Here is a 131,712-nt window from a genome sequence, read left to right as displayed (position 1 = left end):
ACACTTTCTTGGGGCTCCGCGGGGCTCCGAGGTGACGGGGCCTTAAACCGATGGATCCTTCCCTCGTCTCTCCTCTGGCTGCGGATGGGGCTCCCTGCGTCCCCGCTTCCCCCAGCACAGGTTCCCACATGCGCTCACGTTCTGCCAGCACTCCAGAAAGTGCTGGAAACTCGGGGTCTTACTTCACACAGCTGGACACAATGAGGAGGGGCTGTAAAAAGGGGGGGGGCAGTTTTTGGCGTCTTTTTGTAGAAGACAATGCCCTCCCTCTTCATCCTCTGAGCTAAAAGGCAAAATAAACGGCTCCGTTCCCGGCTGACCTTCTCCACGGCCTGCAGATCTGAGAAGCGCCACTTGACTTCCTGGTCCTTTGTGATTCCCTGAGAGGCCCCGGACCTCAGTGTTTCCATTACCAATCGGGCATCTCAGTGCAAAAAGGCTATGGGAGGCCTGCGAGGTCGGGCAACGGGCCTTGACAGAAAAGGGGAAGAACCGGCCGGGCCCTGCCTGCAATCAATCTGGTAGGCGGGAGAGATGGTGCCAAACGACCTTGGTACCTGGACCTAGAGACCAAAGATGGCGTCTTCCTCACCCATCCTCCCCAGGCAGAGGACAAGGCCGGCCTCGGGTTGGCCTGAACTGGGAACCAAGAAGGTTTCCTGAGGCGTCTTGACCTCTCAGGCAGGGACAGTTGGCTGAGGGCCCCTGGATTCTCCATCCACCTAGCCTGTTTGCCTGGAGCTAAGCAGCCTCCTGCATCCCCGTCTCAGCCACACTTCTCCATCAGAGCACTAAAAGTGAGGCCCTCCAAACAGCACTCAGCCCTGTTTTTGCCCCTGCTCCTGAATACCTGTTTGACCTCCCTTTTGGGGCCTCAGTTTCCCCTGGTCTGTCAATGGGGGATGGCAGATTCTCATCAGGCTTCTCTGGGCCTGATGCAGGGTGCCTGAGTGCCTCGATTTCATGGGTCATCCAACAGCATGGCACCAGGCAGGGCCTCTCCTGGAGCTCAGCAAGTCCTGCAGGTTACAAGGCCCTTCCAGGAGAAGGCCAGGAGTGTGTCTTCAGGGGCTAGCTCCACCTGTCTGCAGTCAGCTCTCTGGTCCTTTCCCCAACATGGAGGGACACTGGGTCAGTTTGGAATCTTGCCTTTCTCTACTGTACAAAATAGAGAGAGTTGGGGTCAAGAAGGGTTTGATGGAGTCTTTTCATATTATAAAATTCACCAAGTTAGTGTTTCTTCCCAACTGAGTAAATTTGCCCCAGATCAATGTGTATTTCTTTGGGAAAGAAAGAGGAGGGACTCTACAGAGGGGTGCAAAGGAGGACACGTACGCAGAGAAGGGAAGTAGAGGGTCAGGGCTTGCCTTTGGCCCAGCTGACCCTGGCCTGCCTGCTTCTCCTCCCAGGCCAAATTGTGCAAGAAAGCCTCTTCCTCCCAGAAGCTTTCTTGGAGTCCCACTCCTCAGATCTCCTACAGCCCTTTGGAATGCCACAACCACATCAGCCTGTCTGCACTGGTGTGGCCATCCAGTCCTGTCTGCACCCATCAGCTCCTTCCTTGGGGCCTCCCAGACCTTCATAAATCTAACAACTAAAGGGTTAATGTCTGGCCAAGCCGGGGGCCTCTAGCCTCCCTTCTGGAGGCACTGAGGCAGGGCCTCCATCCTGATTTGCGTTCCCAACACGGGTTATTAAATAGTTTCCATATCATCCCTGGTGAGTCACTAACTGCCTTGAATGTTGCTTCTTTTTCCCACTAAGAGAAAGAAAGTTCTGGAAGGCAGGGCCAGCATGTCCTCCCCTCAGTTCTCTCATTCTTCCCATAGACGCACAGGGCTTCGTTATGGCAGAAATGCACGCTGTTGTCACTAAGGTGGCAACTGGTGGCGAGCGGGTGGGAAGAGGCCGGCAGCTGTGGGGGGGACCGTAGGCACCTAGACTGGCACAGGCATTGTCGGGGCAGGTCGACATCTATCAAAACTTAAACTGCACTGATCTCCTAACTTAGGGATTCTACCTCAGGGAATTTACTCTTCAGAAGTATTTTCACCAGTGTCCAAAGAGGTATGTCTACAAGTTCATCAGTACAGGAAAAGTGAAATAAATGGGAGGGCTCACACACCGTGGAATCCTCTACGATACTTTTTAAAATGAAGTAGATTGTTAAGTCCTGATGTGGAATGTTTTTTAAAACCTATTTCTAGGTAAAAAGAGCAGGTTAAATAGTGATCTATATATAGTTTGGCCAAAATTTTCTTCGAACAAAAACCTGTGTATAATGTACATAGTCTATATATATATACGTAATAAAAAAGGTCTAGGGAAGGAAAATGGGATGGGGACAGTGAAGGAGAACTTTTAATTTACTCTGTATTCTTCAGTGCTTATAATGAGAATATATATTCCTTGTTTAATTTTTTAAATTAGAAGTTATTTATTAAATCAATGAAGAGGCTTTCAATCTCAACTAATAGCTTTCCCTCAAGCAGCTTGAATAATAGGATAATAATTTATTACATAAAAAGTAGCAATAACTTATTGTGAATAATTTATTGCATGTACCTGTACCTGCATTGCCCACAATACAATCAAAAACTCCACAACCCTGGAACTTAAGCCCCTCCCAGCCTTCAGCGTAGCTTGTGTGACTCCGCTGTCGGGATGGTAGCAAGACGGCGGCATTAGTTTCAGCCATCATGGCTAACACGGGCACAGCTGGAAAGGAGCCCACCACCTCCTAGTGTCTTCTTTAGGAGTAAGGAAACAGTTCCCTGAAGTCCCCACCTCCCCCCCACACTCTTTTTTTCTCATCTCACTGTCCTTAAACCGGCCCCAGGCCCTCTTGAACCCATTGCTGGTAGGGGGAGTTTGAGAACCCGCGTGGCTGTAGGTTAACCTTCTAGAGGCTTGGAGAGCCAATGCCATGTCCACTAAATATTTTGACTTCTTAAAGAGTATCAGATGTATGTAAGGGCATTCTTACTTCAAGATGATACAAAACACAACTTTTTTCATAGCAACTTCTTCCCATCGGGAAGCATTTTAAAAGACAGTTTTATTGTGAACCGTTTCGAGCATATAATAAAGAATAATGTTCCTCAAAAAATTAAAAGTAGAATTACCATATGATCTGGCAGTTCCACTTTGGGGTATATACCCAAAAGAATTGAAAGCAGGGACTCAAGCAGATATTTGTACACCCACGTTCATAGCAGCATTATTCACATAGACAAAAGGTGGAGGCAACCCAAGACAGATCCGTTGACAGATGAATGGATAAACAAAATGTGGTATATACATGCAATGGAATATTATTCAGCCCTAAAAAGGAAGGAAATTCTGATACATGCTAAAACATTGATAAACCTTGAAGACTTTCTGCTAAGTGAAATAAGCCAGTCACAAAAGGAAAAATACTGTATGATTCCGCTTATATGAGGTTCCTATAGTAGTCAAACTCATAGAGATAGAAAGCAGAATGGTGGTTTCTGTGGATTGGAGAGAGGAGAGGATGAGGCATTATTGTTTAATGGATATGGAGTTTTAGTTTGGGAAGATGAAAAAAGTTGTGGAGGTGGATGGTGGTGATTGTTGCACAACAATGTGAATGTACTTAATGCCACTGAACTGTACACTTAAAATGGTTAAAATGGTAAATACTATGTATATTTTACAAAACAAAAAGAATGCTGGGCCAGCCCCGTGGCTTAGCAGTTAAGTGCACGCACTCCGCTGCTGGCGGCCCGGGTTCGGATCCCCAGCGCGCACCGACGCACCGCTTCTCCAGCCATGCTGAGGCCACGTCCCACATACAGCAATTAGAAGGATGTGCAGCTATGACATACAACTCTCTACTGGGGCTTTGGGGGGAAAAAATAAATAAATAAAATTAAAAAAAAAATGCAGACAAAAACCTCAATTGCAATCCTAAAAAAAGAATATAATGAACACCTGTGCAACTACCACCCAGTTTATCAAATCTTAACATGTCTTTTTTCTTTTCTCTTATTCTTTTTTTTTTATGAAATGAAACATTGCAAATTCAATTGTCTTCTCAATTTATGTTTTGAGAGTTATCCATGTTGATACATGTGGCTTTGTGTCATTTACCTTAATTGCTGTATTATAATTCATTGCATGCATATACCACAATTTATTTATCCATGGACATTTGGTTGTTTCCAGTTTTTCAATATTGCACACAATGCTGCAGTGAATTCTTGTATCTTTCTGCTTGAGTGCATGTGAGACTTTCTCTAGAAGTAGATAGAGCTCCTGGGTTATAGGTACAAATATCTTCAACTTTCTTAGGAATTTCTCTAAGCAATTTCTCTAAACAAATTGCTCTCCAAAGGGCTTTATAGCAATTTATACTCCTGGCGGCAGTTATGAGAGTTCCCATTTTTCTACATCCTTTATATGACTTGGCAGTTATTGGAACTTTTATAGTTTGCCAATCTGATGCAGGTAAAATGATATCTCATTGTCATTTGGTTTTGAATGGCCCTCCCATTATGAAACATTTTGCTGAAGACTTTGGTTGCTGACTGCTTGAGCAGACACTCCTGGTTGCTTCCCAAATCTGTTTTTCTCCCCTGTTTCAGTAAAAGAACCCCTAAATTTCAACTGGGCTCATGGCCACTAGAAATAAAGACTGCCTTTCCCTGCATCTCTTACAGCTACGTGTAGTCACGTGAGTAGAGCTTGCCAATGGGCCATGAGCAGAAGTGGTGTATTTACCTTCAGGGAAGTGTCAAAGGGAAGAGGCACATCCTTCTCCTTTCCCTTTCTCCTTCCTCCTGGCTGGAATGCAGATATGATGGCTGCAGCTGGAGCAATCATCTTGGACCATGAAGTGAACAGAGGCCATGCATGGCAGAGGAGCAGGTTAGGAGAGGCATGGGTCCGTGGCCCATGAAGTGCCACGCCAGCCCTGGACTGCCCACCTAGACGCACAGATCATGGAGAAATATCCTGCTTTGCTTCAGATGCACTTACCCTGGATTTTCTAACCCTTGCCGGCAAATCTGATCCTACCAGTACACTGATCAGTTCGGTCTTCTACCCCTGACCCCAGAAAGTGCAGAGAGCACAGCTGTGCCTGCGGAGGGGAGAGAGGAAAGGCCCTGAAGATGCCTCCAGTAAGCACCTGTAGGAGGCGACCCGACCAGTTTCCAGTCCTGAACTGTGTGTTCAAGTTTGGATTTGACTCAAGTCATCTAATAACCTCTGTCCCAAAAAGAAACGTAAACAAGAAGGATCTAGTTTGAGCGGGTGGGCGTTGTCAGAGTCTGAGGCCCCCGAGGGCCTTCTGCTCCTCTCACGCTCTCAGGACTGCTCTCACGGGGCGGCGGGCAGAGGCACGGCCCCCACCTCCGAGGGGGCTCTGCAGGAAGCCCCTCACCCGCACAGGCTGTGGGGCTCTGCTCGAGTCCATCCTGAGACATGAAAAACTAAAGGCCTTGGGAAGTTTCTGTTTCTTCTAGGCAGCCGATGTACTTGTTCTCGTAGGTGCTGAGAACTGTGTGCTCTGTTCACTTCTGGGCTCAGGTAGCTCTGAAACGACGGGTTATTGCAAGCCCACTGGCCTTCATATCTTGCTTCTCTGTTACCATCCTCACCCACTGCCTTGTCCCCATGCTACCTGTCCATTTCTGATGCATAGTTTTCCTCGCCTTCTAAGTTGCCTCTAATATTTGCTAGAATCTCAGCAGGGGAGAGAAAATAAATCTGTCCTTTGTAAATATCATTGGAATTTACACATCCAAATCAGAGTATTTACTTCCCCAAAGAGGTCCCATGGGGAGACTGTGCTTATCACCCATCCCCATCCCATCCCTGCCCATCCCATCCCCCTAGGGAGGCCAAGGACTCTTTGTCTATGAGGATAGCTCTTTTTTTCTTTGGAGGAGGAGGGTGGCGTGCAGTTCATTCATTTGATAAATGTGTCCAGAGCTGCAGTGTTGCCCAACTCCAGAAAGCACCCTTCCCAGTGCCTTCCAGATAAACGGTATCCTTTGGAATTGTGTTCTAGGGATTCACGTCCCACAGCACCCAGACTGAATGGTGCCCCTGGGACTGGACAATGCAGCAGTGTGGCAGCTGCACGAGTGCCTCACTAGTCCCCACCGGGACCAGCCCCCCGCTGGGGGCTGGAGACACAAAAGTGAAAACGTAAGGTTCTCAAGTACAAGGAGGTCACTGTCTTTGGTGAGAAACAGATATAAACAATCATAATAAAACAAAGAAGTGCATGTCATACCAGCCTGTTTACTGGCAGCTGGAGGAAACAATTGATTCGGAATGCAGAGACGAGGTTCCAAAGGTTTCACGGATGAGGGCAGGGTTGGGGATGCGGGAAGCCGTTAGAACCCGTCCTTAGATGAAGAAAGAGGATTTGGGCAGTGTATTAGTTTCCTGTGGTTGGTGTAACAAATTACTACAGATTTGGTGGCTTAAAGTAACACGTATTTATTCTCTTACAGTTCTGGAAACCAGAGTCTGAAATCAGTTTCACTGGGCTGAAATCAAGGTTATTGGCAGACCTACACTCTCTCCAGAGGCTCTAGGGGAGAATCTGTTCCTTTCCTCTTCCAACTCTGGTGGCTGCCAGCATTCCTTGGTCTGTGGCCGCATCACTCCACTCTTCAGAGCCAGCAACTCAAATCTCTCTCTGCTGCATCTTCACATGGCCTCCTCCTCTGTGTGTAGTAAAATCTCCCTCTGCCCCCTCTCATAAGGATACAGGTGATTGCATTTAGGGCCCACCTCGATAATCCAGGACAATCTCCCCATCTCAGAATGCTTAACTGAATCACATATGCAAATCAGCAAAGACCCCTCTCCCTTGATTTTTTTTTTGCCATATAAAATAACATTCGCAGGTTCCAGGGATTAGGACATGGCTATTTGGGGGCCATTATTCAGCCAACCACAGGCAGGTAGAATAGAGAGAGTTCATTCCAGGGAGGGAACCCAACAAAGAGCAGGCAGGCAAGCAAGAAAGAGCTTCAGGGGCCAGCCCAGTGGCATAGTGGTTAAGTTTGCACACTCCGCTTTGGCAGCCCTGGGTTCGGCGGGTTCAGATCCCAGGTCCAGACCTACACACCGCTCATCAAGCCATGCTGTGTGGCGTCCCATATACAAAACAGAGGAAGATGAGCACAGATGTTAGCAGTGGCAGTATTCCTCAAGCTAAAAGAAGGTTGGCAATAGATGTTAGCTCAAGGCCAATCTTCCTCACCAAAAAAAAAAAGCTTCAGAATGTTCAGGAACTGGAAAGAGTCTGCAATGGCCTGAACTGGCCAGAGCACAGGCCCTGGCAAGAGCTGGGTCAGATGGAGATAGCCTGTGTAGATTTGTGTGCCACTCGTGGGCCTCAGCAAGAGGGGCCACTGACCTTTTAGAGCAGAGGAGGGGCTGGATCAGGTTTGCAAGTTAGAAAGATCCTCTGGCCACTGAGTGGAGGATGGGTGGCAGAGAGGGAGACTGCAAGCTGGGTCATAGGGAAAGCCTGCAGAGAGAAGACCAAGTCTGCCTTGAGGGAGTGGCAGTGATAATGGGCGGAGGGGCTGGATTGAAAAATATGGAGGAGGTAGAATGAGACAAGGCTCGGAGATGGATGAGGGAGAGGAAAAGTGCAATTTTGAAAATCAATGGTAGCATCCTTCCACCTGGTTTATATAAATAGCTGGCGTCAGAGAGGCCAAATCGGTGTGTGAAGTGGCTGCCCGGGCTGGGGCGGCACTGGGCATTGATATCACGCGGTGGACTCTGCCTGCGGCTCATGACTCAGTTCTGGGCCACCTCAGGAGCTGCCTTTGTTGGCAGCTTGGACAGGAAGCTCTCCCGCAGGCAGGTGGCCAGCACCAGCCACACCCTCCCAGGTGCAGTCAAGTTGATTCATCCTGAGCCACTTCCTGGGGTGGGGCCGCTTGCCCCTGGCCCGCACTAGCCCGTCCCCACATGGCCGGCACCAATGACCTGGTGTCTGAGAAGCTGCAAGGCTCTCTCTGACTCAGCCCCCTGTTGGGAAGGGGTGTGATGCTGATGATATCAGGGCCAGGGGAGCGGGGAGCAGGCTGCAGGCCATGTCTGTCTCACCCTCCACCCTCTCAACTAGCAACTATGTGCACTTTCCTCCTACAAACTCTTAGCACTATTTTAGCTGTGCAACCTTGAGCAAGTACCTTAACCTCTCTGTGCTTTAATTTGTTCTTCTATGACCTGGCGAAATACTAGTACCTACTCACAGAGTTATAAGGATTAGATGAGACAAGCACTGGGAAGGGCTTAGCACTGTGCCTGGCACACGCACAAGTGCTCCCTGCGTGTTAGTGATGCTGAAGATGTGACAGTGGGCCTGGAAGAGGCAGATAGACTTGGGTTTGTGACCTGGGGCACGTTCCTTAAGCATTCTGAACTCAGATTGTTGTAAAGATTAAATGAGACAATGCATGTTCAACACTTAGCACGTTAACTAGCATCAGGCCTGGAAAATGGAACTAATAGTTAGAGAAGTTAGGCATTCTAAAGCCCCCCCAGCCCTGAGACTAGGGCGGTGGGGAGGGTTGGGAGGGGACTCTGAAGGGATTCCTGGGCTCACAGCAGCTAGGCTGTTGAAGGCATGGCGTTATGTGGGTGCACGTATCTGTGTGTAGCACACGTGCATACACACACACACACACATACACACACACAGGTGAGCCTCACCTCCAGCCTCAGGACACATGTACAGACTCACTCCACAGATAGAAGATGACTGTGCATTCCGTCACAGAGACTGTTAGGCAGAGGTTGCAAACTGATGGCCCCCGGGGCTGCATTGGGCCTGTGGAAGTGTTTTGCCCTCACAGTGTTTAAAAAAAGATTTCCATAAGGGAATTGCACATAAGAATCCGGATTTCTGACTTTCTAGCAGAATCGGAAGAGCTGGTAACGCTGGCCCCAGATCCCTTCATGGCAAGGACCAGCTGAAGCCACGGGTCGTGAAGCATGTGCGTTTCCAGCTCATGCACCCACTCCTGGGCCCCGCGGGAGTCTGAGTCCAGAGCCCTGCGAGGCGGCGAGATGTGTTGGCTCTGGCATCAGCCGGATTTCAACTCTGGTCTGGCCCTGCCTCCCTGGACAAGTCATGCAGCCTCTCTGAGCCTCAGTTTCTTCATCTGTAAAACAAGTATAGTAACAGTACCTTCCTCCTGCAGTCCTTATGAGGGCGAAATGAGGTAATATGTGTAGAGCACGAGGCTCCTGCAGTTAGTCAATATTCTACACTTCCCTGCTATTGCTGTTATTACTGCTTCTGGTTCCAGCTCATGATTTCAGGAACAAAGCTGACCTCCATAGAGACTGGAAGGGACCTTCCTTAATTTGGACAGCCTGTTTTCCTCAGGTCTCACCCCTGGTAATCCCTGGGGACCACCCTGTGGGAACCAGAAGTCTCTCCCCGGACCCAGTGTTTCCACGTGTGTACATGTGGACCACCCAGTCCCCTGACACACGTACTTTTTAGGCCTCATCAGGAAAAACACTTATTGTTGACACAGAACTCCCACGTGCTCTCCTGGGTGCCGTATTTGGTTATCCTCCATCCTCCTTTTGGAATCCCGTGCGTGGTATGGAGTGTTGGTGATGCTGAAAAGGCATTCCCTTAAATATCAGGAGCAGGCAGTGGGGTCACTGCAGAGGAGGTGGTGTTTGCCCTCAAGGACCCCACCGTCTGTCTGAGACAGGCAGATACTTGGGCAGACAAACACTCAGTCAAGATACTGGACCCAATAGGAGCCAGGCAGTCGGGCCAGGAGAGTGTAGAGGAGGCCCCTGGGAAGGCGGGAGCCTCTTATGACAAGCAGAGCTTGTCTAGGTAGAGCGGAAAGGAGGGCCCTCCCGGCGGAGGACACCGCCCAAGCACAGTGGGAGAGGCTGGAAAAGAGCCATGTCTTACTGGAAACCAGATCGCCAAGCTTCTTTTGGGAAGGTGAGGTGGGCCGGGGTCAAGGAGGGCCGTAAACACCGACTCCGGGTGGTGGTCCTGCAGTCACAGGTGGTGGGAGCCCTCTGATGAGAAGACAGTTTTCTTGCACTTCCCTCGGCCTGGCCAGGAGGGCCTGGGCCACTGCTCCGGACAATCCCTCTTTGCTGAGGAGACCGCCTAGGAATGGAGCCTGAAGGTTCTCAAGGTTTCTTGATTTACCCCTCTCATTCATCCATTCAGTCATTGTTATTCATTCGTCAAAACTTTCCTTAGAAAACAGACTTTATTGTTGTTTTAAGGACAAAGTTAATATTTGCTTGTCATTATAAATTCAAACAGTATTAAAGCAAATAATATAAAACTTAAAAGTTCCTTTTCCATTAGCCCACTCCTCGGGGTAACCACCATTAAAAGTTTATTATGGATCATTCCAGATTTTTTCTTGTGCATACACAATTCCATGTGTGTGTTAATATTTAGGTTAACATATATTGGGCATTTTTACAAATCAACGTATATAGCACCATCCCATTTTTTAAAAATACCAGTAATACAAGTATATATTTATGCTATAAAAAATTCAAACAATACAGGGGTAAAGGGAGGAAAAAGTAAGAGTCCCTCCCCTGTTCTCTGCTACCTTCTGCCCCTCCACTGTTCTTCCTTTTTGTATGCATTTATAAGTGGTACTTATACAAACATATGATTGTGTGAGTGTGTGTTTCTGCAACTTGCCTTTTGATTCGACGATATGTCTTAGAAATGTCGGTGTCTGGGGCCAGGCTCAGTCTCGTGAACCGCTGTTGGGACTCCACCGTTTGCTCCACATTGATTTATTTAACCATTCCTCTTCTGACCGCTGTCCTTTTTACAGACTTTGCTATCAGAAACAGTGCTGCCGAACATCCTCATGTCGGCTTCTTCACGTAGCGTACAGATCTTTCTTGGGATGGAAGTAGACTGGCTGCATCGGAGGAGATTCTGAGAACTCTGCTAAATTGGTCTCCCAAAGGCTGGGCTTCCACGTTCCTTTGGAGGGCGCTTAAAATTGCATTGAGCGCCCCTGCCAAGCCAGGTACCTGGCACAGCTCTCGGTTGGTGGGGGAGGCAGCGAGGTGATACAGTATTAGGGTCCTATTAAGGGGTGATTCGGGAGCTAGGGCACTCCAGCACTGGGGGTAAGGGGCAGGAGGCAGGGCAGGCTTCTTGAGAAGTTGACACCCAGGCAGAAACCCAGCTGCTGAGTTGCCATTTGCCCGGCAGAGGAGCAAGTTGGGAAGGCTGTTCCAGGTAGAGAAGGGCTGGGCAGCGAGTGTGAAGGGGCCAGGGCCATCTGTGTCCTGGGGAGTAATGACGTCCCCTTAGGGCTTAGGGCCACAGATGATGGGAAGTGGGGCGGGATGGTGAAGGGCCTTAACTGCCAAGCTAGGGAGTGTGAATGTCACCAAAGGCCGGCCATGGAGGGTGTTAAGCAGAGATGCCTGATCACACACACACACACACACACACACACACACGCACACATGGTGAAGTCCGATCCAGGAGAGTGGAAGGGGGAAGAGGACAGATGCCCGTGTGGAACTCACATTGACTAAGAACCCAGTCATCATGAAGGAAGTGAGAAAACCCATGCTCCAGGAAGAGGCAAGAGGCCGGGTGTGGGTGTTCTGGCTGACAGCTCCCAGTCGGGTCCCAGCTGACAGCCAGCATCAACTGAGGGACATGTGAGTGAGTGCGCTGTCAGGTGATTCCAGCCCCCAGCCTTCAAGCCACCCCCGCCTACACCGAACGGAGCAGAGCCACTGGGCCCTGCCGATGCTTGCCCACATTGCTAATCTGTGAGCAAAAAAAAAAAAAAAAGAGAAGTTGCTGTTGTTTTAAGACCCTGGGTTTGGGGGTGATTTATTTTACAGCAAAAGATAAGTAAAACACATTATAATATGACAAAATGTTCCAGGCTCATTTTGTGTACTTCCTACCCTAAACCTGTAATTAGCCAAAGAGAAATGGCGCTTGGACACCACAGTCTGAACTCTTGGGGTGAATTGAATTTATAGATTAATTTGGAGAGAAATAGCTATTTGCAATACTGCTTCTTCCTCTCCAGGAATATGATGTCACTATTTAATCAGGTTTTCTTTACCATCTTTCAAGCAAAATTATTTTCTTCACCTTGCAAATTTCTTATTTGCTTTTTTCCATGGTTATTTCATCGTTTTGTTACTAACATGAATTTTTTAAAAATTTGGCTCTTTTTGATGTATAATAAAGCTATAACCATTATTAGTTGTTGTATATTAACTTGGATCTGGCCAATTTCTTGAACTCTCATTAGTTCTAAAAGTTTTTCAGTTGATTCTCCTGGATTTTTCTACGTAAAAAATCCCATCATTTCTTCCTAATACTTCCACCTCTTATGCTTTTCTTAGTACATTGTCTAGGACCTCCTGCTTCAGGTGGAATAGTGGCGGCGATCGTGGACACCTTTGTCTAGCTTCTGCCTTTAATGGAATTGCTTCTAATGTTTCATCATTAAGTTTGCAGTTTGCTTTTAAGTTTTTGATAGATACAACTTTTTAGGTTAAGGAAGTTTCTCAACATTGTTATGAGTTTTTTCAGAAACGGGCATTGAAATTTATCAATTGCTTTTCTTATTATTTGATACGATTATGCTGTAGTCTATTAAGTGTGCAATAGCATTATGTCTAAAAAAACAATGTACATACCTTAATTAAAAAATACTTTATTGCTAGAAAATGCTAACCATCATCTGAGCCTTCAGCAAGTTGTAATCTTTCTGCTGGCGGAGGGTCTTGTCTTGATGTTGATGGCTGATGACTGATGAGGATGGGTGGTTGCTCAAGGTTGGGTGGTGTGGCAATTTCTTAAAATTAGACGACAGCGACGTCTCCTGCATCGATTGACTCTTCCTTTCACGAATGATGTCTCTGTAGCGTGTGATACTGTTTGAGAGCATTTTACCCACAGTAGAACTTCTTTCAAAATTGGAGTCAATCCTCTCAAACCCTGCCATTGATTTATCAACTAAGTTTATGTGATATTCTGAATCCTTTGTTGCAATTTCAACAGTCTTTAGAGCATCTTCACACAGTAGATTCCATCTCAAGTAACCACTTCCTTTGTTCATCCATAGGAGCAACTCCTCATCTGTTCAAGTTTTATCATGAGATTGCAGCAATTCAGTCATATCTTCAGGCTCAACTTCCAATTCTAGTTCTCTTGCTATTTCCACCATATCTGCAGTTACTTCCTCCACTGAAGTCTTGAACCCCTCAAAGTCATCCAGGAGGGCTGGAATCAAGTTCTTCCAAACTCCTGTTAATGTTGATATTTTGATCTCTTCCCATGGATCACGAATGTTCTTTTTTTTTTTTTTTTGTGAGGAAGATCAGCCCTGAGCTAACATCTGTCAATCCTCCTCTTTTTGCTGAGGAAGACCGGCCCTGGGCTAACATCCATGCCATCTTCCTCCACTTTATATGGGACGCCGCCACAGCATGGCCTGACAAGCGGTGCATCTGTGTGCGCCCGGGATCTGAACCCCGGGCCGCCGCAGCAGAGCGCGCGCACTTAAGCACTGCACCACCAGGCAGCCCCACAAATGTTCTTAATGGCTTCTAGAATGGTGAATCTTTTCCAGAAGGTTTTCAATCAACTTTGTCCAGCTTCATCAGAGGAATCACTATCTATGGCAGCTATACCCTTACTAAATGTATTTCTTAATAACGCTTGAAAGTCGAAATTACTCCCTGATCCATGCGCTACAGAATGGATGTTGAGGCAGGAATTACTTTTTTCCCAGGCTCCCTCCCTTTCTAAACAATAAGGACATAACGCTTTCTCAGCATGATCTTATTTGATCATGGAATGATTTGTGGTGGATTTTTCTCCACTGTCTACCATTCTTCCCATAAGTTCTGTCTGGCCACGACCTAGGTTTTGGGTACCCAGTAAAGACATGGTCCTGAACTTGAAGGGAGCCTCCTACTCAACTGCATGGGCACCAGCACTGCTCCTAAAATGTCTGCCAAGGTGGGACAATCATACATGATCTTCTCAAGCAGCCCTTGACTTGCCCAGGAAGTCAGAGATGGCCACATCCATAGAGGTTATTGGGCAGCGTCCCATATCTTCAGACTCTGCAGGTGGAAGCCTGCACTTGCTGTGAAGACTCTGAAGGTGGAATCCTGTAACTGGTGTGAAGAGTTGGGTGAGAACTTCTGGGTTTCTGATTTGTAAATACCAACTGCTTTGGGGAGGCTCTGAGTGTCTTAACTTTGTTGTCCAGGCAGATGCTGAGAGGGAATGGTTTACAAGGCCAACAGGTAAATTTTTCTCAATTCAGTGCTTTCCTTGCTATAATAAGCCAAATTGGCAGAAAATACTTAGGAGTGTTACTGTGGCTTCCTTCCTCAGAGAGAGAAGCAGGGAGGGGGAGAGAGAGAGATTCTCTAACACATTGCCTTTAATCTCCTGGCCCTTGTCTCCATCCTGGCACCATATACATCATGGCAGTGTACTATTACTTGTATTAGTACCAAGAAAAAGAGATTAAATGTACCAAAACAACTAAAATGCTGTAAAGTTTCTTATAATCATATCTTCAATAGTTTTCCTGCTGATTGCTTTATCTGCAATTTGAATTAAGAGCTCATTTGCAGAAATATAAATGAGCTCCAAACTAAATGTTTTGAGGTTGCACGTAGGCAAACAAAAAAAAAAAACCACAAAAAACCTTTTTAGTTAACTCACAATAACAGGAGTCACTGAGTACTCACTGCTCCTGCACATCACATATATTCTAATTTAATCCTCACAACTGTAGGAGAAGGGTATCATTTCCCTTACCTACACATGAGGCAAGTAAGGCTTAAGGCTTAAAAGATGAAACCATTCGCCTGACAATGTAAACAGTTTGGTACCTGGACAGCCTAATTCGAGAGTCCAAACTCTGCACCCAAGAAAATTTGAATTAATCTAGCCAATTTCTTTCTTAAACTACCAACTAGAACGCAGGGCTATTTCATTTGGTTTAAGTTTCTGGTAAATATTTAGAAAAAAAAAATTCTATGACTAGAACATAAAAGAAACGAGAAATTGCCTACACAATATGGAGGTAATTAAGTTCAATAAAAATTCCACCTAATTTTGAGCTTCCTGTAGGATCTATCCTGTAGTTCTGTTAGGCTCTTAACATCCCGTACTCCTCAGATCCAAGGTTCTGTGGGCAGTCAGGATATCATTTCCACTTTTCAAGCCTAAAGGGTTCAGTTTGCCCCAAATCACAAGGCCCACATTCCTTAGGGCCCAACCTACGCCCCACTGCCTCCCTTCCCTCTTCCCTCTGGTAGTGCTCAGCACTCTTCCAGAGGCACAATGCAGCCTCTTTGAAGTGAGCGCCAATGCCACAGCACTCCATTCCTTCTCACCTGCGTTCACAGATGAATTTACTTAACGTCTGGAGCACTCAAATCCCATCAGAGATGTGAAATCCAGTCCTTTTAAGTGAGGTACGTAAGGTAGACAGTGAATACTGCTCCTTCGGGGTTTCTCTGCCCTTCCCCTATCCTCCATCCCACCTTTTCACCTTTTTGAGAAACCACTGTCACGAGGGCAAAAAGAACAAATACTACCCCGATCACTTTAGGAAACTGCTTTTCTTAAGTTGGTAAGCTAGGGTGGTAGAATGTATTTCCTTTTTAGGACTTTTTAATTTCATCACTACAAAGTGGGGTACGTCAACAATTCCAGAAGAGTTGCTTTCAGCTGAGAACAGAACCAAACCACAACAAAATTAAAATTGAAGATAAACAATGTGTATGAAGAAAATTCCTTTTCCCATTTAAGTTTTATGTACATCTCCCTTTTGGAGTCTACCAAATTATCTGTATGGCTTAAAAAAAAAAAAAAGCTATAGAAGAGACATAAAAGTGGAAATAGTATTAGCATTGGTTGACAATTAGGTTTTAGGTAGCTTTTTACGTATTCTGAATTCTTAAAACCAATGAGGATTTAAAATGTTACTATCCAAGGTAACAATGAAGGCAGAGGCTTAGATGAGTTAACATGCCCAAGTTCACAACGTTTGTAAACAGCGACGTAAAAGTTAACTCCATGCCTGAACCTAAATTGTACTTCCCTTTAGACAACACAGTCTCCTATAGTGCATGTGGAAAGGAAACAAACACCTATGGTAAAGATATGTGATTTAACTGAGTCCTCAAAACAACCTTGAAGTATCATTTTTATCAATAAGGAAACAGGCTAAAAGTTTCATCCTATGAAGTATGTAATCACTTTATATAGACAGAGATACTGAATGTTAATCAAGATAGGATAAATACCATCAGAGTGATCAGTGGCCCCATACTAGCATCTATGTGATAAAAATATTTTTGTTTTCCTTAAGTCAGAGTAAACTTAAACTTGAATGGGCAATGTGAATTTAATTGAAGGACAGAGGGGTATTTTACCTAGAGAAAAACACAAGACCAGGTTTATTTCATACAATGTTATTCACACATTTTTCATTTTCTAATTTATACATAATATACAAAGAAGATAACATTATTTCATATGAACCAATAAGAGCCAGGACTTAGACAAACTGGTCCAGAGAAACAATCCATATCAAAAGGAGACACTCAAGAGGAAAGCCTAAGTGGTTCTGCCTAATTACGTTTCTTTATTCTGAAATGTCATTTTTAGATTTTACCAAAACTCCATGCCAACTTATTAAAAGGTGGAATCAGAGAGGTGGGTACCAAAAATAGCAGACCATAAAATCTCTACAATAACATATGTTTTTCTAAAATAGGCCCCAAAGCACTGGGAAGATACGGTCGCCAACACTGGGACACATGGGAACATGAGGACCCCAAGAAAAGGGTTGTTTCCCAATATGCTATTCTCTAGGACTTTCTAAATTTGCAGAGTTAATTGCCTGTGCCAACAGAGGGTAAGGACAAATGAAAAGTAGGAATTCAACTGTGCAAATCCAGGAAAGTCACTACCAATCTCCAAGAAGGACAACTTTGATCCTGAAACCATGAGCTGATACTGGGAAGAAAAATTCAACATGGGGCCAAGACACTCTGAGGCTGGCAAAACAAAGCAGGAAAGGGTGAAGTGGGGAAAGCACTGCCACTGTGACTGGGACATGCTGATGAACAAGATTGACTAGAAGGGACAGGGACAGGGACAAGTGGCTGGATTTAATGGCCTCAACATGGAATGTTGGGTTAGAAAACTAGAACAACTCAACATTGAAGATGAAAAAGTATGCCTGGCACTCCACACACTATACCATTATTTTTAGGTTCATGATATGAACAGCTAAGTGATAAAACCTTTATATTCAATATTATGCTCAGAAGATTGCTTTTCTTCTGCAGACTTCTAATAAAAAATCTCTTTACATGTTCAATCGAAAGAGATAGCATGGTTCATTAGTTTTCAGCACTAAACATAAGTGGGTCAACATAAATGTTTTATACAAAATACTGACTTCAACAAAATACAAAGCACTTTCTTTATCTTTCAGAAACTGAATATACAAAGCAAGTTTTTTTTTCCAAAATATTTTCATAGGCAAAGGATTAAAAACCATTTTTAATTATACACATATGGTCACAATTTTGCCTTAAAAAGATTGTTGGGAAATGTACATAAGGCCGCTTGTAAATGTACATCATGTTACTGTTATGTCTTATGTCCAGAGAAAAAAATGTTATCATACAGATTTGCTCTTACTTGGGAGTAGGCTATTCAAAAATACAGTACTCTTCTGTACAAAGAAAAAAGTCACATCACATTTAATAAGATGGAAAAAGCATTGGCCTCCATGGTAACCAAATATCTCAGTCCAATACTTTCTATTATGCACAATACCCTGACTTCTTGAAAATGATCCAAATCCTAGCATGTCCATATTAACAGAGTCAACAACTATGTTATAAAACAAAATGTTTCTCACAATAATAAAAAGAAAGCTGGTTCATACTTCTGAAACCATATAAAGATAAAAAATTTTTAAAAAATCACTCTTGATTTGGAGAAATAAATTTACATTATACAACACTATATGCCAGGTCAAAGAGGGCAGGGACATAAATGTACACTAAAATGCAAATGTTTCCCAAAGAGATAAAACAAATTTCATTTACAGCATGAAGGTTTACAAATGTACACCTGTACAACCAAGGAAAGCATCACTACTAAATTAGCAAGGCTTTTATAATAAACATTGAAACAAGATTTGCTTTCAAAGTGTAAACTTACATCTATTACTACACACACAATGCATATATTTATAGGAAGCAAAAAAAGCTATCTGAATATGTAATCATGCTTAAATGTTGAGCTACCAAATTCACTTTTCAGTGGCCCCTTTTCACCTCTATCTGGTTCCTACTTTCTGAAATCTACTATGAATAAGCAAAATAAAGCTCAACATTTCCTCAAAATGTCCTTGTAATTCTATAAGCAAAACAACATACAAATTTCCACTCTTTCTCATTGCAAACCAAACTAAAAAGTTAAAATGGGACTTAACTTTTCGTTTAGTGCGCTTAACTGGATGGAAATGTCACCATGATTTTGTTTTTCCTACCTCTTACAACAATTACATATGTAAGTATATACAATACTTCTGTACATTGCCAGAGACATTTTAGGGCACTATTTGTATTAAAACCACATCCATTGTAAATAATGTAAGTTCTTTTCATCTCAAATCATTTAATTCTTGTCTTAATTGCTGAGTTTTTATTTGCATGATAGTTTGTGAATTACCAAAAGACAACTTAACTTTTTTTTTAAAATATTAATAATATTTATGCAGTTGATTGTTAATCTGTTATAAAAGACTTCACACAAAGGACAAAAAAAAATAAGGACTATTTTTCTATATACATCTCTATAAACCTGTTGTGCTATGGGGTCCGTAGACCTACCAGACTGCAAGCCAGTTTATTAAAAGAATACTGTACTTTTTCCTTTAAAAACTATTTTTGTGACTTTACAAGGTAAAAATTTACAAAATATGTGACAGCTTTTTTTGATACAGTTACATCATATACAGGCATTCTGTGCTTTGCCAGCAATCCAATCTGATAGGTCTCCACTCAGGGCTGAATATAATTTATAATTCACCGCCCCACCCCCCCAAATATACACAAGAACCTTAAAAAATTTACAAATGGATGAATAAAGTCAATAAATAGTTTTGCTTTAAAAAAAAATTTGAAGATTCCTAGTTGAGTTGTGTTTTGATAATTCACAAAAGAAACGTTCTTTTCACGTGGTTACATCTTCTTTCTCCTTTTTCCTTTACAGCATTCCATTTGGTGGTCCTCCAATAGGCCCTAGATCTGGGCTATTTTTCAAATAATATTTTTCCAACTTGGCCAGTATATGCTTTCCGTATGTGTATTTGCGCAAAGTAGTAATGTGAGGTCGAATCTGAAAAACAAATAATCTGCTTAGGAAATCTAAGTTACTTCAGTTTCTGATTTCTAAAAAAGTGCCCCGAAATCTGGGTGATTTAGAAGAATAATTGGAATTTTAAAATTCAAATCCAAACAAAGTTGTTTGCAAAAGCAGTTCTGTTCCACGTAATCTCTCCAAGCTTCTACTTTCAAAATTGTTCAATGAATAAACACACCACTACTTCTAAAAGATTATGCATGCAAATAGTACAGAGGCTCCAAACACAGCAGGACAGTATCACTAGTGAGCTGTAAATTCTTACAAGTTTATGATGGCAATATTTTATAACTCTAGGCAAATGGATAAAAATTCAATACAAAATGGAGCAAAAGACATGAACAAGCAATCAGATGTGTGATGGCTAATAAATTTAAGATGTTCAATATCTCACTAATAGTTTTTAAAATGCAAATGAGAAGAATCAGATCATTATCTTTACATCCACACCGGCAAAGATTTTATAAGTAATAATAATCGGCATTCATGACATAAAGGTGAAACAGGCACTCTTCTCATATACTGGATGGACAGATGGGCAAACATGTACAACATGTTTTGAGAGCAACTAGGCAGTATCTATTAAAATGTAAAATGTTTACACATTGCACCAGTAATTCCATATCTAGGAATTTAACCCACAAAAAATGTCTTATGCAAAGACATTCATATAAAGTACAGGTTATAATAGTTAAAAAATTAGAAATAATCCAATTATAAATATGATACTGGTTAAATAATGTAGTTAAAAATAAAATTAAAATTTTTATACGTATATATATTTAAGCAGATATATTAAATTTAAAATAAGGTAGCGGCCGGCCTCATGGCTTAGGGGATAAGAGCACGCACTCCGCTGCTGGTGGCCCGGGGTTCAGATCCCGGGCGCGCACCGACGCACTGCTTCTCCGGCCATGCTGAAGCCATGTCCCACATACAGCAACTAGAAGGACATGCAACTATGACATACAACTATCTACTGGGGCTTTGGGGGAAAAATAAATAAATAAATATAATTATTAAAAAAAGGTAGCAAGTTTAATATATCAAGCTGAAGAATTTTAAAAATAAGAAAGCCAAAAATAATTTTATGATCTCACGAGATCATTTTCTCTCTATATGAAGAGAGGTCCAAAAAGGTTATATACTTTGTTCCCTGTTTCTTAATGAATAAATTTTGAAAAAGATAAGAGTATTTAAATATTATTTCTTCCAGTGTTCGTTCTTTCTTTCTTTCTTTTTCTTCCCCAAAGCCCCAGTAGATGAGTTGTATGTCATAGCTGCACATCTTTCTAGTTGCTGTATGTGGGACGTGGCCTCAGCATGGCCGGAGAAGCGGTGCCTCGGTGCGGGCCTGGGATCCAAACCCGGGCCGCCAGTAGCGGAGCGTGCACACTTAACCGCTAGGCCACGCGGCCGGCCCATCCACTGTTCTTTTTAATGGTTAAGTTTTTCTACAGAAATTAATGATTTCTTCAAGAATCATTAGATTCTAGGAGGAGGATTAAGAAAACAGCTTAACTTGATTAAAAAAACCAATCAAATCAACATAAATTCTCTCTTTAGGACAATGTATTAGGTTAGTGAGAAAAATCGAATTAAATTTTAAAATCAATGTGTAACCCATTTATCATGGCGAATCAAATATACCTAAATAAGATGGGGAAGGGAAGAACAATGCTAAAAGTAGGTAAATAGATGAGAAATGAATGTGATTTTATTGGGTAGATTACCTTAATAATTTAATAAAAGGGTATACCATACCTACATCTGCCAAAGGTTATTCATTGATTTTAGATTTTTTTCTCCAGTTACAGCATATTATGAGGAAATTAAAGCCTAGGGAAGTTAAATGCATAGACTAACGTTACACAAATTGAATCACCTATTTTAAGTGCTATAAACTGTATTACCTTGTGCATGATTATCTTTCTTTGAGCAGGTTCAGCCATATCAATCATCTTTTGAACCACATAATTGGCATACTGGTCCTTCATCATGGTGTATAAGGCACTGTGAGGACCATCATTCTGGCAGCAAACTTCATCAATCAGTAAAGCTCTCTCAGCACGGGAGGCATGAGTAACACACTTTTCTACTACATTGCTAAAAATTAAAGTACATAAACCAAAGTTATTTTTTTCTTTATAGCAAAATTTCCTCAGCTTTTCAAAGAACTTGCTCAACCCACTGGAAGAAAGAAGAGTCAAGATGGCGATTCTCTTGCAAGTCTCCTACAATTCCTTTTAAAATAGAAATTAGTATCACAGGAGAATCCATATTGGAAATCCGTAAGTTTAATTACAGGTCTTTTAAAATTATAATTCAACAAAGGGGTAACCAGGTCACTAATAAGGTCTGAGACTTTCACAAACATGCACTAAATATATTAAATTTGCTATTACTCACAGGTCTTGGGGACAAATAATTTTCTAAAAACAGATTTCCCAAACAGATTTCAAGAATGGGATATATAAGGGCAAACCAATTTGTTATGTACATTCTTTAAGAATAAAAGCAATGTTTTCTATATGTGCTTTTTGCCTTTAATAAAAAAAGGATTTTATTCCAATGTTATATTCTACATGCATTTCTGTGCCTCCTAATAAAAGCCAAAGAGTTGAAAGAATTGACCCTTGGAATTAAAAAATACTGGAATACCTTGCAAATTTGTGTTGACTCAGGGCTAAGACTTTTCCTCTGATTTCAGAAACAATTTTGCTCTTGTCTTCAGGTCGACCATGTTCCAGTACATGCTGAATAACATAATTGCCATACTGATCCTATGTACAGATATTTAAAAATTACTTCCCTTAAGTCTTTAAGAATAAAGATTATTCTTCAAAAAGATGTTAATCATTTTTCTAAAAATCCCGTAGACAGTCAGGAGAACACAGTAGGCATTTGTATCACTGTCTGTTTCTACAGTGTTAATTTAACAATAAATTATATTTCCTTAAAAAAAAAAATCAGAACCATTTCAAAAATATATCAACATTTCAAATTATTAGGGAATTTATACCTGTACCAACTGCTCTGTATGTTGGTGGAGTTCTTCTAAGATAGGTAAGGTCTGTTCTGCAGTGCAATGCTCTAGGATGCGCTGAATTACTCTGCAGCCGTAAGGATGAGTTGAAAGTACAAACACCTTAAAACAATTGGAAGAAATAAATTTCTATTCTCCAACATTTTTGGAAAGGTCTATGAGGCAGACAGGTTTTTCACGACATGCTGAATTAATTTAAACTAGAATGTGGGGGATTCACATTTAATACAATCACCACCATGTCAGGAAAGACTGGGAAGCAGGGTGCTCAATTTAGGAGCTAACAGATGTTCTGATCAAAAAGAACTTAACCAGAAGATGGAGGGCACGTAACAATGAGAATGAACAGATTTCAGGGTGGCAGTAGTACACATTTTAATTAAGAGCTATTAATTACTATGTATTGGTTACTAACTGATATTTATTTTCTGTCTTTTATTATACAGTCTTAGGTCTTCCTCTCCCCTCTCCTTATCCCAGGAAATTTGGAAAACACTGTTGGGTTTACAATTCTAATAGTGATTATCTTTACTTCTTGAAGTAATAAAATTAAACTCATATTTCTAAATATTTTAGTTTCAAAAAAATGAAGCTATCTACTAACTCCCTGTAAGAAAGACGCAGAAATTAATGCACGTTCACTGCTTTGTCTATTTTTGTAAGAAAGTACTAGGTATTATCTTGTGACTTATGAAAACTGTCAACACTCAAATTCTAAAATAATGCCCTACTAATTAGAAGCCAAAAACCAATCTTACTTGTCCTTTGAAAGCATCAATGATGAATTGCAGTGACTGCGGCTGAACACATTCAATACACTTTTGTACAACATGGTTTCCATTCTGATCTTTCACACACTTGAGTACATGACCATCTAGCTCCTTTACCATTTCACTCTGCAAAAGAGAAATAACAATAATTTAAATAATTACCTCATCAAACAACATAATAGGATTAAAAAAACTGAGATGGGAGCAAAAGTATACTCAAAATTTTCTTTTTACAATTTTTTTATTTATCAAAGTTTAAAGTTTTACCCCCCCAAAGTATAATTAGCAGAAGTCATTAAAGGTGAGAATTACTAAACCTTTTTGCAGGATTATAATGTAAATGATACTTGCCGAAATATAACCTACTGATGCTGAATTTGCCATATTTAAACTACTATCTTCACTGTGTACATCTTCTACTCATCTTTCGCAGCTGACAACTAATGTGACTAATTCAGAATTCTATACTTTTTCCCTACTTAGCATCCCCCTTCCCCTAAATAATTATTTTTAATGGCTGCATGAGTCTATCAAGTGCCTGGAAAAGGGTAAGGAATTGAGCACTTATGGGCTATATGATTTTCACATATTATCTCAATTATGGGAAGAAATTATTGTTGGAGATTTTTGTTCTTTTTAATGATCTTATAAAAAAAGACTTGCTTCAATATATATTGCTTTTATCATTTAAAACCTTCTTTGGGACAGATTCTTGGGAGCTTTTAGATTTTTGCTCATTTAACAGCAAAAATGACCCCTTTCAATGTATATTTAATTATTAATAACTTATTTACAGTAAGGTTTATTTAACTGCATTTTCTTTCAGCAAATGATCTTAACATTTTTTTCTTATAAATTTGTAAGAATTTGTGAAATAAACATCTTAATCCTTACAGAAAAATATAAGTAGCCACACAATAATCTGTGTGCCTTATCGGTGCAATAGGAAACAGTATTGTGAAGAAATGGGAGTATACATTGTATAAAGTCTCTCTCACCCAAAGAACTCTCAACTACATTCTGACATAATTATAGAGGACTTCTGTTAAGTCAAGATTTAACACAGATGTTTAGTTATAAAATATGGACTAAATTACAAAATAAAATGTACGTAAGAATCCAAACCAGTATTCATTAACTGGTTCATCTAAGGCTTACTCTCAGTACTTTATATTTTCAAATATTAAAGACATTTAAAATATCTTTAAAGTATCTATACCAGTTTGAGACACCCTAAAACTCAGGATTTCCTCCAGAGAAATAATGCTATTTTCTCACAGATTTTCAATGTTGTGATTAATGCATACATACACATATCCATCCATCTATCATTATTGTTTTTAATTATGGAATACACTTTATTGTATGTGGCTTGAGTGTCAAAGCTGCTCTCTTTCAAACTACCAATACATTTTAAGAAATAATTATTTCCTTTACTCTTATTATGTTTCATTGTAATACACAAACCTGTTATATACAAAATAGTATCTACTTGGGGTTATGAATTTCATTTTAAAAGTCTGTTTAATCTCACATGAGAACCATATTAATTAATTAGTGATGCTTCAGCTTATTTTAAAAATCTAGTAGATCAGTATTTGTCCTCATCCCCTACCTCTCTTCAATATTCCTATGTATTTCAAATAATTTTTAAACTAATTTTGATCAGTTACAAGAAAATCCCCATGACTACATGATTGGAATTGCATTAATTCTTTTTTAACTTAAAATATTTAGACTTTTCAGTCCAAGAACACGGTACATTTCCCATTTAATTCACATGTGTTCTTTCCTCTCTCTTCAAGAACTGTAAATCTTGTTAACAGAATTCTTAGTGAGTGAGAGTGAGATTTTAAACTTTATATATATTTTTAAATGGCCATATAGGAATGCAATTGGTTTTTAAAATTTTATTCGTAGGACAGAAATATAAGTACAATCCAAATAAACACTGGAAATAGTAATATGTATTTCTGATACCAAAGAAAATCAAATAAGCAAGTGATAGCAAAAAAAAGCCCATCATTTAGCACTCTGCTTGCCACATACACAGTAGCTAATCAAATATCTTCATTTAGAGATGAAAAGATGTTGAAGAGAATAAATAGAGGACAGATTAAAAATCTTTTGTAAAACTTTTAATTGAGACAGAGTGTGGAAATATTTCATGTTTCACTGCAAGATTATTGTAAGATAAAAAATAGAGTAATAATTTAAAAATCAAATAAAATAATACAAAAAATTTTTTCTTAACTTACAATTACCTGCTGGTCAGATGAAATAGACTCTAACGCTTTTTGAATAACACGGCAGCCATACATCTGCAAGGCTAAGGGTAGAACATGACCACGAATACGAGTAGCCAGGGCTAGTTTTTGATCCAAACTCCCAAACTGACAGAAAAGAAATAACATTAATAAAAAGTGACCAAAATATTACTTTGTTAAGCTTGCAAAACCCACTGTTTGTAGCTTACTGAATCTATTTTTAAAATATCACATTTGGTAATTATGCAGGGAGGAAGCATTTAGGTAAAAGCTAATTAAGATAGACCCAGAGATGCTTGAAATGATAACTGTATTATTGGGGGGGGGATTAAGTCATACAATCTAAAATTTCCTTGTTACTTAACATATTAACCATCTGTTATCTTTTTAAAGTAAATATCTTCACTCTTCATTTCCAACAAATGTTTAATATAATGAACTTCTGAGCCAAACATTCAGACCAGATAATTCTCAGCTATATTCTGACATAACTGTGGAGGAAATCTGTTAAGTCAAACTACAACACAGATTTTTAGTTATAAACTAAACTAATTTATACTTATAAACTAAACTAATTTAGTTAGCTAAATTACAAAATAAATGACACCTAACAAATCCAAATAAAGACAACACTATTATTCACTAATGCCTCATCTCAGAGTTACTCCCAATGCTTTATATTTTCAAATATTAATCAGGATTAATATTAAGCTTCTCATTTAAAGTAGGCCTATATATTTTAGAAATATTTTTGTAGTAAAATATATATCATAAAATATGTCATCTTTTCCAGTGCCCCCAAAAGAAATGCTATCTACATTAAGCCATAACTCCCCACTCCCCTCTTCTCCCAGCCCCTGGGGTAAGCCCTAATTTACTTTATGTCTCTATAAATTTGCCTATTCTAGATATTTCACATAAATGGAATCCTATAATGTTTGTCCTTCTGTGCCTGGCTTATTTCACTTAGTTTCATCCATGTTGTAGCACGTATCAGAACTTCATTCCTTCTTATGGCTGAATAATATTCTATTGTATGCATATACCACATTTTGTTTAATCCATTCATCTGTTTTGCATTTGGGTTGTTTCCATCTTTTGGCTATTGTGAGTAATGCTGAAATGAACACTCTTGTTTGAGTCCGTTTTCAACTTTTTTTGGGTATATACCTGGGAGTGGAATTGCTGGGTTCTATGGTAATTTTATGTTTAGGTTTTTAAGGAACTGCCAAACTGTTTTCCACAGCGGCTGCACCATTTTACATTCCCATTAACAATGTATGAGGGTTCCAATTTCTCCACATCTCCACCAACATTTGTTGTTTTCCATTTTTTTTCATTACAACCATCCTAGTAGATGTAAAGTGGAATCTCATTGTGGTTTTGATTTGCATTTCCTCAATAGCTAAGGACCTTGAGCTTCTTTTCATGTGCTTATTGGCCATCTGTATATCTTCTATGGAGAAATGTCTATTCAAGTCCTTTGTCCATTTTTTAATTGGGTTGTCTTTTTATTGCTGAGTTTTAGAAGTTCTTTAATATATTCTGTATATAAAATCTTTATCAGATATATGATTTGCAAATATTGTCCTCCAAGCTCACATATTTATAGGAAAACGACTCTTACCCAACTTTCAGAGCTTTTCTAAGCATTAAGCACACAGTTGGATGGATATACAAACACATACGTGTGCTTACCTCAAAAAACTTCTGTATAACATAGTTGCCAAAAACATCTGTCATTAACTGATAGGCTGCTTGTAGAATTTCATTAAATACCATTTGTCGCTCAGCTGGAGTAGCTCTCTCTAGCTTTTGCTGTATGAATCTATATGGAAAAAATTTTCAATGCCACGACAGTACATTGGAAACAGGCTCCTACAAAATCTGTATCTGACTTGAGTGTTACACACCCTCACCCCCACATGCATACACACAAATAAAATTATTTCCAGAAATAGTACTAACACATTTTATAGAGTGGACAGCCAATTTAAAGCAAAAAGGACAAAAGTTATAAAGCATTTCTTTATAACATCTTAATTTAAAATAACTTCTAGTTAGACTGGCAAAAAAATTTGGAATAAAGATGTTTAATCCTTTTTAAGTTAGCTCTGGTTGCATTATAACGAATGAAAAAGAAAATTACAAGGATTTTACTGGTTATTCATGTATTTTTCATAATATACAATACTATTAAATATCTATTTTTAGAACATAAGAGAAACCCTTAGAAATAAAATTCATCAAACACAACTGAATTCCTAACTAAGCTAGCCATTGTGAGTGATCTAAGGTTCATTTGCTACTGAATTTTCAACTATAGGGGGATAAAATTTGTATGCAACCTAATCAAATAATTTTTAAAAATTTCAGGTTTACCTTAAAATAAAACTATAAAAAGAGAAAACATCTCAAACCTAGTAAATGTGTTAGAATTCTACTACCCTTTTCCTTTCTATGCTCTATCTTGAGAACACTAATTCACATGTACCTCAAGCATTACAGTACATTATGTTTAATATGCAAAGGCACCAAATTCCCCTATAACAAAAGTGAAAAGTTTCAAAAAAAAAAAAAAAGTGCACTGTGTCAATTTAAGCCAAGTCAGATCAAATATAAATCTATAAAGAAACACAAAAACACTTAACTTTGTTTTTTGATTTTTTTTTCAGACAAAGTATGAAACAGGGACACAAGTTCACAAACGTAATTCAGAGCATTATTTTCAAAGGGAAATTGAAAGAAGTTAAATGTATTCAGAGTCAATGTAATTAAAGAAAAAATATAATCCATATTGGGTATTTTTGAAAAGCTTCCAATTTTTATGCAGATTAAATAATTCTAGTCAAGAAAAATTTAGGCTGTTATAAGGTAGCAATTTTCAAAGCAAAAATGCAGTGGAGAGCATCATAAATCAAAATCACCTACCTAGAACCATGCTGGTCTTGAGAAAACTCAACTATGTGTCCAATCAAGTCTCTAAGCTGAAGGTTTGGGAAGCGGTTGTTTCTGAAATCTTCCAATAATCTACTTCGGCCAGAAGGCATAATATCAGACCTATTATACCGAAGCCGAGAAGGAGGAAAGAGCTGGCTGCTGGAGCTAAACAGACTGGAAGTGCTTGAAGCACTTCGATATTTTGCTTCCGCTCCAGGTGCTGCAGAGATATATCGACCACTACCATTTGTCAGTCCTCCTACAACAAAGCAGCTGTGGTCAGCAAGTATCTTTGACCAAGTCATTCCTCAAATAAAAGTTACTTAAACTAAAAATTCAGTCAATAAAGAAATATTCACCCCACTAATTCCTATATATTTTAACAGGAAATTAAAATTGGAGGGAAAATCTCAGACATTTACTTAACGTGTGTGGCTATAGGATATGGGGAAAAAAGGAGACTAGAAAACATGATAAAAATAAACCTGTATTTGTTCTTGGCAGTTTAGGTTAAAACATAATTATAACATATAATGTCATACACAAAACTTGTATTTGTTCTTGGAAGCTTAGTTTAAAACATAATTATAACAACTAATGTCATATATACTACCAACACCAGAATACTGAAACCACCAACAAAATTTTAAGTTACATTAACAAGCAAGGTACAAATAGCTAGCAAACTCAGATTTCAAGCCACTGAAATAGTTTGATTGAAATTTACTTGCAATGTTAATGGAACACCAAGGGCTAAATCTGTACTTTTTTGGAATATACAAAAAATGCATTAAGTTGTATAAACGTCTATGTAAAGAAAAACTATTTCTTAGTTAACTCACTAATTAATTTTTGAAGTTAAAAAAACTCACAATATTAGACAATAAACCCAAATTATACGCTATATTAAAATATTTAAAATTTTTATTTAAAAAAATTTCTCCACAAAATACTATTATTTTACAGACAAAAAATGGTACTAATAAACAGCATTTATTATTCTTAGAGCTTTAATATTGACCATTTAAGACAAATGAATAAAAAGCCTCTTTAACTTATATCTCATTACAAACAAGAAAATTAAAGGGCAATCAATAGAAACAAAAATAAATACAAGCAGGAAATTGTTCTTATTACAAATAACCGTTTAGAAGTACTTGACAGTGTCCTTTTAAAAAAGAAAAATGTATAGAAAAATCGTAAAATGCAGATTTAGTAGTTCAGATAAACAAAATCCACCATCAGCTTTATGCTATTATATACCACCTCTGCGTTGAGTAGTACTATATATACAATCCAGGCCACAGGGTACAGATGATGTCAAGGACACACTGTCAGTGCAAAGTTATAGACAGGCATTAAAGGCCAAAAAGAGGTACAGTGACAAGGACAGTAAAAGAGTTATAATCCTGGAGAGTGAATTGCGTTAGACAATTCCTCTTTTACTTTCAGTTCCCACTGCACTAACTTTATTTTTCTTCATTGAATTTTCCATCATGCAGTATAGTATACATATTATCATTTATTTGAATCCTCAGCCCCTTTTCCAAGGTAAATGCCATAAAACTTACCTACAGGCTAGATAGATACCTAGTGCCTAAAACAATGCCCGACAGACAGTAGGTGCACAATAAATATTCATGAATATTTTATGTAACATCAACTGCCTAAGGTCCAGTTCTGTAATATCTTGCCTAAAAGTATGTAATTTAACAAGCCATTTTATACACCAAAATCACTAACATTACATTCTCATGTTCATTCCAGTTCTACATAACTATCTCAACGTTCTCATGTATGAAAAATCTAAAAAGTGAACGAATTCAGTGTTTTAATACTACCTCAATTTCCTCACTACTATTAACCCTCTAGTCCCCCATTATTATTTCTATTTCTATAGTTCCATCAACTGTTCACAACAATAACTAACCACTAGCCAATTCGAGTCTAACGATTCTTTTAACCTTTTTGTAGGGCAGGGATGTTCTGCTTATCATTCCAATCTATTTTTACAAACAACTATATTTTCCTGTTCAAAGGCCACTTTGATGATGTCACTTTATGCTAAAAACCTACAGCATCCTGCTGGAGTACCTCCTCTAAATTCTTCAGCCTAGTTTTCAAGTCATTATTCTAAATCTATTTCTCACACAAATTTCCTAGTAGTACCCTAATTGTTCACTTCTCGCCCTCTTATTCTTGACTATCTCTGTATCACTGCTTATCATTACCTCAAACATAAGGCCTAATCCTACCTCTTTTTTCAACACCAAATTCAAAATACATACTTGCCCCAGGAAATGACTACGCCAATTTTATTTGGTATGTTCCAAGTAGTCCTATCAATATCCAACAGGAATTTCTCCCATGTCTAGATACCCTTTGATTACATTCTATCAGCTCCTAAAACCAAACTCCTGATACACTCTTTGACAACTCAAAATGTCTAATAATGCTAAATTGCTCTGAGTTTAAAAAATCTTGGAATTTCAGTTCTAGAAGACTATTATTTTCATTTATTAAATTGAAAAAATTTCACTCAGGGCAGGATACATTCCTTTCTTTACAAATTAATCAAATAAGCATTTAAAATCCAATGTATAATATACATTAAACATTTTAAATTTGGTTGTCTAAACACTGAAAGAATGTCATCTAAAACCTGTTTTGGGATTGAGGGACATTCTACAAAACAACTGGCCTATATACCCTTCAAAAATGTTGAAGTCATAAAAGACTGAGAAATAGTTCAAGATTAAAGAAGAGTAAAGAGCCATGACAAATGAATGTCACATGTGAGCCCCCAAATCAATCAAACTCCTTCCCAATTTCCCTGCCTCTTTTCCTCCTTCCCCTCCCCCTTTCTTGCTTTTAAAGGACATCTGTGAGGCAACTGGCAAAGTTTGGATAAACTTTTTCGGCTGATTTGATAGTAGTATTATATCACTGTTAATTTCCTAACTTTGATAATAGTGTTATATATAAGAGAATGTCCTTATTTTCAGGAAACATACAGTGATATATTTACGAGTGAGGGACATTAAGTCTGCAATTTCCTTTCAGAGGTATCAGGAAAAAAAACTGGGTGTGAGGGGAGAGGGAGATGCAGAGAGGGAGAGAGAGGGGGAGAGAGGGGGAGAGAGGAGGAGAGAGGGGGAGAGAGGGGGAGAGAGGGGGGGAGAGGGGGGGAGAGGGGGGGAGAGGAAAAGAATGATAAAGCAAAGGTGGTAAAATAACATTTGGAGAACCTGAGTGAAGGGATATGCTAGAAATTGTTTTTGTATTAGTGTTACAACTTTCCTATAAGTCTGAAATTGTTCCAAAATTAGTTAAAAACAAATATACAAACAAACAAGTCATCTATATCCATACCACGGCTGACTGGGTGTCTAAAAGCAGAGGTGCTCTGCATCAAATATGTTAAAGGGATAACAGTCCCTTCATTTCCTCACTGACACCCTCCACCCTGTCCCATCATTTACCACTTCTTAATCACTATTGGAATAAGTGTACGGGGCATGGAGATCTGTACTATGATTTCACAGATGAAGTCACTATGGTCCAAAAGTGATGCAGCTAGTTAGCCAGGACTCTTAGGCCAGAGCTTATCACACAATAGTGTGCTGCCCCTTCTATGTTATTCACATAGGTATCTTGCATGTTCATTCATGACAACTGAATGAAGGCAAACACCCTACAACTATACTAGTAGAAAATATGACTTCATACATTTTCATTAATTTTCTTGAGAAGTCTGCTTAGAATCCTTTCCTATTAAATATCAGAAATCAAAAAGATTTTAAAATACTGGGAAAAACACAGGGGAGAAAAACAATGTAACAACTGAAACAACTACAAAATAAATAACCCTAACTTGTCTTTACTTTTCATTATTTTCCACCTCCCTGGGATTTGGAACGGCAGCTCCTCAACCTGTCTATCAGACCTGTGTATTCTTTTAAAAATACAGATTCCCGGGGCTGGCCCGGTGGTGTAGTGGTTAAGTTTGTGTGCTCCACTTGGGCGGCTCAGGGTTCACAGGTTCAGATCCCGGGCCAGGACCTAGGCACCGCTAATCAAGCCATGCTGTGGCAGGCAACCGGAGGATGGGCACGGATGTTAGTCCAAGGCCAATCTTCCTCAGCAAAAAGAGGAGGATTGGCAACGGATGTTAGCTCAAGGCTAATGTTCCTCACCCCCCCCAAAAAAAAAATGCACCTGAAGGTTATTCTGATAGAAGAGCTTGGAGGCTAATGAATTAGAATCAAGATAATTTAAGGTTTCATTTTATAGCAGCTTGTCAACTACTAATTTCAAATAAGAATGGTAATCCAAGTAGATTTGGGGTCCTGAAAAGAGTACAACTATATACGAGTTACTAGGCAGAGTCCACTCCTCTGGAAAGCTCAAGAAATGGTAAAGTGATAATGAAAGATGACTGGTTAATTGGAGTAGGCAAAGAATAAATGATACAGAATGGGTAGCCGGAAAAAAATCTAAAATGAGGACAGTCTACTTTATTTTATAGCATTAAATTTAGTTAGTTCTAATCCATAAACAGGTCCACTTAGTACTTTTAGTTCAGTATTTTTTCTCTGTTCACTTTCCAAAAGAAGTGTATGGAACATTCAGAGTAGACCATAACAGCATGTTGCTAGACTTCAGTGGGAAAAAAGACTTCAAAGCAGTGCTTCTCAATACGCACATAAATAATTTTGGGATATTGGTTTAACACATTTCTAATAGTAAAAGCTGTAATTTTTTCAAAGGACAACACTGGTCAGATCTTTGTCCCGAGTTTTAGCATTTCATTTTAAATAGGTTTTATGTGTTCAACATAATCAGTTTCTTTACCTACTTTAGAAAGTCCATTTAATGACTTAATATTCATAGTTAATACTATTTGCTAGACCCTGAGGGTCTATGGCATGTATCACTTTGAGGAACAAAAAGGCAAAGTATCTGTGAGCCTAACTCAACCTACTATCTGCACATTAATATGGCCTTGTCATCCTCCCGTACACAATAACTGCTTTTAAAAAGGCAGCTACCATTTATTGAGCATTCTTTATTGGGCACAGACAGTAAACTTTGCATAAAATGCTATACTGTGTTGAACTGTGTCCCCTTAAAAGTCTGCCTTGTTTTAAGCCACTCAGTTGTGGTAATTTGCCAGAGCAGCCTGAGGAAACTAATACAGATTTTGGTACGGAGAGTGAGGTGTTACTATAACAAACACCAAAAAATGTGGAAGTGACTCTGGAATTGGGTAATAGGTAAAGGTTGGAAGAATTTCAAGGTACATACCAGAAAAAGCCTAGATTGCCTTGAAGAGATATTTGTAGAAACACAGATATTAAAGTCAATTTCGGTGAGGGCTCAGATGCATGTGAGGAGCACAATAAAGAAAGCTTCTACTGTCTTAGAGAATACAAACATCGTCATGAACAATGTTAGAAATACAAATGCTAAAGATGCTCCAAGTGAGGTCTCAGAAGGACATGAGGAAGGTGTTATTGGAAACTGGAGGAAAGACAATCCTCGTTCCAAAGTGGCAGAAAACTCAGCTGAAATGTGTTATGTTGGGAGGAAAGGAGAACTTGTAGGATGAACTTAGGTATTTAGCTGAGGAGGTTTCCAAGCAGAGTGTTGAAGGTGTGGCCTGGTTTCTCCTAGTTGCTTATGGTAAAATAAGAGAGAAATAATATAATTTGAAGAAGCAACTGTTAAGCAAAAAAAACCAGCCCTTGATGATTTGTAAATGTCTTAGCTTGTCTAGAAAGAGTGCAGAGGAAACAGAGCCAACGGGTGTGGCTCGACAGCCCTCTGACATTAATGGAACACTGACAATGTTTTTGAAAATTTTTATCAGTAGACACTGCCAGACTGGACTGAAAGGGACAGAGAAGGGACGAAATGAAGAAGACTGACTCCGAGGGCAGAGCTGGAGATGCAGAGGCCAGAGTGGTGGGGTTACTGCCCCAGCAGATCCAGAGGACAGAGAAACTAGCCACAGATGATTATTTTCAGGCCTTGAAACCAAATGAAATTTACCCTACGGGGTTTCAGACTTGCTTGGGACTGGTAATCCCTTTATTCCTTCCAATTTCTCCCTTTTGGAAAGGTAAGGTCTATTCTATGCCCGTCCCACTACTGTATTTTGGAAGCAGATAACTTGTGTTCTAGGTTTCATAGGTACACAGATGGGGAGGAATTTTGCCCCAGGATGAACCATATCCAGATTCTCATCTGATTTAGAAGATGAAATTTGGGACTTCTCTGAGTTGATATTTAGATGAGATTTTTGGACTTCATGTTCATGCTACAATGGGTTAAGACTCTTGGGGATGCTGGGATGGGACGAATGTATTTTGCATGTGGGCCAAACATGAATTTTCAGGGATCAGAGGGCAGACTGTACTAAATTGGATTGTGTCTCCCCAAAGAGATGTCCAAGTCTTAACTCCTGGTACCCGTGAATTTGACTTTATTTGGAAATAGGGTCTTTGCAGATGTGATCAAGTGAAAATGAGGTCATGCAGGATTAGGTTGGGCTCTCATCCAATGATTGGTGTCCTTATAAGAGGAAGAAAATAGGACAGAGACACAGGGAGAATGCCGTGTAATAATGAAAGCAGAGATCAGAGTGATGTGTCTACTAGCCAAGGAATGCCAAGGACTGTCAACAACCACAAGAAGCTAGGAAGAGGCAAGGAAGGACTGTCCTCTATAGCCTTCAAAGGGAGCATGGCCCTGCTGATACCTTGATTTGACTTCTAGTCTTCAGAACAGTGAGACAAGAAATTTGTTGTTTTAAGCCACCCAGTTGCAGTAATTTGTTACAGCAGCCCTAGAAAACTAATACATATGCTAGCCTCTTAACAACCCTAGGAGACACAGATATTATCTCTATTTTACTTGTGACACAATAGGCTTAGAGAATCTAAATACCTTATTCAAGGATGCATAGCTAATAATTAGACTGAGTTTTTATGGGGTTATTATGGTGGTAGGAAGAGGGCTGATCTGGGAAGGCACTGTGAAAGAAGCATTTAACCCAGAAAAACCTAAAAACAACCCACCCCAAAACCAAAAAACACAAAACACACACATGCAAAAATAAAAACTCCACAACTGACTGCCATAAAACTTTTCAAAGTGCAGTATTCTAAAGAGTATGATCCTAACACACTGATCAAGAGCACCCAAATAATGCTTTAATGTAGAAATCTATGTAGGAAGTAAAATAATTTTTTAACCAAGAAAGTAGCCAGTGGCCAAGAACAGATTCATCAATAAAACACAAAGAAACAAAACCACTCAAATTCAATTACCCAATCATCTGTTGGGATCTGAATACTCTTCAAGCTGTGAAGAAGGGTCTGGGCTTTCTTGCTTCTAATCTGGTAGGGAAAATAAACCTAGAAGCAACTCTAATATAACCCAATCTGCGGTAAATTTGGTCCAAAAAAAATCATGAAGAAAAGATGATAATTCTCATGGAGAGAATCATTATGTCAAGTCAATAAGCATTACAATCATTAATTGTAACCGCTGGTTTACTTGTCTATATTCACCACAAAACCACAAACTTGATGATGGTGGGTAGGGATGGTGTTTTTTTCCTTCAACATTGTATCTCCAATCCATGCCAGATAGTCTGGCATTTAGGTAATTCAATATTGGCTGAATGAATTAGTAAGTAAAAATTCTGATCAGATACAAAAATTCTAAAATGGAGGCCAATAAAACTATATTACAAAAGATAAACATAAAATAGGGACTAGTCTCAGTATAAATTGAGCTTATTACTCTTCTATTTAAAATATTTTAAGAATATCACATTAAAGAAGATCCTTATCTGACCAGCTTTAATTTAAAAATTAGTAATAAAATATTTTAAGAGACCTTTTAGGTAAAAAGTATTTAATTTGGATTAAAGGTCAATGTTACACCAGGTGAAAACCCATAAAGAGGCCAATATGTTGAAATTCAAAAACTCACTTTTCCCACTAACTCGCAATAGGCTAAAAATTATATTTTACCACACTTTTATAACAAGTTCACAAATACTGTAAACTTAGGGAACAGGAAAAGATCCTTCATTTATTCAGATAGATGTTAGACAGAAATAAAAGCATTCTTTGAGAAGCAATGTGACATCATGGAATGAGCCAGATAAACCTGGGCTCAAAATTTTTGTTCCTTACTAACTTCATGACTATAAGCAAGTTACTTAATTTCTTTGAAAATGACGTGTGTGTGTGTGCGCGTGCGCGTGCGTAGTGTGAAAGAGGAGTCAAAGCTCATTTCTCCCCATTTGGATATTCAATTACTCCGGTACAACTTGGTGAAAAGACAATCCTTCCCAAATACAATGGAGCAGCATCTTGGCCGCTAATCAGGTAACTAATGAGTAGTGGGTCCACTATTCTATTCCACTGGTCTATTTATCTACCCTTGTGCCAATACCACGATTTTAGTTACCGTAACTTTATAATAAGTTTTGATATCTGGCAAAGTTATGAAATTCTTTAACTTTGTTTTTCAAGATTGTCTTGACTATTCCTGGCTGTTTTCCCATTTCCATTATTTAAATCAGCTTGTCAATTTCTTTAAAAAGCCTGAAAAATTCTTATTGAGATTGTGCTAAATCTATACATCAGCTAGAAGTTGGTATCTTTATAAGTGTCTACCCACAAACACGGTATGTCTTCCCATTTATTTGTTGTCTTTAACTTCTGTCAGAGTTTTATACCTTATAGTATAAAGATCCTGCCCTTCTTCCATTGGACTTATTCCTGGGTACACTATAAAGAAACAGTCTCACATGAAAATACTCTCAACATATAAGATACAAGTCAATTTTCAATGTCACCCCATGAGACACATGCTGCTTTCATTTTTAAAGGTTATTTGGTTAATGCTGTAGATCTCTCATGAAGCACATTTGCCTGCATTTTAAGAACTATTTTTTTATCCAGTGTTTACTCAATGTACATTATTTAGTGTATAAACAGTGCAACGATGTAAATTCTAGGTGAGTTCTTGGTAGATTAAAAGAATTTTTAAGGCATACAAAGAATTATTTGCTATCTGAGTAAGAAGGAAAAAGTAGAGAAACAACTGAGGAGCTGAAATGCCAATGTGAAGGAAAGATAGGGCCAATGAATAAAAAGGAAAATAAAATGACAGTAAATAATGACATACAGAATTACAGTCGGCAAAATTAAAAAAAAAGGAAAAAGCTTCAATTTGCAAAATACCTATCAAGTGAAAAAGGTATTTAAAAACATATACAAAAAGAGATCAGACTGTTCTATTTTCTGTCTGATCCTATAAACTTTTTTGCAAAAATTAAAAAAATGCAATGGCAAGTAGAGTTCAGGTCAAACGAAGGAAAAAAGTTAAGAAGAAAAAAATGCCTTAGGGAGATGATGGGGGACAAGGTGAAAGGCTCATATGAACATACAGGGATCCAGATATTAGGAGTTAAAAAGAAGTGTGAACTGCAGTAAAGTCATATGTAAATTATGAATTCTTTCTTTCCAAGGTGTCTCTCTCCATGTGGGTGCTACTGGAAATTTCAGTGGGATAATCCTTTTTTTGTTATGACAAGTTTAGCATCTGGCTGCTGGGTATCTAGGGTCAACAGAATCCCTACAATCATTGTGACAAACAAAAACTGTTGCCACACATTTCCAAATTGTTCACCTCCTCATACTAGATATTTTACACAAGCACTCCAAGCAGTTCTGATGCTGAAACACTGAATCAGATCAAGTATTTTCTAGTCCTAAATCTAAGATTATCTTAACTGCATTAACTGGTGAAAACATTCTCAGTCATTAGCACCACATCACAGATAGTGTTATTAAAGGATAAGGAATAAAACATAAGGGCAAAAATTAATCATTACGACCCCAAACTAGAACTAAACTTAATAAATTTGTATACAGAAACAAAACATAAAATAATAAATTCCTCCACACAATAATAATTTTAGAATTTCTTCACCACATATTTCATACTCAACTAATAAATGACTTTTAGGCATACCAAAGGGTTGAAGCAGTGTTTTAATTTACATCACCATGAGAACCTATAAACAACATTCTGTTGAGAGCCGGATATGCTGTTCTATAGCCAGTCACTGAGTCGTCTGCCTTATGATTAACACATTCTTATTTCATGGAATAGATAATATATTTGGACTTTAAAAACGTCTAGGCAAGAGCTTTACTATAAATCTCAAGAATAACTAAACTGAGAAAGGGATCTAGAAATCTAGTAATCTTATATACAACTTAAAAAAAACATAAGCTATGCCATTGTGAGGTAAACAGTTTCTGACAGGCTTATTAGAATATTGTTAATTACACACTTTGAAAAATTGTTCAGTTCATTATAGAACAGCATAACAGAAAAAGCAGGATAGTATCAGGAGTCAGAACCGTGCTCTAGCCTCAGTTCTGTCATTTACTGGTTTGGGCAAGTCTTTTGGGCTAATATGACCTATAATTTTCTCATCTTTAATGGGTATATCACTCAACCAGTCTAGCTAACAATTAGGATGAAATGAGATAATGAATATGAAGGTGCTTTATAAAGAAAACTATCAAATGCTATTCAGTTACACGGAACTTACTACTTAAAGGATAATAGTACTTTCAGTGAAAGTTTCAAAACAATTTATATTGTTTTCTGCTTTAAGGACCATACGTGAAACGCAGAAAAATTGCACATAGCCTTACAACCAATTTGGCCATACTTGTTTTAATTCTTAAACATTTCATTCTAAGAGAAGCAGCTGACTAAAAGTGCCAAGGGTCTGTAATTTTAACAGATGTAATTACTACTGAGGAAAAATGATCCAAAAAGTTTGTATTATCCTGCCTATATTTAATATAAAATTTTCTGTGATTAAGAGAGAAGACAGGTTATAAAATTTTCTAATCCATAGCAAGCTAAAGCACTATTTGATTACTGAATACATGACATTACTGAATCTTCAGAACTGGTAGCCACCTTTCAATAAACTAATTTCACTGAGTTCAAAGCTTGCATTATGCTTTTTAGTACCCTTTTCTTAAGGAAAAAAAAAAGCCAGTTCAAAAATGAACATGCTTACTTGTCAGGCCTTAAGTTAAATAAAAATACAGAATGCTGCTTTATACCCAAGAAGTTCCACATCAATCTAATCAGTATGAGCATAAAGATAAGAGTAAATGAGAGATCACTATCATATTTTAAAAGTTTACTAAAAGAGGAAGAAGAAAGGAACCAAGGAAAGAATTAGTTAGCTAGGTCCAGGTAGAAGAATAAAATAATAATTGGAAACATTTAATGTTCTCTCACAGGGAGTGAAGTACCTTGAAATAAGATGCTGACTTCTATCAGAGAGAATGACTAAAGAAACAACTGCAGGTAGGTTTTTCCCCCACCTCTATAGATTAATATAACATGAGAAAATAATTCATTTAATCTTCAACACTGAACCTGAAGCCCAGAATTTGCCACTGTTCTTTGCATTTCAAGATAAAAAACATTAATCTTAAAGTTCTTCTCTTTCCTTGTTCTTTTCCACTTGTTTCTCTGACCTCCAGTAATTTAAGTGCTGCTTTTAAAAAGCTGTAGTCAATTTTAATTTTAAAATGCAAGCCAATCTGAAGGGGATCCAAATGGCCAGAGAGGGTAAAATTTTAGGATCAAAAAAAGGTATAAAATTGATGTCTCTCAGACTGCAATGGACTTAAACATATCAATTATCCTAAAATCCATCGATTTACAGGTAATGATGATTTATAAAAAACATGAGTCATCTTTAGAAGTTGCTAGGGCATCAACTCAAAGTTAGAAAATAAAGGAAAAGAAATCAAGCATTATCCTGACTCCTATATGAACTATATTTCAGGGTAACCTTACAATTGATGAGGGTAAGTTCTTTTTTGTAGAAAAGTTCCAGCTAATAAAGGCGGAAGGAATGACAGAATTAGGGTATCACCATTTTGCAACCTCTGAAGAAATATTTAGGCAATGATCAAAGGCTGTAAGTCATTGGGTGGATCAGGCTGACGACCTCACAATGGAGACAACCGGACATGTTTCTCCCGATATGGTGCAACAGAAAGAATACAGAACCACATCTTGAAAAAATAACAAACCAAACAACAAACAATCAGACTAGGCCCCTAGATTTAATTCTATTTTACAGGAAATACAGAGAATAGAGAAAGATGTTAAAACATCATCATGGGGAAACAATCAGCAAAGTCAAAAATGTGGGAAATTCAAGAGGACAAAGTTTCTTCAACAAATAAATGGAAAGGAAAAAAAAAGAGGAAGGGGAAATGGTTCCATATTAAAAGACATATGGAACAAATGCAATGTATGGACCTTATTTGGACCCTGATTCAAATAAAACAACTGTAAGAAGACATCTAAGTCAATTAGGTAAATTAGAGTAATGAAAAATTATTAATTTTAAAAGATACGATAATGATATTGGCGTTATAATTGTTTTAAAAAAATCTCAATCCTTTAGGAATTTCATACCAGAAAATGGAAGAATAAAATTATCTTTTCATGTTTCTGGCTTCAATACATTAAAAAAAGGTTAAAACTCTTAAAAATATTTTAGTTCACAAAAAATGAAGAGTCAAAATCTATGAACTGAAATACTTGTTTTTTAATCAAAATGACTACTAGTCATCCAGCTAAAAATACTTATGTTGATCAAATGACAAGTATTTTAAAAAATGAAACATCTTTTTTGGAAAGCCAGAAGCACACAATGTTGCTAGTAGGCTTTTTCTGTGACTCAAAAAAGTAGCATGAGCAAAGGGTGAGTTGGTAAAAAAACAAAAAAAAAGTTAACTAGTAAATTTAATACTTTAAGAATATAGATATCAAGGCCTGTCAATAACTATAATGGTTAGATGTCTTAAAATTTCACAAGAAAACAACCTAGAACTAATTCCAACCAATTCTAGTGAAACTGAGAACTTATCTTTACCTCATAATGTATTCTTAATATATGAGCTGAGTAAGACTATTTTTTTAAAAGGATATGCAAGTTAATTTCCATAGGTATTTTATAAATCAGCAGCCTTGATAACTTGATTCATGAAGAAATCTACTTCAAGAACATACAATGTAAAATATTTTTTAGACCAGAGAGCATGTAAGTTTTGCATGGTGATCCGATCACAGGAAAGCAAAGGATAGATTATTTCCATGAACACTATGCAAAGAGAAAATTTATGAAATCTACTGAATTACTTTCAACCTGGCAAGGTCTATTCCTTGTTAACAATGTGGCCAGTCACACTACAACTAAAGCATAATGGAAATTGGGGGGAGGGGGGAGTCACAAAAGAAAATAATCTACAAATAATCCCAATTAGAGGTGTATTAAAATATCAGGTTTCAAGATGCAGCTAAACTAAGGAGTTTAACTGTGGGTACAAAATGATTATTTCTCATAACTGACTAGAATTCCTTCCCTAAGCATCTATATGGCTGGATTCCTCACAGTCTAAAGAAAAATATCTAGATTGCTGTTTAATTAGAGAGACATCTAAAAAGTCACTTATAATCCAGTTTCTGAGAAAGCTATATAGAATATTTAATGCCATTTATACAGGCTCTAGAGCACAACAATGAGCAGTAACAGCTGACAGAAATCTGATCTGAAACTTACCTATAAAAAATGACAGGACATGACAAATATAACCTTAACAAATAAAACACAAAACTATTATGAAAGGTCTGTCCTTAGGTTTGTTATGTTCCAAATTTTTGTGTCCATTTCAAAGTTTCAAAGGCATGTCTTATATGGGGGTGGTGGCAGTGGGCCTGAACAGAGATAATAGAAATCAGGAATTGAGTACCTCCTGTGACTAAGAAGAAAAGGTGATAGGAAGGTGTTAGGCTAAAACTCATTAAGTTTACACAAATAGTGCTGCAAAGCAGATCTTAGGGCCCCACCTGAATAAATTAATTGGTTGTATATATTTAATATCCCCAAAAAAGCAAAGGTCCAGAATTTGGGGCAAAGGACCAATCGCTAAAAAAGAAATCTAGCCCACTTTGCAATGACATAAATCTAAAAGGTATGCAAAAGATACCTTTGTGACATGGATACTGTATTAATGAGCTTTAGGAAAAAATAGCTATATCCTTATGATTGGGGGGGGGGTCAAACATAATTACTAACGTAATATATCTGCAACATTACTTTTGAAATCACAAAGCTGATTTAAATCTTTCCAAGCACATAAAAATCAGCAAAAGAATCCCTCAGATGAAGTAATTAGGATTCCAAAATTCCAAAATCTAATTTTAATGACTTTCTTTGGAGAGATAGGGATTTATACACAGCCTCTGACATCCAAAAACCCTTCAAAATATACTATTAACTACATGGATAAATACTTCCTGAAGAGGGAAAAAGGTAACCACCACTTCAATAATCTTGGGGTGGGGGCAATTTTAATATACAGATATAAACAAAAGTTCTAAATGCTCCAACTTCAAAGGTACAACAACAAGCCTAAAACATTTTTTCTTAAACAACATATTCAAAAGTAAGAGAAGTATATGGACCAAACCCGTAAGATTCTCTAACTCACAAACACACTAAATTCATATGTAACCCTTTGGTAAAATGGCCAGGCATTCGGAGGCCAAAGCAAAAACCATTGTACTAAATTATTTAAAGTTCAATAACTGTATGGCTAATGTTTTTCTTTTGGTGTGCAAAAATTTTTGATAGTGAAACTTCTCTTTCACTATCATGTATACATAGTTGACTTTTCAAATGGTCTAAAACACACACAAATCAAAAGCACAGACAAGAAAAAAACACACCACTGTATTTCATAAAAGGAACATAAGATACAATAAGGGGTCTTTACCTTACTGTACATTAGACCCTCACTTCGAATTTTCACAAAAGTAGAACTTTTTCAAAAGGCTAATATCTAAAAGCAAAAGCAATCTGGCATGTTTTATCCAACATTAAATATTTTACATATATTATAAACACACACACAAACACACTTACATGTATACATACAAATAAAAAGGGTTTTGGTTTTTTTTTTTACCTAAATGCAAACTGGATGAGGATCCATGTGATGAAAGTGATGGCGGTGGCGTAAGTGAATGTCCTGGAGTTTGGCTTGGCAGAGGCATGCCTATTGGACTTGGAGAGGAGGAAAATCCCAGACTATTGTAAAATGGTTGCCCTATGGGTGCTAGGCTGCTACTAGATCTTTTGTACAAGTCAGAGCTAGTAGATAGAGACTCTCTCCTTGTGGCACTACTACTTGCAGAACTGCCAACTGAAGAAGAAATAAAAAAAACCCTAATTACATACAGTGTTAACTGAATAAAATCTATCCCCAACTCTTGCTGGGAAATAACAGAAGTGATCACAATAATTATTTTTAGAAACATTAGGGAGAAGATAATTACTGTGATAACTATATATACTAACTTATTAATCATAAAAGGGTATAAATGCACCCCAATAAAGTAACCAAATACTTAACAGAGCAGTCATATGTTCATTATTTCACACATATTTACCATTGACACATATGATTACTGTGCTTTAATACCCTGGTATGATTTATAAACCCTGGAATTGTAAATTGTCTGCTTTAGGATATACTAGAGATTAAATTCCAATAAGGTTAAATTTTGGTAGTGTCCTAATCTCTGCAACAAGGTTCTTAGACTTCAACTCAATGCCAAGAAAAGATTATACTGATAAATAGAATATTAATACATTTCCCTCACCATCCACATTTGATTTGGCTTCTAGCTTGTATTCAAACCATAGTCCTTTAAGTTCATATTGGCCCGAATATTGGTCAGTTGTAAAATACAGATGGCAGCTTACTCCTCAGTACTTTTCACACTACACATTCTCCCTACCCTTCAACAACTAAATAACAATATATGCGAAAAATACAAACTTTCTTTCAGAAAATTAATAGCTTTCATTACTGTTATCACACCAAAGACATGCTTTCACTTACCCTCAGGATCTTCCATTCTCTAAGATTCTATATTACTGCCTCACGAGCCCCTTACTAAGCAAAGACTGATCAGCCATTTTTTTCCCTTAGATAATATACAATTATCTTATATCATATCCCTTTTTGTACCATATACCAAATTCTTTTTACTTAATCTGAAATTCAACTGTTAACTTTCTAGTTCTTTTTTCCTTTTGTACACCACAAAATCATGAGGTAGAATCACATTACCATGTAGCTATGCATGCTCAGAAGAGCAACCCAAGATCTGGTTGTTAACCAACATATACCTGGATAATCAAATTCCTGACCAGTGTTTAAAAGGGCTGTCCAAACCTCCCAATTCTTAAGTCTCACGTAGAGCCCATATTTGCAAGAATGCTTCTTTCCTATTTCTAAGCACTGGCCTTGTTTTAACCGAATGCCTTTTATATCTAAGGGAATTCCATATTACATTTTTTTAAACTGTCAAGTTTTTTAAGCACAAGCTCTATATTCGGACCAATATGGTAATTCTTTTCAAGAGAACTGTAAAGTTTCTATTAGGTCTTGGTTTTCTGACCGCAAGTCAATTGTAAGTAGGTCATAAGGGCACAGATTAAAGAGAAAAATTAAGCAGAGCACATGGTGGGTAGACCAAGTTAGGCTTATAATACAGATAGGAAACTTTATTACACTGGTTTTGCCAAATTCAAAATTGCCTACAGGAAAAATACCAGGCTCACCCTACTGTATTAGGCAAAATATTATAACACTATTCAACCTTTTATACCAGCTAGTGTGGATTCTGAAAGACTGATCATGTTTTATTGAAAATTTCATATTTCAAGATATCATAAAATAGGGAAATACCAGGTAACTATACGCATTTTAATAGCAAAAACAAATATAAACACTAATGTAATAAACAGCTCTTCTTGAGTGGGTTTTGGCAAAACTGTCAATGTATGCTACATTAACTATGCTAATTTAAAAGGACACTGTCAAAGTGATTTTTCTAAAACATGGCTACATTTTAAATTCCTATTTATTTCAGAAAACAATTTAATTGACAAGAAAAAAGACAACAGCTCTCTAATGAGAGCAGCAACACTATCATTCCCCTGGCAAATAACCAAAGAAACCATAGTTTTAACACATGCAATACTACTTCCTTCCAAAAAGGAAAAGCCAAGCCAAGCATTTAAAAGTAATTCAGAAATAGCTTTAAACATAAACAAGCTGGCTCCTTAAATTTTACTATATGCCTAAATTATATGCAACAGTATGACTATGATATATGAAATTAAGTATACCTAAAATATCTAAGAGGCTAGACAGACATTCACTAATATTTATCAATTTTTTAAGTTATGAACTTGCTATTATAATAGCACTTTTTAAATAATAGGTCATAGAAAGGATGATTTCATTACTATATCACAATGGCTAAGCTTCCTAGCCTACTGTGTTATAAACTGGCGTATTTAATACTGGTAAGCAGTAATAATTTCATCACATAGGTAAGGGAATGTACATATGTTACTATGCGTGTATATGTGCACATAACCATACTCTATTTTAGATTTCATATAGGTAGAGAATTGCCAAAATGTGAAATGGCAATGGGTAGACTTGCTGTAAGAGTACATATGTGTAGCACTTGAATGAACTCTCACAAAATGTCCAAGAGGAGGGAGGAGATGACAGACTATTTACTGGCATTCAGGGGTGGCAATGACTAATGCCCTCTGAAGCAAGGTGAAACAGAGGTACCCCCGAATGGAAATCAGAATTGAGTAAGCAATGCTTATTAATAAGGGAGGCATGAAGATTAGTTTCTGAGAAACAGGCATCTGCAGGGGACATTTGTAGGGAACAAAATGTTCATGCCAACCTGTTCCTGAATGCAAAGGGAAAAGTCTTAACAACTAAGAACAAATGGGAATTGGGAAGAATTGGGTAAGAGGGCCTACAAATCTATACTAGACAATCAGTGATATATTTTATTAGAAAAGGGAACATAAGGCTTATCAAAGCTCTTCTCTATTTTTCCTAGATTATTTAGGGTCTAAAATCTATGGTTTAAAAACTAGTTATTTCCACAAAGTTTGTTTCTTCAAGTTATATGATCTTCCAATTTTCTTTAGTATATTTAGGATTATTTGGGGAAACTGCTTGTCAATTGTGTTAGAAACAAAAAATGAGTCCTACAGGAGTGCTTGGGCTAGAGATAAAATACCGAACTCCAAGAGGAATGAAAAAACTCATGTAGGAAAATTTAAAAGAATGAACAGTCTCCTTGTTCACTAGATTTTCCCTCAGAAGTTCTTGTGCCCATTCTTTACGTAATTTTATGTTAGGCAAAAAAGATATTTCCCTATTGTATTATTAAAAAAAGCATTCTGTATCTAAAGGTTTATAGCTGTTTTAAACCTTTCTTCTTATAAATATGAATGTTAAAAGTTCAGGAGACACTTCCTTAGAAAACTGGCAAGCATAGTTAATAATAACTGGCACATGTTAGTTTTGCCACTTTCCACACCACAAAAGAACATAATTTATTGTGGTGGGAAAACAGATGAGGAGCAGATAGTAAAGATTCTAGGATGTTACAGAAATAGAAAATCTCTTGAGGTCCAAATAAATAGTCCTGCCTCTCATGGAGAAAAGGTTGCCAATTGTACCAACAGAACTAGGGTAAGCCATTTTTTCTCCTAATGTTTCCTGAGTACTCTGGAAAGCTCAGAGAATGATAACACAAGGTGTGTCAAGAGGGAGTCAAGGTGGGCCTCTTCTAATTTCACTTAGTTCTTCTTCAGTTACAAAACCAGTTTGTGTGCGTAAATTATTTATTTGGTGAAGCTATTTAAAATTTGGATTTCTTAAGTATTATATAAAAAACTAGGATAAAGGAAGAAACATCCTTTTAATTTTTAGTGATAAAGGCTAAATTACTCAATCTAAAATGAAGATAAGCATACTGGTACTATCTTAGGGGCTTCTGTTCAGAACAGTTCATTATATTTTATTTTTATACACTACACCAAATAAAGAAAACCATAATGATGCACTAGCATTTAATAAGAATAAACCATCTGATAAGCACACAAAGATAATTATTTTAAAATACCAGAAATTTAAGATGGCAAAATATTTACTTTCTCAAACATTATGTAGAGAATAAGGAAGAGCTAATAATTAGCATAAAATATATTGCACCAAACAAATCTTACTAAAACAAAAACCACAGTAATACAATTCTTAAAGCCAGCGGAAAAATGTATTATATTTGAGTGAAGGATGGGCTGCTTGAAATGAGTTAAACATTCACAAATGTTTAGACTTGCAGGAAGTAGTTTTTCTTCTACAAAATTAAACCAGTATTTTATTCCTGTCCTTTCTACACTACAAGCTTTTTATTATTGCTTATCTTAATATTAAAAACATACATATACCTCATATCCACTTAGCAGGGTACTCATCTTAAAAAGAAACTTACCTGATGAACCAAATCCACTGAGGGCTGAGCCTATAGCAGCACCCAAAGAGCTACTGCTTCCAAAGCCAAGAGATGTACTTCCAGGCTGGCCAGGTCCGTGAGAAAATAAAGAACTGCTCTGGGAGCTATTAGTCAAAGAAGTGCTCCCATAAAATGAATTAGACTGCAGATTAGTGCTTGGCTGCTGCTGTTGTTGCTGCTGCTGTGGTGGCTGAGTGCCAATTGGCCGAAATAGACCATTTGTGCTGCCGGTAAGACTATTTGCAGTTCCTCCAGCTGCTGCTGCCGCTGCTGTAAAATAAGTTTCAGATACTTCTTAAAACTACCCAGAAACTATTCTTTATTTTTAAAATATCTCAAAAAACACCAGAAAAATATTATCCCTGAAAACATCAGTTATACTTACCAGCTTGTGCTGCTGCTGAACTAATTAAAACAGGTGTTGGAGCCATTAATCGAACTGGAGCTCCAAGGCCAGTTCTTGCTCCAGGGCCAACCACTAAGGCACCAGTCTGATCATAATAGGCAGTTGGAGCTAGTACTTGATAGCCTAGACAATATTAAAATAAACATTTACTAATGAAAACATTTATTATAGAAAACATGCATGTTTATTTCCCCCTGCATTTGTGTTCTTACCAACTAGAAAACACAGCTATTGTATACTATTACTATAAAACCCTTAAAGTTACCATATAAAAGGAAATAGATTTGAGAAGCTATTACTAAATCTATGAAAATATAATACAGCATAGGTATTTTCCTCTAAATTTTAACAGAGATGCCTTTGACTTATGGAGCACAAAATGACGAGGTATTTTCCTTGATAAAGAAACTATATGCTACCAGGGGCTGAAATTCGAAAAGTATTACCACTTAAAGTTGGTTTTGAGAGGAGAATGGATAGAAAGACTAAGGGAAGTGAGGCAGAACACTATAAGAAATGTTCATTATGCAATTTTAGTAAAGTTCTAAACCAAGTGCCTCATTACCAGCATTCCCTTAGATTTTCATTTGTAAGCATCCCTTTAAAAACTTAAGTCATGATATAAACAGATACCTTAAAATCATAACAACAGTCTATTCGTAAAGGTTCTAAAGCTTGAATTTGAATAAAAATCATGCAGGCATTAGTTTTATTATAGACTTGAGCACAAGAAGGTGACAATTTACATTATTCAGAACTACATGAGAGTGAAGTTTACCTCCTAGCAGCCTTTCTCAGTGGGGGATTCCTCATCTGAGCCAAAGAACAGAAAATAACTATTTTCAACAGAAAAGTGACTATTTTGCCAATTCTTCCAAGGAAGGTACATAACAAGTACCATTCCAGATGCATAGGAGAGAAGTTAAATACATATAGTGGATACTTTAAGGCAAAAGGGCTTAATTCTCTCCCAGAACTCAGGTAAAGAAAGGTTACCTTCTACAGTGACAAGGACTCAGGTTCAAGAGCCTGACAACCACTTGCAAAAATATACTAGAAACTTCTGTTACTTTTAAGTTTTAACACTATCTTCACCACTAACACCAACACTTTCACATGCAAAGGTGGTTTTTAATTAAATATAGTATTTCTGACTCTTGTACAATTAGTTTTACTGTAATGGATATAAATTAGGAGGACCAGCCAAATGAAGAGATGCATAGGGCAAAATCCAGGAGGGAATGCAGGGCTTCCAAGCCCTCTCCTCATGGAATGAACGTAATAAGTTTGAGAAGATTATCAGACATCCAACTGGAGATGTCAAATAGGATACATAAGTCTAGAGTTTAGAAGACAGGTCCAGGCTGGAGTCATAAATCTGGGAGTTGTCAACATAAAGACGGTATTTAAAGCTGTAAGACAGGATGAAATCACCAAGGGAATAAAAAAGGGGTCTATGGACTGAGGGTACTTCATAGCAAGTGGTTGGAGAGAGAAGGAACCGGGGAAGAGACTGGGAAGGAATAACCAGTAAGGAAGAAAGAAAATTGGAATCATGTGGTCTCTCGGAGGCCAAAGAAAAAAGAATTTCCATAAAGACTGAATGATCAACAACGCCAAATGCTGCTAAAAGCCATTAAGAGTTGAGAACTGACCAATGGATTTAGCAACATGGAAGTCATCCTAGTAAGGGATGAAAGCTAAACTGTGGCGAGTTCAGTAAAGAATGGAAGAACCAACAAGTACAGACAATGCTTTTGAGGAGTTCTGCTGTAAACAGGACCAGACGGGAGCTGTAAAAAAGGGAGTGTTGAGAGTAACCTTTTCTTAACCAGAAAATGTACTTTATTAGCAGAACATGATACTCTGTTAGTGTTTAAAAACTTGTTATTGTGAAATAAAACACAGAGTACAAAAAACAAAAGTACAGTATTAACGGCTACAACACAAAAAAGTGTAATCATCATCCAAGAAATAGAAAACTGTCAGCATCTCACCTCTCATATGTCCCTGCTCTATCACAATCTTCTCTTTCCCTTAGAGTTACACACTTTTCTAGTATCCATAAATTCCTCTCTCTAAACAATCATTTGGTTTGGATTATTTAAAAATTTTTATGTATGATTCATCACTGTGGTTGAATATAGATCTTCCTTGTTTCCATCTCTGTCACCGTATAGAACTTCATTGGATAGACACCACAATGCATTTATCCATTCTGCATTTACACTGTTCCCAGTTTGGGTCCACTGCCAACAGTACTGCTATAAACATTTTTGTACATGAATCCTGGTGTATTGTGTGTACACATTTCTCTCATCTAAGGTATTTATCTAGTAGTTGATACCCTAGGTCATAGGGTATGCCTATTTTCAACTTTGATAAATAATGCCAAACTGCTTCCAAAGTCACTGTGCATATTTACACTCTTACCACTTTGGTATTAGAGCTCCCATTATTTCATGACTTTAATAATACTTGATATTGTTAGGCTTTTACAATTCAGCCAATTTGCAAAATATGCAGAAGTACTTTTGTTGTGGTTTTGATTTTCTTTCCCCATTGGTAAGGAGGTTAAGCATCTTTTCATTCGCTAGTTGGGCACTGGGATTTCTTCTTGGGAAAGGCCTGTTCAAGTCTCTTTTACCCATTTTCCTAGTGGGCTGCCTTTTCTTACTGATGTATAACTCTTTATGTACGTTGAACCAAGTCTTTCACTCTTTTAATGTATCACAAGTATCTTCTTCCATTCCAAAGCCTGACCTTCCATTCTCTTTATGGTGAATTTTGAGGTAGTTGGGTCAAATTTATTATTTCCTTTATTTTCATAACAAAATTTCCCTATATTATCTTCTAATAGCTTTAAAATTCCACTTTTCACGTTTATGTCTAAAATCCAAAAGGAGTTATCATTGACAAATACAATATAGGGTAGGGCAGAAGTTCAATTTCATTTTGTTTCCCAAACAACCAACCAATTTTCTTTATTTTATCTTATTTATAAAACAAGTCATTCCTCCCTACTGTTTTGTACTGCTTTCTTTGCTATTAATTAGGTGTCCACTTCTTTCAGGATTTCAGTTTTGGGATCTCTATTCTGTTCCATTAGTCTGTCTGTCTCTCCATGCAGTAATTTAACTGCAGCTTTAGAGTAAGTCTTACTTTAGATTAAGTCAGAACAGAGTAAGTCCTTCTACTTATTTTTGTTCTATAAGAGTGTTTTGGCTAATCTTGACCCTTTGCATTTTCATTAAATTTTAGCGTCAGCTACCAAAATACCACAGAAAGAATCTATTAGGATATTTTACTGGGAATGCACTGAAACTACAGGTTAATATGGGAAGAAACGATATGTTTAAAATACTGAGCTGTCCAGTGGTATCTCTCTGTTTATTTAGGTCTCTTTTAATGTCTAAATAAAGCTGTTTCCCACAGAAATCACAAACACTTTTTGTTATTAATTTATTCCTAGGTACTTGCTACTACTTTAAATAATTATCTTTAAAATTTTTCATTTTCAAACATCATGCTGTTGGTTAACAGAAGATTTTTAAATAGATTTTTATATCCAAAAACCTTAACAGACATATTAATTCTAATACTTTATCTACAGATTCATTTAATACATAGTCATATTTTCTGCAAATGACAATTTTTTCTCCCCTTACAGAATTTTTTCATTTTATTTTTCTCTCTCATGTTACAGTACTGGCTAAGATCTCTAACATAATGTCAAAGAGAAGTAGTATTAACAGGAATCCTTTTCTTATTTCCAGTCTTAATGGGAAAACTATCAACATTTCTTATAAATAGGAAGTTTTTCATCCACTGGAGGGGAGTCAATTCCCCTCTTAGCATATTAAGGAAGTTATCTTCTAGTCCTAATTCACTAAAGAGGATTTTTTTAAAATTTATTTTTAATTACTTATTTTTTTGTGAGGAAGACTGGCTCTGAGATAACATCCACTGCCAATCCTCTTCTTTTTGCTGAGGAAGATTAGCCCTGAGCCAACATCTGAGCCCATCTTCCTCTATTTTCTATTTGGGACGCCACCACAGCATGGCTTGAGGAGCAGTGCGCAGGTCTGCACCCAGGATCCGAACCTGTGAACCCTAGGCTGCCAAAGCAAAGTGCGCGAACCTAACCTCTACGCCACTGGGCCGGCCCCTAAAGACGATTTTTTGAAGCCAATGAATTTATTGTTTATTATGTTTTTCCTGCATCATTTGAGAAGTTCTTGTGATTATTCTCTTTTAATCTTTTAACGTGGCAAATCACACCATGTGATTTCCTAATGTTCACCTTGCACTCCTGGGATAAAACAAACTTGTTCATGATATATTATCTGCTTACATATTGCTAGATCTGGATGGCTAATGTTTAATTTAGGATTTCTAAATCCACGTTCGTAAGTGTGATTAGCCTATAATTTTCCTTTTCTGTACTGTCTTCAACAGGTTTTAGTATCAAGACTATGCTAGTACCATAAAATGACTTGGGGAGAACACCCTCTTTTTCTATTCCCTAGAATTTTAAAACCTGGAATTATTTCTTCCTTGAATGCCTGGTATCATTTACCGCTGAAGTTATGTTGGCCTGGAATTTTCTTGGTGGAAGATTACTTAATTGATTTTCTTTAATTGTAATGAACTTCAGATTTTGTATATATCCTTCAGTCTGTTTAGTAAGTTACTTTTTTTATTATTTGTCCCTTTTGTCTACATTTTCCAATTAGTTAACACGAGATTGTTCCTAATGGCCTCTTATGATTATTTAATTTTCTGATATTATTTATTTATGCCTACTCTCTTTATCTTTTTTTGATGAGCCTCTCAGAGGTTTACCAATTTTGTTAGTCTTTTTCAAGAAATAAGTTTGGGGATAATTCAACCCTTTTTATTGTATGTTTGTCATCTATTTCATTCATATCAGCTCCTATCTTTATAATTTTGGTTCCTTCTATGATTCTTTGGATTTATTCTCTTTTATAGTTCCCAGAAAGAAACTTATTGTCTAATGTATGCATTTAAACCTATATATTTCCTTTTTATGTTCTGTTTTAGGTGTAGTCCACAAGTTTAAATACACAGCATTTTCATGATCATTCAGTTCAAAAGTTTCTAATTTCTACTGTATTATCTTTTTGTTACTCAGAGAGTTTGATAAGACACAGGGGATTAAAAAAAAGACATGGTCCCCACACTCAAGAACTGTACAATCTAGTAAACAAGGTAACGTACTATTTTCTTAATTCTAAGATGCCATTTATTTTAAGACATGACATTGATCTAATAACTTCTTTTCAGGGAGAGATACAAAACTCTTCCATTTTAATTTTAAGACATTTCCCACCTTTAAACATGGTAAAATAAGTGTAGTATTGAGAAAATAAACTACAAATAGCTAAATGAAACGTGAGGCAGAGAGAAGTACTAAAGAAAGGTGCAAGTTATGTGCCACAGGAAAGTAGAAGGAGGAGTAATTATTAATGAACAAGCATTGGAAAAGAAAGATAGGGGAAGGCTTCATGGAAAGGATCATATTAAAGGATGAGAAGAAAGGTTAATCACAAAATATTTTATAAAGCTAGGTTAAAAAAAGGAAAACGTAAAACTATATATCCCAATTTTGCTTAAAATTTATAAAAGGGTATTCTAAGCCAAAAACATTAGCTAGGGCTAAACGCGTAAAAGTATGTTTGCGGAACAGTATGTGGTCTAGTGTGTTAAAGCATAGGATTAGAAAGGGAGACTACCAACTAGGTTAAAAGGGTAGTCTGGGGCTAGATCACAGAAAATGTAAAAACCAGACTGGTATAAACTAACTTGTGTTTTTGAAAGGTAACTAAAAAGAGAATAAAAAAATAAAATGAACAGAGGAGATGAGAGGCAAACAGTTAGTGGGAGGATAAGGGAGAGGCTAAACAAGAACAGCACAGATGAAATGAAATGAATATGAGACAGAAAATCAAGAATTGGCAAGTTATTGAATGTGGAGCATAGAAGAAAACCAAGAGTTAAAGATGACTCTGAGGCTGAAGCCAAAGTTTCCAGTTCAAGAGGCTAGTGGCGTTAATAGTGAAATAGGGTAAACTGTAAGATAAGCAAATTTGGGAGAGATGAGTTCATTTCTTGACATTTTCAGTTTGAGGACTGGCTGGAACATACACATGGTAATGTCTGGTATGAAACTACTTTGTGTTAGGCATTTGAATGTGTTAGGCATTCAGAAAATCCAAGATGCAGATGTAAACTCATTAGTTGACTGGCATACGGACAATAGTTGAAAAGATGAAAGTAGACAGACTCCCCTAAGGAAAAAATGTCAAGTATCTCTATTTTTCCAATACTGAGACAAGTTCAAAGAGGAAAGTAACTTGGCCAAGGCCACACAACTAAGTGGTAGAGCCATATTCCAGATATGACTCCAAAGCATCTGGTCACTAAGCCAGACTCTCTTCTATGTTTAAGGTTGTACACAGAGGAAAGGGAGACTGATAAAAAGCAATGAGAAAGGTGGAAAAGCCAGGAGAGTAAAATATCCCAGAAGTGACAGTAGAGAGGAGTTGCAGAGAGTTGGACATAGTCAATATGGTGAAATACAACAAAGAGTTGAGAAAAATAAGGATGCAGGAGAGTTGAGAAAAATAAGATGCATTAACTCAGAATTGCCACTGAGTTAATAGTAGAGCTACTGCAAAGGAATCGCGGAGGTAGGGCTTAAAAGAAGTGTGGGGTAGAATGTAAATTTTGACAAGACATTCAAGAGAGGAGCACAACAGAGGTAAATCTTTTTAGAATGAAGAGGGAGACCAGCACAATGGTTGTAGGGAAGGACGTGGCAGAGGGAGAAAGACTAAAGATACAAGACTAAAAAACAACAGAGGCATACAGAATCAAGCAGAAGGCTTAAAAGTCGATAATCAATATAGTATGAGGATCAGGGATTTGATGGATGAGAGCTGAAAAAGGATAGAAGGTGGAAAAGTTAAGGACTGTATGAGACTTGAAGAAATCAATTTTCTCAAGTGAGCTCTTTTATTAGCACATTAAGCTTTATAACTATGTAACTATTTGCATAAGGAAAGCAAGAATTATTTCATCATAGTCCTGGGCAGAATGAAGTATAGAAGGCATTAGAGAAAGTTTAAGAGTGAGGGAATCATCTAAACAGTCAACAAGTCACTTAGTCATACAAATACTAATTCCAGTAAAGCCCCTTTTATGAGAATGGTTTTTACATTTATATTTGTAAAGGGACTAAATGTTGTGGCTCAGAAGGTTAGGTAAAACAAACCATTTTTTTCCTAAAAGGTTTACCTGTTTTTAATTTTATTTAAAGTCAATTGTTTTAAAATAAATACAGTATAAAAGGTAGCTTTCTTTTAGGATTACCAACATGGAGTTCACTGTTGAACAAAACAAAACAAAAAAAGCAATAAAAAGCTTTCTCATAGAATGGAAGAAGAAAAGAAGTAACCATAAAAATAAATTTTGAGAAGACCAAAGTTGATAAAATTAACAGCAAAATACCTTGATGTTTTTAGTAAATAAGATGATGAGCTGAATATGAAGAAAAGGAGCAAAAGCATTTATAAGAAATGAAAAATAGGACCAGCACTAAGAGCCAAAAAAGATCAGCGAGAGTTACAAGCAGTAGCAAATAAACACAGGCCAGAAGCACTCTCTTAAATCAAGGTCCTACCTAGAATCTAGTAAGGTAGGACTGTTGTACTCCATGACTCTTCTCCCTTTTTTACCTGTGGCTAAAACCCAAGATGAACCCAGGGTAGGCTTAGCAGTGGCTTTCATAAACTAGTAGCTCAGTTCTTTTTAGCCCTGTCTCCCCCTCCATGTGCCTACAACTTCAGCTTCACGGTCCATTTCTCAAAGGGCTGCTTTTGCCCAGGTCTCTAATACACAATGGCTCCAAGATAGTAGCTTCTATGAAGCAAATGTATAGCTGGAGTAAAAAAAGAAAATAAGAAGAATGCCCCCATTCTATCATTTGTACTTCAAGTACAGTAGTATTAACATCTTCTCTTTATCCAATGGGCTAGACAAAATAAACCCAGATCTTAGAATTTTAGAGAGAACAGAATGAATGCAATTGATATAAAAATCCTCAAAATAACATACAAAACTATTAGCAGCACTTAACACACAAAAGAAACACTCAATCATATAAGTCAGAATCTTTCCCAATACACAAACCACATTTCCTAAATGATCTGAATAGAAAATTTAACTACATTACAATTAAATGGAAACTGGAACTCATATTTCATCAATAAGTAAACTGTATAGTAATAGGAGTAACTACTCATAAACTAAAAGTAAAAAGATAGCATACTTAAAAGAAAAAGTGAGTCTTCAGGAGTGGAAAGAATGAAGGAATGGAATAGGAAGTGATGAGTTACCTACTGATATTCAAATGTAGCCTTTAAATCTCACTTTAAAAACATAACACGTGGGGCCGGCGCTGTGGCATAGTGGTTAAGTTCGCGCGTTCCACTTTGGGGGCCCAGGGTTCACCGGTCCGGATCCTGGGCATGGACCTACTCACCACTAATCAAGGCATGCTGAGGCGGCATCCCACAAAGAAGAACTAGAAGGTCCTACAACTAGGATATACAACTATGTACTGGGTCTTCGGGGAGAAAAAAGAAAGAGAGGAAGATTGGCAACAGATGTTCGCTCAGGGCCAGTCTTCCTCAAAAAAAAAACAAAACATAACAAGCGCTGCTTTTATTGGCTTAAGAAAAGTATCTTCCTTCTTCCATTATTATTAAAGTAGTAATTTTGTATCTAGTTTCATAAAAATCTACTTCACAAAAAATGTATTTTGTTGGCCCTTTCTAAAAGTTGTACTGTGGCAATGGGCAGAAATTTTTCTAATTTTCTCTATATTAGGCTTTCATAGGCATATTATTGTAGGCACTGTTGCTATTAGGTTATAAATATTAATAGCTTAAAATACTATGAGTGCACTAAACAAGACTGAACAATGTTAAAAGTGGAAAATATTAGCTGCAAACGTCTCAATATTAACTAACTAAATGACTGTTCTTTTAAGGCAGGAATGGCAAATTGGTTTTGTATTACATGCCAACTCTAACCAACTGGTTTTATTTCTTGAAACTCTGCATTGAGAATTCTGGGCTACATTCAGCTGGAAAGATGCTATGGTTTATGCCATAAACGGAGTAGAAAAAATGGCTCTGTTGAGAATTCTAATACATGTTTGCTATCCTTAATAAGTCTCACAAAACTACTGATTTCAACTATTGGTATCTGAGTTCTAAATAATTTATTGCAAGGCAGGCAAAATTTTAAAGACATTTCTTCTTTTTTTCACTCTTCAGTGTGAGAGTCCACACTTAACATTTTAAATCTATTTAAATTTCTGTAATTAACCAACTATATACCTGGCATGCCCGTAGCAAGACTCTGACCAAAAGCCAAAGTTGGATTTGCTGCAGCAAGTGATTCTGCCTGCTGCCCTTGCTGGCCCTGATTCGGAGTAAGAGGGCGCTGACCTGCTCCAGCACGAAGAACCTACAAAGGACAAACGATTTCCTTAAAACTGAAATTATAAAATAACAGATAATAAATAAATTTATCTTGGACAACTTTGCATATATCACAAACAGCCTTTGGATATTCTTTGAACATATTTACATGCAATGAAATGTCGATTTAGCATGAAAAAAACATAAAATAAAACACAGTCACTGGCTCTTAACAACTAGAACAATCTATTAAGCAACATGGAGATTCTACAAGGTCTTTGGGAAAAATTATTTCTAGTATTTGTGCTCTTTAACTTACCAAAGTAGTATTAAAGTAAAAGAGATTTATTTGGGAGTGGGGGAGATGGCAAAATCTCAGATGAAGACAAAAAATTTAATTTAGGTTTTATTTTCTAAGGCTAAAAACTGAAACACAGGAAGTTTAAGGGAATAAATTAAGTATAATTATTCAGTTAGTCTGTTATGAGATTATGGTGCAGAGTGAAAACTTCAAATTGAACGAAGTTTTCAGAATTCAGAAGCTTTAATAAAAGTAAATAAAAGCTGATTTTTAGCAAAAATTCTTAGGGTGACAAGAACACAAGATTATATCAAAACAAGGTGAAAACTTAAGGTTGGTCAAGTTTTGCTACTTTGCAATACATAGCTGTTGTAGTGCTTCTATTCAAGCATAATACACATTGATTTCACAAAGACAAATATTTAAACAATTCAGGACAAGGGGGACTCATTGTAGTCCAACTTGTAAGCAAGCATCACACACAGGCGTGTTATGTTCAGGCAGTGTTATATTTTTATGTTTGCCCAAGAAGATATAGATTAAAAAAATTCATTAAACGATGCTGTGGTATAATCTATAAGGACTGAGCCAAAGGACAGCTTCAACAGAAGATCAATATAGTATTATAAACTATATTAAAGGAAATTTAGAACAAAATTTAACTGCCAAGTAAGTAACACTATACTTGCCATTAGGTTGCTTCTTTGGTATAAATATGATGAATCTGACAACCAGAATTCTGATATTTATCAATAGTGTTTTTACATTTATCAAAATAGTTCTAGGAAAGTGGCTGAAATAAAAAAGAATCTTCGTGATAAACATTTTGTTTTAAGAAATTAAATCTAACCTTCGGTAAAAATATTTCTTTTCCTGCTTAAAATTATGAAGTATCCAGTAATCTTTTTCTGGTCAAAAGTTAATATTTAAACTAGTAATTTAACACCCAGAAGAAAATGAAGTGACAACCACTCTGATAGACACATTAAATAGCACACTGTAAGAGGTGATAAAAAGAAAATTAAAAACTGCTAGAGATTTCAAGACAGTTTCAGTAACAAAAATGTAGAGACAGAATACAACCAAATCTTTAAATTCATATAATACTGATTAGGGGGAAAAAAATGTAATCAATATCTGTGCACCGACTATATGCTAGGTACCATGTTAGATATTGAGGAAAAGAAAAAGAGAGAAGACACAGATCTCGAACGCAAGAAGCTCACAGAATTTCAAAGATTCTTCAGGTATTATTTAATGAAGGCAGGCCTATACCTGTTGCTGTCCAGGCTGAGCTTGTGATGCTGCTTGCTGATTTGCTGTGTTGTTTGCCGCAGCTGCAGCTTGTTGCTGAAATAAATTGGCTGGATACACCCCCCATGGAACACCATAATACTGAGGTGGAACCACTGCTGGACCTAAACTCCACATCCCATCCCCCAAAAAGAAAAAAAAAAGTTACTACATTTTATAGATAAATGAGGTCAGTTACCATTAAAGTAAAAAAAAGGGAATTAAATCATAAAAAGGGAAAGTGCATAAGACTTGGAGCAGATGCCCTAAAAATCTATCCACTTACACCTGTAATATCCTTTCTATTTTTTTCTGCCTCTATTAGGGAGAAAGTCTCATTCAGGTATTGATTATTAAAAGACAAAGTATTGAGGAGTGATAGCAGTGGCCTTACTGTAGAGATATGAAGCTAAACTCAGGAGGACCAATGAATTGACAAGACACTTAACCATCTATTTAACATTTACTGAATGCCAGTTTATGGATATGATACTGGCAAACAAAAACAACATATTCAGGGGACATTAGATGTCGTAAAATTGTAAGATCTCCTAGGCTCAATTGATAAAAAAAGAGTATTTTTATCTTCTCTTAAAGAGAGTATTTTCTGACTGCTGAAAAGAATCACAGAAATAAAACAACTCACTTTTACCTTCTAATTTACAATCTATAACATAAAACTAGGGAACATTCTGGTACCAAGCTTGCTACAACTGTGTTTGAATTGTAAACCTTCAATTTAAAAATATTCTTCATATTTGAAACAGAATTAGTCACAATTCTCACAAAGTAATTGAAAATCACATGAAAACAAATCAAACACCAGTTTTTACGTGATTAGGAAAATGGGACTAGTGAGTCAAAATAAGAAAGAACTAGGTAATGCAAGCACAGAGGGACACAGACATAAGAAAGCAAACTAGGAAAAATAGAATGAATTGTTCTTGCTCTATTCTACTTTATCCAAGATAATGTTTGATTCCTGGAGAGTAAACAGCATCATGCACAATAAGCCCCACCCACCATTAAACTAATGAATAAGATGTCATGATTCCTAATATAACCAACATGTCCTCAAATTCCACTGATATGATTTTAGTATATCTAATTTGTGTATTTTTAAAAGTCAAACTCTTGGTTTCACTTTGTTTTGGAAGAAAATAAAGTTCCAGTCTAACTGACTGAATCACTAAAATGAAAAGCTTTAAAAAGTTTAAAGGAAAAATATATTTCTAAAGATAGTTTAAGCAATCCTCAATGAGGACTGTTAAAACACTGAAAAGGATTTATGAAGGAAGGATACACTGTCAAAATAAAACAAGAGCCAGACATCTACCAGAACCTCTCTGTCCAAAACAGTAGCCAGAAGCCACTTGTGGCTACTGAACAATTAAAAGTTGGATAGCCTGAATTGAGATGTGCTCTAAGCATATAACATACACAGGATTTAAGACTGAGCATGAAAAATAAGAATATAAAATACCTACTAATAATTTTAAAAATATTCATTACATGTTGAAATGATAATATTTTGGATATGCTGAGCTAATCAAATACATCATTGAAATTAATTTCATCTGTTTTTTACTTTTATAATAATGTGACTACTAGAAAAATTTTAATTATATTATCTGGCTCACATTCTATTTCTACTAGACAGTGCTGGTCTTAGAAGGCCTAGAATGCTTCTCTCAAAACTAACAACTTCTTAAAGTTGCCTCTCTCAGTTGTATACGTTAATGATTCTCTGTATGTATAATATACCAGCAGTTAAATGGCACCAGGAAAGTTCATGTGATTCATCTTTATGGAATCACATGCAGATCTATACCAAAAACTACTGAATGTGACAGGTTAGTTTCAGCCTGTTAAGATAACAAACAAGAATTTGAAACTAACATTTTTTTCACTTCTTAAAACAAAGTCTTGAGTATAAAACAAAAAAAAAGTCCCCAAACTCCTAGGAAAAGACTGACTGTTCTACAGTCATCATGATAAATAACTACCAGAAGTAGATTCATAATTGTCTAATTGATCAGTGACAATTCACTTCAGTGAACTTATCTCTGAAAGTAAAAAAAATCAGTGACAGCCTGGAGTTATGCAAGTCAGCCCATCAGTAGACTCACTTCAGTGAACACACTTCTGTGGCTGCCATCACCCTGTTCCTGCCTTGGTAACCAACATAAACCATGGCTAAGACTAATTTATTTCTGTCTCTGTAACCAACTCAACCTAAAACAACCTTCCCCCAACCAACTCTATACAAGATCAGTAAATCGCTTTGCTTAATAAGACTGACTGACCAGCACACAACTCTCCCTTACTTAACATAAGCAAGAAGTACAGTTTTTGTTTTTTTTTAAATTTACAGTTTTACTGCAATACAAGTGACATGTAACATTGTGTAATTTTGGTTTTTATTTCAGATTTTGAGTGGTGGTCTCAGGCTTTGACAGTTTTTACTAAGTTCTTTCCAACTCCACCCCACCTCCACCTTTTTGTCCCTCAGGCTTGCCTGCACATTTTAACATTGCTAAATAAACTTTACTTTTCAGATATTCATTCTCCCAAGATTGCTGAAGCTCTGTATCTTACACTCTTCTCTGACCTGAATATTAACAGCACCTACCCCTAGTTTATTTTCTGAGAAGTAACTTTACTTTGCATCATCTCTGCGGGTATCAGGATTGGTCTCAAGAATGAAGATTTGTGGTTGACAATGTAACATTTCTGAAACTACAAAACTGAAATGTAAACCAACTATATACAGGAGGAAAAGAGTTATCAGGTTTAGGCTTTATCCTATAGCATTAGAGTTGAATAAGCTAACTGTCTGGAAACTTCAGTTCATTCGGGATAAATGTTTAAGTTTTTCCTAGGAACATCAAATTGCCCAAATAGAAAAAATAAAGCATATACGACAATTAAAACTAAATTCATAATAAGCAACAAGGATGAACAATAAGTTACCTGCTAATGTTGCTGCTGCAGCCAATCCTGCTGCAGTATACGGATCGGTCCCTGGAGGAGCAGCACTAATAATATATGGATTTGGCACAAATGCAGCTGGAGCAAGGCCTGCTGAGAATACACCAGCTGTATTTAAAAGGGGGAGAAATAATGAATGAAAATGTAAAGTATGATTTTCTTCATCAGGTAAAAATATTTCTACTCTGAATTTGGGGTGGGGCAGGAGAGTGTGTATAATGGTTCAAATTCTTATTAACTGAGTGACCTTGGGCATGTAACACAACCTAAGTAAGGTTCTTCATTTATGAAATAGGTGTATCACCAGTTGTCTTACAGGATTTTTGTGAGAATTAAATGTGATGTTGAATATGAAATGACAGCATAGTACTAGCACATAACAGGCACACAATACATGTTTAGAATTACAACCACTACTGTTCAATAGTAGTTTTTCATTCAGTCTTGACTAAGCCCACTATGAGTTAGGGATTCAACGGTGAAGAAGACAGATAAGATCTGCCCTCACAAATCACTCCATCTAGTGAGAAAAACAAACAAGTAAACTGGCAATTAGAATATATTATAATAGGGCTATGGGCATAGAGAGGAGGGGTATCTCCCTCCTCCAAAACCAGCTTTGGAAGGGGTGGGTGGGATGGAGTGGGACTGTAGTGTGTAAGATAAAACCAGAGCTATAAACGGAAGGAAGACCCATGAAGTTTCCCGGATCCTGTTAAGTCGTTTGGACTTGACTCTGAAAGCAATAGGACAATAATGAAGAGTTTTTTGTTTTTGTTTTTTGCTGAGGAAGATTTACCCTGAGCCAACATCTGTTGCCAATCTTCCTCTATTTTGTATGCGGGCTGCCGCCACAGCATGACTGATGAGTGGTGTAGGTCCACGTGCAGGAGTGTGCCAAACTTAACCACTAGGCTACAGGGCCAGTCCAATGAAGAGTTTTAACCAGGAGAGTGACTTTAAGCCCACCTTTGAGGCTAATATATGCCAATATGGATCTGGCAAAGGCTAAGAAAGACTTTAAAATATTCATTTGCAGTACTTATGAGAGAGAGAGAGAGAGAAAACCGCTGTATGGAGGAATCACTGTGTAGACCTTTTACCATACAGTACTAAAAAATTACTTTGAAAATGTGCTGCTGGATTTGCCTCTTTTAGAAAATAACAGACAAGTAGAAGGTGAGGAAATATTGAAAGACGATGTGTTTAAAGGAGCTCAAAAAGGTTAAGGTTAAATGATGATTAAATGGGGGAGGGGGCCAGCCCAGTGGCGCAGCGGTTAAGTGCATGCACTCTGCTTCAGCAGCCTGGGGTTCACAGGTTCGGATGCCAGGCGCGCACAGATGCACTGCTTGTCAAACCATGCTGTGGCGGCATCCCATATAAAGTAGAGGAAGATGGGCACAGATATTAGCCCAGGGCCAGTCTTTCTCAGCAAAAAAGAGAAGGGTTAGAATTGGATGTTAGCTCAGGGCTAATCTTCCTCACACAGACACACACACACAAAATTTAAAAAATTAAAAATTAAAAAAATAAAGGGGGGAGGATATGAGGATAAAAGCAGATGGACATAAAGTAACTTTTAAAAAAGTACTCAAAAGGAGCATTTATCTTAAAATCAAGATTCAAACACTTAATTCTAACTATATTATAGTGGCTTTCAAGTTTTTTGACTGTGACCCACAATATGAAATATATTTCATATCAACTTAGTATTAATATACACACATATACACAACAAAAATCTCAAAACATATTTATCCTTATGAAGTTCCAATGCACTCTATTTTCTATTTAATTTTTCTTTATTAATTTCTATTATATATTTAATTTTTAAAAATACTGGCCATAACCCCCAAGACTTATTTCATGCCCACCCACAACACGGCATCTGAAAAATGTGCTTTTAATAAAGGAAATAAGAATTAAACAGAGGATTCATTAAATTCTTGCAATACCATTCACTGCAATATCTGAGCAAAATCATTTGCTCAGAGTTTCATTCTAAACTATGCCTTAGGTCAAAGATTTCAAGATTTCCCTCCAGTTCCTCTATAATGAACGATCTTTATTACAAGAATAGAAAATGATGTATTGATATTCATGGTCTACTCACACCACTACACAATCTAAAAGCCAGGACATAATATTTTTATATTCTATAGTTTTATTATTAAAAAAGATTGCTTTTAAAAACTTAAATACACGGAATGTATAAAGTAGAAAGTCAAAGACCTCATGTAACCTTTACTACTGACACTTGGTTACATCCTTCTAAATTTTTTTCAATTTTAGAAATGATTTTAATACAGCTCTCTCCATATTTATATTATAAAGCAGATAAGAAGTTTTCAAATATTTGAAAAACAAGGAATTAGTTCAATCTAATGCAGATAAATTAAACCTTCTGTTGAAAAAATGGAGAAGCATGTATTTTAAGCTCACATGATTCACTTAGAAATATTTATAATACATTAAACACCAAATATGCTTGTGTATGTATATACATATATTTGTGTTTGCATGCATATATACATGTTTGTATCTATGTGTTTATATATGGACATACGTATAAACATATACGCTTCTAAATTTTTAAAAACATATACACACACATACATTTTATAATCTAGGCTATGGTACTTTAATATGCTTTTTTCACCTGCCAATTAACCACAGATCACTTTCTATGTCAACAGATACCTTCTAGCTCATTCTTTTTAACGGCTGCGTAATATGTATTCTATTGTACAGAAGGAACATAATTTAACCAGTCTACTACAGATATATATTTAGATGGTTTATACTCTTTTCCTATAAATAAATAATGCTATTATTCTTTAAGTACTCAGGTATCTGCATTATCATCATTTCTTTATGAAAAGTCACGTAAATGGGCAAATATGTATAAATTCTTGATCCACATTTCCAGATTATCCTCCAGGAAAGTTGTACCAATTTATACTCCCGTCGAGAATATATGAAAATGTCACTCACACTCCTGCCAAAATAGGACATTATCAAACTTTTTAAAGAGTTGTCAATCTGAGAGGTAAAATAAAGCATTAGTTTTTGTTTTCATCTATGGTTTTTCAGCTATCAAAGATGCAAAACGGGCTGGCCCAGTGGTGCAGTGGTTAAGTGTGCATACTCCACTTCGGCGGCCGGGGATTCACAGGTTCGGATCCCGGGCACGCACTGACGCACTGCCTGTCAAGCCATGCTGTGGCGGTATCCCATATAAAGTAGAGGAAGATGGGCACGGATGTTAGCCCAAGGCCAATCTTCCTCAGCAAAAAAAAAAAAAAAAAAAAGAGGAGGATTGGCATCAGATGTTAGCTCAGGGCTGATCTTCCTCACAAAAAGAAAACAAAAAAAGAGGCAAAATATAGCAATCCTTTATATTTTTATTTTTCTCATTTAAATTTTTAATCCATCAGGGATAGGACCCAATTATCTCCAAGCTATTTTCTAAATACATTCTTTTATTGATTTGAAATGTCAATTAAAATTAAAATCCACCCCATCAATGCACCCCAAGCACACACACACATCTATTTCAGAGGGTTCCTGTCTACTGATCTACTTGTATATTCCTAGGCCAGTATCACACTGTTTTAATCACTGTAAATAATACTTGTTTTGAAATATGGTTGAGTAAGTCCCCCTCTTCCACTTTAGTTTTCCATCAATTTCCCAGTTTTACTTTTCTGAGACAAACATCAAAAACAAACTTTCAAGTTCCAAAAAAATCCTATCGGGATTCCAACCAAGAATACATTAATCCACAAATTAATTTAGGGAGAATTGACATCTTTATGAGTTTTCCCAAAAAGGCATGTGTCCCCATTTATTCAAGTCTTCAGGAAATGTTTATAGTTTTCTTTACATATGCCTTGCACATCTTTAGTTTCTCCCTACTCTACTCTATGGCTTCTACTTTCTATTTTCTATCTCCCATGTCCTGATTACTATGGGTTATCTCAGTGTTCTGGGATTTTTCCCCAGTTTTATCTTCCAGTTCATTTAGTCCTAGTTGATAGCTAGTCAATTATGCAGCCCACCTACATCTTTTTATTTACAAGATTCCAAAATGGTCTGTTTTCACATCATTTTGTTTCAAGACCTCTGATCTTTGACAGTGTAAGTCCTTTATCTCTTAAGATTCTGAATATACTTTTAAAGTTCTTTCCAGAACTTCAAAGTTCTCTTATTTCTACCTCTTGAGTGTAACCTCTACTGTTTGTTATATGATTCCTTTCTGGCTGATCTTTCTTGTTTGCATTCTAATTTTTGTTTGAAACACTGTCTTATATGAGAGATTCTCTTACATTCACCTGTCCATCAGGTTGTATCACGATTGCCAACTATACACCATAATGGTAAGTCTCCAAACCAAGTCTTGTATTAGTGGCTTAGGGGCTCTTACCCTACGTGGTTAGCATGACTCAACCCCCATTCCTGGCAGTGTGTAGGCCCTCTGTTTGTTCGTTTATCCCTCTTGTAGCCCTCTGCAGCCTAGATGGTTTACTTGCAACTTACTTCTATGGATCGTCTCTCAATTTCCCATACTACAGAAATTCCCCACTATCTAAATAACCCTGCCTCTTTCTTTTCACTGTCTCTCCCTTTTGAGTAGAGATGTGTATTTTAAAACATCAAATATATTGTATCTGTTATCTCTTTCTGACCCAGTCCATGGGCCAAGTCCAGCCTGGTACCTATTTTCGTATGAACTAGCTAAGAACAATTTTAACATTTTGAAATGGTTGAAAATAAAATAATAATTTGTAACACATGAAAATTATACGAAATTCAAATTATAGTGTCTAAAATTTTATAGGAACACAGTTTTATAGGAATTCATTTATGTATTGTCCATGACTGCTTTTGTGCTATAAGAGCAAAGTTGAGTAGTCATGACTGAAACACCATGGCTTGCAGAATTTAAAATATTTACTATCTGGGCCCTTATAAAAAAAGTTTGTCAAATGCCATTCTAGAAGAACCTTCTAGAGCTGCACTGTCCATTATAGTAGTTACTACCACATATAGCTACTGATCATTTGAAATATGACCAGTCTAAACTGAAATTTGCTGAAAGTGGAAAAACGCAAACATGATTTCAAAGACTTTAGATCAAGAAAAGAATGTAAAAGTTCTCATTAGTAAGTTTTATATTAATTACGTATCTGAAATGAAATTTTGGATGTAGTGACTTAAATAAAATATTATTCAAATTAATTTCACCTATTTCTTTTTACTTTTTAAAGTGTGGCTACTGAAGAATTTAAAATCCTATGTGGCACATATATTTCTATTGGACAGTGCTGTTCTAAAAAATCCTATGTGGCACATATTATATCTCTATTGGACAGTGCTATTCCAGATGAGCTATCAGCCAGCCAAGAGATGACTTGGATAAAAGGACTGATGGTCAACAATGATATATTTAACTGTGGAACAAAGATTAAAATGTAGGGTCAATTTTGGTAAATCATGTGTTCTTGGAAATATTTCTTGTTTATTCAGGTTTTCAAATTTATTTGCAGTTTCCCAGATGGCTTCACAAAGAAGTTCTGCCAAATCTTTAAAGATCATATAAGTCCAACCCAAAGAACTAAAAAAAGAGACATTTCTAAACTCTTTTTATGAAGCAAGTATACTGATATCAATATCTGACAAAAAATACAAAAACACACACACACAAACTAGATACCAATTTAAAGATATAATGAAAGATACGAGACCATTTACAACGAGACCAAAAGATTAAACACCTGAGAACAAACTTATCAAGAAATATGCAAACTTATATGAGAGAAACTTTAAAGCATTCATAAACAACACAAAAGCAAACCTGAACAAAAGTAAACATATATCATGTCCTGGATGAGAATATTTAATGTCACAAAGATGTCAATTGTCCCTAAGTTAACTTAAAATTTTAAACTGACCTTCTGCAAGTAAATACGCGGATTCTAAAGCTTGCCTGAAAACACCAAATAAGCAAGAACAGAAAATTTAAAACTCTAAAAAGGAAGAGCAATGAGTGTAGTAGCCTGCCACATATTAAAACACAGCATGAAGCCTCAAGAAATAAAAAGTGTTGTACTAGTCCATGAATAGACAGCAATCAGCATATTTCTAACAATCAGAAGGAAGGACTAAGTACAGGGATAAAGGACGCTGGGGAAAGAGGAAAGAAAACAGGTCTAGAGTGCATGCTACTATCAGAAGTCATCTAGAAATGTGTGGTCATCTTTGATTAAAACCAAAAATACAATTTGGGACCTAGGAAGCCTTCTTGGATTGACACAGAAGAATATGAAGTTAAGGGAAAAGAATCAACTTAATATACCCCCCTTCCACAGATTCTGAGGTTGAAAGCATTTACAACTTTTCCAATGAGTAAATAAAACAAGGTTAGCCATAATCAAATAGGTATAAAAATGGTTACACAAAGCTACACGTGATAAAATGACATAAAACTATACACACAGATTTACCAATGCCATATTCCTCGTTTTGGTACAGTACTATAATTATATTAAGATGTAGTCATTTAGGGAAAACTGGGTGGGGAACCTCTCTGTACTCTCTTTGCAACTTCATGTCAATCTATAATTATCTCAAAAGGAAAGGTTAGAAAAAAAGACCCCAACATGGACAACAAATACCAATGCTTGAACTCAAGCAGTAACAAGTGTGCAACTGTAATAAATGACATCACAGCAAAGACTAAAGGTCAAAGACCAAATAACTTTGAATGAAGTAAGGAAGAAAATATTTTAAGAAATTTTCTTAGGATTCCTATTTCCAAAACATTTTTAAATTAAACATTCTGACTTGATAATGGACACAAATAACTACATCTGAATTTCCAAGTATTTGATTCAATGTCACAATGAGAAAAAAACTTATATGCTGACAGCTTTCATCAAGATATAGATTTTTACTTAGCCAACTATACAAGTAATAATCAGAAACAGTTCTTCCCCAGTTACTATTAACTCTTGCCATGTAATCGATTACTCTTTGATCTCACTGAGATGTTTCAAAAAGTAATGAAATAACACCATTCAGTGAAAGAAAAATGAAACATTCTAAACACTTTAACACAAGATTTTTAACAGTCTAACTAAAATCATAACTTATAGACTCACCTATATGTGGCTGTTGAGCCGCAGCTAATGCATATTGCTGCTGTTGAGCTGCAGTTAACTGCTGAACTGTTAGTGCATTAGTCCTCTGAAAGAGCTATTAGGGAAAATATTTAATACAAAGATTAGTCTCAGGCATTTCATTTCTATTTAGAAAGCTGGGAACAGAATATTTTAAACACTTATTTGAATAACTTTCTCAACTATAAGGACATTTTATTCAATAAAACATTAAGCGTTCAAGAACACACCTATTATCATTCAATGCCTCATAGCATTTCAGGCTACACTAATACATAGTTAAGGGGAGATTCCTTAACGGAGGGGCATGTTTTACCTGCTGCTGGGAATTGTAGTCAAAAAGGCCTACAGTAGCTCCTGAAGAGTCCATTGGTACTTGATTACCAGGATAGTCAAACTGTAAGGAATCCAGACCAACTTGTTCCATGGCATCCAGATTCTGAGTTTCAGGATTTGAAAATTCTTCAACAAGTGGTTTATTAGCTACAGGATTAGGAAGAGGCCCCAATCCTTCTGAGGGGTTAGTATTGGGGCCCAGGCGCTCAACTACTTCAGTTGGAGAGGCTTGACGACTTCCAGGAGTACGACTACATGAAGAAAACAGAAAGGCATTATGAATAAAAGTAACCAAGTAAATCACAAGTTGAAATGGGAAAGTAGGAAAATCATGAAAAACAAATGGTTTTAAAATACAGAGGACAAATTAGGCACCCCAGGTCACTAACCATTCTGCTTTGTCACATATTTTTCTATCAAACTTCCCCTTGAGAATTGACATAGTTTCATTTTTTTATACTATTAATGATTATTCTCCCCAATTTGAATAACATAGAGATGTAACTCAATTTTACACATAATGAAAGTGGCCAATATCACAACCTTTAGGCTTAGATTACTTGACACTTTTGTCTCAAATCAGACAAAATGAATGGTAGGTTATGAATATAGCAGACTCTCAAGTGACAAATAGCAGAAAGGCTCAAAACCAAAACCCACCTACCATACTCCTGTCTTGTCCACCAGCACATAACTTTGCCATAACATCTTACTTAATATTTCAGGAAAAAACAGGCCATAAAGGATCATTATGGCCTTCATGACTTAAGGGTATAAAGCGTGGGATACAAGAGAAAAGGGCAGTGAACTAAGACAAAAGGCTGACTCCTTGACTCTGTCTTTAAATATGATGTTGAATAAATCATTTCATCTTCCAGGCCTCAGTTTCTTTATTGAGGAGACTGAAGAGATGACCCTGTGGTTCCAACTAACAAGAACAAAAAAACTATTTGTGAAAACTCTCTATGACAGGTCTCCAAAAACCATCTTTATCACACCAAATTGTTTCAGTTTAAATCATCAGAAAGAAATGGAAATGTATAACATTTATCAAAAACTAAGAGTGCACATCAATGAAAAGCATAATTCTACATAAAAAAGCAACTTTCTCTATTGACTAGCCTCAATTTCCCCCCCAAATTTATTAACATTGGACTAAATTTTTAGCATTGACTCTAGTCATGTGTCACTTAAAGACGGGGATACATTCTGAGAAATGTGCTGTTAAGCGACTTCGTCATTGTGCAACCATCACAGAGTATGCTTACACAAACCTAGATGGTATAGAGTACCACTCACCTAGGCTATGTGGTACTAATCACATGGGACCACCATCATATATGCGGTCCATTGCTGACTGAAACGTTGTTATGCAGTACATAACTGTATTCTCTTTTTATCAACATCCTTCATGGTGTAAACTTTATTTCTAGACATAATTGATCCTCATTTCCAGTCTCTTTCCTTCTACAGAAATATTTTATATAAGATCTTTTCCCTCACAAGAAATAAGTCTTCTCTGAGGAATCATGAGTTCATAGCATATTCAAACATAAATACACTAAATAAATGGCAATAACGATTTTACCTTGCTTTCAATGCCAGTTGTTACACCTATGTAACTCTGTCCGCAACATCAGGTGCTTCACATTGGGATAAATTTGTTAACATGTACAGAGCATTTAAAAAAGTAATTACTTAATTACAAGAATTGTTTTCTAGATATTTAGGTGAACTTACATTTTATTTAAAAATCAACCACTGTCCTTGCAACATTAAGAGAAATTTCAAATTTCTTTCCCTTTTAACCATACCTAATTTTTCACACGAAAAATTGGTATCCACTGGGGACTGGTTCCAGGACCCCGCCGTGGATGCTCGCCCCTTATATAAAATGGCATAGAATTCACATATAACCTACGCACATCCTCCCATGTACATTAAATCATCTCTAAATTACTTACGATACCTAATACAATGTAAACCAGTTGTTATACTGTATTGCCTAGGGAAGGACAAGAAAAAAAAGTCTGTACATGTTCAGTACAGACGCAACCATCATAGGCCTTTTGATCCATGGTTGAATATGGATAGGGAGGGCCGGCTGTACTGCAAAGGTTTGTTTTTCATTCAGAATATATAGGAACAAAAAGTAAAACTGAAAGGATCTTCTTTAAACTCAGCCAATTAAAAAAAAACAAATCCTGCTATAGTTCTTTCATTCCCTTCAGTTCTACTCCAGTAATGTATATATTGACGATGTATCAGTTAATGTACATATTAATGATGTGCTGGCATATTGACCATACAGCCACAGCTATTTGAAACGTTTGTGCACTGTCAAGTACAATACTCTATCTAAAATAATTTATAAAGAATTTTTTTGTTTGTTTGTTTGTTTTTGTGAGGAAGATCAGCCCTGAGCTAACATCCATGCCAATCCTCCTCTTTTTGCTGAGGAAGACCCGCCCTGAACTAACATCTATTGCCAATCCTCCTCCTTTTTTTTTTTTTCCTTTTTCTCCCCAAAGCCCCAGTAGATAGTTGTATGTCATAGCTGCACATCCTTCTAGTTGCTGTATGTGGGACGCCGCCTCAGCATGGCCAGACAAGCAGTGCCTCAGTGTGTACCCGGGATCCGAACCCGGGCCGCCAGTAGCAGAGCACGCATACTTAACTGCTAAGCCACGGGGCCGGCCCCTAATTCATAAGCAATTTTAAATACATACCCCAAACTTAACGAAACAAAATTAGAATGCTAATAAATACGAAGTCCATATTAATATGGAGAAGTATAGCCTTTCACACAAAACAACTCTAATATGGCAAAAAGTAAAGGATACCACAGAAAAGAGTCATCATGCTATCAGTGGTGCTATTTTCTTGCTATAGTTAATGGTGTATTAACACTTCAATTATAAATGTATACTCTGAAGAGTTTATACTCAACTCAGTTTTAAATGTATGCTCTTGACTAAAACTTAGATTAGGTAATAGCAGAAGAGCAAAATCAAGACAAGGTTCTAAAACAAATTGAATAGCATTAAATTTATTTCTTGTCAAAAGAGGTTTACTGGTTTTGGATGCTTTTTTGCACTTAGATACAAATACTGTTTTTAAGAAGCATTGTTACTCTGCTTTTGAAAATTAAAGGCAATAAATGTAAAAGTATGCCACCCACATGTACCTACACTCAGTTAACTGAGATTCCATGGTTCATAAGATCTCAAAGGAACAGCTCATTTTCAGGTATAGGCCCCAAAACATCTGACTACTGAAGTATAAAGCACAGAAAATCACTATGAATAATTTAGATAAATGTGCACTGCCTAATCTAAGACCAAAGGCTAGAAGAAGAGAAATACGTATTTAATCGCCATAGGGAGACAACTAAAAAGCTACAACTTAAAGAATTCCGAGCTTAAAGCTAACTTTTTGAAGACTCTAATATTTACTCCACTTCCTAATTTCAGGAATGTTAAGTATAGCAAAAACTCACATATAGTAAGAAGAAAGGTCACAGCTCCTAAACTAACTACGTTTCTTCATTTCCGAGATTAAGAATTAAATGGAGGGTAGGGGATACAATATAGGGATAGAAAGAAGAGGAAACTCCACAGAAAGGCGCTCAAGAGCAACCCCAAGAAGAGTTTGCCAAGAAAAATCACAGAATAAACCTGAAATTCACCAAATTTTAGCAGGGAAGAAAAAGTTAAAATTTAGACTACCATATTAGCAGAAAGGTAACAGCAGCTTCTAACATTATTCCTTAAATGGAATGCACTGTTTTAGAGACTGTTCTGAAGAATTATTTTTTTAAAAATGGCCCATAATCATGAACTAATATTCCTTATGAAAAAAATTAAATCTTCCTCCAAATTAACACAAAGTACAAAGGGCAATAAAGTAAACCAAAATTGGAAAAATGTCTAAATTAGTCACATCAGCTAGTAGTAATAATCTCTAAAGAGATATGCTTTTCTTCTTGAGAAAGTTAAAATCTTACTTAAAATCTTTGCAATCGGCATCCATTCCATTTGGCAAACCTCTGCCATTTATTTTAGAATCATCATCATCTCCTTGTTTAAGATCTCTGTTTTGGTCCTCCTCAAATGGAGAAGCCTTGCCTTTTTGATCTCCTTTCTCAGGTCCATCTGTTTCAGCATCTCTAGTGCCCTGAGGAAAAAGAATCTGTTTGATTCTGAATATTTAATAGAACACAAAAAAAGGCACCATAAGGTGACCTAAAACTACACTATAGTGCATGTAAACAATAAAAGCATTGAATCTTATTTTAATTTCGTAGTCAACTAATTTATCAAAGGCCAAAAAAATTGAGTACAAACCAGTGATTTATAACAGAAGGGCTAAGGCAACCTTAACTATAGCGGTGCTGGAAAAGCAGTAACACCACAAACGAGATTAAAATTCTACTTAATGCATAGATGATTTTGTTTAGTTACTTTCAGATCAAGCACTACCACAAATAAGCAATTTTAATCTTGCAAATTATGCTTTTTAATTAATATGGTTTGATTTTTGTAACATGGTTAAGATTATAAATATTCCCAGTGGTTTTACTGTTTCATGTATTTCAAGAAGTGGCCAAGAGAAGAAACAAGAGCACCAATAGCTACAAAATTTTCTTTAGCTCTAGGAAGGGCCACAAAAATAAAATGACTTAAAGATAATCAAATAACCATTGAGCAATTACCAAATATTTCTTTTTTCAAAATACTTACAAAAGTTCCCTTCCTAAATCGAGAATCCAATTTATCAGCAGGAGAAGAACTTAATACATATTCTACCATGCTCACACCAAGGCCTCCACTTTCTGATCGCGGAGACAGTATTGCATTTACTTCACTGTTTCCATGAAAACCCTGTCCAGATCTTCTCTGTACCATAATAGGCTGGGACATTGAATGGTCTGTTCGGAAGAAAGAACACAATTACATATTTGTAGTTTTAAAAGCTAACCAAAATGTATTTACACAAGTTAATGTACCAAAGTAAGAAAAATCGGCATACTGTTTTAATTTGAAAGTTGTTATAATCTTTATAAAAAGCTCTTCATTCTGTTGAGACTCACTGGCCTAGACACATTTCTTGAGAATACAGATAGAAAGAACCATTTGGTAAAAAACAGGTAAGTGAAGAATATTCTTCTATGTGAAGAACAGTCAAACCAAAAAGGTCAACGGAAATAGAAACAATCTGAAGGCTCAGTTGCCTGTTAAGCATCTTACTTTATTTATTTTTTTGAGGAAGATTGGCCCTGAACTAACATCTGATGCCAATTTTCCTCCTTTTTTCCTTTTTTTTTTTTCCCTCCCCAAAGCCCCCAGTAGATATTTGTATGTCATAGTTGTACACCCTTCTAGTTGCTCTATACGGGACGTGGCCTCAGTGCGGCTTGATGAGTGGTACATAGGTCCGCACCCAGGATCCAAACCAGCAAACCCCAGGCCGCCGAGGCAGAGCACGCAAACTTAACCGCTATGCAACCAGGCTAGCCCCTGTAAGCATCTTATTAAAAAGTTAAAGTTCTTTTGGCAATTCATAACAATTCAAAACAAAAACCCTGAGGGATAAAACCTAGAAGAATAAAAATAACTCCTCCTAAATTGGCAGAAGCTCATCTCAAGCTCACAGTTAAGTACTGGACAGATTCATAACACATGGCTGTATCGCTATAAACAAAAGAAAGAGTTCAGAAAAGCCAGTAATAGCACAGAATTTTCTATTCTTGGTGTAAAAACTAAGTAGCATCTAAAGTTGATTTTGAAAAATCCCTTCTAGTTTAAAAGTTTCCCATTTATTTTTGTTTAACAAAAAATTATTCATCTAGTACAAATACCTTTTCTACATATTTTTGTGACAAAAAGAAAAACCAATATTTAAGATCTGAGAGCAAATGGAATACATACATAATAAAACATATGAGGCAACCATTCACATAGATTTGCCCAAAAACTTTTTTTAAAGGAACCAATAAGCTGCCAGCTACCTGACTCATTTATGAAAACACACATACAATACTCAATATTAGGTCTATTTCTTAAAGGATTGAACTACCACAGAGGTACTCAGTCATCATTTCATTAACTGTAATAATTTTTAAATGATTGCTACTTTTGTTAAACCATATTAAAACATTTCCATATTAAAACATTTTAGTACCTTTACCCATGAGATTAGTTGTTATATTTTTTCATTCAATCATTCACACAGTTCAAATACTGATTTACTATCTCTCATATGCTAGGCATTGTGCTATGTATAGAGAACCCAAGAACAAACAAGACAGTCCCTGACCTCAAAGAGATTACAGGTTTATCAGAAAGCAATAATAATGGAGTAAAGTGCTTCAATACAAATAATCCAGGATACTATGGGAACAGAAAGAAGTAGCATCAATCTTTCCCAGGCTCAGAGTGAATCCCAAAGGAGGTGATATGAAGGGTAGAGAGTTAAAAGTGAGGAAAAAATAGGTGAAGGTGGGGATGTAAAGAGCATTTCAGTTAGAGAAACCAGCATGTTCAAAGGCCTGGAAGTACAGGAGAACACAAGGAAATTAACAGTCACAAGTAGTTCAGTTCAGCTGGGAAGGAAACACGTATATGATCAAGTTTCCTGCAGTCATAGAAAGAGTCTGTCTTAGAATGACAATTCCTTTACGAGAAGGAACGTGCTATTCATACTTGTACATGCTTGGCATTCAATAAATGTTTGTTCAGTAAACAAAATAATTCCATTCACTTCTAATTTTCTCATGTCTTCTAGTAAAGACTAATATTTTTCTTTAAAATTGTATCCATACAAGAAAATTAAGTTGGGAGAGGGAATGGTATAAAGAATTAACTAAAATTATAAATCTGACACAAAAAAGAAATAGGAATATATAAATATGTTGCTTAAATTTTTTATTGCTGGTACTAGTTGTCCTCCAAATATAACATACCAAAAATATTTCCCTACCATCCATATTGAAAATAATCTCGTTACCATGTTCTACTCAAGATGCTTTGCTTTGGAATGCGTTAAAAAATAATTTGGTTTTGGTAAGTAAAGCAATTAACCACTCAACCTTTAAAACAAAAATCAAAACATGTCTATCAACCAAGTTTTCACGCACATGTGATTTTAGCAAAGAAAGTGCCTTTCATGGGAAAAACGTACCCTAGTCCAAATAACTGAATAATTTAAAAGTCCAGTCTAATACAGGCTTTCAAATTCAGAAAAAAAAAATTCCTTGAGGGCAGGGATTATATCTCATTTATCTTTATATTCTCCAAACCTGGCATATTATATTACATATTGGTTGAATTCAAAGAAAATTCCCAGTATTTTAAGGAAATTTTAGTCTAAATTTAGTTTTATAACCAAAGTTTTCAATCTTTATCAATGGTGACTGTAAAAGAGTATTAATCATTAAAATCTTCTAGCACTTCCTAATTTTTTGACAATTACTTTGGTTCAATAATTTTTAAAACTATAAAGGACTTTAAAATCTTTTAATATATTTTAATGATCTGGAGAATAAAGAAATACCTGGCAATTTACACTCAAAATATAAGGCTAATTTGATAATTATCCTCCAGAAATTTGTTTTTATATTATTTTGGTCATTTTGTATAGCTTTAACAAGCTACATTAAACTCTTATAAAAAGAGAAAACTTATTTGTAAAATACATGTTGATAGTTTCATAGGTACATCTCTCAAATTTTACTCATCAGAAACATTTAAAAATATAATCAGTACTATTTTAAGACGATAACTGTGCTTTTTAATTTACCAATATATACTGTCACTCCTGTGAGTTATACTCCTTACACACCAGTTCCTTGTCTCTTAACAGTGTCTTGGACCTAAGTCTCTCCTCACGACTTACAGATATCAAAAACATTCAATGTTTGCTCCCTTTCTGGGAATTTTACCTTACTAAGGGAGTTTACCTCCTTTCTGGATGTGGCTAACGTCTAATAAAGCTAGACTGAGCTAAAATTAGATAAATCAGTCACCATCTTCTGATATAATTTAAGATTAAAAATTCCTATGGTTAAAATGTGTTCTCTATTGTAACAAACACTTCTAATCAATAAGTAGACCATGAGATAAGGATTAATTTACACAAGAAAATGCACATTATAATGATTTACGAAATCCTCAACAAAGATAGCACAAATTTTCTCCAAATAGTGTCTGAGGGTGGGCAGGGTTTTAAAAAAATTAAAGAAAATTCATAATTCTCACACATATACCAATAACTTACGAGAAGTTCCCCATGCAGTCTCTCTCCATTCATCATCCCCAAGAAATATGCCTTTTTGTCCATCTTTTGTTGAATCATCAGGTTCCCAAAACTTTTTGGTAGGCAAAAGCTATTTGGGAGGGAAAAAATATTACATTTAAATTTTATGCTAATTACAAAGAACTAATATGTAGTTCTATAGCAAACTTACCACTGATATGCACAAGTTACTTTTCAATGCTAATGATAATTCAGAGTGACCTATTTCCTAATTTGTCTCACTAATAATAAAATAACTCTCCACTTATGTTTTTGGGCACTGGCTCTGATAATTCTAGACCTGAACATTAATCAAAGTCCACTTTCGACTCTTCTAAATTTTTCAAATGGTTTTACTATTATGTGATTTTCTTTATACATAAATTTTTTCAAGAGTAAATTTCTTACTCAATACAGATAATACAATAAAAATAACTACACCAATGATTAAAATTTTTCCTTTACTTCCAAGTACTACCCTTGGATCACCTCCTATCCTACAGCTTCCATGATAAAAAATGTATTTTCATTCTTACTTCACTTATTCAATGGAAGTGAACTTCACAACTCTTCCTAGGTCCTGAATACTAGCAATCTATCAATCCCAAATCAGGAAGCTACCGATGGTAGAACAGACACATAGAAAAGACCCTCAAATACTTCTGAGATAACAACTGCAAAGCCCTGTGCTCTATATATCCCACATTGTGATATACACAGTACATAAACACTGCATTGATACAACCATTCATTGCTTACTCAAAATACATATTTGGCCAATTCCTAATGATACTTTAATATTCATCCAGACCTCTCCTCTCTACCTTCTCTGAAACTCAGAGGAGGTGGACTGGGGGATACGTCTGTTTGAAAAAAATAGACTGGTTTTCTGAGATATGCTTTTGGCATTTTAAATAAGCATTTGTAAGATACTCAGCCCTCTCAGCCTGTAATTAGGTGCCCAGTCTTTCAGTGCTCGTAATTAAACCAGTATATACCTCTATTACTACACTTATCACACTAAATTACCTGTGTTTGTCTCCTTAAGCACATGGTGACCCTATCTTCAGAGAGCTCACAAACACATAAACTAACTATAATAAAATGAACTTAGCAAAACCTGAATTGGGTCTTAGAAGTAAGATTGTATGTGCGTGTTGGGGGTTGAAAGTGTGAGTGGAAGGTGAGGAAGACATAGTAAATCATGAACAACTTGAGAAAATGCATAGTGTGTAGAACAGGGTATAAGATGGAGGAAGTGATGTGGGAAGATCAAAGTTGATGCTGGTAAAACTATCTAGGTCAGATAATGAGGAACCTTAAAGATGTGCTAAAGAAACTGCATATTACAAATTGAAGCAATAGAGAATCAAGAGAGGTCAGCAAGAGTGACATTATGTTTTAGAAAAAACTCAAGCTGTAAGTTGTAAGAATAATGAATATTCTAGACTAGAAGCAAGGAGATTAGTTTCGAAGAATTACAACAACAGGGCAAAGATGACAAGAATTCAAACACGGTACCAGCAGAGAGAAAGAACTAAGAAAATAAAATGGATTTGAGAGCTGTCTAGGAGAGTCAATAGGATATGAATACAAATGTGGTGGTGGGGGGTGCTGTGAATAAAAGGATAAAACTTTGGGCCGGCCCGGTGGCTTAGCGGTTAAGTGCTCAAGCTCCGCTACTGGCGGCCCGGGTTCGGATCCGGGCGCGCACTGATGCACCACTTCTCTGGCCATGCTGAGGCCGCATCCCACATACAGCAACTAGAAGGATGTGCAACTATGACATACAGCTATCTACTGGGGCTTCAGGGGGGGCGGGGAGGAGGACTGGCAATAGATGTTAGCTCAGAGCCGATCTTCCTCAGCAAAAAGAGGAGGATTAGCACGGATGTTGGCTCAGGGCTGATCTTCCTCAAGAAAAAAAATAAATAAATAAAAGGATAAAACTTTAAAATTTGGATAACAAGGTAAATGGTAGTACCACTGATCAGAACAGAAAAAAACCAGGATGGGGCCGGCCCCGTGGCGTAGCGGTGAAGTGCGTGCACTCTGCTGCTGGCGGCGCAGGTTCGGATCCCGGGCGCGCACCAATGCAGCGCTTGTCAGGCCATGCTATGGCACCATACCATATAGAGTGGAGGAAGCTGAGCACGGATGTTAGCCCAGGGCCAGTCTTCCTCAGCAAAAAACAGGAGGAGGACTGGCATGGATGTTAGCTCAGGGCTGATCTTCCTCACACACACACACAAAAAAGAAAAGAAAAAACCGGGAGAAGCAGCTTAGAAGGGAGGAGGGAAAATTCAATTTGGGCATGTTCCTAATCTACAGATCTTTGGCTAAATATTTTTAATTTTAAAGGAAATTAACTTATGTTATTTAAAAAAAAAAGTTTTTCGCATGTTAGGATCTTCCTGGGCTACAAATGATTTGTATTTAAAGTATAGACATTTTAAACAATAATCTGCTCTAACAAAGATCCCAGTAAAATACAACCTCTGTTGCTTCAATTTTTTAAAATCTCACTATAAAAGTTTCATGTATTTTATTCAAACAAAATATACAGCTGGTAATACTAAAACACTGTATTTGATATATTTAAATAATTGAATATTTATTCACCATAAAACCCAAGTTAATCCCTTGTAAATACTGTAAATAAAGCCATTTCAGGCAGGAGAAAATGGTTTCTGAGAGAATAAAGAAATGCTTTTATCCCATACTGCATGAATAAAAATGTTTCAATATCAAAATAAGAGTAACAATAAGTAATCAAAAATAAAGTTTTAACAACTTAATAGAAGCACTGATCACAGACACAGAAGCAGCTGAAACAAACTAATTGTCTGAGATAGCAGAAATAACAGCATCTCTTTGAGGAGACTATTCTAAAGTCTTCTGGGATGAGGTTCCATGAGGTGCTTTAGTAGTAGTTCACAGATCACTACCTTAAAACACAATCTGTACAACTACAGAAAAAAATTTATATCAGGCACTTATCCAGTGTGCCTACTTTCTCCCAAGCACTGAGCTATGAATATTTCTTCATTTTGCAAACATTTATAAGTTATCACCCAAAGGAAAATAATTTAGTGGTTAATAAAATTAACACCTCCTAACAAAAGCCTTTATCAACATTCTAGAAACAGCTTTCTGTGACAGTTTAGACATTGATTTCAAACACTTTTAGAGAAACTACTGGCTTGTGACCAAGAATAAGTTAAAATGAACTAAATACAGAGAAAGGCAACAATTCAAGATAGAACCGTTTAAAAAAAAAAAAAAAAAAGGATAAAGCAGTATGCAGGTTGGAACAGCAATAAAAAACAGAGATTTGTCCCTGGAAACTCTTTCACTGTAGTCAAAGTGGGGAAGCACATTACAGAAAACAAAGGCTAAATGATCTTGAAGATCTGTAAAACATATTACCCATTATCACTTCATATTAGTTTCCTAATTCACAAAAGTTCTAAACCAAGGTCAAGCAACTCAGTATTTCCTGTCAACCCACTCCTCTGTCCTTCCAACTCAGAAATGATTGAGTGGACATACAAATTTATCCCCCAACTGCCCACCATTTTATTAGTTCTTTCCTTCAAGAAGCATTTATGGCTTGCCCTCTCCATCTCCAAAGAAATCAGTCAACACCCTAGCATACTGCCTCAAAATAATAAATAATAAAATTCCTGCTAGAATTTATACTATGAGGTGCACTTACACTTTAGATTTTTCTAATACAAATTGTTATGTAAAACTACCAAACCAACCAAATTAACATAATCCTAAGAATTAAAAGGACTTAAAGGTCAAATGTCTACTTCCCCAAATCTTCTCCATTCCTAATATCCCTTATTATGACCAGCAAACATTATTAGATGTCGCCATTTCCAATGGGAAGCAATACTGTAAATAGTCAAGACACTCATGAATTCAAACTGCTGTTCAAGCACTATTATATGGTCTTGGGCCAGTTACTTCCGTTTCCTCATCTGTGAAGTAAAGATAATAACAAAGCTACTGTCACAGAGTTTCTATGAGGCTAGAATGAAAGAACGTAGTAAGTAAACTGCCTAGAATAGCATCTAGCACACAGCAAACACATAAATATTAGTTATCTTCACTACCAAAAGTATGAATCCTTTAATATCATAAAACATGAATAACATGCTGATCAGCAACATTTAACTGGCTGATTATTTTAAAGGATTACAATATTATTCATTACAAAAATCTTGTCTATAGCTGTTTGCTTTCTTCTTTGAGTCTGTTTGAATATCCTAGGGGGATGATAAACCCCATTACTTTTAAAGAAACGTTACCTAATAGAGTCACATTTTGCGTAAGGGAATAGAATTAGAGGTTAAATAAATTGTCCAAGGTTACATAAATAGCTAGTAAATGGCAGCATTAAGACTTGAACTCATATCTGTTTAATTCTAAGGCCCATTCTCTTTACACTTTACTACTACAGAAGATGGTTCTTTTCAATCATAGTCTAATTCACCAATGTTTCTGAAAACTTTCAGCATTAGACCACCACTAAATATAATGAAAAAATAAAAGTTTAAGATATTATCATGATATTCAGCCCATATAATGTGGGTATTCATGATAGCCGATAAAGTTTAAGAATTGTTAAGATAGGGATTTATGTAGACAAAACTATGATGAGCTACTTGAAAGGCTGGTTTCCATTCCAGTTATCCCTAACAGCTCAGATCAGAGCTGGAGCATTTGAGAGATATATGTGATTCATACAAAAGGGTTATTCTTATTATCTTCAAAAAATCAGTCTTACTCAAGGTCACAGCACTAGATACAGCTGTGAGAAAACAGAAATTTCCTTACTCCCCTATCTAGTATGTTTTCTACTTCACCACACTACCTGGGATCTTAGCACATAAATTTTCTTAAACGTTTTCTTTAAGTATTATTGCGTCAGAAAAGAAAGGAGGGAGCATTATTTATCATACTAAGCTATGATAATATCCCAAAATAAAACACATTAACTCAGCGATTTAAAGTTAAATTCTGGATTCCCTAAAGAATTTCAGGCAGGGGCTTCTTTCCCCTTATTTAAAAAATAAACAGGAACATATATATATATACTATACTATATATATAAACACTATACTAATGAAGCTGAGTTCAACCTCCTATGAAATTAGCTTTGCTCTTTTTAAGTCTCATGACATAACGTAAATTGGTAGCCCTTTTGACAAAAATATGCTATGAAAAAAATAGAAAGGATGAGTTTACGAATGGATAAATACAAATCTCTTCCTACTTCTGGATGAACTAGAAGAGACTGCCCTTCTGATGACGGGTCAGTAAAGCTATCATGATCTACAAAAACCAGTACATTTGAAAATAGTCCTACATGTAATGCAATGCTTTGTACATGAGAGACTTACAGCAACTTAAGACATAATAAGGAAAACATTATTTTTAAAGAAAAAGTCAAGAATAGGGCAATCCATTAAAAAAGGATGTCACAGTAAAAAAATAAACAAGCAATTTTAGAAAACTCAAGAGCCAGAAACTCAAGGCTGCTTTTACTTTATTAAAATGAATTCTGGGATAAAACAAAAACAAAAAACCTCACCTGTCAGGAAAGGAGGAGAAGACTGGTGAGAGAGAGACAGGCAAAGAAGGAAATCCCAGAAGGTTCCCTGCTGCCTGTGAGATGAGGAAAGATAGAAAGGCTTGTGGGAGAGAGAACCCAGAGACAGAAACCTGAGTAGGTTTCTTAGCTATCTCTTAGAGGTAACAGAATTAGCTGGTAAACTGTTAAAAAAAAAAAAAAAAAACAACTTAATTAGTGAATAACAGCTTATTTAAAAATATATATTTTTACTAGATGAAGGTCACAGAAGCACGGACCTGCTGCTATCCACCAAAAAAGCAGGCAATCTAAAACCCTAGCTGCTTTTTTACTCTGCATATCTGACATTTCCATTAAGAAAGTCTAAATTTAAGCTTAGATCATTTAACATATACTATTCAACCTAGCTTCTCTCTCTTCCAAAAACCTCAAATATCCCTCCTCCACCCCCAAATAACTAAACTCTTTCAACTACTGTTTCTGATCACGACTTTTTTTTTTTAACTGCAAAGATATCTCAGGATTTATCAAATACTATTTAGAAAGGGAGGGGAAAAAGCCAATTTGTAAATGTATATAAAATGTAGATCTGGGAAGTAAAGTGTAAGGTAAGGGTATGACTACTTGCTCTTAAAAAAAATCAAGTTCAAGTTTGTCACAGACTAGGCTGAGATACTGTTCAAACCTGCTTTTAAGGTACGTTATTCTGCTTTCTAAAGACCAAAGAAAACAAGCAGCAGGGAAAAACAAAAGCCCTTTTCAACTGCTTTTTATTCACCCATAGTATAAATTATGCCTAAGCAGCCACTGCATTTCAGTGAAGCTGTAGTTTTTTCGTCTAAAATATTATTCCCTCTCTCAAATTTTTCTTAGGGCCTAGAATTTTACCTTATGCACTGGACTAACAAGTTTACTTTGGCAATACTTATGCTTAATCACCTTAACTCACCCTTAAATCAGTCCTCTGAAAATGACAAACTCTTTGGAAAACGCTGTTCTGGAGAAGGGGAGGGTTAGCTAGCTGCAGGGTGCCCTCTTGTGGCCCAGAGGAGTGACTGGACTCTTTTTCTGCATCTGAAGAGCACAGCATTGGATGGAGTGAGTCTCATGAAGGTCTCTAATCTACCAAAGTAAAATAATCTCCAGGAGCAAGCAATTAATTACACATCTTAAGTTCTGTTCACTGTTATTTTCTATTATCAAAGTCCACACTATGTTAGTACTATAGAGCATGACAAAATAAAGATGTGACCACAGAGTTTTCATAATCAAAGTTTTCTAAATATTCATTAGGTGTATGGAAAACTAGTATTTTTGATGCCTTAAATTATGTGATGGTGAGGTTAAATGGGATGACCCAACAAAAATCAGAGATTAACAGGACTGATAAAATCCATTAAAAAATTTAGAGTGCTCACTATATGCTAGTCATTCAAAGCTAACAATCGACAGAGGAGACCTATATAAAACACATAAACTATAACCAGCAATATAATAAAAGTATGTATAAAGATCTATGAGAAGTCAGATGAGGAAGTAATTAATTCTACTGAAGACAGCAATGGGACAATAGATAAGAGTCTTTTTCAGTAGAGTCTTGTAGAGGATTAGAAGTTTATTAAGCAAACAGAGAACAGGGAGAGATTTTTGGAAGAGAATAGTGAACAATTAAGTGTGGCTAAGCAAACATAGCATACATATATAAAACAGCAGGACAAGGATCAAGGAAGGCTCTTTTCTGGGCAAAGTAATTATGGTTCAATATCAATAATAAGCTAAGACAGTATCTAACCAAGTCAATCAAATCAACTAGACAAGATCTCACTAAAAAAAAAAAAAAGGCTGAAAATTACAACTAGAGAATTGCATAATCTGAGATTTAAAAAAACCCACATCATTTGGAAGACATAACCACTATTTTCATGAAGATTTATGGTTAAAAAATAATCTCAATGGCTCAAACAATCAAAGTGAGGTATACATTCTTAGTATTCATAAGTATTTACCTCTCCCATTCCCCGAGATTCTAATGCAAGAGCTTGAAAATCATGATTCATTTCATCCACAGATCAAACCTGTTGAATGACAAAATCAAAAATTAGTAGAAAGAAAAATTTAAGCAACAGATTGTATCAACTATTTTTACTTTAGTATATTGCAGCTATTACCGATGTTAGCATGAGCTGAGATGGGCAAGAATTCTCTATGAAGACAAGTTTTCCTAAATAAAGCTTTCCTAAATAAAGCACATGACAGCAATCTACATTAAAATTTGTAGGAAAACCTGGGATCAAGGGTTCTTGGGTTATTTTGTGTGCCAAAAGAAACCCTCACTAGTTGCTTGAGCAAAAGAACAGACGGAAAGTAAAGACCAGAAGAAGCGAACTCATGCACTAAAATATAGTTATCTTGTTTTTTTATGTTGTTCCTGTTACAAAATTATTTTGCATTATTTCTTTAAGATTTTTCAAAATGTCTCAGCATTTCGTTATTTGCAGATCTTACAGCAATGATAAAAAATTCCACCGAAAATATTTAAGTGGTGATCCAGTTCTACCTCAAAGCAACATATAAATTAATCAGCTGTGAGAGTAATTATAATATTCAGAGGTTTCCTTAAGAATAATTCCTTTCCCTTCTCCTCAAACTAAAACTAAAGCATATTTTTCTATTTTTCCATTTCTAACAGTTTAAATTGCTCTTTATCTTCCATGTGACAATTAATGTGTTCTTGAGTCAGAGGCCCTTTGCTTCTTAGTGTTAAGAACTGCTGGAGAAAACCATTCAAAACTGAAGCAATTACAAAATCACAGCCTTCAAACTTTTGGGCCTCACTATGTAATCCTACCATTTTCCCCAGTCAGTTCTCTCTATCTAAAACTCTATAATATCTGACATTGCAAAGCACTTGTTTCTTCCTGTAATACTGTTCTCTGTTGCTACTCCATCTTTTATAATTCTTTTTACTTTCCCATGTGTTTAATTGCTTCTTCACAGACTCCTATTTGTTTCCTCAACTCCTAATTGTTTTTCTTAGAATTCTACCCAAGGTACTCCCTTCTCTACCCTTTATCCTGAGCAATCTCATCCACTCTCATTGCTTTGAGAACTATAGATACGCTTAGGACCCTCACCTCGACATTTGTATTTATAAACCAAATCTCTCTCCTCTTCAGAATTTCCAGTTATCTCCTTCTTTCTTCCCCAATTATAACTTAATTCTTTCCTTTCTTACACCAATATCCAATCACTAAAGTCAACCTCCTACACCTCACTTACATCTATTTTCCAGCCATCTGGTTATTCAGACCACCATCATCTCTTACCTAAAATACTGCAATCCTCTCCCGTCTTCCCATCCTACATTCTAATCTCCAAAATGTAATTAGTCATCTTTCTAAATGTACTCTGATCACGTGACTAACATATTTTAGTCCAGGACTTAAAGATAAAGCTCAAATTCCTTAATGTGGCTTACAAGGGGACGGAATTGGATTCAAATTATAGTTCTGGCAGTTAGTAGTTCTGTTACTCTGGACAAGTAACCTAAACTGTTTTTTCTCAATTTCCCCCTGGGAAGATACAAGTAGCAGCTGCCACACGGCTTATTATGAAAATTGAATCAGATAACATAAAACACTTAAAATAGTGCTGGGCACATAAGCATTCAAAAGTTAGCTATTAAAAAAAGCTCTTCCATCTTTTCATCAAATGGTACTTGAACAACTGGATATCCATATACAAAAAATGAACTTCAACACATATCTTACACTTTGACATAAAAATTAACTCAAAATGGATCATACACCTAAATGTAACATCTAACATTATAAAATACCTAGAGAAACAGAGGAAAGCCATGTGACCTTGTGTTTGGTAACGAGTTTTTAAATCAATATCAAAAGCAGAGTCCATAAAAACAAGGATGAAAGATGAAAGAAAAACTGATGCCTAAAAATCTGACTTCATCAATAAGAACATGCTCTACAAAAGACACTGATAAGAGAATGAAAAGACAAACCACAGACCAGGAGAAAAATATTTGCAAATCACATATCTGATACTGGATTTGTAGCCAGAATAAAAACTCAAAAAACAAAATAAGACATCAAACAACCCAATTAAAAAATGGGAAAAGGTCTAAACAGATACTACATCAAAGAAGATATAGAGATAGCAAATAAGTTATTCTTTTCTCATAACTTGCTAGAAAAGCTGGATTCATGAACAGTTCTCATAAAGTTAGCATTTCATTCATCTTTCCATTAATTCAGTAAGCTTTTACTGGGCATCTTCAACGTGTAAGATTTTGTAGAGAAAAAAACTGAGTTAAAATATGGTCACTGTTCTCAAACAGTTTATTTAAATGGGTCTCATATGTTCCCTGGTGGTTGGAGGAATAACTCCTATCAGACCAAACCCTCCTTCCTTCAGATAACTATAAGCTCTGGACAAAACATAAAAACTATTTGAAGGCAATGGAAAACAACTAAACAAACTGGAGGATACTGTACACTTAAAAGAAAGGACTGGCACCGGGCCGGCCCCGTGGCTTAGCGGTTAAGTGCGCGCACTCCGCTACTGGTGGCCTGGGTTCGGATCCCGGGCGCACACCGACGCACCGCTTGTCCGGCCATGCTGAGGCTGCGTCCTACATACAGCAACTAGAAGGATGTGCAACTATGACACACAACTATCTACTGGGGCTTTGGGGAGAAAAAGGAGGACTGGCAATAGATGTTAGCTCAGGGCCGGTCTTCCTCAGCAAAAAGAGGAGGATTGGCATGGATGTTAGCTCAGGGTTGATCTTCCTCACAAAAAAAAAAAAAGCAAAGAAAGGACTGGCACAGAGTGAGGTTTTTTTTTACAGCTTTTTTTGCCTAAGGATAGGCCTGGGGGTAGAGGTAGGACACCAAAATTCCTATAGAGAACTCAGTCTTAAAAGAACCCAAAGACAGCTCTTGGGGCAACCAGAGCTGCTGGAAACTGAGGAGGGAAGTCTCAGAAAGGAGACAACCAAATTCTGATGTAAATTCTGCTCAGATTTTTAGACAATTCCCAAACACAAGACTCCAAGCAACCCAATTAAGGCTAAAAGAACTCAGCAGAAATGTCTGCTGCTGACCACCACAGAAGTCACAGGAATTTGGAGTTTGAGTCTCATGAAAACAAAAATAAACAAAAAACCAATATTCACCATAGAAACATAAAAGAATCTAGAGTATCTTCAGCATATCAATCATAACATCTGGAACACAATCCAAAATTGCTAGGCATACACAGAAACAGGAAAATGTGACCTAGACTAAAGGGAAAAATTAATGAAGACCAACACCAAGATGACCCAGAGGTTAGAACGAGCAAAGATCCTAAAGCAACTATTATAACTGTGCTCAAAAATGAAAGAAAAAATATGCTCCTCATGAGTGAAAAAACAAAATTTCAGCAAAGAAAGACAAACTATAAAAACGAAATGGAAATTATAAAATTGAAAAATATCTTTCAAAGTTTCACTGGATGCACTTAACAGCAGATTGGAGATAAAGGGTCAGTGAATTTGTAGATAGAACAATAGAGATTTCCAATCTGAAGAGAGGAAAAAAAGAAAAGGAGAGAGAAAATGGAGTGGAAAATTATTTGAAGAAACAAAGGCCACGGGCCTGCCCCGTGGCTTAGCAGTAAGTGTGCGCGCTCCGCTGCTGGCGGCCTGGGTTCGGATCCTGGGCGTGCACCGACGCACCGCTTCTCCGGCCATGCTGAGGCCGAGTCCCACATACAGCAACTAGCAGGATGTGTAACTATGACATACAACTATCTACTGGGGCTTTGAGGGGAAAAATAAATAAAGTTAAAAAAAAAAAAAAAACAAAGGCCAGGAATTCCCCCAAATTTGATGAAAGCAAAATTTACAGATTCAAGTCACTCAGTGAACCCCAGGCAAGATAAATAGGAAAAAAACCACAAAACACCAAAAACCCATACCCACACATATTCTAATAAAAATGGTGAAAACCAAAGATAAGAGAAAATCCTGAAAGCAGCTAGAGGAGAAACAACATTACATAACGGGGAAAAACAATATGAATGACCACCTACTTCGCACTAGAAACAGTGCAGACCAGAATATAAAGGACCAGACTTTAAAGTACTGAAAGAAGAAGAAATGCCAACCTAGAATTTTATATCTAGTGGAAATATTCATCAAGAATACAGGCTAAAAGAAAGACATTTTTAGATAAAAAGAAAATTCATTACAGCAGACTTCTACCTCAAGCAATGCTTTAAAAAAAATTCTTCAGGCTAAAGGGAAATGATACCAGATGGCAACTCAGATCACCAGGAAGAAAGAACACCAGAAATGGTAAGTTTGTGCCTAAATACAAAGGACTATTTTTTCCTCTTAATTTCTTCAAAATACATATGCCCATTTAAAGCAAAAATTTCAACACTGTATTATGAGTTTTATAACATATGTAGCTGAACCAATTTACTTGCACGCACATACATCCAATACCTACTCTCTAGCCATACCAACCATCAGGACACTTTGGGTTTTAAAGCAAAACACAGTTTGAGATCAAAATATTCTTTTATCACACAACATACACATAACATATACACATATAAAATTTTATATACATATATATTTTGTAAGGGAGGAATATTTATATATATCCCCCCCAATTATCAAGATAAGTAAAGGAATCTTGGTCTAAATGTGTCCTATGCTTCTGAGTCAGACAATCAAAGTTCTCCATCTTAATATGACACAATTCATTCTAATGTCTAATATAATCTGCTTAAACCATCTTTGATTTCTAAATATTTCTTTACAATTCCCTAAATTTGGACATGATCCATTTCATTACTCCATAAGTACTTCATAGGATTTCCCACATTGCCCTAGATTCTACATCCTTCATATTTTTTCTTAGATTTACATTTGTGATCTCACTTTCTCTTAAACCTTACATTTTACAGACCTTATATTTTCTAGATCTTCCATTCCATTACAGCCTCAACTTCTTCCAAGCATTAACTGTTTCCCAAATCTAATGGCCAATCATCCGAAAGCTTCAGGATATTGTTAACATGTTCAATCACCTAGAGAGGCTTCCTAATATTTATGCAGCTTTCTAATTTCTCAAGAATGCTTCGGGGTCCAGCCTTGTGGCATAGCGGTTAAGTGCGCACACTCCGCTGCTGGCGGCCCGGGTTCGGATCCTGGGCGTGTACCGACACACCGCTTGTCAGGCCATGCTGTGGCGGCATCCCATATAAAGTAGAGGAAGATGGGCACAGATGTTAGCCCAGGGCCAGTCTTTCCCAGCAAAAAGAGAAGGATTGGCATGGATGTTAGCTCAGAGCTGATCTTCCTCAAAAAAAAAAAAAAGGAATGCTTCAAATTTAAATCTTACCAGCTTTACAAGGCATCCATGTAATTTTGACTTTGTAATTCAATTTATCAACATACATTAAATGATACTAAGCCCTGAAGTCTGGGCTCAACGTACAAAGATCATATCAATTACAGTCATTTAAAAAAAATCTTCCATGTAACATCTTATGTATCTGTATCCTCTGAGAACAGATTGTCCTTATTAAGATAATTGTCCCATTAGGGCCAAAAACATAAGATTCTCATTATTTGGATGGAAGTGGCTCTAAAATGGATCCTTTATCATTCTGTTATACTAAAGAAAGCATAATAGACAAATTTTATATGTAAGACAATATGGTATAGTAGAAATCGTACGTGATTTACATTCAGAATATGAGAGTTTGTGTTTTGACTTTTGCAAGCTGCCTAACCTCTAAATCTTAATTTACTTATCTGTTGTGAAGATCCAGTAAGATAATGTATCCAAAAGTGTTTCATTAGCTATTAATAAAAAGTGCTCAACAAATACTAGTTATCATTAAGAACATCATTACAGACTACTCTAGAAAGAACTGATACTTCCTGAGGCTCCTGGCATACTCAGTGTTTGTGTCAGCCTCCTGCCTTGTTGTCAGGTTAAATATCACTTGACTTGTACATAACGGTGCCACTTCTGATCTTTCTAATTAGGTTGCTTTTAATTTGCAGTAATCTGTAGCCTCAGATATCCAAGTATGGTACACTTACAAGAGTAAACAGGCTCTTAGAAGGAAACTACCTCTATCAAACACAAAAACACATTCTAAAGTTACAATCCTTTCTAGAAAAGCAATTTGGCATCACATATATAGGTTCATATCTCTTGAACCAGGTTCCCCCAATTTTGGGAATCAATCCTAAAAATAAAACCTAAATATAAAAATGCTTTATGTACAAAGATGTTTGTAGTATGTTGCCTGCAGACTCTGAAATTATAAACTGCATAACTGTCCCATAATAGTTAAGTGATACAACACATCTATAAATGAAGTATCATGTAGCTATTAAAAATATTTGTTTGTACTGGCGCAGCCACTATGGAAAACAGTATGGAGATTCCTCAAAAAATTGAGAATAGAACTTACCAAATGAACCAGCTATTCCACTGCTGGCTGTTTATCCAAAGAACATGAAAACACACATGCGTAAAGATACATGCACCCCTGTGTTCACTGCAGCATTATTCACAATAGCAAAGACCTGGAAGCAACCTAAGTGTCCATCAAGGGACGAATAGATAAAGATGATGTGGTATATATACACAATGGAATACTACTCAGCTACAAGGAACGATGAAATCCAGCCATTTGTGACCACATGGATGGACATTGAGGGTATTATGCTAAGCGAACTCAGTCAGAGGGAGAAGGTCAAATACCGTATGACGTCACTCATAAGAAGAAGATAAAAACAACAAAAAACCAACACATAGAGACAGACATTGCATTAGTGGTTACCAGAGGGGAACAGGGGGAGGGAGGAGGGTGAAAGGGATGATTAGGCACATGTGTGTGGTGATGGACTGTAATTAGTCTTTCAGTGGTGAACATGATGTAATCTATGCAGAAATAGAAGTATAATGATGTACACCTGAAATTTATGTTATAAACCTATTGTTACCACAATAAAAAAAATAAAAATAAAAACAAAGGAAGAAGTCTTGTTAAGAATTCCTGATGAACTGTGAATTTAAAAAGGAAAAATGACAATGTCATTTAAAAATTTAAAAAAATAAATAATAAATTTATTTTATTTCAATTAAAAAAATAAAAAAATTTGTAATAAAGAAAATGCTTATAAAGAAAGATGGAAATAAACCTAAATCCATACAGTCCTTAAATGATCAGAGTACACCAATTTTTTCATCAATTTAACTGTATTTTATTAGTGCTCTACAATAAATCTATATAATCTATGAATTAGAGGAGGGAGATTTTTATTAAGAAAAAGAAGAGCGTAGTAGACTTAAGAATTTTCTCAAGAGTAAAGCACTGGAGCTTTACTGAAGCCCTTTTTTGCTTATTTCCAGGTTTTCATCTGTAGTCCAACCTAGATGAGGTCATAAGTTAACCTCTGGATAAATGTGAGAGGTCTCTTAGCTCTATGATTCATTCTTTTTTCCCCCAAAGCCCCAGTAGATAGTTGTATGTCAAAGTTGCACAGCCTTCTAGCTGCTGTACGTGGGACGCAGACTCAGCATGGCCAGAGAAGCAGTGTGTTGGTGCGTGCCCGGGATCCGAACCCGGGCCACCAGCAGCGGAGCGCGAGCACTTAACCGCTAAGCCATGGGGCCGGCCCTCTATGATTCATTCTTACTTTTACAGTGAATCATGCTCCAGTGAAGGGGTCAACAAACTTTTTCTGTAAAGAGACAGATAGTAAACACTTTAGGCTTTGCAGACCATATGGTCTCTGTTGTAGCTTCTCAACTAGGCCTTTGTAACACAAAAGCAACCACAGACAACATCGAAATGAACAAGCAGGGATGTGGCCTAATAAAACTTTATTTATTAACAGTGAAATTTGAATTTCATATATTTCTCATGTGTCACAAAATATTATTATTTTATTTTTTTTCCAACCATTTAAAAATCTAAAAACGAATGCTAAAGAATGGGCCAAACAAAAACAGGTAGTGGGCCAGATCTGGTCTGCAGGCCACAGTTTGCCCACCTCTGCTCTAATGCATTTACTCTCTCGACTGCTCCAGAAAAAATCAAATGTAGATAATCCACTCTCAAATATGAGCAAACCAAAAGGTACACCTCAGGGCTTTGCTTTCAACTTTTTCATTTATACTATCCCCACGCAAATTTTTTTCTTATAATGAATGGAGATTTCAGATTACATTTAAATGTAGGTGACTGTGTTATTTTCTTTAAATGACTAGGACAGGTCATAGGAAAAAGACAACAAAAAAACAAAACCCACAAAATAAGACTCAAACTTAGCTTTTCAGTTTAGGGTATTACCATTTATTTCCATCATGAGGAAGAGAATGGAGAAGAAAGTGGGCAAAACAATGGACTAGAAAGAAAATAAACACTGTTTAAATTCTCCTGCAATAACCTCCATATTAGCAATAATAAAGTTGAAGGGGTGGAGGTCATACATATGCCACTAAGTGGGGCTTCAAAATTTTTGCAAAACGCCAACCTGCTATGTTCTATGCAGCTACAGATGTTGGTATCATCTGATAGCAAGGGAAAAGTAAGAATGTGGACATGAATTTAACAACTTTACTCTGAATGGTTAGATCTTAGGGAGAAACAGAACAATCTTTTCTTATAACAAGCAACAGAGTATCTAGCAACCAGTTCTATAATATTGAATTGACTATGTTTACTGGAAGAACATGTATCCAGGAGTTATGGTACACAGTACTGCTTGGGGTGTAAAGTCTGTCTTCAATTTGTCTGTTATTAAGCCATGAAACTTCTCAGTATTATTTCCTTTTATAAATAATTAGAATTTGCTAAAATAGAAGATACAGAATAGAAACTTTTCTACAGCTAAGACCCTGTGTAATCTTGAGGTAAATTGGAATGAAAAAGTCATAGTTTTTAGGTTATGATTCTTTGTTTCCTAGTAAAGAAGAGTGTCTTACTGAATTCTAAAATTTAACAGTATTAGTTTATTTTTCAGTAGGCAGCACTAATACTAATTATGTGAGAAAAACAGATAAAGCACCTCAAATAACAACTTGGTTAAGTTCTGTGAGTTTTCATATTTACTAACGCATAATCCAAAAGGTTTACAAATAGTCTGTGTAAAGAACCAAGAATATACATTAATAAGTACTTTTATATCATTAATAGTACTAATTTTTCTCCGACAACATCTGATCCAATTCCTCACCATATGGCTACCATAAAAAATAAGTTGGGGGGAAAAACCATTTAGAGCTACAATAAATGATATTAAAGCACTTTCTACCACCGTATGATATTAATCACATTTTCATAGTATTATAATTCGTTGAATTTTAGGGTTATCATAGAAATTAAACTCTGGGATCAAAGGGGCTAGGAACTGTGTTTTAGCCATCTAAATGCTCAACATATACTGAATAAATAAAATTTTTATTTTATGAAATGTAAATTCAGATATGAAATCAACTAATACGTGGATAGTGACTGTTTATTGATACACGATGCTTGTTTTAATAGAGAGACAATGAACAAGGCCCTTCCTCAGACTTTTTGTACTGCTGCAGACATTTATCAACATACAATGACTGAGTGCATTTCCCATTGGCACTACTTCTCCAAATTGGTCCTCTAGTACCTAGAGCTGTTGCTACCTTGTGCATCAATTATAACAAGAAAATTACATAAAAACTTCATTGATTCATATAAATATAAGTCAAAACACATAAAGAGTACTTAAGCTGCTTATATATAAAATATTCTTGGTAGTCATTCTCCTCGGACTGTTTTTAATGAACATAGTCACTGAGCATTAGTGGTATCCATTGCAAACAAATGGGTGCTCAAGTCCTTAAGAATACCTTCATGTCTTCAGCATTTTTAAATCACTTTTGCAAATTTGCCACAATAAATTTGTTTAGCAATGCCTTTTCTTATCCATATGAAAAAAGGAAACCTAAATCCAAGTTTAAGTATTTAGAGTAGACCATTAGCCTTCAAAGATTTAACATTAGAAGTTTCTACTAATCACCATCAACACCTACCATGTAATGCGTTCTTTTTCTGGGAGCATGAACTGAACCATACACTTCTCTAGTGGTGTTGGACAAGTCACTTAGCTAGTGACTGAGTCAAGATCCACATCAACATTTTTTGATATCTGCTACTTGTTTGTCCATGTACTTCATGGGGGAACAATATATACTTGTTTTACTAGCATAAAGAACAGTATTACTGACTCAACTATATTAACAAAAAGTCAAGTTTTATGTTTTGTTTTGTATTGTTTTTGTGAGGAAGATCAGCCCTGAGCTAACATCTATGCCAATCCTCCTCTTTGCTGAGGAAGACCCGCCCTGAGCTAACATCTGTTGCCAATCCTCCTCCTTTTTTTTCTTTTCCCCCTTTTTCTCCCCAAAGCCCCAGTAGATCGTTGTATGTCCTAGTTGCACATCCTTCTAGTTGCTGTATGTGGGACGCCGCCACAGCATGGCAGGACAAGCAGCACGTCGGTGCGCACCCGGGATCTGAACTCGGGCCGCCAGTAGCGGAGCACACGCACTTAACCACTAAGCCATGGGGCTGGCCCCCAAGTTTTATGATTTGAATGAAATTTGGCAAAAAAAAGTGTCAGGAATATACAGACTCCCAGAAATCATCAAAGACCGTAGTTCAAATCTAACTACGATTAGAAATTAGTTTATTCCAGTACCCGCATTTAGACATTAAATAAAAATTTACCAAATATTTCTATGCAAGAATGCTTTAGCTCTCTGATGGTAAATCTCACAGAGATCACATTCTCAAGGAGGCAAAATAGGATAAATATATACTTAGATATATGCAAATATAAGGCAAGATATTTTTTCCTTAAAATTCTCTCAAAGGAGAATCACCATATATTTGAGTCTTTACAAAGTTTCTTGTATTACAAGGCTTTCTCTCGATTTGAGAAATAAAATACTGTTTAGAGAAATTCCTTTATTTTGAAAAACAAAATACTGCTTAGAGAAGATCTACACCCTAAAACAACCTCAACCAATGCTCATTTTTGATGCCTTTAGATATCAAGCATCACCTGAGAGAAGCACATAAAATAACTTAAGTGGAAATAAAGATGACATGCTTTAGAAGACTGTTAGTGCAAAGTGGCCCTAATGAGTCAAAGATATATGTGAAATGTCAAAGATATATGATATGAAATGAACCCCCTAAAAGCAGTATTTCTAAATTAACCTTATTTTGTGATTTAAAATGCCATTATTCTGCGGCCAGCCCAGTGGTGTAGTGGTTGGGTTCGCGCACTCCACTTCAACAGCCCGGGGTTCAGAGCCCAGGCACGGACCTACGTGCTGCTTATCAAGCCATGCTGTGGTGGTGTCCCATACACAAAATAGAGGAAGACCGGCTCAGATGTTAGCTCAGGGACAATCTTCCTCAAGGAAATCCTTAAGAGGAAGATTGGCAACAGATGTTAGCTCAGGCCATCTTCCTCATCAAAAAAAAAAAAAAAAAAAAGCCATCATCCTAAAAGTGGAACAAGCAGGCATTATATGCCTTATGATGTAACGTAATATGAAACAGCACCACCACCTACCCAAGAATTACTGCCTCAAAAAAACAAAAAAAGGGCCCAGCCCCACAGCATAGTGGTTAAGTTCAGCACATTCCACTTCAGTGGCCCGGGGTTCAGATCCCGGGCGGGGACCTACACCACTCGTCAGCCACACTATGGCAGCAACCCACACATAAAGTAGAGGAAGACTGGCACAGATGTTAGCTTACGGTTAATCTTCCTTAAGCAAAAAAATGATGAGGACTAGCAACAGATGTTAGCTTAGGGCTAGTATTCCTCAGCAAAAAAAGGAAACAAGTAGCTTTGACTTTAATGAATAGACATTAAAGGTTTAAAAAAATAATAACACTAAACTTCAATCTAATAAAGGTGCTAGATCTAAATACTGGTTTATCAGAAATACGAGAGAGAGAGAGAATAACGAAGTCAATAGATAAAACAAGAATATAATCATTCAATCCAGAACATGGAAAAAAGGAAAAATTATCTAGTTTTACCAACATATTTATGACATGAAATTTTAAAAGAGGAGGAGAGAGGAAGGACTATTATATAGACAGGCTTAAACGTCAAATCCATTGGGTAAACCTTGCTTGAATCCTGATTCTAACCAACCAACTATAAAAAAGACTTTTTGGGGAAATCAAATAAAGAATGGGTATTAGATGATATTAAGGAATTTTGTTAGCTGTGATAATAGCAAGAAGATTGTATTTTTCAATAAGTCCTCACAAGTAAAGGAATTTAAACTGGCGTGTTGTCTGGAATTTGCTCTGAAATATTCTTTTAAAAAGTAAAATATGGGGCTGGCCCGGTGGCCTAGTGGTTAAGTTTGGCATGTTCCGCTTCAGCGGCCTGGGTTCAGTTCCCAGGTGCGGACCTATACCACTTGTCAGCCATGCTTTGCAGCGACCCATGTACAAAATAGAGGAAGACTGGCCACAGATGTTAGCTCAGAATGAATCTTCCTCAGCAAAGAAAAAAAAAAGTAAAATATGAGTATAAGCAAGATTTCACACAACGTTGAATATGGATGATAGATATCTGAGGGTGCACTGTACTTTTCTACTTCTTTGTTTGAAAATTTCCATAATCAAGTTAATAAAATACATATAACAATATGAAAGAAGGCCATGTGAAGCAGGTAGTATTTAAGCTGGGCCCCGCATGATAGGTATGACTTGGACAAATCCTTCTTTTTTTAAACAAAACATTTATATAAACTGCAGGTTATACGGGGGGTTACTCACCACAAGGTTAACTGACTTAGGGTCCAAGCTGTTCTATAAATTTAATGTCACTTATTACTTCCTCAATCATATTTTTGACAAGTAGTGTATGAAAATTTTTTTCTAAAAACCGATTTCCAAATAAGCACAAACCTCTTTGGACTAATTTTTATCAGACACCATGCCCCAAAAGAGAACAACAGAATTTATTGAGCATCCATTTTATGCCAGAGATCATATTAGACATATTATACCTAATTCTCACTAAAATCCAGCAAAGTAGGTATTATATCCCTACTTTACAAATAAGGAAATTGTGGCCAATTTCCCTACCCTAATAGACAACGCTACTAAAATAGCAAAGGATTCAATACTATCAAGACTCCAAAAGCTCCATGCTCTTTTCCATACCAACCAAGCATAAACCATCACTCAGCCCATATGTTAATTACTCAACTCTCCAAAAGCTCTTTCCCTCAACATTCCCTTTGTTTACACCATTCCAGTCCCCTTGACAGCTCTTCACTATTTATCTCTTCATGTGCAAATCCTACAAATCCCTCAAAGTTTGGCTCAAATGCCACTTACTCCAATAAAACGTACCCTAAGCAATCTTTTTCTTAATTCCCATGGCATTTAATTGGCATTTTTCAATATATTAGTAACACCATCTTATCCATTAGATTTAATTTAAAACTTCTCTAAATCAGAATTAGAACAGAAAAAACATGTAACATAACTTTGCAAATTGTTCTAGTTATGCCAGTGTTCCATGAAATGTTAACAGTTACAAGGGAGGAGATTAAAAGGAAGGATAGTAAGGATACTGTATTATGGAAGAAGGAAAAGATAAAATTATCAACCATGAGTCTATTAAAAAGCATGAGATAGAGGTACTTATGCATATATCGAAAAAATTCCAGGATACTAAGTGAAAAGACAAGGTGAATACAGTCTATTTCTATCATCCTGTTTTTGTAAAAACAAGAAACAAGCAAAATATATACGTATACATGGAAGACAATCAGCAACAGCGACACGACTGTTAAAAGTGGTCACACTTGGCAAAAGGGTACGCATGACTTTTATTTCACATTTTATAGTTCTTTACTCCTTGAATATTTCCCACTTGTTACTTATATTTTTGAAAATATTTAAAATACATGTTAAAAATCACTGAACACATTTATTCATATAGTTCTTATTATAGTTAAGTTAGCTTGGAAATCAACGGCCTTATATATAGTAGAACTCAAATATTTCATAAATACACCTATGTATAAGCTGTGTATCATGAATTATAAAGAAACATAACAAAAACATCTTTTCAATAAACCAAGCATCTTTTAAAAGAAAAATATTCTCACTCTAGTCTTATTTGTAAACTTCTAAGGGTTTTTAAGGCAATCCAAAGGAATTTACAGGTATACCCAATATCTACTATAGTAAACACCTCTAGCCACACCTTCATGACACTTTGGGTTTTAAAAAAGCAAAATCCTATTTGTAGATCTAAATATTCTCTCATCACTTGATTTTAAGGAATTGAACTTATGTGGTTAGAACTTAGTTTGGTGACCATTTCATCTAGGTTAGTTCTACCCTACTCTTTGATATATTCCTTAAAATGTAAAAAATTGGAGGCAACCAAAATCATACATTTAAACTCCACAATATATTTGACAGTATTCTGTGACAAATGTGATTTACATATTTCTAGCTTTCAAAGTATTTCACAGTATTGTTCTTTGCTTTCTAAGTATTCTTTGACAACAGGTTAGGGAAGAAAAGGTGAACTGGTTAAAAACAACTGCCATTACTCCTACCACCCAAAACTATCATTGATCTGAATTTCGAAAATCCCAATGAAAGCCAAAATACTCCAGTTATATATGACATTTTACTCCTAACAGCAATGTGAATAAGAAAGATCACTAAAGGATGCTAACTCTAAGTTTGATGCCCTGAAGGTTTAACCACCTGGGGTAAAACACACCACACATTAAGATTTGGGATGGATCAGAGGTATGCCTTTCTTAGCACAGTGAGGATCTGTTCACTGATAACTAGAAAACAAAATGTGTTAACATTTTGGAAACTCTTCATGTGCCCCTCAGGAATATAAGTACCCTGATTTTAGGTCACTGGTTCTCAAACCCTCACAGTGCATCAGAATCTAGGTAGAAGATTTAAAAACTACAATTATTCAGATCCCACCTATCCAAGACTTAACTGAATTAGTCTGGGCAAGGAGAGAGGCATAGATTTTTATTAGTATTTTTTTTAAGCTCTACAGGTAATGCTTCCCTATGCAGACAGGAATGAGACTCTCATACATCACCGTACCGCCTATGGCTAAGGAATACACCCACAAACAGTTTTCTAACTAAAAAAATTTGTATCATTCATCATGGTGTAACAGAAACCAGAATCGAAAGACCTAAAATACAGCTCCATGTTTGTCTCCAACTAATTGAATTAACTCATACTACTTGAACTCTCTGGTCCTATTTCCCCATATGCAAATGAGAATAACAATGTCTCCTTCATAGGGCTATTGTGAAGATTAAATGAGATTATATATGAAATTGAAATATCAGTGCTTTCTAGAATATTAATGACCCACGATAATGAGTGAACATTTTTTTTTTCTGTTTAAAAATCAATGTAAAATTCTTTGACCCAGTAATTTCTCTTTTGGGAATTTACATAAAAAGCACCAAGATGAAAGAATGAACTGTACAACAATAGTTACTGCAACATTGATTGTAGAGGTTCAAAAAGAGAAAATGAACAACCTACACAGAACTACAGAAAAATGGTTTAGCAAAATAAAAAGACATGCACTTGGGACCGGCTCAGCGGCATAGTGGTTAAGTTCACATGCTCCGCTTCAGCAGCCCAGGGTTCTCGGGTTTGGATCCCCGGCACAGACCTACACACCACTTGTCAACCCACGCTGTGGCAGCGTCCCACATACAAAACAGAGGAAGACTGGCACGGATGTTAGCTCAGGGCCAATCTTCACCAAAAAAAAAAAAAAAAAAAGCCGTGCACTAAATATTACAAGTTATTTATTCAGTTATATGTAATACAGTAAAATGTCCATGACATTAAATAAAAATACCAAGTTGCCTAAGGTGTATCATATATGATCCCATTTTTGTTTAAAAAAAAGAAGAGGGGCAATATATATATGACTTTGTGTTGAGTATGAAAAAATAAACATCTAACTTTAGCAGGAGAGGAGGCGCTGCTGGCTTTATCTTTGTATTTCTGTGTTGTAAGGCTCGCTGAAGTCAGCAAACTAAAGTTTTTCTGAAAAAGCCCTATATTAATACAGTTTAAAGGCATTACAGTTTAGAGGCTTTTTAACAGAAGAGAGTACAAGTGATCTTGTGTTATTTTCAGTTCATATTAGTACTAGGTTGAATGTCCAACAATTGAAGACTTATCTCATATGGCTATCTAGTAATTTTCAATTGTTACACATTATCAATTAGAATCAATATAGCACCAAGGAGAAATAACTTAAGAAATGTTAATTAGGTTGTAACAGAGAATTAAAGGAAGCCATTTGAATGCATGGTCTGAGACAACTGGAAAAAATAAACAGCAGACTTCAATGCAGTTTTATACGGATTTTTTTCTTTAGACCAGAATTTTCCAAAGCATGTTCCTTAATCACCAACTCACAAAGTTCTTTGAAATAAGAGGCTCCTTGTCTAATACATTTAAGATATGCTGCTCCCCAGCACCCACTTGTTCTTTTGCAAGCTGACCACTTGGTCATTCTGGAATTCATTCTCTGTGTCATTAGCATAGTAAAGGCTCTGAGAAGTCCTACAATTAAAATTGCTTAACTATAACCCAGTATTATAACTTTTTTCTGTAAATATGTTAACACAAAAGATTATTTTGAGAAGCAGTATTTCTAGTCATTTCCAGAAAACAAAGAAAAATGAATGAGTTGTATAACATAGCTCAATTTTCTTAACTTTTGTCTAAGAAAAGCCATAACTTATAACAGTTAAAAGTTTTAAAATGTTTAGTTTATTATGACTATTATGAATAGTCTAAGAAAAAATATATGAGCTGTACAAGTCTTTGAATTAAATAAAAGGAATCTTTTGGATGATGAATATGAATTGTGATTTTTCTTTTTGTGAGGAAGATCAGCCCTGAGCTAACATCCACACCAATCCTCCTCTATGTGCTGAGGAAGACTGGCCCTGGGCTAACATCCATGCCTATCTTCCTCCACTTTATATGGGACGCCGCCATGGCATGGCCCAACAAGCGGTGCATCGGTGCGCACCTGGGATCCAAACCCGGGCTGCCAGCAGCAGAGCGCGAGCACTTAACCACTACGCCACAGGGCCGGTCCCTGAATTGTGATTTTTAAAGTTCCTCAAATATTCAAGAAGAAACCTTGAATTGGTGATCATTTGTTTCCCAATAACTTTAAGTGAGATGACCAAACCAATTTCCTAAGTACACTGAAGTTTAAAAAAATATTCTAGGGCTGGCCCAGTGGCATAGTGGTTAAGTTCACGTGCTCCACTCTGGCGGCCGGGGGTTTGCAGGTTTGGATCCTCGGCAGACCTACACATCACTCATCAAGCAATGCTGTGGTGGCCTCCCACATACAAAAAAATAGAGGAAGACTGGCAGATGTTAGCTCAGGGCGAATCTTCATCACCAAAATAAATAAACAAAAAACAAAATAATATTCTAAGTTGCTGCTTAGAAAACAACAAAATAACCAAACATCTAGACTGCAGTGTCTGAAAAGAGAAACCAAATCTATGTTAGTTTCCAGGAGTATTAAGTCGTATACCAAAAAAAGGGTCTGTGGTAGAAATATTCTTCAGTATAATTTAAATGAAATTTACGCTATATTCATTTAAATAAAAATTTTTGGAAGAAGGCACACTCTTCTATATATCTCATAAGAAATATACACAATAAAACAAAAACTAATCTTAGGAAAATAACAAAGCAAATATTGAATAACAAAAACAGTAAACTCGAAGTTTAACTTCAGAAGATACAAAGATAAAGGAGGGAAAACATACAATTCTCACTATCCATAGAAAGAAATCATACCAACTCCTTGGAGGCAACCTTATTTCTTAGCACTAAGCTTTAAAAGAAATTTCTTATATCAGGTAGTATGGAGGACACAGAGTTGTAACATAAAATATCTTCAATGACATTCTCCTAACAGATCCAAGGTTTCACAATCTCATTTTTATAGTCAGTCCCTCAAGGAAAGTCATGTACCTAACTCCTAAAACAATCAGGGAAAGCAATTCCATAGTAATTCTGTAAGGGTTCCTGGACAATGTGGTCCAAATCTTCCTAAATTATAATCTTGGATTTCCAAAGTCTTTCAGGATTGTCCAAATTATTATTATTTTTTGTGTGTGAGGAAGATCGGCCCTGGGCTAACATCCGGCCGATCTTCCTCCACTGTATGTGGGACGCAGTCACAGCATGGCCTGACACAAGGTGCATCGGTGTACGCCGGGGATCTGAACCTGGGCCGCCAGCAGCGGAGCGCGCGCACTTAACTGCTCCACCACGGGGGCTGGTCCCCAGGATTGTCCAAATTAGATAAGGCCCTTAAATCTGATGGGCCCCTACCTATCTCTCCAGTCATCTTTTCAGTTCTCCTCCCTACCTCCACTTTAAGTTTTGCCATTCTCCCCTATCAGGGTCGCTACACATTCTAATCTTTCTGGATGAATGCCATTTCACTCATCTCTTGACTAAATTAACTTCTCTAAGTCTTTTGAGACTCACCTCTACCTCTCATGGAAAGCTTTTCCCGACCCCTCTACCTATGTGAGTCCAAAGCACTGTTGTAACACCACCTCCGTCGCATTTAGCGAGCGTACTGCACTATAATCACAGGTTTAATTATCTTCCTCTCCACCTTACTATAAACTCCTTAAGAACAAGAATCATGTACAACCAACATCTAAGGACAGTCTGGCACACAACAGGCCTGCAAACCTCAAAAAATGTGGACAAGTTTCTAATACGCTAGCTTGATTAAAGGTTACAACTTAGAATATCCAGAGTAACAAACGGACTCAATGTTCTTCAAGTAATACTCTATGAATATTTTCTCAACCAGACTTAAAATAAAAATTAGCAAACAATTTATCTTTGGCAAATCCTAGAGTACTCCTACTTTTGGCACTGTAGGAGCCACACAATTCAGAGAGTAAATAAAGGCACCTAAAACTTTCCTTTGGATGAAAAGCAATCAATTACACTTCAACTGCAAGGTGATCCAAGAAAACATCTGTAGGCAAAACCTGGAGCTATCATCCTCTCTAAACTTCAAATCTTAATTCTGTTTATGCTGAATCAGTTTAAAGATCTGAGTTTTACCCTAGAAAACAATGTTTTGCATTTAACCATGCTAAAAGTGCTAATAAAATACTATGTAGATATTAATAAATGACCTGGTCACCAAAATGGAAGACGCAAGTAGCTCCTCTATCTGTATATAATTCTTTCTTGTATTTAACAAAATCATATAATATAAATAGAGTCCATATTTTTCTCTACCTACAATTTGGCTCATTTGACTGCCTAGCAAAGGCCTATACTTAGGGTCAGCCAGCCTTTACCTCTCTTTTACCTTCTTTAACGTCTGAATGAATAAAACCAGTTGCATCCTATACAGTCAGTTAAGACTACCTCCCACTGATCCCTAACAAGTCTTGCAGAAACAGTGCCTAAAATCAGAGATCACCACTTTGAGATCTAGAACTTAATACCCTTGACATAGGATGTCCACAATAGAAATCACAAAGATCTATCCTCAAACTAGGTTCTCTACATACTTACTGTTTTTTTTTTTCCTGGGCTAAAAATAATGTAAAAAAGCCTTCCCTTCCCCTCCACACCATTTTTTATGTACTTTAGTAGTCAGCTGCAGATTTTATTCTCCCAGGCACATGTTGAATAGATGGTTTTGTAGTGTCATTTAATAGCCAATTTCACCAATCCCTTCTAGGAAGTAGATTTTTGGAGGTTTTTATGGTCTAAATATACATTTCACTCTAGGTAGGTGATAATGACTGTCCCTTTTTTCTGTCCCATTTGCAAAGTTTTCTGACACTCCAACCACCCCTTCTCCCTTCTCCTTTCACACTTCTTCCTCTTTTCTGCACTTGGCAGATACAGTGAAATCCTGTGATATGCACATAAGGTGTACACATTTGGATGTTTTCCAGTACTCAACTCTAAACTCTTTTATCTCTCCATAAGAAAATAGTAAGAGAACAAGAAGTTACATGAAAATCTGTGATATGTAAACTGAAAATGGACAGGATTACAGTAGTTAAATTTGTAGAGGTGGAATATACTAAAGAAACTATCCTTTTGCCAACATGCTTGAACAATCAATCCTTTTTATTTCTTTAAAGCACTTTAGAAAAATATAAAAAAGAGCCAGGCAAGGGTCAAATGAAACCTTCATTTAAAACAAAGGTCAACGAAAGACAGAAATTTCCATAATTTCATTAAGAATTAAAATGATTCTCTGGAAGATGACACTTGTGTTTAACCACATCTTAATTTTTCACTTATAAATAAGTCGGAGCTTTCGAGTTATTGGAAGAAAAAGTCACTAAGGAAAAAAATACATTAACCTTATGTCTGTAAAAATACTGCTACTTGAAACAGAGAAAAAGCATTTATCATGCATCTACTTATGTAATAATTCTATACAGTGTTTCACTGCAAAAGCCTGAAAATAATATTTCTCTGTAAATTCACTTTTTCCACTACAAAAGCAATAAAATTTTATCTATTTTTTTTTTTGTGGGGAAGATCAGCCCTGAGCTCACATCCATGCCAATCCTCCTCTTTTTGCTGAGGAAGACCAGCCCTGAGCTAACATCTGTGCCCATCTTCCTCCACTTTATATGTGACATCACCATGGCATGGCCTGACAAGCGGTGCATCGGTGCGTGTCCGGGATCCGAACCGGGCCACCAGCAGCGGAGCGCGAGCACTTAACCGCTACACCACGGGGCCAGCCCCCAAAAGCAATAAATTTTAAATGAAAAATATTTTCTCTCTCTCTCTATATATATATATATTTTTTTTTTGGTGAGGAGATCAGCCCTGAGCTAACATCCGCCAATCCTCCTTTTTTTTTTTTGCTGAGGAAGACGGCCCTGGGCTAACATCGGTGCCCATCTTCCTCCACTTTATATGGGACGCCGCCACAGCATGGCTTACCAAGCAGTGCGTCGGTGCGCGCCCGGGATCCGAACCAGCGAACCCCGGGCTGCCGCAGCGGAGCGCGCGCACTTAACCGCTTGCGCCACCGGGCCGGCCCCTCTCTCTCTCTATTTTTTTTTTTTAAAGATTTTATTTATTTATTTTTTTCCCCCCAAAGCCCCAGTAGATAGTTGTATGTCATAGCTGCACATCTTCTAGTTGCTGTATGTGGGATTCGGCCTCAGCATGGCCGGAGAAGCGATGCCTCGGTGCACGCCCGGGATCCGAACCCGGGCCCCCAGCAGCGGAGCGCACGCACCCAACCGCCAAGCCACGGGGCCGGCCCTCTATACATTTTTAAACATAAAAATCACTATTAAAATATTAGCTTCTAAATGACAGAGTTTGAGGAAAACTTTTTCTACCACATCAGAATTCAGAAGTGAGAGAGACAGGAGTTACACTGATGGCAATCCAAATACCTCCTTTATTACTGATAAAGCTACACTGGAAAGCATAATTCAGACGTAGGCCAAGTGGGCTTCCTAACACCACACCCCATAATTATCTTAACCCAGTCACAGGTAGCACTGGACAATCATGGTCCTCCTCCAGAAAGGGGCAGAGTCGCTCCCTAGTGGCTTCATGAAGAAGCAGAACAAAGTGCTTTCCACAGGGAGCAGACTCCCAGAGTGAAAAAGGGATGAACAGTACTTGATCAGTTCCTTCTTAGAAATCCATCAAAGGGAGGAGGTGGGACAATAGGAGCAAGTCAGACTATTTTTATGCCTTCTTAAAAACAGCAAGAAATCTATTACATCACAAATCAATTTACTTAGTTTTAAGTACAATTTTTATCTTAATCACACCTTTCAGTAAAGTGGTCTCAAACTGTGAATGCAAACCAGACAAAGCCAGTTGAGATGCAGACATTCAGATATTTAAAATATCCCTAAGTCTTAAGAACATGAAAAAATATGAAATATTTTTCTATCTTAGACACCCATCAAGTTCAAACGTCATTGAATTAGGAAGTATGCAGAACTTGAGTCCAGGAGACAGGAACCAACCTCCACTCAAAAATTATGAAGAGCCTGTCAGTGTCTATAAAAAGGAGATAGTCTGATCACTGAGAAGATTGGCTTTGGATGGCACACCTCGCCCAAATCTCTGATCACAACTACTACTGGATAAGTACCTACACAGGAAGACAAATTATCTTTGAACACCAGAAAGATTTATAAACTAGTACAGAAAATTTTAGAGAAACAAAATCCTAATATTAGTTATCTGTGTTAAGACTGCATTATTTGGCTTACATACTCGTAATGCCTAAGAAAAACAGGCCTATTACAGTGACAACCTTGTAAGACCAATTTAAATATGGTAGTAATTAATTCTGACTTCTTAAAAAAAGTTGAAATCTTACTAAATACTGAAAACAACTAAGAGAACTTTGGACTCAGACAAATTAAGAAAACCATGTATTAAAATTAACAGTTTAAATTGTTTGAAGATGTTAATAGCAAATCTAACTCAAAGATAAAACAGCTAGACTTGCGCAAATAAGAAAAATGAACTTAAAAAAACCTGAACTTAAAAGCTTCAGAACCAAGATTCTGAAATATAACTAATTTTTTAAATAAGTGTAAACCTTTTCTGCATACAAAAACCTGCCCTCAAGGACACCAAAAGACAATTCTAAATAATTTCACCAAAAATTGGACTTTTAAAGACATTCTTGCAATAAGGGAAATGTCAGCTATTTATGATGACTGTGCAGATGAAGCAAATCATTTTTAAAAAGCAGGACATTAAAAGCCTAAGAACAGAAACGTAGCCAATTAAAAATATTTATCTTTGTATTTTTAACAGGATTCCTAGCCAGAATTCCTTAAATCATCCTCCAATACTCCAGGTCACATGGTGAAGACTCACCTACTAAACACGAATCTAAGCAGTAAACAAGCTTTTAAAATACCTAGGTAACACCCTTTATTAAACTTGTTTTCTGGATATACAATACCTTTACAGGTATTACATTTCTCTTAAGCGTTTAAAAGCATTTTCCTAATAAAGCTTTCCCTAAAAACCTTTACCAAAAAAATCTGTCACCAGTTTTCTTAAGTTAAAATCTCACAAAGTACTAAGTCCTGATTTTAACCGACATGACTGTCTTATACCTAATATATCCGCAATACTCCCCCCTCAAATGTTTAAATACGTTAGAATGAAAAGCTAAGAGAAGTGCGCTCTCCCTAGCTATGTTCTCAGAAGCAGCACTAACTTTTACACACGTTTGGGCGTAAAACTTGAAACAATTTATTTTCCCAAACTTTGGCCCAATTCAGATACAAAACTATTTCTAAAATGTTTGAAGCCTCTAATCTTTTCTTTGGTTTTAATTTACATATTTTTCATAGTATTGAAATCTGTTCCAATAACAAAAACCCAACATTCCTTACTAATGGCACCTAACAAGTCGAACCCAAGTCGCTGTTCCTTTCATACCCACACCTGTCTACCGCAAGCTTCCCCTGGACACACTCGAGCCCTAGAGATTCCCACACTTGTTTTCATAAACCCACTCCTTCCTCCTCGCCCACTTCCAACGCGCACGCTGCTCGGGAGCCACCCGGTCTCTCTCCTCTCCGAACCCAAGCGCTGGGCGGACGGACAGCTCGGTCTCTAACCCAAACCGGAACCGAGGAAGCGCCGGGTGGGCCCCAGCGCCGCGAGGCTGTGGCGTGGGGGAGGGAAGGAAGCGGGAGAGCGAGCCCCCCCGCCCCGCGCCGGGCGCACACCCCCTTCCGGCACCCCTCCCCCTGCATTGTGCGAGCGGGCCCCAGGCCGCAGCCGTCCCGGGCAGCCCGCAGGCCCCGTCCGCCCTCCCGCCGGCAGGCTGCTCCCGCCAAGGCCGCAACACAAAGCCCGGGGAGCCAGCCCCTGCGGCGCCAGAGCGCGGGGAGAAGGAGCAAGCGCCGAGGGACTTACGGGGCTGCTGCGGCCGCGCTGCCTCAGCCGGGGACACCGACCGTTGGGCACACGCCGGCGTCGCTCTTGGCCGTCCTCCCCTTCTCCGCCTTCGGTGGCGGCAATATCTTCTTTCTCCACCTACCTCCCTCCCCCCCACCCCACCTCCTCCTTCTCCTCCCCCTCCTCCTCCTCCTCCGAACCACCGAAGTACCGAGGGTGAGACACAGACACTCACAACAACATGGCTGCCACCGCCGCCTCCCCTCCCCCCCCGCCCACCGGGCGCGCGCAAGGCACTCCGGGAGAAAGGGGAGGGGTAGCACTCACCGCGGTGCCGCTCCCCTCTGTGGCTTCCGACGCTTCTCCCGCGCTCCGGGCGCGAGCCGGTGGGCGCTCTGCGCGTGCGCACGCACTCTGCGCTCGCGCGCTTCGGCCGTCCTTTCGGCGTGCGGTCCCCCGCCCTTACCTTGCGGGCTCGCGGCTGGTTTGGGGCTCGGTGGCGCCGGGGTGGGGCGGCGCTGGAGTTGTGGTTCCGAATGCTGCGTTCGCCTCTGTCTTCCTGCGTGGGGCTTCGACTTCTGAATTCGCTTACCCTCCGCTTCCTCCCCGGAGCTCATTGTTCTGCTACCCCCACTGCCTGTGCGGGTGTTAGCGCCCCCGCCGCGAGGGACTCCTCGCAGTTCGCTTCCTGGGTGCTGGAATCCATGGGAACCGGACAGTAATCAAGGCCTTTAGGTTTCACCGTTAGCCTCTCCCTGCAGCAAGACGCTGGACACGCATTTGGGTTGGAAAAATGAACCCCTTAAGTGGACTGTCGTTCTCCTACTCGTTGCCCTCTGGGCATGTGGAGCCAGCAAGGCAAATTGCCGGCCCGCAACGCTTGGCCGGGGTAAACAGAAAGGAAACTCAGGTCGTCCCCCTGCTGGGCCGGTGACTCCCGCTCGTGGCTGATTTTCAGCACCCGCAGCCCGCCTTCGCCAGGCGCACTCCCCTCCGCAGCTAGAGGCTCCAGACCCGCGCTGCCGTCCGGGCTCCCCGGCTTTGGTAGTGGTGATTCCAGGCTTGAAACCCAACTCGTGGCCTCTCCTTGTCACACGGCTGTAATGTGGTAGGGCACTGGCGCTGTGTCCGACTGGTTCATGGTTTGCACGACTCCTGGCTCTCCTGACATTCTGTGCTTCGGAAACAGAGTTCCTGTAGTTTGCTTATCTTCCTGGGCGACTCTAAGCTCCACAAGGACCTGCAGGGACCGTGTGTGTTTTGCCCGCGCTGTCGCCCAGTGGCTGGGCCATAGTTCGGTGTTTTCATGTGTTGAATTCTTAGCAAAAAGCCTATGACATTGAATTCCATCTCAAGCATTTACCTCTGGCCCAAATTTCAGGCTTCTAGATATTTGCACTTGAATATTCTTCCTGGCGCCAAACATGTTCAAGATTGAATTCACACTCGTCCCCCACCTCCAACTCTTGCATTATCTCAACAGTTGGTGGTGCCACCACCTATTCAGTTACCCCAAATGAATCCTTTGAACCATCCTTGTCTCCTCATCTTATACCACTCTCTTCATGTAGGTAACTTGCTAAGCCTTGTAGAGTTTTACTTCCTAAATATTTCTGGTGATAGTCTTTTCCCCTGCATCCTCATTAATACTAGGCTTGCTTTCCAGGTCTGGATTTCTGTAGCAGGCTCTTGATTAGCCTTCCTGTGTTCAGTCTCCCTCCCTCCAGTCAGTTCTGCTCACTGCCATCTAAAGTGAAAACCTGATTCCTGGCACTCATGCTTCTCCTTCAGCTATTTCATTGCTTCCTGTTACCCACAACTGCATTTCCCAAGTGTGTTCTCTTCAATGCTAATAGATGTTCCTTTAAGAAATATCCCATGATGAAGTTAAGTATGAGAGACATTGGGATGTACATATTTTGCCTGCCTTCTCCTTCCCCCTCCATTGGGCTGATAATAGCAGAAGAGTCTTTGTAGACAGTTGCTTAGTCCAGGTGAAAATAGGTGGACCCAGCAGAGACCTTCCTTCAGAATTCGGAATTGGGATTAAGAGATCCCAATCACCCCCTGGGAAGTGTCTTGAACCTAGGATCTCTGGGCTGACTTGTCCCACCACGTGGCAGGGAACCCATAGAGAAGAGTGGAGTTGAGAGAGAAAAGGAGATCCTGATGTTTCTCTTCCCCTTTGTTCCTGTACCTTGCTGGCTGCCTCAACCCTTGGATTCTGAAACACATGCCTGGAGCCTTATAATAAATTCTGCTTTTTTGCTTATGCTAGATGAAGTGAGTTTCTGTTACAACCGAGAGTCCTAACTCTCGTTTGTGTATACCATAGTTATTATATATTTAGTGCTTACAGTATGCAAACACTAAAGCACTTTCCATACATTGTCTCATTTAATACTCCGAACATCCCCATGCAGGGCAGCTTCATGTGACCTGAGCAGTTGCACAAGGCCTCAAGCTTTAGGAGTGCCCTGCAACTGGTTTAATGCTCTATTGTGAAAATTAATAAACAGAAACCTCATTTAAAATGGAGTTAGGAGGCCAGAAGAGAGAACTCTCACCCACATGCGCTCAAGCACACTACAGACTCCAACAGGAAGAGACATACCTTGCGCCTCCCACAGGAAGTGATACTACTTTACCACCCCAATAGAAGGAAGTAAAAAATTCCTCCTTGCCTGGCAACAGCTCAGCCAATGAGAGACTGCCGTCACTCAACCAATACTTGAGCCATTATAGAAAAGCCACTATACTTCAAACTCCCAGTTTTCTCCAGTGGACTCTTCAGTTTTTAACAGCCCCACCCAACTTCATAAAATAACATTCCTCTCTTTTGTTTCTCTGGACTTGCCTGTGGTTGACCTTAGACCACGTGTCCCGAATTGCAATTCTTTTCTGTTCCAGAATAAACCCATTTTGCTGGTAAAATAACTGCCTGTTTATTTGTTTTAGGTCAACACCATCTAGAAAGTCATAATAGTTTTTGGAAAAGAGGCCCCTTATTTTCATTTTGCATTGGGCTCTTCAAATTTTATAGGCCATCCTGTTTATGACATATTGTCTCTGACAAAAGGCTTCTTTACTAGCAGACTTCATAGCACCTTTAAATAAATCAAAATGTGCATTGTAAATATCCAAGAGAGGGACATGGTACGCAACATTTCCCAAACAAATTTGACTCTAGAAGACTTTTTTTCATGGAAAATCTCTTAGAGGTTCTGTGCTCTGCAGAACACAGGTTAAAGCCCAATCCTTTAGTGATCTGACTCTGTTTAGAAACAGTTCCTGATTCCCCATCCACAGCAAGCAGTTTCTTGCTTCTGTGCCTTCACAAATGCTTTGCAATCTGGCCTTGCTCATTAAGCATCTTCTGATTATAATTGGCTTCTCTTGTAGATGTACCTACAAAGAAAGTATGCACTGTTCAGCTGCTATAAATATCAGATGTGTTTGATAGTTAAGGTGGACATTGTAATTGACGCCTGACAGCCGTTCTAATCACCCAGGAGCTTGTTAGAAATGTAGAATCTTGGCCCCACTCCAGACCTACTGAATCAGAATCTGCATTTTAACAAGATTCCTGGGCAATTCCTCTACACAATAAAGTTTAAGAAGCATTGGTAAACCAATCACAATAATTCAATCTCACTTGATAAGGACTGATTCTGTAATGGGTGTGCCATCCATTTTGAGCCAGTGAGACACAAAGAGGTGCCAACGCAGAGCATCTAGGAGAACAAAGCCAGTCTCTCTATCCTTTTGGATGTAAATAAGAAAGCATGTTGCCCCAGTTCCTGCTGGCAGGTGTCTTACAACCATAAGGGAACCCAGACTGTGGCCAAGATTGCTAGTAGCCTACAGAGTACTCATTCTCTCCTTCTTTGCTAGTAAGAGGTCCTGTGGATGTTCCTGTGGGTTAGAGGAGACACAGGATAGAATGAGTGCCCTGACTTTCCAGCAACATGCACTGCATCTTAGGAATGTGTCTATATGGCCTGTTGAGACAAGTGGTTCTCAACCAGAGTTGCACATCAAAATCCAAACATTTTAAATATATCAATTTCCAGACCCCATCCCAGAGATTTTGATTTAATGGGTCTGGGCTGAAGCCTGGACATTGATATTTTTAAAAAGCTCCTCAATGGTTATAATGTGTAGCCGTCAAGAACCACCAGTTTAGACAGATCACATCTTAGAGCATAAGGCCATTTTAATATTTCCTGTGCAAGTGCCCCCTTTCCACTGGGACTGCTTATGAAACTTCTTGTAAACTCTTTTTATAACTTGGTTGTTTTTATAAAAATAAGTCCTTTATAAAAATTTTAAGAAATACAGAAAAGTTCAAATCATCCCAATTGTAATATCACAGAAATACTAATATCCACATTTGGTGAACGCCATTATTACACACATAACTACAGATAGAAGCGTGGATAGAGAGCTACGTAGAGTGGCCGCAACAGGAATAGGCTCAATCTGCACATGCTGTTTTTAAAATACAATGTTGAATTTAGTCTTACTTGAATTTAATAAAAGAAAGAACTGAAGGAACTGCTCAGATGCTTGTTTCTTCATCACAAGAGAGACTGATTCATAAAAGGTCTCTCAAAGGTTAAACAAAATGATAAAAGCATTAATAGGACAGAGTAACTTTTCAAACTATATGCTTCAGTATTGGTCAGTACTGAGTTCTGACCGTCTATCATCAAGATAGATGAGCACTCATCCTTCTACCTCTTCCTCATACATCCTAATTTTTTGCTTATATTATTTTTCACTTTGTCGGAGTTTTTAACATTTACATTCTATTTTTATCCATCATTTCCCTATTGATTTGTCTTAATTTCAATATTTAAATGTATTTATTGTTTACATCTTCATTTCTGACTTCATCTTGATTTGGTTATGTGGATCTCATCATGTATCAGTTAGCCTTTACTTGGGTTACAAACCACCCCCAACAATCATTTCCTAGATCCCCAATCTGTGGGTTGGTCGTTTGGGCTGGGTTTCATGGGGGGTTCAGCTGATGTCTCCTGGGATCTCCTATGCAAATACAGTCAGCTGGTGGCTGGGCTGGGGCTGCATGGCTCAGGTCTAGTGGTCAGCCAAAGCACCTTGCTTGCTCAGTAGGCTTGCTCCAGCAGGCTTGCTCAGGCCTGTTCACATGGTGGCAGAGAGTGATAGTGGAAGCTGCAGCGCCTCTTGGGGCTGAGGCTTGGAACTCATATAGTGTCCCTTCCACTACAAGTCACTGGCCAAAGCAAATCATAAGGCCAGCTTGGATTCCAAGGTGAAGAAACAGACTTTATCTTTTGATAGGAGAAGCTACAAAGAATTTGTGTCCATTTGCAATTTTTCATGATAGCCTCATATTCCCTAAGTTATTTTGTGCTTGAAAATGCCTTCCTGTTTTATTTAAACTTAAGCAACAACTATTCTTGGGTCTTGCTGTTTTTCCCCTCAGGACTTTGTGGACGTTGCTCTTGTGGAAAAGTCTGAGGCTGACTTGATTTTAACCTACTTAAGAATTTTTTTCTCTACTTTGGAATTTCAGTATCTTAACCCACAACATGTCTCATTGTTAATCAGTCTCTAAAAGATTTTCCTGGTATTACAATATAACCCTGATATTTGAAAATTAAGTTCTTTTATCATTTCAGGAAAATTTTTCGGTATAAAAGTTCTGAATATTTTTTTCTCTTTCAAATCTACCTTTGATAGATTCTCTACTTCAGGGACAACAATTATTCTTATTTGAAACATTTTGTACCGGGCCGGCCCCGTTGCTTAGCGGTTAAGTGTGCGCGCTCCGCTACTGGCCGCCCGGGTTCGGATCCCAGGCGCACACCAATTCTCTGGCCATGCTGAGGCCGTGTCCCACATACAGCTACTAGAAGGATGTGCAACTATGACATACAACTATCTACTGGGGCTTTGGGGGTAAAAAAAAGGAGGAGGATTGGCAATAGATGTTAGCTCAGAGCCGGTCTTCCTCAGCAAAAAAAAAAAGAGGAGGATTAGCATGGATGTTAGCTCAGGGCTGATCTTCCTCAAACACACAAAAAAGAAACATTTTGTACAATCACTATTGTAAAGCTAATGTAAAGATACTATCAAAAAGAATTTTAGGGAAAAAAAAAAGAAACATCTTTGTCCTCCACATGTATCATCTCCTTGCTAACTGCTTTAATATCTTTGTCTTTTTCTTCAGAATTGACTATGATTAAATCCAGCCTTTTCACCGTGTTATTAATTCAGTTGTCAGCCAAATTGTGCAATGGTGCAATGTCATGGTATTGTTTTGGTTTCAATGCTTCCTTAGCTCTCCAATCATCCTCTGCATCTCATTTTGATGTTTTATCATCGTCTGTACTGATTATTAATCTATTGTCTCTCAGCTCCAAACTTTGTGATGGTGAGGTTGAGGTTCTGCAAACAACACTTCTTTACCAGCTGGCTCCCCGGTAGACATTGCCAATTGTGGGCACTTGGAGAGAGATTAGAAGGGGGAGAGGGATTGTCTTGCTCTTTTCAGTTTGCATGTTATTCCTGTCATAATGATCCCCAAACAGCACTTCAGCCCACCTGTAAAGGTTGGTTCCAGTTTCTAACTTCTTTGCACACTATCAGAACTAGCTTGATGGTATCCCATCAGAGGTGTAAGCAGTGGCTGAACAGTGCCCCTCCTCAGAGGACTAAGGCCCAGTTCCTTGGGGACTCTTCTCCAAAGTCCTGAGGTAGTAGGAGCAACCAGGGCATCCTTTCTTCAGAGGTCAAAGTTCCAGCTCTCTGGGGTTCCTCCTCTGTTTCTAAGTTCACATAACATCCCCCTCTTTCTGTTATTTCCCAGGTGTGGCAGCTGCTTACTGCAGTTGCTAACTCTGTGTTACTCCATAGATCCTTTTTCTTTTGTCATCTCTTGAATGCCTGTTGAACCAATTGCCTGTGTTAAATTCTCTCTGTTAGAATAACCAGTGTGGTCTCTGTTTTTCCAACTGGACCTGAACTGATGCATCATCTTCTGGAACTTATTTTATTGAAGTCATGTTATGAAATATTATAGCATAAGCATTTGCAGAAAATGTGATTGTTCCTTTTTTCAAAAAAATCTTTTCCCCTGCCTTTATTGTCAATTTTTCTGTATCTATTTTTTTGTTTAAATGAGTCTCTTTTAGACAACATTGCTAGTTCTTATTTTTTAAATAGATTTATTGAGCTATAACTCACATGCCATACAACTTACCCATTTAATGTGTATCATTCAATGGGTTTTAGTATATCCACAGATACATACAACCATCAGGATAGTCAATTTTAGAATATTTCATCACTTCAAAAGGAAACCACATACCTACCCTTAGGCTATCAATCCCCATCCTCCTACCTCCTAGTCCTAAGCAACCACTAATCCACTTTTTATCTGTATAGATGATTTGCCTATTCCAGACTTTTTATATAAATGGAATCATATAATATGTGGGGTTTTTTTTGTGACTGGCTTCTTTCACTTAGCATAATATTTTCAAGATTCATCTATGCTGTAGCATGCATCAGTACTTCATTGCTTTTTATGGTCAAATAATATTCCATTGTGTGGATATACCACATTTTGTTTATGCATTCATCAATTGATGGACATTTGGGTTTTTTCCATCTTTTAGCTATTATGAGTAATGCTGCTGTGAACATTTGTGTATAAGTTTTTGTGTGAGATAGCTTTGTTCTTACATTATGGTTTCTCTCAGACTGGGTTCTCTGTCTTTGTGTGCCATGTTCCTTTTCTTCCCCTGTTGTAGTATGTTTGCCTAATGAATGGCCACTTTTTTTTTTTTTGCTACTCACTGTTACCATGGGCAGACCCGGCACACTTTCTTTTTGCTTTGAGCTAGTGCAAGTGAATTCTTTTTCATAGCTTTCTCACTCACAGACCATTGTGTCTTCCCTTCAGAGCTATAGTTTGAGTATTGGATATAGTTTTAAGCTACTTTTCTGTAGCCAGAGGAAACCATGGTGGTCAGGGGAACGATCTTAGTACTAAACTGGATTCTTGCTGGAGGACCTAGATTCTGGTCACTCAATAGAGATCCTCCTAAACATTCTTTGCCGAGGCCCATGCCACCCACGCAAGGGATTATTCCACTCTCATGGGGTTCAGCTTGTTTTGTCAACTAAGAGTGTCCTGGAAGATGCCAAACTATGGTGACATTCACTTTGCTTCCTGGCTTGTCCCATCGCAGCAGCCTGGTCTGTTAGAGCCCTGTCTCAGTCCTAAAGCAAAGCAGGAGCCCCGACTAGCCTGTGCACAGCTGCTGTGAGCTTCCTTCCCCTTCCCTTTCCCTTTCCCTTTCCCTTTCCAGGACAGAACCCAATTTCATAAGGAATTGTATGTTTGTGGAGAATTGGTTCATACCAATTTCCCATTTTCAAAAGTGTGAGGAAAATCTTCTTAGATGTTCTTAGTTTAGTGACCTTGCATAACATGGAATAATCCCTTGCTCTCCAAGTGAAGCATCCAGTCTCAAGCAGAGCATTTCTCCAAAGCTTTTATTTCCCAGGTGGGAAATAGTTTCCTCAACTTCCTTCTGTCATTCTGTTGGTATTCTAAGAAACAACATGGCTAGTGCAGGCTTGAATTCCACTCCCTCGCCCTAAGCCCATGCAAAGTAACGACACCACTGTGAGATAAACCTTGAATGCCTATTCTTTCACAACAGACAATAAAACAACAGCTATCTGGATTGTGGTATATTTTGGGTTCTGGGCACAGTTATTCTAGCTTAGATAAGCTATGGGAGCTATGGGTCTGTCTGCCTGTATTCTCTGAATGTTTGTGCATGAGGCCAGTGCTGTCATAATCTTATATGTTCTATTGACCCCTGAAGGAGAGGCCAACTGAATATTAGAGGGACAGCCAGAGGCATTTCCCTGAATATGAACATGCCTGGATGGGGTGGGGTTATGGTTTCTCAGGGGGAAAATCCTGGCTATTTCTCACACTTGGGCAGTAGAGAGTAGGGCTTTCCTTGGCTTAAAATAAGAAAGGGGGGTCCTAGAGACAGGGAGATCTATGACTTTATCCAATGTCTCTGACTAAGGCAAGGGCAAAACTGACCAGGAGGCCCTATACTATCTCAGACACTTCACACTTCTATAATTCCGAGAGTATGACTCGCATACCATTGGGGTGATTCTGAGGCTGTGAGAAGGTGAGTCAAGGAGTCAAGTTATGCTCATAAATTCAAAAATAAATCACCACCGGTCCTTGGTGTCAAGGAAAAGCTACTGGTATTTTCTACTTTAGAGACTGCCAGGAATGGAGATTGTATCTTCTACTTATAGAGTGCCAGGAATGGAGATTTTGAAAGTAGATTATGCTGTCTCATTTTGTCATTAAACTAGAGATGCATTTCCACAGGAAAAACATATACATAATATTATTGAAAACTTCCTGGTAGTGCAGCAGTCTCGCTGTGATACTGTGATTTACAATAAAAAATACGTATTTGGTCTTCATCCCCATTCCTGGCACAGAGCTCCTAAAATCCTTGGAATTCCTTAGCAATGAGAGATAAAAGTGTCTTTTGTTATTCATAACAAGTCCATTCAACCATATCTGAGTTTATGTTAATGAGGTGACTTTTGGAAAGCCCTTAAAGATTGGGCTGGTTGCCAGGGGAACCAGCCAGGTAGTTAGAGGGTTGGAACTTTCAGCCCCATCCCCTGACCTCTGGTGAGGGGAGATGGGTTGGAGATTGAATTAATCGCTAATGGCCATGATTTAATCAATCATACCTACATAATGAAGCCTCCATAAAAACCCTAAATAACAGAGTTCAGAGAGCTTCTGGGTTGGTGAACATGTCGGGGTACTGGGAGGATAACACACTTGGAGAGAGCATGGAAACTCTGCACTCTCTCGCCCATACCTTGCCCTATGCATCTCTTCCATCTGGCAGTTCTGAGTTGCATCCTTTCGTAATAAACCAGTAATCTAGTAAGTAAACTATTTTCCTGAGTTCTGTGAGCTGCTCTAGCAAATTATTGAACCTGAGGAGGTTGTTGTGGGAACCTGGGAACCTCGGATGATTTATAGGCAGTAGGTCAGAAGCACAGGTAACAACCTGGAATTGTGATTGGTGTCTGAGTGGAAGTAATGGTGGTGGGGGGGAAGTCTTCTGGGACTAGCCCTTAACCTGTGGTGTCTCTTCCAACCCAAGGTAGTTAGTGTCAGAATTGAACTGAATTATAGAACACCTAGTTGATGTCTGCAGAGAATTGGAGAATTGCTTGGTGTGGGGGAAAAACCCACATTTGGTGACCAGAATGAAATACTGAGGGTACTAGATGAAGAAACAGTTTTCTCCTTTAGCTGGTATAGTAGAAGAGGAAATGAAGAGTTTTTCCTTCTCGCTCACTCTCAGTGTTCGTGGTCCCCTGTGTGGTGTGTGTGTCAAAGGGCTTTAAGGTATCCCTCCCACTGCAGAAGCTCACAGAGGAGGCTGGTCCCAGAGAGAAAACACAGCATGGCAGGGAAAAAAGAATTGCCCCATCACGTAGCCTTCTTGGGTTGACAAACAGAACCAACATTCAGCATTTTATACAGCATGTTAGAGAGAAGCAAATCCTCCTTTGAAATACAGACATAAGCCAAAACTATGAATCCTTGACCATGAATAGTAACAAATGGTTTGAAGCAAGAAGTAAACATCCCAGAGCAAACTACACCGCATGGGATCATCTCAGTGTGGTACCTACAAAGGAAGATGTGGAAGAATCCTTGGGCAGAGGAAATCTGAAGGGAGGAGACTGTTCTCTTGGCCACACTAGTTACGGATTTTCACCATCTTCTAAGTGAGGAGAAACTGAAGGCCAATGTCAGAACCTTCTGCATAGCATTTATTTTATTGTCTATGAGATTTTAGAGTAAAGTGATTGTAGTTCTTGTTCCACAGTATGTGCTCCTCATTCTCAGCTAATCCTTTTGATGTCTATATAAAGTCCCAAATAAAACCTTGAGGTTTTGCTATAGATGATATTAGGGCTGGATGAATCTTCTTGTACTATTCAAGTCAAAGGTCTAGTACATTCATTAGTCCAACAAGGTGAGTAGCTGCCCTTCTAGGCTACTACTTTAACAGGATTCTGTCTGAGTGTACCTTATGGCACATGCATACCCCAACGCACACCTGTAGTGTCACCCTCCACATGTGCTGTGGGCTCACCTGCATTCGTACCACATGCCCACCATCAGTATCATGTCCTCATTGTGCCCCTTGAGTACTTACATGCCCATCAGCATGGACATTTGCAGGGTCACCCTCTTCAGTGGACTGTGATTACTGTGGCCGGGTCCTTGGCACGTCCCTTTCCTGATTCTTGATTTTCATTTTCTTTTCAGAGAAATAAAAGATCCCAGGGTTGAAAGCATTTCCTCGTGGTAGCTTCATTCTTGCTGTTTGTTCAGATCAGCATTCTGAGTCATCCCTGGAGTCATCTTTGACTTTTATCTTTCTCTAATACTGCACATGCAATCCATCAGAAAATCCTGTTCGCTCTACCATTGAACTATATCCAGATTCCATCCATTTCCTACTACTTCCACCATGCCCACTCTAGTCCAGGCTACCATCATCCCTCAGCTAGATTACTGCAAAGCCTTGTCTCCCTGCTCCGACCGTCATGCAGCTCTAGTCTACTCTGCACCCAGCAGCCACTGTGTTTCTTTTATGATTCAAGTTGGATCATGTCTCTCCTCTGCTGAGAACCCTTTAATGGCTTCCCACGTCACTTGGAATAAATGTAAAATCTTTACCATGATGTTCATGATCTGGTTCCTTCCTACTTTTCAAATCTACCCCGCTCCCCTCACTTAAGCCACACTGGACGCTTGGCTGTTCCTCAGACACACCAGACACTCTTGCTTCAGGATCTTTGTGTTTTTAATTCCTCTGCCTGGCCCATTTCCCCCCAGATACACACATAGCTCACTCCCGCACTTCCTCCAGGTCTCTGCTCAAATTCGCTTTATTGGGAATCCCTTCTCTGAAGACTCCTCCTCGGATAACACATGCACTCCTGTCCTTCCCAGCCGTCTGTATCCCCTTATTCTGATTGCTTTTTCTTCTTGGCACCTAGCATGGCCCAAAGTATTATTTGTTTATTCATTGTCCTTCTTCCCGCACTAGAAGGTGAGCTCCAGGAGAGCAGGGAGTTTGTTGTGTTTGTAGCCCGGTTCCTAGGACGGTGCCTGACATGAGGAAGGCATGTGAGAAACGTGTGGAATGAGTGAATGAACTCCTCAGGGGAAGTGTCTACTCACACTTGCCTAAACATCTGTGGGGAAAAAGCTTTAATAGGGATTTCCTTCAGATCCTCTGAGGAGACACGGTCAAGGAGGGCGCTGTCTGCCTCTGCTCCTCTCCTGGCCACAGCAGGTGGCTGCCCCAGGAAAGTGAGGCTGGGCTGTGGGAGAGATGACACCGTGAGGTGTTTATGATGCTGTTTTCAGGAGTGTAGGCCCTGTGATGTGGAGCCATCCAAACCAGTCTGACAGGAGTGAGGGCAGGATCCTGCCCAGACTAGTATAAAACTGAGGGAAACTTGGGGGCCTCCCAGGCCCTGATGCTGTCCATGCCGAGTGAGACTTGCAAACAGGGCACTGTGGCAGTCCCATAGAGTCCTTGCTGAGGGACGGAGACTGAGACAGTGAGAGCACGGGGCATCGTCCCCATACACAAAGGATATAGAAGCTGCAACCTGTTTTGCCATGAAACCAGCAGCTACTGGTAAGCAGGCCTTACTTTCAGAGTCATCCATTCATTCAGCGAATATTTACTGAGTATGTGCTATGTGCCAAACATGATTTCAGGCCTTCTAGGAGCTGGAGATTCCTGGGATATGGACCATAGGGCCACAGGGAGGGGCTGCAGTTGGCTCAGGAGAGTGCCCAGACCCCCTTCAGTCTGGAGTCTTCCGTTTTTCTCCCCTCTGAGGGAAGCAACTGACGCCGGTCTGCCCCTCCACCTCCAGCAGGGATCAACGCTGCCTGTGTCACGGAGGCTGCTGGTGACCCAAGGAGGCACTGGGAAGCCTCTGGAGGTTCCCACCCTGGCTCCTCACCATGAGGACCCCTCTGCCTCTCCTCATAACTGCTCTTTGAGGGACTGACAGACGTCTCCTCCACCTGCTGCTCTCTGAAGGACTGACGGACGTCTCCTTCACCTTCTGCCCTGTGCTCTGGACCCAGAGCTCCACCTGCTGAGGGACTCTCTCCCTTCGCTGCCCTGGAGGCTGCCCCTGGCACTGGCTTTGTGGCTTGCTGGGGGCGAGGAAGACGACTGTGCCTAGTGAGGAAGCAGAAGATGGAACAAGATATGTTTCTTCAGGGCAGGGTTGTTGAGGGTGCTGGCCAGGGCATGAGTGAGGAGGTCTCAGGTAGAGATAGAAGAGGGCCAAGTTATAAACCAGTCAGTCATGTTGGGAGTTTAGAATGGAGCTCAGCTCCTGATACTGGAGCCCAGGCACTGATGCCCAGGGCCTGTCCCGACTCTGGCAGAGGTCTCCCTGAGTGCCAAGGCCTGGAGGGCAATGGGAGATCCACAGAATCTTCAGTGGGGCATGACAACTCTGAGGTCTTACAGGCTGGCCTCACCCACTCACCCTTAGGCACAGGGGCCACAGGGCCAGCTCAGACTTCCTACAGGACTCTGGGAGTGGCGGAACTTCTATGATGACTGTCTTCTCCCTGGCAGCTGGAGGGGGTGAAGTCACCTGTGAACCCTTGGGTGTACATCTGAAACAGCTGAGTGAGGCTAAGAACATGCAGAGGCTGATGTGATCTGGTTTCCAGAATTGGGCACTCCCTGCCTGGCCCTTGCAACCCATTTTGAGTTCTGGTGATGACCGGCCCAGCAGGGTCAGGGCTGTCCTCACAAGTAGGACAAGAGCATTACTTTGAGTCATCTCCAGCTCTGCTGTTCTCTGACTCAGAGGAGGAGAGATATATCTCACAGGCTTGTCGCCTTCTCAGTTTCTATATAGGAACTCTCCGAGCTGTGAGTAAAGCACTTGTTATTTTTCAGGGCATATTTGTACAATGTACTCGGAGAGCACCCAGACCCACGGCAGGGCTGGTCAGAGGTTGGCATTTGCAGAGTCTGGGCGCCAGAGATGTGCCTGAACATCAGTTCTCCAGGCAGGGGAAGCTAGTGAGTGACAAGGAAGAGGAAACCACAGAAAGCATAAGCATTCATAAGGTCCTCAAAATACCTGAAGGGAGGCACCGTTGAACTGGACTTCCACTTCAGAGAGAGGGAGATGGGAGGTAGAGGAGGATCTCATTATTAAAAACTAGTTGTGTTTTTTTTTAAATATCCTTATTTGGCAGCCACAGGCTGCTGAGGTCTGGGAACTTGGGTGAAACAAGCAGGGTTGCTCCGGGACTAAGGAAGTCAAGTATTTCACAAAATCAGGGGTATTTCTGTCTGGAGCCCAGAACCTCCGGCACCTCAGTCAGTAGCTTTGGAAACACGGGAGAGACCACTCCTGGGGCAGACACTGCATTTTCACCAGGGGCACTAGTGATTAGGCAGAGACTTGGAAGAGAGGAGCAGGCCAGGAGAGACCACAGGGCCAAGACAGTTGACACTGACTGTTGCTGACAGACTGGATTGTGAGCACGTGTGAGACACCTCCTGAGAACTCCCCAAAATACTTGAGGGAAATTTTCAGGGCCCTGGAGCCTAGAATGGGCAAGTGGGAGCAAGAGCAGGAAATCTGAAGTATTGAATTTGTATCCACAGGCTGACAAGATCTGGGGACTTCTGGGTTGAATCTTACAAGATTCTTTGAGGCACTTAGGATCTCTGATTTACAGAGGGGGGCAGCCCTGAGGCTCAGAATAAAACCCAATGTCCAAAGCAAAGTTTCCTGGCCCCCGGGGGCTCCTCTTCATCCCCACACCCACTGCTGAGAGCAAATGGGGCCACAGGCAGGGTCTGCCCCTTCACACCAGTGATGACAACCTGGCAATGGCCTCACAGGGACCCCTACTGAGGCTGCATGACACTTAGGTCTGACAGGTGGGTGGACTGGTTTAGGTCAGTCATAGCCAACAGGCCTCAGCCTCCCTAGTCCTCTCAGACCAAGAAAACTCTGAGCTGGCTCATTCCTCTTCCCCATTATTTTCTCGGCACTTCTAAGCTCTAGCCTTACTTTCTAGCTGCCTCTCCAGGGCACAGGCCCCACTGACCTCTGGGGTCAGCTCACCTCACACCCCCATCTTCCTGCAGGTTTATGGGTCTCAGATGGCTTCTGAATTTTTTGGGTTGACAGAGTAGCATGTTTTTTGTACATTAATAAATTCTCACCAGAGGGTTCTTAGAAATGGCTGATTTCTTACCTCAGACACCAGATAATTTCCCTTTCCTGCTGACCCCATTCTACCCCTCATTTCCCACCTAGTCTCTTCTATCCCCATCTTTGCTGCCCCTGTTCTGTTACTTCCCAGGCATAACAAACCCTGTGTTGCTGGTCTGAAGAGAGCAATGCCACCTCTTCTTCTGGCCTCTGTTGATAGGCTTTTGTGGAGAAGGTTTAGGTAGGGATGGCATCATTGGGGAATTCTACTCCAGGGGGAATATCTGCATGGCACTTTACCTGTTCATAAAGCTTCTTCATAACACGAGGTATCAACTGGTCATCATCATTCTCCAATAATGCCTAACCAGAAGTGTCTTCTCATTTGCTTTGCCCACTCTGGACACCACCATCTGGACCACAGTTAGCAGTCGAGATCGCTTAGCTTACCTACACATGACCCCAGAGCTCTGCAAATTTGACTTACACGACTTAAGAAGGGTCTTTAATTAAGAACTTTATTTATATAAAAAATAATTTTTTGATTATCTGATTTTGAATTGAAAACTCCCAAAATAACTCACACAATATACCAGTAGTCAATTATACGATGACCACAAATTCTATAGAGCTGCACTGTCCAGTATGGTAGCCACCAGCCACATGTGCCTATTTAAATATTTTAATTAATGAAAATTAAGTAAAATTAAAAATGTAGTTTCTCAGTTGATCTAGCCACATTTCAAGTGCTCAGTAGCCACATGTAGCTAGGGCTACTGTATTAGCACAGATAGAGAACATTTCCACCATCACAGGAAGTTTTATTACAGCTCTGTTCTAGAGTGTCATTCTGGCATTAAATCCAATCTCTTCACACTATGGAATTCATATGGAAACCCTTATCTTGGTGTGATTGATGAAAACATCTCTGTTGTGGTCCTGTCCATCTCTTCCTCATCCTTAATTCTGACTCTTTCTCATCTGTGACCCTCATCCCACGCTGTCTGAACTATAAGAATCACCTCTTGATATCTTTGCTGATCTGCCCATCACAAAGAATTCTATCTTTCCATCTGCAGTTGCCTGGAGTTTACCTTTTAATAACAGAATCCTTTTCAACTAATTCTGCACCAATGGCTTTAGAGAGTGAGTACTAGAAGTTTGCATGAAAACCTCTCCTTTTTGGAACTTAGCTGAGTTGTCCTGGGAACAAGTGTCTCTGCATTTACACAAGTCTGACTCAGTAAGGTGCCAGACAGAGGGCAGAGGGCAGGAACCCAGGTCTTTAGAGAAGCCTGCTTGTTCTTTGTTTCAAACGCCTCCCGTGGGCTGCTGTAATCACTAACTCTTGCAGGAGGCTCAGATCATCTGCCTCTGATCAACTAGAGGCAGCTTCTATTGAAGTCCTGAGCTGGGAGCAAGAAGGAGAGAAATAGAAGTGAGAGGGTGACAGGCAAGAGCCTGGCGGTGGGACACTGGGAAGGGAGGGAAATTGACCTGCAGCACACCGTGTCCCTCAGCAGCTCTGACACCTTCATGTCTCCGTGGTTGTGTTGGTCCCCATGGACAGCCCTGGGGTCAGCCTCGTGATCTGGGCAGCCTATGGCCTCCTGGTCATGCTGGACACTGTGTGCTATGCTGGGCACTGTGTGCTATGCTGGGCACTGTGTGCTATGCTGGGCTGGGCACCCTGGTTCCTGAGTCCAGGAGTGGGGAAGTGTCCCACATTTCCATCTTACCTACCCATGGCTCCTTGTCTCCCTTTCCTGTCACCTTGCACACAATCTTGTGCACGTCGGTCCTGATAACCTGCTGTCTCTGAGCTTTGCTGAGTACGCATAGCCCCTTTACCCTGGCTGTTCCTCATGACCCCAGGCCGTGGTCAGGCTGCGATGCTCCATGCTAGACTGCCTCCCCTGCTGTGCTGAGGCCATTCTCATGCTGCTTGGGCTCTAACACCCTGCGCCAAGCTGTCCCGCCACGCAGAAGCCCTCCTCACCCACTCAGGCTCCAATGCTCTACGCCAGGCTGCCCTCTAGCATGGACACTCTCCTCACCCCCACTTGGGCCGTGATACACTTCTCAAGCCAGCTGTTCCCCATCTGGCACCCTCCTTAGGCTCTGACATCCCAGGACAGGTCACTTGTTGTCTCAGTTCAGGCTGCTCTAACAAAGTACCATAGACTGGGTGGCTTATAAACAAGAGAAATTTATCTCTCACAGTTCTGGAGAACGGACATCTGAGATCAGGGTGCCAGCCTTGTCGAGTTCTGGTGAGGGCCTTCTTCCGGGTTGTAGATTGCAGACTTCTTGCTGTATCCTCACATGGTGGAAAGACAGCGGGGGAGTTCTCAGAAGTCCCTTTTGTCAAGGCACTAGTCCCATTCATGAAGGCTTTACCCTCATGATCTATTTCCTCCCAAAGGCCCTACTTCCTAATACTGTCACATTGGGGGTTGGGATTTCAACATCAGAATTTGGGGGGGACACAAATGTTCAGTCCATTGCACTCTTCTACACAGTTGTTCTCCTTACTCTGCTCAGTTTCCAACACTACTACTTCTGGGGCTGCGGCAGCCCCCTCCCTCACTCCCTCCATGCATGCCTATCTTGCTTGGTGCCCCCGAATGACTTTTGGACTGAATCGATTAGAAGAGAAAGGGAAAAGAAAGAGGAAGAGAAAGAGGAAGAGAGATTGTTTCTCTATTTTGAATGTCTCATGTGTCTCATAGTGTCCGTTTCCCCGGGGAACACAGTATGTCAAGTTGCCTTTTAGTTCAGGAACATTTTCCTGCACTGTTTGTTCAGTTCCCTTGTTTTGTTTTTCTTCTTTGTGGAGACTCCTCTTATGTGCATATTGCATCTCCACTGTCTGTCTTCTCTATGTATCAATTTCTTTATGATTTACTTAAAAACTCTGCTTCCATTTCACTTTCTATACTTGTTTCATTTCTGTTCTCTAGCTCTTTTACTGTGTTTTCCACTGTATTTATACTCCCTTGTGCTCCTCTACTTTTGTTTTGATTCCTGTCTTGTTTCTTTCTTTCTTTTCTTGTACCTCTTCTGAGTTCTGCAAATGTGCAAGATCGAGTTTTATCTTCTCTTGTCTTCTCACCATATCTTCCCTGGGACTATATATTTCTTTTTTGTATCCTTCCTTTATTGAGGCTATTTCTTCATTAAGTCTTTAAGTAACGGCCGAATATTTGGTCAGAATTTTCATCTATCTCATGGCGACTTTTTTGGTGATTCTTTGTACCTGGTAAGTTTTGCAGCAATTTCCTGTCTTTTTTTTTTTGTATTAATGCTGGCTGCTTTTGAATTTCCCTGGTGTACCTATTTGTTTGAGGTTCAGGGGAAAAAGTTTTGCTAACGTTTTTCTCATATTGGTCATTTAACTATCACAGGTCTTACTGTAAGCAAGGGATGTTGACTTATCACCTTAGGTGGAGCCTCTTCCCTATAGCAAGTCTTTATGCTGGGTTTCTGAGATCTGTTGCCCTTGGGCTATTTTGCTTTTTACTTTCCTACTCCACCCCGAGGGGCTTCCACAACAAATTACCTAAAGATTATGAAGTGAACGCAGCAGGTTTTGGTACCCTTTATGCGTTTTTGGAGTCTGTGGATCATGTGTCTCCTAGTTTGGCTGAAAATGAAATTTGTGGTTTTTTCCCCATTATTTATACCAAAAGAAAACTCCTTTTTCCGCTACTACTACTCATACCACTTCTGACATCAAAAGTGTAAGATTTTCCACACCAAGTAATTCTATTTTCGGTGGATACCACCTGGGTGTTCTACAATTTAACTCAATTCTGCCAGGAGTTAGTGCGGACCCAACAGGTTAAAGGCTCAATCTCACAAGACTGCCCTGCATTTCAGATGCCAATTGCAAGTCCCAGGTTTTCACCGGTACTTCTGACCAAGTGGCTATAAGTTGAGGGTTCCCACGACCCCCTCCTTGTGTTTGATAATTTGCTAGAATAATTCACAGAATGCAGGGAAAAACTTATGTTTCCTGGTTTGTAATAAAGGATATAATTAAGGATACAGATGAACAGCCAGATGAAGAGGTACCTAGGGCAAGGTCTGGAAGGGTCCCCAGTGCAGGAGCTTCTGTCCCCTGGGATTGGGGTGCATTACACTGTACCAACCCAGAAGCTCCCTGGAGCCCATACTTTAGGGATTTTTATGGAGGCTTCATCACATAGGCATGACGGATTATTGACTCAGTCTCTAGACCCTATTCCTTCCACAGAGGATAGAGGTTGAGGCTGAAAGTTCTAAGCTTCTAATCATGCTTAGTCTTTCCGATGACCAGCCACCATCCGGGAGCCCACCAAGAATCACCACATTAGAACAAAAGATGCTCCTATCACCCAGGAAATTCCAAGGGATTTAGGAGCTCTGCTAGGAGGCTCTTATCACCCCTATCACTCAGGAAATTATAAGGGTTTTAGGAGCTCTGTGTCAGGAACGGGGTCAAAGGCCAAATATTAGCAGAAACCCAGGGCAGACACCAATATATATATATATTTCTTCTTCTTCTTCTTCTTTTTTTTTTTTTTTGTGAGGAAGATTAGCCCTGAGCTAACATCTGTCAATCCTCCTCTTTTTTCGCTGAGGAAGACTGGCCCTGGGCTAACATTCGTGCCCATCTTCCTCCACTTTATATGGGACGCCGCCACAGCATGGCTTGCCAAGCGGTGCGTCGGTGCGCACCTGGGATCCGAACCGGCGAACCCCCGGCCGGTGCAGTGAAGCACGCGCACTTAACTGCTTGTGCCACTGGGCTGGCCCCCCTGTATATATTTCTTATTATTTCACACGGCTCATTCTTCTTTTGTCCTTTCAGTGCTTTTACGTAGTTGACAACTCTTTATATTAACTTTCTCCTGTTAATAAAACGCTATGCGGTTTCTGTCACCTGATTGGACTCTGACAGATATATATGGTTTTGAGATAAAAAACAAATTTTTCCATTTTTCTCGTAGTCCTTTTAGAATTTTTATATTTACATTTAAATCCTTGATGCATTTGTTATTTATCTTGGTATAAGGCATGAAATATAGATATATCTTAATATTTTTTCCCAAATGGCTACCTAGAGGTTTCAACCCCATTTATTGAATGATCCATCTTTCCCCCATTGATTTGAAATGTCGCCTTTATCATTAACTATATTTCCATCCATATGTGGGTCTATTTCTGGATTTTCAATTTTGTTCCTTTGTTATACCTGTCTGTTTATGTGCCAGTATTACTTTTTTATTTTACTTTTATTATTTTAACTTTATAATATATTTTCATCTCCTGTAGGGCTAATCTTCTCTCACACTCTTTTATTTCTGAATTTCCCTGGCCGTTCTTATTTGTTTGACTGTTTTCTGGAAGAACTTTAGAATCAGGGTGTCTAACTAATTAATAAAAAATTAATTAAAAATTAATTAATCTCCTAACCTAGATCATGGTTTGACTTTCCATTTGTTGTAGTTTTTTTCTTTTATCTCCATCAAGAGAGTTTAAAAACTTTTTAAGTGAATCTTGTTCATTAAAGTTTAATTTGCATCTCTGTAATTATTATTAAGGGAGAGCATTTTTTTATATTTTAATTGGTCATTCATTTTTTTTTCCCCCCTTATTTGCCTTATGAATTGCCTGTTTGTAACTTACTCTCAAAGTTTTATTGGGGCCATTTTTCTTTTCCTTATTCATTTATAAATGTTGATTTAAAGGTGTTACATAATCTGGATACTAATTTGTTGTCAGTTACGTGAATTGGAAATATCTTCTCCCAGACTGTGGCTTGTTCTTCCGTAGTGCCATTTGATTTTTTGAAGTTTAATTTTTAAATATAATAACATTTATCAATCTTTTCTTTTATGGTTAATGCTTTTTGGGTCCTGTTTTAAAAAAACCTTTCCTAACTTAAGATCAGAAAGATATTTTTCTATGCTTTTTTGGGTAACATTTTCAAATTTAGTTTTTCATATTTAGTGCTTTAATCCATGTAGAACTGGATTTTACGTATGGTATGAAGTAGGATTAAATTTTATTTTTCAACACAGTTAAGCTATTTACCAGCACAGTTATTGAAAATGCACTACTGACATATTCCATGTTTCCACACAAGTGCATATCCATCTCTGGGCTCTCCGGTCTACTCCTTTGCGTTCTTTCTTTCCCTGTACCAATATCACACTGTGTTAATGACTATAAGTTTTGCTATTCAGGCTGAGACTCCTCATCTTGTTCTTTTTTCCCCC

The 131,712-nt window shown here is 38.1% G+C and overlaps 1 protein-coding gene across 5 annotated transcripts; it reads right to left on the bottom strand.

Moving 5' to 3' along the window:
* Positions 1–16,493: 16,493 nt before the first annotated feature.
* On the bottom strand, positions 16,494–110,337 carry PUM2 (pumilio RNA binding family member 2). 5 transcript variants are annotated; one of them, XM_058551737.1, is made up of 21 exons: positions 110,316–110,337; positions 85,987–86,055; positions 78,358–78,466; positions 74,823–75,010; positions 74,087–74,256; positions 70,061–70,331; positions 69,727–69,820; positions 62,543–62,668; positions 59,552–59,694; positions 57,892–58,021; positions 48,443–48,586; positions 48,037–48,327; positions 43,617–43,853; positions 28,498–28,765; positions 27,265–27,394; positions 25,558–25,692; positions 23,288–23,425; positions 22,506–22,631; positions 22,145–22,266; positions 21,397–21,589; positions 16,494–19,459 (listed from the first exon to the last, which is right to left on the bottom strand). In XM_058551737.1, exons 2-21 carry the CDS (start codon positions 86,035–86,037, stop codon positions 19,328–19,330), a joined length of 3,198 nt encoding a protein of 1,065 aa, XP_058407720.1. In that variant the 5' UTR covers positions 86,038–86,055; positions 110,316–110,337; the 3' UTR covers positions 16,494–19,327. The 5 variants fall into 5 exon arrangements, with proteins under 5 accessions (XP_058407720.1, XP_058407718.1, XP_058407721.1 ...); XM_058551735.1 differs by lacking the exon at positions 110,316–110,337 and adding an exon at positions 110,099–110,204; XM_058551738.1 differs by lacking the exon at positions 110,316–110,337 and adding an exon at positions 110,099–110,204 and having other exon boundaries at positions 25,564–25,692.
* Positions 110,338–131,712: the final 21,375 nt, after the last annotated feature.

The sequence above is a fragment of the Diceros bicornis genome, chromosome 12 (genome assembly GCF_020826845.1).
Source record: "Diceros bicornis minor isolate mBicDic1 chromosome 12, mDicBic1.mat.cur, whole genome shotgun sequence".
NCBI lineage: Eukaryota > Metazoa > Chordata > Mammalia > Perissodactyla > Rhinocerotidae > Diceros > Diceros bicornis.
Note: the sequence above shows the minus strand (reverse complement) of the source record. Positions and strands in the feature narration are given on the sequence as shown.

Excerpts from the sequence above, each read along its gene's own strand:
- PUM2 (XM_058551737.1), bottom strand. The coding sequence starts at position 86,037 with ATGAATCATGATTTTCAAGCTCTTGCATTAGAATCTCGGGGAATGGGA. Across the intron at positions 28,766-43,616 it reads CTCATCCAGTTTGCATTTAG|GAGGACTGACAAATGGTAGT; the intron begins GTAAAAAAAAAA and ends GCTTTGTTGTAG. Across the intron at positions 27,395-28,497 it reads CAAGACCAGCATGGTTCTAG|ATTCATACAGCAAAAGCTAG; the intron begins GTAGGTGATTTT and ends TTTTCCATATAG.